The 132761-nt window shown below is 60.7% G+C and overlaps 10 protein-coding genes and 1 long non-coding RNA gene across 24 annotated transcripts in view; 6 read left to right on the forward strand and 5 right to left on the reverse strand.

The window, feature by feature from the left end:
- Nucleotides 1–7588: 7588 nt before the first annotated feature.
- RASSF7 (Ras association domain family member 7) lies at nt 7589–10310 on the reverse strand. 2 transcript variants are annotated; one of them, XM_081152931.1, is made up of 6 exons: nt 10203–10310; nt 9476–9608; nt 8583–9295; nt 8371–8466; nt 8208–8289; nt 7589–8125 (listed from the first exon to the last, which is right to left on the reverse strand). In XM_081152931.1, exons 2-6 carry the CDS (start codon nt 9597–9599, stop codon nt 8097–8099), a joined length of 1044 nt encoding a protein of 347 aa, XP_081009057.1. In that variant the 5' UTR covers nt 9600–9608; nt 10203–10310; the 3' UTR covers nt 7589–8096. The 2 variants fall into 2 exon arrangements, with proteins under 2 accessions (XP_081009057.1, XP_081009056.1); XM_081152930.1 differs by lacking the exon at nt 10203–10310 and adding an exon at nt 9727–9836.
- Nucleotides 10311–11447: 1137 nt separating this feature from the next.
- Nucleotides 11448–16695, forward strand: LMNTD2 (lamin tail domain containing 2; the record flags this gene model as incomplete). Its single annotated transcript, XM_081154925.1, has 14 exons — nt 11448–12453; nt 12545–12711; nt 12849–12853; nt 12908–13183; nt 13274–13429; nt 13738–13809; nt 13904–13992; nt 14159–14696; nt 14888–14942; nt 15003–15111; nt 15222–15408; nt 15608–16283; nt 16378–16451; nt 16564–16695. The coding sequence occupies exons 1-14, from the start codon at nt 12269–12271 to the stop codon at nt 16693–16695; spliced, it is 2721 nt and encodes a 906-aa protein (XP_081011051.1). The 5' UTR covers nt 11448–12268.
- A 328-nt stretch (nt 16696–17023) lies between these two features.
- On the reverse strand, nt 17024–27781 carry LRRC56 (leucine rich repeat containing 56). Its single transcript, XM_081155448.1, is given in 15 exon segments — nt 17024–17313; nt 17315–17589; nt 18790–18923; nt 19143–19285; nt 19562–19626; nt 19706–19882; nt 20189–20420; nt 21029–21223; nt 21296–21392; nt 22534–22594; nt 23501–23588; nt 24792–24979; nt 25351–25424; nt 26680–26818; nt 27202–27781. Coding segments are annotated over 12 exon segments (1665 nt in total). The 5' UTR covers nt 24969–24979; nt 25351–25424; nt 26680–26818; nt 27202–27781; the 3' UTR covers nt 17024–17292.
- Nucleotides 27782–27871: 90 nt separating this feature from the next.
- On the forward strand, nt 27872–34543 carry HRAS (HRas proto-oncogene, GTPase). Of its 3 annotated transcripts, XM_081155451.1 has the most exons (6): nt 28656–28777; nt 29943–30104; nt 30284–30462; nt 30567–30726; nt 30814–30895; nt 31368–34543. In XM_081155451.1, the coding sequence occupies exons 2-5, from the start codon at nt 29994–29996 to the stop codon at nt 30865–30867; spliced, it is 504 nt and encodes a 167-aa protein (XP_081011577.1). In that variant the 5' UTR covers nt 28656–28777; nt 29943–29993; the 3' UTR covers nt 30868–30895; nt 31368–34543. The 3 variants fall into 3 exon arrangements, with proteins under 3 accessions (XP_081011576.1, XP_081011575.1, XP_081011577.1); XM_081155450.1 differs by lacking the exons at nt 28656–28777; nt 30814–30895 and adding an exon at nt 27872–28115; XM_081155449.1 differs by lacking the exon at nt 30814–30895 and having other exon boundaries at nt 28643–28777; nt 31368–34542.
- Nucleotides 34544–37530: 2987 nt separating this feature from the next.
- On the forward strand, nt 37531–48875 carry RNH1 (ribonuclease/angiogenin inhibitor 1). 4 transcript variants are annotated; one of them, XM_081155454.1, is made up of 10 exons: nt 37531–37641; nt 43638–43742; nt 45093–45260; nt 45515–45685; nt 46177–46347; nt 46423–46593; nt 46793–46963; nt 47264–47434; nt 48327–48497; nt 48615–48875. In XM_081155454.1, exons 2-10 carry the CDS (start codon nt 43657–43659, stop codon nt 48700–48702), a joined length of 1368 nt encoding a protein of 455 aa, XP_081011580.1. In that variant the 5' UTR covers nt 37531–37641; nt 43638–43656; the 3' UTR covers nt 48703–48875. The 4 variants fall into 4 exon arrangements, with proteins under 4 accessions (XP_081011580.1, XP_081011581.1, XP_081011578.1 ...); XM_081155455.1 differs by lacking the exon at nt 37531–37641 and adding an exon at nt 37903–37999; XM_081155452.1 differs by lacking the exon at nt 37531–37641 and adding an exon at nt 38255–38488.
- A 1412-nt stretch (nt 48876–50287) lies between these two features.
- Nucleotides 50288–78866, reverse strand: PTDSS2 (phosphatidylserine synthase 2). Its single transcript, XM_081155456.1, has 12 exons — nt 78621–78866; nt 71489–71590; nt 61841–61923; nt 58241–58308; nt 53398–53532; nt 52996–53046; nt 52538–52651; nt 52251–52369; nt 51705–51819; nt 51480–51625; nt 51217–51402; nt 50288–51112 (listed from the first exon to the last, which is right to left on the reverse strand). The coding sequence occupies exons 1-12, from the start codon at nt 78776–78778 to the stop codon at nt 50953–50955; spliced, it is 1437 nt and encodes a 478-aa protein (XP_081011582.1). The 5' UTR covers nt 78779–78866; the 3' UTR covers nt 50288–50952.
- Nucleotides 78867–81025: 2159 nt separating this feature from the next.
- Nucleotides 81026–84137, forward strand: LOC308565391. The gene is made up of 3 exons (XR_014000037.1): nt 81026–81441; nt 81864–81998; nt 83612–84137. It is a non-coding gene; the product is annotated as an uncharacterized lncRNA (long non-coding RNA).
- Nucleotides 84138–86493: 2356 nt separating this feature from the next.
- Nucleotides 86494–97901, forward strand: ANO9 (anoctamin 9; the record flags this gene model as incomplete). The annotated part of the gene is given in 25 exon segments (XM_081154926.1): nt 86494–86560; nt 87626–87687; nt 87689–87784; nt 89757–89831; nt 89907–90032; nt 90198–90343; nt 91457–91503; nt 91637–91695; nt 91782–91855; nt 92155–92289; nt 92514–92610; nt 92763–92823; nt 92944–93026; nt 93227–93331; nt 93411–93575; nt 93657–93693; nt 93930–94041; nt 95130–95187; nt 95270–95367; nt 95483–95613; nt 95716–95868; nt 96636–96783; nt 97337–97438; nt 97515–97608; nt 97689–97901. Coding segments are annotated over 25 exon segments (2544 nt in total).
- Nucleotides 97902–98840: 939 nt separating this feature from the next.
- On the forward strand, nt 98841–106258 carry SIGIRR (single Ig and TIR domain containing). 7 transcript variants are annotated; one of them, XM_081155757.1, is made up of 10 exons: nt 98841–99182; nt 102200–102361; nt 102969–103164; nt 103611–103741; nt 103864–104004; nt 104431–104574; nt 104952–105054; nt 105122–105272; nt 105466–105655; nt 105942–106258. In XM_081155757.1, exons 2-10 carry the CDS (start codon nt 102355–102357, stop codon nt 106103–106105), a joined length of 1227 nt encoding a protein of 408 aa, XP_081011883.1. In that variant the 5' UTR covers nt 98841–99182; nt 102200–102354; the 3' UTR covers nt 106106–106258. The 7 variants fall into 7 exon arrangements, with proteins under 7 accessions (XP_081011883.1, XP_081011880.1, XP_081011882.1 ...); XM_081155754.1 differs by having other exon boundaries at nt 98969–99182; nt 102203–102361; XM_081155756.1 differs by lacking the exon at nt 98841–99182 and adding an exon at nt 101185–101426 and having other exon boundaries at nt 102203–102361.
- Nucleotides 106259–107437: 1179 nt separating this feature from the next.
- PKP3 (plakophilin 3) lies at nt 107438–120029 on the reverse strand. The gene is made up of 15 exons (XM_081153857.1): nt 119943–120029; nt 116562–116678; nt 114855–115080; nt 112582–112661; nt 111816–112447; nt 111602–111725; nt 110743–110947; nt 110214–110388; nt 109704–109821; nt 109448–109618; nt 109186–109371; nt 108543–108696; nt 108176–108368; nt 108005–108092; nt 107438–107838 (listed from the first exon to the last, which is right to left on the reverse strand). The coding sequence occupies exons 2-15, from the start codon at nt 116640–116642 to the stop codon at nt 107803–107805; spliced, it is 2469 nt and encodes an 822-aa protein (XP_081009983.1). The 5' UTR covers nt 116643–116678; nt 119943–120029; the 3' UTR covers nt 107438–107802.
- A 3034-nt stretch (nt 120030–123063) lies between these two features.
- The window catches only part of B4GALNT4 (beta-1,4-N-acetyl-galactosaminyltransferase 4), an 11444-nt gene continuing 1746 nt past the window's right edge, over nt 123064–132761 (reverse strand). The window contains exons 2-20 of one of the 2 annotated variants that reach the window (XM_081155033.1): nt 131555–131658; nt 131183–131278; nt 131013–131108; nt 130827–130917; nt 130636–130736; nt 130389–130456; nt 130113–130191; nt 128991–129057; nt 128737–128871; nt 128549–128658; nt 128347–128447; nt 128174–128265; nt 127028–127943; nt 125163–125452; nt 124856–125009; nt 124678–124750; nt 124443–124596; nt 124010–124136; nt 123064–123456 (exon numbers count right to left, since the gene is read on the reverse strand). In XM_081155033.1, the coding sequence (XP_081011159.1) occupies nt 123336–123456; nt 124010–124136; nt 124443–124596; nt 124678–124750; nt 124856–125009; nt 125163–125452; nt 127028–127943; nt 128174–128265; nt 128347–128447; nt 128549–128658; nt 128737–128871; nt 128991–129057; nt 130113–130191; nt 130389–130456; nt 130636–130736; nt 130827–130917; nt 131013–131108; nt 131183–131278; nt 131555–131658 (2975 nt within the window). In that variant the 3' untranslated portion in view covers nt 123064–123335. Of the gene's footprint in view, nt 123457–124009; nt 124137–124442; nt 124597–124677; nt 124751–124855; nt 125010–125162; nt 125453–127027; nt 127944–128173; nt 128266–128346; nt 128448–128548; nt 128659–128736; nt 128872–128990; nt 129058–130112; nt 130192–130388; nt 130457–130635; nt 130737–130826; nt 130918–131012; nt 131109–131182; nt 131279–131554; nt 131659–132761 lie in introns of those variants that run through there. The other variant, XR_014000059.1, reaches the window with a different exon arrangement.

A 132761-nucleotide genomic window follows, 5' to 3' on the forward strand; every position in this document is an offset into this window, starting at 1 on the left:
TTCAACTCGGTCGGGGCGCAGGCCTGCGCTTGGGCTCGGCCCCCAGCAGGGGGCCTGCAGGCGGCAGCCCATCCATGACTCTCATCGTGGATGTTTCTCTCTCTCTCTCCCTTCCTCTCTCCGAAATCGATAAAACCATATTTTTTAAAAATATGTGGGAATCGTGTTGGGGAGGCAGGCAGGCCTCCAAAGCTGAGAGGTCCCGAGTCTCCAAAGGACACCAAGAGGAGCACCAAGGGTTGGGGCTTCTGGAAACCAGCCAAAGCAGCATATCCAGGAGGGGGCCTGGGTGGAGCCAGGTGGCAGCCACTGGTGACCCTCAGGGCAGCAGTACTGGGGGGTGGGGCTGGAGAGGGTGGCTGGCACAGCACAGTGCCTCTTGGGTGTCACCCAGGCCTGGTACCTGAACCCAGGTACTTGGGCTCAAGCGTATCAATTGTGACCTCAGGAGAGCCTCTCAGCCTCTCTGACTCAGTGTCCTTGGCCATAAAATAGGGATGTCGAGGGCTGGGTGCCTAAGGACACAAACAGCACTTCGGGTGGGGTCCAGTGTGGTAAATGCCCTGCACCAGCACCTCCCCCCTCAGCTTGGAGCCTGGCGTGTGCTGGCCCCCCTGCACACACACCTGCCGGAGACCATGAGGTGTAAGGACAATGCCCAGGAGAACGTTCCAAATGGGGGGCTGGGGCATCCTACTGGAGCTGCTGGGAAGAAATTGGACAAGCAGCTTATGGTCAACTTGGAGTCTCCTGGGAGGGGGGCCAGCCCCTCCCACTTCATCTGCAGCTGCTCCCGGGGGGCTGCTGGGGAATCGTCATAATAAATACACACACCCGCGATGTGATACAAAGAACACTGCCTTAGCAGGCATCCGGGAGCAGTGCACAACCTACCCAGCCAGGCCAACCTGTGCTCTGGGGTGAGACGTGTTCCCAGGAAACGGCCCCAGAGCCACTGGTTTGGGCCCAAAGTGAGCACAGGTGGTATCCCTTGAGAACATAGGTATATATCTGTACCTCCCACCTACTGATGCTCCCCCACATACTGGGGGGGAAAAACCCTTACCCCCACACACATTTGGACACCTTCCATTTAAAACCCCATAACTGTCACCTCTGGTGCACCCTGACCAGCCACCTCTCACGTGCTAGTGCCAAGCAAGGACATTCACGTGCACCCTGCCCACTTGCCCCTCACAGACCTGCTCCCTGAAGTCCTTGCTGTGTCCCCAGTGCGTGCTGGCACCCCCTGCTCCTGCTCCTCACAGGCACAGGCAGGCACAGGCATCTTGTGTACAGGAGGGTAGAGCTGGGCTGGGAGCGCCCCCGTCCTCTCCAGCCCAGACCGGCCCTTTCCCGTGGTCAGGCCCGCACACACCCACAGGGCCAGAGCCGGAGGAGGGCACAGGCAGGACTGTTCCCTGGCTCAGGAAGGCCGTGTATTAATGTATTGGGGCCGCCGTACCGATGACCACAGACTGAGTGGCTTAAAAGAAATTTATTCTCTTACAGCCAAAAGTCCAAAATCAAGGTTGGCAGGGCCACACTCCCTCTAAAATCTGTAAGGAGAATCTTGTTTTGTCTTTTCTGGGTTTTGGTGCCACAGGCTTCCTTGGTTTGTGGCAGAATCACCCCAATCTCTGCCTCTGTCTTCACACGGCCCTCTCCCTGTGTATGTGTATCTCTCATCTGTCTCTTTAAAAAATAAAATAAAATAAATGGCCTGGCCAGGTGTGGCTCAGCAGTTGAGCATCAACCTATGATCCAAGAGACTGTGGTCAGATTTGCAGGCTTGGTCCCCAGTGGGGGCATGCAGGATGCAGCCAATCAATTACTCTCTCATCATTGATGTTTCTCTCTCTCCCTGCCTCTCTCTGAAATCAATAAAGGTAAATTTAAAAAAATAAAAAGTTTTATTGATTTCAGAGAGAGGACAGGAGAGGGAGAGAGACAGAAACATCAATGATGAGAGAGAGTCATCAATCGGCCGCCTCCTGCACGCCTCCACTGGGGATCAAGCCCGCAACCCGGGCATGTGCCCTGACTGGGGAATCAAACCACAATCTCCTGGATCCTAGGTTGATGCTCAAACCACTGAGCAGCACGGGCTAGGCTCTCATCTGTCTCTTATAAGTACATTGGATTTAGGGCCTACCTAGGTAATCCAGGATTATCTCATCTCAAGACCCTTAACTTAATTACATCTGCAAAGACCCTTTTTCCAAGTTAGGTCACATTCACAGTGTGTGGGCATTAGGATACAAACATATCTTTTTAAAAATATATATATCTTTATTGATTTCAGGGAGAGGGAGAGAGAGAGAAAAACATCAGTAATGAGAGAGTCATTGATCGGCTGCCCCCTGCACACCCCTTACTGGGGATCGAGCCCACAACCCAGGCATGTGCCCTGACCCGGAATCGAACTACAATCTCCTGAATCCTACGTTGCTGGTCAACCGCTCAGCCATGTCCGGCTGGGCCAAACATATCTTTTTGAGGGGCCACCATTGAGTCTACTAGAGGGTAGTAAGGGGTGCATTTGGAACTGCCAGAACTGGGGGCACAGTTGAGGGTTATACCAACAGGGCAAGACAGAAACTGGGAGCCACTTTGACTTCTGGCCTCTCCGTGTCCCCGAGTCCCTCCAAACCTCTGCCCTGCCTGCCACCTCAACCATGGCCAGTGGTGAAGGTGTGGGTCTCCTCAGGGACCCACATGCTCCAGGCCTTGATGACCCCTCAACTTCTGACCCCTTAGAGCTGAGCCACCCATTGCTCCTGCTCCTTCCCCATCCACAGGTGGCCACACCCCACAACTGCCTGCACCAGGCTTCACACTCCTGAGGTCCCAGGAAGGGGCAGACGCCTCCCTGGAGCCCCAGCACTGAGCCACCCAGGCAAAAGTCTTGAAGGAAGAAATGAAGTGACTGGAGCCTGGCCGGTGTGGCTCAGCAGCGGAGCATCGACCTGGGATCCAGGGGATTGCTGCTGGATTCCCAGTCAGGGCACTGGCCTGGGTTGTGGGCTCGATCCCCAGTCGGGGGCGTGCAGGAGGCAGCCCATCAATGACTCTCATCATGGATGTTTCTCTCTCCCTCTCCCTTCCTCTCTCTGAAATCAATAAAGATATCTTTTTTAAAAAATGAAATGAAGCGGCCGTGGTAGTGGGAAGAGGGCAGGAGTGGCCCATGCTAGGTTTTCGGGGGCCAGCGGGCTGAGCCAGGCGTATGCGGGATGCAGGTAAGTCACTGGGGGCAGGAGGACCAGTAGTGGGGTGGTGAGTTGGAGGGCAGGAGAGCTGGAGGAGGGGAGCTGGGGGCCAGGGTGGCTGGGGCTCTCACCTAGGCCAAAGACCATGGTGCCAGTGGGGAGCCCAGGAGCCTTTTGGAGCTTCCCAGAGGCAGGAGAGTGGGGTCTCCAGGAGGTCCGGGCTCTGAGGCAAGTAGGTGCCAGAGAGTGGTTGATTTGAGGGAGGTGGGGGGAAAGGGGGAGCCCTTGCTGACCTTGGAGGGGGCACAAAAGGCGTATAAGGACCCCTGTGCCAGGAACAAAAGGGGAGCAGGCACCTCTCTGCCCAATTAGGGGTCTGGGTGACTCGATTCTGGGCCACGGAGGCGGGAAGGGAGTGTGAAGAGAAGGGGCCGGGGCCAGATGTCCCTTGGCTGCCGCTTTGGGGGCTCCGCCCAGGAGTCAGTGACTCCGGGTCTGAAACAGTCGCTCCCTTGATTTACGCGCTTCGATGCCCAGGCAGGGCTGCGGCGCGGGAGGCGAGTCGCCCGGGGCCCTGCGCCCCGCGCCCTGGCCTCGGCCTCGGCCTCGGACCCGGACCCTTCCATGTGACAGATCCCACGGAAGGGATCCAGGGCGCCCGGGGCGGCCCCCGGGGGCTGCGGGGCACACGGGCGGAGCTGTAGCCCACGTCCGCTCAGCTCCGCCAGCCGGACCGCCCCGGGGTGGGCGCGGGCCGTGCGCGCCCCGCAGCCGAGGCCCCTCCGAGGCCCCGGCCCCGGCTACGTGCGCGGTGTCCCGCGGGTTCCCTGGGAGGCGCCGGCCCCGCGCGGCGGGCGGGGGACAGCGCCTCGGGCCGTACCAACCGGCCGGGCCGCGGGGGAGCCGCCGCGAGGCGCCCCAGGCCCCGCCCGGCAGGTGCGGCCCCGCCCCGAGGCCGACGTGCGGAGAGGAACGCGCCGGCCGCGCCCGCGAGGGGCCGCGCGGCGGTGGGCGTGGCGCCCGCACCCCCCGCGCTCCCACTGGCTGCGGCGCTGCAGGGCGGGCCCGGCCCGCCTGGCGATTGGCTGCGAGGCCCCTACATTTGCATACGGGCCGGGCGAGGGGCGAGGGCGCGGGGCCGTGGGGGCGCCAGGGGCCGCGGCCGCTGCAGAAGTTGGGCGGAGAGCAGGCGACGGCCCCGCACCCGGGTCGCAGGTGACGCGCCGGGGGCCGCAGGCTGGCGGGCGGGGGCGCCCCCCACAGGCCGCCCGCCCTCGCGGGCTGCAGGGCTCGGACGCCCAGGTTGGGGGGAAGGAGGGTCGGGGTGCGGGACGACCCCTCCGCCTGCCCGGCGTCCCTCCAGGCGCAGGGCAGCCACTGCCCACCGCACACTGCGCTGCTCCGGACCCACTGTGCGTGTGACAGCGGCTGATCTGTTCCTGGGCAGCGCGACCGCCCCGGCCCCTCTGTGACCCTGTTCTGTCGGGCAGGGGGAGGCCACACCGGGCAGGGAGAGGCCACACCCGGTCAGAGGGCGCGTGCAAGGCGGGCGGGCAGGGCACCCCCGTGGAAGGGTCTGCCTGTGTGCACCCAGCAGACACCCCGGGGGTGGGAGAGAAAGAAGGGACATTGAGAGGCGTCGCTGCCCTCCTCATGAGAGGGCTCAGGCTGGGCCAGATGCCCTCTTGGAGGAAACTCCCTTTTCCTTGTGTGTCAGGTTGCCAGGTTGTGCAGCGTTCCTGGGACTGCCTTCTGGATGCCACCAGGCTGAGGGCAGCCCTGGGCAGGCGCGGACTGAAGCCTCCAGACCAACCTCCTGAGGGCCACCTCTGGGAACTTGCATAAGGAAGACTGACAGACTTGGCTGTCCCGTGCATTCCTGCCACTTGGGCAAGGGCGCTAAGGGAGTGAGGGCGGCAAGGCCCCCTTTGCAGCGCCCGGCAACACGCCCCTTCAAGAGGTGGGGGCACCTGGCACAGTCCCTGGCCTGACCGCTGGGCTTGCCTTCTCTGCGGGGTGCTTTCAAGTCCACTGAGAAAACCTGCTGAGCGTGGAGTGTGCCCAGAGCAGCCTCCAGGTCTGCAGGTGCCAGGATACCTGCAGCAGGCCCTGTCCCCTCTGGCAGTGGGGGTTGATGGCTGGAGCTGGGCCTGCTGTTGTAGGAGAGGCCTGAGGGACTTGCGTGGACTTAGACTTCCTTTTGGAAGGTCCCTGTCCTGACGGTCACTGTGGTGTCACACCCAGCAGGCTTGGTAGGGTCAGATTCTGCAGGTGACAGGGAGGCTGTGGTGGCCTTGGGGTTGAGAACCAGTGGAGCTGATTTACAGCCACTGGGCAGTGACTTACTCTGGGTGACCCTCAATGAACCCAGGTATCTTAGCCAGCCCTGGAGGGCACTTCTGTGCTGGGGGTGAAAAGGAACTCTGAGGTTCGTAGAAGTTCCAGTGCTGTCCCCCAACACAGCCTGACCTTGGAGGGCAGCAGTGACCAATGGTGATGGCCGCCCCATCCTCACACCAGGCAGAGTCCTGCCCTGAACTGGGTGTTTGGAGGAGAGCTGGGCTCTTCCTCACCTCAGCACAGCTCACATCATTGTCTTCAATGTACAATTTAAAACTCAAAAGTAAACTTTCCAACCACTGAGGTTTGCGTAGTGATCTGAAGCACTTCTGGTAACTTTTTGGTGGGTGGGATTTTGTGCATCTGGAACAGCCCCACCCCAGCCCTCTTCTCCACCTTGGCCACTGGAGGAGAGGAACCCCTCTGAAGTGGGCTCCTTAGCTTGCCCAGAGCCAGTAGCAGACCAGGGACAAGCCCCTCGCGGTGGCCTCAGGAGCAGGTGTCCCTTGGAAACAGGCGCAGGAGAACAGGCGGCCGGGTGTGTGTGAGCTCAGCCAGCTCTGCGCCTGCTTCCCTTTGGGGCTGGGAAACTTGGTGAGGAACTCATGACACTGGGGAGGGCGTGGGCTAGTTCTGCTGGCCGTGTGTGCATGTGTAGCATGGTCCCTTAATGGCACCTGGCTTTGCCCTGCTGGCCTGTGCACTCACTCAGCTTGGGAGATGGTCCCATGCAGCGGGTCAGGGCTGGTGCCCAGATACACCCAACCTTCCTGAGTGTGGGTGGGGACTGCGGGTGAAGGGAGCAGGTCCCTCAAATCTGATGGTGAGTGCCCTGCCCAGAGCACACAGTGCTTCCACCCAGGACATGGCCTGTCAGCCTTTCCAGTCCAGGCTACACCCCAGGTGACTGTGCTTGGACCTGATTGGGGCCACAGGTCAGGCCAGCCCAGGCCCCAGGAACAGGCTGTGCGGAGTTGGGCAGCAGGCTCACGCGGCAGAATAGACAGGAGTGTGGTCAGGCTGGCAGTTTTGCAGAGAGGAAGCCGGGGCTGAGCCCCTCTGACATCACGGTCAGAATCATCCTGCCCCTTGGCCTGTCCAGCCACTCCTCATCTGTGCTGTCTCAGCAGGAAGTCCCCAGTCCTGGCTACTCCCAAGCTGGGCTCTTGGCTTCCTTGCTCCTGACGCTTAGGACTTCACAGCCCCTATGGTCTGCTCTGAAGGAGGTGGGGAGCACCAGCCTGACTTGGGGCCACCCTCTCCTCCAGGAGAAGGCTGACTCCATCCCAAAGTTGCCCATCCCAAAACTCAACACAAAGACCCCCATAATCTAGGGTGTTCCTATCCTGTTCTCCAGTACCACCCACGGCTGCACCCAAGGCTTACAGCCCCCGAAGTTTTGAACATCACAAAGGTCTCCAATCTTCACCACAGCCCTCGGAACTGGGAGCCTGTGGCCCAGCCCAGGAGAGGGCTGTGTGTTGGATACCTGCCCTGACTTCAAGGCTACAGGCACATAGCAGAGGCTTCACGCCCACCTGGGGAGCCAAGGGGGGTGTTGGAAGGCAGACAGTCACACCCTCACAGGCCCTAAACAGTCCCTTTGGGCAAAGCTCCCTGGGCCTGGCCAACCCAGGAGTCCTGGGACCCACCCCAACAAGCTCTCAGACTCAGTCAACCTGACAGGCAGGTCTGACATGTCCTCGAGTCCTCATATCCAGGAGCCACCCCAGAGTGGGCGGCAGTTCCTGCTGTTGGTAGGAGGAGAGGCCGGAGGAGAGAAGCCAGGTAGGAGAGGGTCAGATAATACCTGTGGCAGGGCTCTAGACCGTCCAACTCCCCAACACCAGGCTCAGGCTGCAGAGGGTCCCTTAGGGTGGGTAGGCACGGCAGCGTGGAAGCCCCAGCCTTGGACCCAAGTGTGCACTGACCTTGGGGGACCCCCTTCTCAGGAGCCCTGGCTGCGGACAGCCCCCAGCAGCTCGGGATACTCCCCAGTGACCCTGGGTGGAGTCTCAAGTGTTAGAACCCATACACCCTGTCTAGTGCCGCCTCAGGACACACGCAAGCCACTGCAGGCAGTTTACTGAGGTTTTAGTGTCGAGGTAAGGGGGCAGCACTCACACACACACTCACACACAAATATAAAGGTACTGAAGGATTCCTCCCACACACAAGCACACACCCACAGACTGAAAACAGCACCCACTCATCTCCTGTCACCAACAAAGAGCTGTGGGCTTTGGGGCCAGCAAGTTCTGAGCTGGCCATAACCCAAGCTTCTCCAGGGGCTTGGCAGACATGGCAAGCACCAGGGTGAGAGTCCTCAGCTTCCCCCTGCCTCCGCAGCAGAGACCCCAGAGTTCCGAGGTGTTGTGTCCTGGGCACAGGGCCTGAGGGCTTCCAATGGCATGGGGGCATGATTCCTCTATGACCGCCGATTCTTCCTCTGTCACCCAGGATGGGCTGACCCTGGCTGCCCTCGCTGTGTTGTCAGAGCCCGGACTGGGCTGGCAGTGGACATTCATTCCAAGGCAGGTGCTGCTACCTCCAGTTCTGCCTCATGGGGCCAACTACGGAGAGGACACAGGCTGAGGGGGGCTGAGGGGCCACAGGAGGACCTCATCCCACCCAGAGTGGGGGAGACAGACATACCCTCTGGGCTCAGACTGGACACTAGGGCAGGACTCCGGGGGGCTCCTGGGAGGGGCTTTCCTCTGGCTGGAGACATGAGATCCTGTGGGGAAAGCAGGTCAGCTTGGGACTGGGCTTGGGTCCCTCACCGACCCAGCCTCTCCCTGGAACCATTCTGGCTGACCTGTGTGCCGGGGGCGGCCCCCGTCTGCTGGATGAACTGCTGCAGGTTACACTGACGCAGCTCCCGGTTCAGTTCCTCAAGCTCCTGGGCCTGGGCCTGGGGCACACAGGACCCTCAGTGGGCACAGCCTAGACCTGGTGCTCTCCCTAGTCTAACCCCCAGACCAACCCCCAAATCCAGCCATGTCAGGGGTGCCAGTCCCGGGAGCTCACCTGCAGGGCGTGCTCTGCAGCCTCTAGAGCCCTGCTCACCAGGGCCAAGCTGCCTTGCACCTCTGCACTGTACCGCTCCTGGGCGGCCAGGTCCTGGCGCAGGCGTTCTGTGGCAGACGCTGTAGGTGAAGGGGGCCCAGGGGCCTCTGCGGCCAGATGTAGCTTGTCCTCCAGGGCACGAGCCTGGGCATCCAGGGCCTGCAGGCGGGCAGCATGCTCAGCGGTGGCAGCGCTCAGTGCCTGCAGCCGGGCCTGCGCCTCACGCTCCCGTGCCTGCTCCCGCCGCAGCTCCTGCTCCCAGAAGGCCTCCTGGCCCAGCTCTGCTGCGTTCCTCTGCACCCTCCACTCCAGGTCCTGCAGGTCTTCGCAGCAGCCTGGCATTGGTGCTACAGAGGCCACAGGCTCAGGCAGCACTGGGCTGGAGACCAGCCTGGGGCTCCCCAGGTTGAAGGTCAGTGCTTTGTGGGGATCACGGCCCAGTGCTGGTCTCGGCTTTGGGGGAAGGCTAGCACGGATTGGGCAGCGCTCAGGGGGTGGGCAGCTGTCAGAGGAAGGCCTCCCAGTGAGGCTGGGCCCTGTCCGCCGCAGGACAAACTGGACATCACTGGCAAACTGTCCACAGGTAGCCTGGGCACCCACTGGACACTCCTGGGGCAGCAGCTGCCGTTCCTTCTCCCTGAGACGCTGCACGAGCACAAAACGGCCCGTCTGGCCTGGGGTGGGGGAGAGGGGTCAGCCTATGTCCCCCCACCCCTTGTCCTCTAGATTGAGAAGCTAGGGGATGGAAAGGGGGATCAGCAACCAGCCCACCCTCCTTGGGGGAAGATGGGGCCAGAGGGCCAGGCCCCACCCCAGGTCCGCCCGTGGGGCCTGTTGTGCCGGAGGGGACTCACCTATAGCTTGGGCTAGTGCCACGACCACTTCCTGACAGGTGGTCTGCTCCGAGACCCCACAGACCACTCGCTGGATGCCATCCACCCACACCTTCAGCTCCATGGCCACAGGCCCAGAGAACATGTCCCTGTCCTGCGGGTGAAGGCCAGTGTCAAGCCCAGCCCGGCCCTCCTTTCTCGCTCCTCCCGCCTGCCCCTCACCCCAGAACTGGTTCAGGGCAGCCGCCTCGCTCTCCTGTGCCCAGCCCTACCCGCGGGCCACACATTCCTGGGGTGGGGGGAGTCAAGACCAGCCCCCCAAACGGGGAACCAGTCTGCCCTCCCGGAGAGCTGGAGGTTTCCCCACTTCCCAGCCTCCCCTCGCCCCGCCCCGCTCCCGGAACAAGGAGAATCATTAACCAGACGCGGGACTTCCTGCCCCCCCAGTCACCTGGCGCCCAGGGCACTGCCCCCCCGCGGGGCGCCGTCCCCGGTCACCCAAGGGCGTCCGCACGCCGGCTCGGCGCCCGCTGCCACGGGAACGCACCCTTTCCCGCGACTCGGACGCCCGCCCCCGGCGCGGCGCGGGCAGCCCCCTCCCACTGCCGCCGAGCCCGGCGCTCGCCCCGCAGGCCGCCGCCCCGCCGCGGGAGGGCGCAGGTGTGGCCCCCGCGCGCCGCCCGGCCCCTGCGCCTCCCTCGGAGCCGCCGCCCGCACTCCGGGCGCTCCCGGGCTCCGCGCTGCTCACCTGGGCGCCCGCCGGCCTCCGAGCCTCCGACCGACTCCTTTCCGCGCCCGGCGCCGCGGCAACCTGCAGCCTCCAGCGCCGCGGGAGCGTCCCGTCCGCCCCCCATTGGCCCGCAGCCCGAGCGCCAACCCCGCCCCGCGCGCTCCGATTGGCTGTCCGGCGCGCCCGCCCACCTAGTGCACACGCCCATTGGCCGCCTTCTCTGCGCTCCGCCTCTCCCCATTGGCTCCCCGCCCGCCCCGCCCCCGGCGGCGCCCAGGTGTGGGCGGGGCTTGGCGGCTCGGAGGGGCGGGTGGAGCCCGGGGCCACTCACGCCCGAAGCCCGCGAACTACGCGGAAAGGCGTCCGAGCCCGCGGCCCCCGGCGGCGCGGACAGGTGTCTGGTCCCATTCCCGGGCCCACGTCCGCAGGAGCCGCCCGGTCGGACGCCTCCCCCGTCTAGGGAGGGGGACCGGACTGGGACCCCGCAACCCGCCAGCGCCCAGAGGAACCCCGCCCTGTTCGCCCTCGGGGCCCACTCGACGGTCGTCGGGACACACGGGGCCGGGGTAGCTGGGGGGCCGCCGCCCTCCGCCCCTGCGGCCTGACCCGGCCAACAGCCCTGGGGGACCGGGGCCCACCCCGAGTTGCTGGGACAAAGGCCCTGGCCCTTTGCCTGCGGCGCATTCGGCCCCCCCCTCCCCTTCCGCAGGGGGCCAGTGTCCTTCACAGCTGCGGACCCGTCCTCGGCGCGGCCAGTCTTGCTGTCCCGCCGTCGAACCCAAGCCGGCCCCAGCCACGGCCCCTGGGCCTCGGGGCCCCTGCCCGGGGCGTTCAGAGCCGCCCTGCCCCAGTCGGACTGGGCCCTGGGCTGAGCCCCCCCCCCCTCCCCCCCGCCCGAGGGCCCAGGCGGAGGGCACTTGCCTGTGGGTCAGGCCTGGGCCTCGCTGTGTCCAGGGCAGAGGGGACAGTTGTCCTGGGTATCATGGTTACGGGGATGTCCCCAGGGGCCCCTGCAGTGGCCCGGGGTGGAGATGGGCAGGGAAAAGGGAGGTTTCTGGCTCGGGGGTTAGGCGGGTGGGCACTGGACACTGAGGGCAGGGACTGTGGAGGGCACTCAGGCGGGGTGGAGCTCAGCCAGCCCGCCCCGCCCAGGGCTGCCCACCCTTCCTCTCCCCCTCCTGTCAGTTCTGCCCAGTGAGGTCCGAATTCTCAAGAATGTGGACCCGCCGGCTTGTGGACACTCACAGGACAGCAGTCCAACACCCACCCATCAGTCTCCACGTGCAGGCTGAGGAGGGACTGTGGAGCCTCCCCCGGGGGTGGCCAGGGCTGTTGTGCTGAGCAATGACCATGGTAGGCTCTGCTGGTCACTCTGTGGCACCCTGAGCCTTCAGAGGTTAGTTGGACAGCAGCTCAGCCTCTCACAGCTGCTCCTTCAGGCTGGACCAACCCTGGGGGGAGGGGGGAGAGGGGGGCCTGGGGCTCACTCAGGGCCATGGTCTGGGGTCTCCCTGGAGGCTCCTGGTAACAAACAGCCCCTCCCTTTCTGGGTGCTGGTATCTATGGCAATGCTATAGGGCCTTTCTCTCCCCAGGCCTGCTTGGATTTCAGGCCTCAGGTGAGTGTTGGAGGTAGGGCCCTGGGTCTGGGAGGACATGGGTATTGTGGGTAAAGGACCAGCACCTCTGGGGACCCTTGCTGTAGGCTGGGGGTGGGTACCTCAGATCCTGGAGGGCAAGGGTGATAGTGAGGAGACCACAGAGAATGTCTGGAAACCCAGGTGACATGTTGTCTAGAGGTGTGACCTGCTGCTCTTCTCTACTCAGAAACACACAGGTGTGGACACCCACATGACCCACAGTCTGGTGTCCTGTGGAGTAGAGACAGCTAGACAGACAGACAGACAGACAGACACACACACACACTGGCCTCCTTGGAGAGCTGCCCCACTGGTGCTGTCTGGGGCTGTCAAACATACACACATGTACACGGGCATGTAAGGAGAGCCCCGCAGGAGTGCCCACACATGGGATACAGGGCAGACAGCCCCACCACCCTTCTCAGCTCCTCCAAGAACATCGAAAATGGCACCCAAGTCTTGCCATGAGGCTGGAAAAGCTAAGGAAGAGGCTCTCCCATCTCTGGTGGACAGAGAGGCGGTCAGTGGCCCCCCGAGGCCCCCAGAGGGCACACGTGCAGACCTGGTGGCTCCCACATGCCCAAAGGACACCAAGCCCAGCTCCACGCAAGTGGCCTCTGTCACCCTGCAGTAAGGAGGGGAGGGAGAGGTGGTCAGTCACTCAAGCCAGGCCAGCCAGAGGGCAGGGCCTGATCAAACAGCTGGGGTGCTGGCTTTGCAGACTGGCCCCCGAGTCCCTGGATCCCCACACATTGCGGCTGCTGTGGAGGCAGCAGGAACTGGAGATCCAGGCTCTGCGGTATGCCATCCAGAAGCACCAGAATGCCCGGCACTGCCACGTCCTGCAGGAGGTGGCTGGGCTTCCATTCGAGAGGTCAGCAGCAAAAAGCTAGTCACTCAGCCCACCCTAGCCCTGGCCTGGCTCTAATTGCTGGTTTCTGTCTGACCCCAACCCCAACCACTGAGCCTGACCAAGAATCCAACCTGATCCCAGCCCTGACCCTTACCCTGACCTTTGCCTCTAGCCCTAGTCCTTACCTGACCCTAATTCCCCACCCTAAGCCTGAGAGTTGATATACTGTAGACCTGCCTAGACCCTAAGCTTGAACATGTCCGTGGGTGCCAAACTCAACCAGGACCCCAGCCCAGACCCAGGCCTCTCAGACTTGACTGTCCTGGCCCAGCAGCACTCTGTACCCTTGGACCCCTCCTGCTCCCCTCCTTGGCTACTGACCCAGAAGTGGGGGCCACTGAGATCACCCCTTCTCCCAGGAGCTCTCGCAATCAGGGAAAGCTCCTGCAGATCCAGGTCCAGAAGCTAACTCAGGAGTTGAAACAGCAAAAGGAACAGGCCCACCAGGTGAGAGGACCTGGGAGTTGGGCAGAGGTTGGTTTGGGGGGGGCAAGGTCAGAGAAGGCCCCACCCCACCTGCGGGCTCTCCTGGAGCAGGAGAAGGTGCACCTGGAGGAGCAGCTGGTGGAGACCACAACCTTGCTGAAGAAGGTAGAGGCCCAGCTAGAGGCCTTCCAAAGGTCCTGCCTCCTGCAGTTGGCCAGCTCCTCCTGGTTGGGCCGCACGCTGAAGTCATCCACTGGCAGTGTGGAGGTAAGCCTGTGCCCCTGGGCCACCCTCCTGCCTCTCATCCCCTCCCCAGCACCCCTTGGACTTCCCCGACAGCCAGCATGCCCAATCCAGATTTGTGCTTCTGCTGGGGGGCTCTGGCCTGCTTGGGAAGCCTGTCCAGCTCAGGCTGTCTTCTGACATTGGCCTGAAATAGGGAGAAACCACAAGCCTTGGGGTCTGGCCCATCTGACACTCAGTAAGTGTATGCCCCAGGTGCTGGTGAGGTCGAAGGGGAGAGACGTCTTGGGGGGACAAGTGCCCTGCCTGCTGGCCTCCTGTCCCTCTTGCAGGTGGTGACTGCAGAGAGCCTGATGGATCCCAGCGACCCCTCTGAGAATGATGAGCCCCCCCCTGCTCAGGAGGTGAGCAAGGCCCCCCTCCTCTGCTCAGGAGGTGAGCCGTGCACTCATGGCTCTGTGGGAGGGGAGGGCCACATGCCTGTTGCTTCCTGGGCAGGGTTTCCGGCTGGAGGATGTGGACTGGAACACCGTCGCCCATCGGTACCCCAACCTCTTCACCAACATCAAGCCGAAGTCGGGGTACAGGTGACTTCTCTGGGAAGGGAGGGACTCCCCCAGGGGCCTTTGCTGGGAGGGCTTGCCTTGGCAGATGAGGACCTGAGTCCAAGTTCCACCCTTACTGTCCCTGGACAAGTCACTCAAACCTTGCAAAAGTCAGTTACCTGATCTCTAGAACAGGGTAGGGGCACAGGGAAGGGTTCCTGGGCCATCTCTGTCCTGCCATGGGCCCTTTTCCCAGGCTGGGTCCTAGGGACCTGGGCCACAACTTGGGGTGCCACGCCCCCCTTGGGGAGGCTAGCTGGGAGCAGGGCTGGGTCCAGAAACAGGGTAGCCAAGCAGCCAGTGAGCAGACTGTGGCCTGCAGGCACTCCTGGCCCCGGCATCCCCCACCATCCCCACTGGTCTCATCACCTGACAAATGTGTCTCAGACCCGAGCAGTCGGCAGGTGAAACATCACTTCAAGAGTGTGGAGTGGACAACCCTGCCCATCGTGGGCACCAGCAGCTCCGGGGGCGTTGATTCTGACTCCAGCTGGCCAGATGAGCGGTTTGGCCTGCGGAAGGTGACAGGGCACCCACCCCAGGCGCCCAGCCACATTTCCTTCCGGCAGATGGAGTTGGGCGCCAGGAGCTTCAGCAGGGACTCGAAGGCAGAGCCTGAAGGTGGAATGGGGCGGGTCTCCCTGGCTCCTTCTGCCCTGCAGGGCTGTGATCTCTGCCCAATGCCCTAAAGGCGGTCCCCCAACTGCCTGGCCTTCACTGTAGCCCTGAGGGAGGCTCCTGGGACTTCTCTGGCCTCATCTGTGGGCATTGGGGTGGTCTTGGAGGCCTCTGTACTCTGGCTCAACCCCTCCAAGTACTACAAGCTACCCCTCTGCTCCACTCGGCCCCCAGGGTCCAGCCACCCCTCCTGCCCTAGATCTGGTCCCTGGCACTGTTCGTCTTCCATGTGGACACCCAGGGGCTGCAGGCCAGTTGGCCTCGCAGGAGATGTCCCTAGAGGATGCTCCATACGGGGTCCCCCTCCCGAACAGGACTCTCTCCGGATCTCCGGGAAACCCACTCAGACCAGCCGGGCAAGTCCCTCCTGGTGCACGAGTCCAGTACAGATTCGGACCGCGGGCAGCCGGCGCGCCCTTGGAGGTGCGGGAGTGACGCAGCTCAGCCGAGTGCTGCTCAGAGGAGGGGGTGCGGGGGGGGCAGGCGCGGGTCTCCTGGCGGGCGGGGCCCCACCAGCCGCTCCGCCCCAGCAGGACGGGCTCCTGCCTGAAGATCGTGGCCGTGGGCCTTCGCGAGAGGTTCGTGCGCCTCCTCAACCAGTCCGTGGAGGAGACGGCCGACCTGGGCGGCTTCACGCTGCAGCAGCTCGACGGAGGCTTCCCGGTGTGCGTGTACCGCTTCCCGCCGCACACGCTGCTGGCGCCGCGGCACCACATCACCGTAGGCCCCGCGCCCCGCGCCCCTCGCGTCCCGCCCCCCTCGCGTCCCGCCCCCCGCGCGCCCCGCCCCGCGCCCCTCGCCCACCCCGCGCGCCCCGCCCCGCCCCGCGCCCCTCACCCCCCCGCGCGCCCTGCCCCGCGCGCCCCGCCCCGCGCCCCTCACCCGCCCCGCGCCCCTCACTCGCCCCCGCCCTCCCCAGGTGTGGGGCAAAGGGCCCGGCGGCGGCGGGAAGCGGCAGCCCTCGTCCTCGGGCCTGAGCTTCGTGACCCTGCTCCTGAGCCCCAAGGGCGAGGTCAGTGCGGTCCCGACGGGAGGCTGGGGAGGCCCCGCGGGGAGGGGTGACCGCGCGCCCCTCGCCCCGCAGGTGTTCAGCAAGCACCAGGCCCCGCGCGGCGTGACCACCGTTTCGAGGCTCTTCGACGACAACACCAACCTGTCCATCGACCGCTTCCCGCTGTCCGAGGCCCAGCCTGGGGCCAACGCTCGCGAGCAGCGCAGCCCGCGCCGAGCCCCGCGCCACGGTCGGGTGCGGGAGGCCCGGGCCCGGAGCCGGAGGCCGGGGTGGGGACCGCGGGTCCCTCGTTCTCTGCCTCCTCCCCAGATCCCGCTCCCCCAAAGCGCCCCCCAGCCCCCCGACAGGACCGTCCCCCACTTCCCGGCCGGACCCCGGGTTACGCAGGACGCCCCTCAGAGCTCCTCTTGCCCCGGCTCGTCCCCGCCGGGACCACCCCTTCCTCGCGGGCGGGCTCGGGCCCTCACGACCCCCTCGCCCCACCAGGACGCGGGCCCTGTTGCCGCGCCTGACCACGCGCCCGCTCGAGGCGCCAGAGCCGCCCGAGCGCGTGGAGACCGATCCCCGGGAGCTGCTGCCCGCCGTCCCGCGTGAGCGTGCGTGGGGGCGCGGAGGGCGGGCTGGGCCGGCAGGGGGGCGAGGCCGGCCCGACGCGCCCCCCTAATTGCCCCATGCAGAGGACCGGCTGGGCCTCGCGGACTGCGGGGCCAGGAAGGACGACTGCGGGGCCAGGAAGGAGGCTCGGGTCCGGGTGAGCGCGCGCGTGCGGGGTGCGGGGGGTGGCGCGCTCCCGCCCGTCCCGCCCCCGCCCCGCCCCGCCCGCCCGCCCGCTCCGAGCGCCGCTCAGGCCCCGGGTCCCGCAGGTGTGCCGCAAGAGCGTGGACCGGGGCTGCCCGATGGTGGCGCTGTCGGTGCAGAGCATGGCCCGGAGAAGACGCAGTTTCCACCTGCTCGGCCTCCCGCCCGTCACCGCGGCCCCGTGCCGGCGGGTGTAGGGCCCGGTTAGGGCGGCGTCGCCGCCGCCGCGGTGGCAGCGCGGGTGCGGGGAGAGGGTCAGGGGAGGCAGGCAGTGCCAGCTGCATAATTTATTGAACCAACGTCACCTACGAAGTAAACTGCATTTCTGTACACCTGGGAGTCGAAAATGATTCTCCTGGTTTCCCGGTCCCCGCCCCAAGAGGAGGGAACTGGCCCCCAAGCCCTACAGACCCGCCGGGGTTGGGAGGCCCGGCCGCTGGAGCGAACGCCTCGCCCGCCCCCGCATTGCTCCAGAGGCGGCCCGGGGCTGCCAGGAGGTGGGCAGGGCCGGCTCGCCCACCCCGACTGTCCCAGGCCTGCCCCTCTGTCCACTCCTGGGAAGGCTAGGCCCCATGGAAGAAGTGGGGAGCGGGGCAGGCCTGGGCCCTATTTCTCTCCAGCAAGAAGGGCCTCTCCTGTGCCAGGCCCACCTCCTACCGCCAACCACTCCCCCCAGATGCTCTGGGTTCCACGAGGCTCCACAACCAAGCTGGGGCCCCTCGGCCTTAGTCCCAGCCAGTTGGCAGTGGGTTGGGGTTTACACTAGGGGTGGGATTGGGCTGGGGTGATAGGGTTCAGGTGTGGCAGGCACCACAGGGCTGGTGGGCTGGCTGCTGGGTCTGGTGCTGGCTTTGGGCCTGGACATCCTTGGGCTCGAGGGCTCGGGCCTGAGGCCACCTCCAGGGCTGATCTCAGAGCAGCCACTGCAGCCAGCCCCTGACCCAAGCCAGGCCCCGGGTGGCCCAGGGCTCTGAGCTGACGCCCCCGGAACTGCAGGTCTTTGGACCTCCAGGAGCTGCTGCTGGAATCAGGTGGCATGGGGACCTTGGGGGGAGAGGGGAGCAGGTTATAGCCAAAGGTCCTGGAAGGCCCTGGAAAACAAGGAAAGAACATATCAGACAAGGGCCCCCAAGGAATCATTTGGTGTGGGGTCACCACAGGCAGAGCTGCAGTGTCTACTGTGGCTCCTCCCTTAGCCCTTCACTCCTTCAGGGCAGTACTTCCCAGGGAGGCTGTGGCCCCTCGTCATCATCACCTCTGACCTTTGCTTGAGCTGGACCCACCTCCAGGGAGGCAGAGGCCACAAGGCCTGGGCTCTGGCTTTGGGTGAGATCACTGGGTCGTGTCCCCAAGGGCCTGCTTACAGGCTGGTGGCCCTGGACCAGATCCTAAACCTCCACTATAGAGCAGTGCCCGGACCCACCTCAGGACAGACTGGGCAGGTGTGGCCAGGGTCACCTAGTGCCCATCTGGACCTAGCCTGGAATGGGGGGTCCTGGTACCCCTTTTTCCCTGAGTCTCCACTGTTTGTCACCACTCCAGACACTCCTTCTGCCCCCCCTGCCTTCTGCTCTCTCCCTCCCCCCCCCTCCACTAGGTGGCTGGCCTTTGACCCTTCTTGACTAGCTGATCTCAGGATCCACCCTCTCTGGCCCCTCCCCACAGGAAAAGCAGAGGCTTGGCCCTGTACCCTAGATGGGGAGTCATTCAGCCAAGCTTGGGCCTGCTTACCACACTCCCTCCCCAGGGTTGCTACCCAGCTTTTCCACCAGCCAGTTTAGACCTTCCCTGCAGGAAGCCTCCCTGGGCAGTGCTAGGGGAGGTGGCTCTGCTTCCCAGCCCCTGGGTTTGCTCCACTCAGCCACTGTCACTCTAAAGCCAGTGTCTCTTCGGCAGGACCTCACCTGGCCTGATGCTGTGGCGTGAGCCCAGTGCAGGCCTTGTCCACAGGATGAATGCTCCTCCCTGCCTCAGTCTCCAGCCCACCAGGTGGGCTCTGTCCCTCTGCCAGCAGCTTGCCCTGCTCCTTGAGAACTGCCCCTGGGCCGGTCCTGGTCATTGATCATGGCCCCTCACTGCTCCCACCTCTGGCCCTTTGCTGGGGTGCCTTTTGTCTCTCGTCCAGCCCCGGTGGCCTCATGGTCCCAAGGGCTGAGGAAGGCCACTTGGGATTTTCCCCTCAGTTGTGCACTCCCCACCACCAGGAGAGGTCCTCTGGGTCACAGTCCTGCTCAGAGCCCGGTGAGGCGAGAGCCCTACCCTAACAGGGTGTGTGGGGTCTGTCACAGTACCTGGGGTCGGGCTTGGGGAGCTGGGCAAGGCCATGGGCCCAGCCTTGTCCTCTTGCTCTTCAGGGCCCCTCTGTGGACCCCAGGATGTCTCTGCCCCTTTCTGCCTGGAATCCAGGTGCCTATGGGGGAGGGGGCTGGGGGGGAAGGAGGAGAGGCTACAGCTCTGTCCCCCCCCCCATGGAGCCAATCTCAAGTGAGTGTGACTCTGGGATGGTGCCCTGGCCTCAGGCCCCCGTGACCAGCTCCTCCGGCCATCCTGGGCACCAGTGACTGCTCAGCCAGGGCAGCCCCAGCCAGGACCCCCCACCGGGCAGGATGCACAGGGCAGGGCTCAGTGCAGGACAAGCACCCACCGCAGATGCAGCTCCCTCCATGCCCCAAATCCGGCTAACGCCAAGAGGTCACGGCTGTCTGCAGGGTCAGGCCCTGGGGTGGAGGCCCTGGTGGCCAGGTCTTCAGGCCTGTGTGGGGGCAGCTGCTCTGGGGGCACCCAGGCCTGAGGAGGGAAAGGGCTGGTTTGGGGGCATGGACTTGGAGGGGACTGGGTGGACAGCAGGCTTGGGAGGGTTTATTCAGCTGTGGAGGGCGTGGGAGAGCGGGGGGCCCTGGCCCCGCAGTGGCTACGGCACAGGGCAAGGTCAGGCCAGAATGCTATCTACTCTGGAGGAGAGCCCAGGACACTGGTCCATGTTGGGACTGAAGCCTGGGATCCTGGTGCACTGTGTGAGCACTGGGGTCCCACCTTCACCCCCTGGAGGGGCCGGGGGCGTACCTGGCACCTGTGCTGCCGCTCCCGGAGGCCTTTGGTGGGGTTTCCGCAGAGGACTTGGCCAGAGCCTGAAGAAGAAAGTGTGGCTGGGCCTGGATTGGGTCGAGGGGCTCCAGGGTCAGCTCCCTGCCAAGGTGGGCCAGTTACCGTGGGTGAGGTTGCTGGCATCGTCCTCTGGCGCTGGGTCCTTGGGAAGCAGACCTTCCAGCAGCGGTCCCCTGGGAACCAGCAGGGAGAGGGGCCAAGGCCTGGGGGCCGGTGACTGGGGCTCAGGCAGGGGCAGCTCAGGGCTGATTCTTCTAATGGAATCCCAGTGGGGATGACCTGTCGAAGGTCAAAATCAGTCACCAAGGAGCCTCCCCAAGACTGTCCACAAGTCAGGGACTCCCGCCACTCAACATCTGTGTCTGAGCCCAGGCTTTGGACCTTCTTTTCCTCTTTGGATGGGGGGGCCCACCAGGTGCTGCTCACAGGGAGGTGTCCTGGCCTGGGGGCAGGTGTGTGGTGCTGTGGCGATGAGTGGTTGAGGCTGAGGAGGGATATTAGAGGAGGCTGCCCATCTCTGAGAGGCCGGGGGGGGGGGGCGGCGGTAGAGAGCTTTTGTCTTGGGGTGGGGCACGGGGTGAGCACCTCTCCTGGGGCAGCCTTTGCCAGAGGCCAGGTGAGCAGCTGGTGTGCCCAGCTTGGGGAACAGGCCATCCAGGATGCTGCCCTCCTTGATGGCCTCCTTCACCATGAGCCAGTCCTGGTCCAGCTTCCAGGAGGCTGGCAGGCCTGTCTGCGTGGCTGGCATCTCGTCCAGTACCTGTAGCTGGGGGATGAGCTTTCTCACCTCAGCCCTGTAGTTGTAGCCCTGGGGCACCTGCAGGGCAGAGAGGGGTGGCAAGCCTGGGGCTGTGGGTCCTTCAGGCCAGCTGTGTCCTGGGGCGACTTACCCCAGACCCACTGTGGGGTGGGGCAGGGGAGCTGGGGTTGGTGAGGCTGCCCCACCTGCTAGGCTGCCTGGATCACTCTTGGGCACCAGGGACTTCGGGGACCCTGGGCTCTCACCCATGTGATCTTACTGTCCAGGTTCACAGTCAGGGTCCACTGGTGCCCTCTGGCCTGTGGAGCTGCCCTGAGCTCAGAGCTCTGGCCCAGTTGGCCAGAGGAGCAGACGGCAGGGCAGGTGGTGTGAGCTGCAGTGTGCACAGGCCTGCGGGTTCTGGACAGGGACTGCGTGTGTGTGTGTACAGGATTCTATGTGGAAATTGTACAGAGCACGCGTGGTTCCACATGGCCTGTACACGTGGCCCTGTGGGGTTTGGTCCTGGCCAGGAGGATGCACTGGCAGCTGCCAGGCCTCCAGTTCACAGTGAACAAGCTACAGGGTGCACATGGCCCCCAGGACATGGGAGGGCCAAGAGGCCGAAGCCACAGAGCGCCTCCCCATCCCTTGCACACAGCTGGCTGGGCGCCCACCACACGCACCTCGTCGGAGGGGCTTGGCCGTAGGCACACCAGGTTGCCCTCCAGGGTGAGCATGGCCAGCCTTGGGCACAGCTGCAGGTAGCGCACCTGCCCCAGGTCCTCTAAGTTGTTGCCCTCCAGGTCTAGCACCTCCAGCTGCTCAAGCAGGCAGAGCGGGCTGAGGTCCGAGATGTTGTTGTAGGAGACGTACAGCTCCTGGGGCAGTACAGGAACCTCAGCCAGGGCCTGGTGTGGTGCCTTCCCCAGCCCAGGGCACCGCAGACCCACCTTCAGGGCCAGGAAGGAGCCGATGCCATCCAGGTCAGTCAGGCCACAGCGAGCCAGCCACAGTACCTGCAAGTGTCCCAGAGAGGTGCCCAGGTCTCTGCAGAGGGCAGGGTTGGGTGGTCAGTGCTGTTCTGGGGCGGAGGGCATGTCTGTGGCCATGAAGGCCCTGTGCCATGAGTCATGCCCAGCCACCACCCACATCTGGCTGTCTCCAGGTGCATGGCAGGTGTGAGTGTGGCTCGTGGTATCCTCCAGGCTGAAGAAGGGGCTCCCTGCCTTCCCTCCATGCTGCAGCCCCTGGTCCGGGGCAGGTACCTTCTCCAACCCCTGGAGGGCCTAGGCCTGGCCGCGGGGGACCCCCTTGTGCTGGACAGCTCAGCCCAGCCTAACCCGCTGCTGCTGCTGACGCTGCTAGTGCAGTGGGGGTGTGTGAGTAGGCCCACCCCAGGGTGCTCTCCCTCCCTTTCTGTCTCCTGGCCTCTCTTTTGGATGGTTTCCCCAAATTACGACCCTGCCTCCAGCCCAGCTGTGCTTTCAAGATCTGCCCCACCTCCTGGAGCCATCCTTGCTACCCTCCCTCTGCTAGCTGCTGCCCTGCATATGGGCAGGCTGGCTTTTCTGTCTCCTGACCTCTCTGGGCCCCCCCTCTGCCTGGGGCACAGAACCAGCAGAGCTCTCAAACACCAAAAACGAGGTCTGATATTCCCTTAACTTTGTTCTCTGCAGCCCCCTGAGATAAACAGAAACCATTCGCCTGTCCTGAGAGGTTGTACCATCTGCTCAGCTTGTGGCACACTGATGGTCACCAGCACGACCTCCAGCTCCAGCCCCCCGGTGCAGGTACACCCCAAACCCTGAGGTCTTGCTTGGTGTTGGAGCATCTGCCAGAGATCCCCCACGGGTTGGCGACCCTTTGTCAAAGGTCAGTGGGTCCTTGGAGACCTCGTTAGCCACACAACCTGGTGTGACTGGCCTGACCCTGAACACAGGCCCTAGTGTCACCCTCAGTAGGTGCCTCTGACCAGTCAGCGGTGGGTGATGGGTGACATGAGTCAGGCAGGAAAGGTGCAGCAGGGCTGGCAGACGGACAGCAGGACAGAGAGGAGCCTCTCCACAGGCAGCCACCCAGGACAGACTTCACCCTGACTGAGCTCTCCCTTCAACCCCTTTAGGGCCCTTCCCCCAGGTGTGGCTGGACACCCTGTCCCACCCCTATGGTCTGCAGGAGGCGTACTCACCTCACGGAGCCCAGGCGGCTGTCATTCAGCTTCAATTGGCTGAGGTTGGGCAGGTGCACCCCTGTGGGGCCACAGGGAGGAGGTCAGAGGCCGACCTACCCACTCACTCACCTTCTCGCCTCTCTGTGCCCTTGCAGCCCCTTCTGGTCCTGCTGCCTCATGGCTTCTCTGAGGCCCAGCACAATGTTTCCTTTTGGGGCCAGGCTCAAATGAAGCATGCAGGGCAGGGCAGGGCGCACCTGACCAACAGGGCCACACTGGAAGCCCCAGGCCACTGGTCTCCAGGAGCTAGCCTGGAGGAGGGGAGCCAGCTGGCACGGGTGGGGCTGCCAAAGCTTGGGTCCGGCCCCCAGCCACCTCCCAAGGCCTGCCCATAGGCACCCCAAGTACCCCCAGACCATAACCTCCATCAGTTCATAGCACTAGGTACCAGAGCACAGGACCCCCAGCCAGTATCCCTGAACTTCCCAAAGCCCCCAGGAAAAGGTTCTGAGCTACTGACTCGGACAAACGACAGGGCACTGGCCCGGTGAGACAGACCCCAATGCCTGGAAAGAGGAATGCAAGACAGGCTTGTGGGGTGCGGGATGAGCCTGTAGGGTGTGGGGTGAGCCTGTGAGTGCAGGGTGAGCCTGTGCATATGAGGCAGGCCTTTGGGGTACAGGGTGAGTCTGTGGGGTACAAGGTGAGCCTGTGAGGTACAGGGCAGGCCTGTGGGATGCAGAGTGGGCAAGTGGGGTAGAGGGCAGGCCAGTGGGGTATAAGATGGACCTGAGGGGTACAGGGCAGGCCTGTGGGGTACAGGATGGGCTTGTTGGGTACAGAGTGAGCCTGTGGGGTGCAGGGTAGGCCCATGGGGTGCAGTGATCCAAAGAGCAGAGCCTGGCAGGCAGGGCCTGAGTGAGCAGACCCTTAAAGAGCGGTCTGGCCTTGACAGTGGTGGGTGTGGACAGTGAGGGGCTCTTACCAAAGTTCCCCAGGCTATGTTCACGGGTATCAACGCACATCTCCAGCATGCTCACCAGCCGGAGGTCATCCACCTGGGCCAGGGCCTGCTGCAGAAACCAACTGAGCTTCAGCCCTGGGACTGGACAGTGGTCACTCCTTCCCAGTGACTCACCTTGGTCTGTCCCAGCCTGGCCTGGTGTGAGAGGTTCCTGGTGTGTGGTGCTGGGCAGGTGACAAGGCCAGGTGTACCTCCAGGCCCAGCCAAGGTGCCATGGGGGTCACTGCCCTGCCAGACCCTGCTCCTGGTGCTCCCTGGGTGTAGCCAGGCTGGACCCCAGTCCCACCCTTTCCTGCTGTCCGGAGGGGGGGGGTTGAGAAGGACAGGAGCTGTTGGGTGGGCCCATTCTGATGTGACAGCTCACGATGACAGCTGAATGCTGGACAGGGGCACTGGGAAGGTGTGGGCACTGCAGGCATGGCTGGAGGGCCACATAAGTGTCACTGAAGAACCAGCGGGAGGCATGGGGAAGGGGCCTGGTGAAAATGTCCTGTCTACCTGCAGTATTGGTCAGGAAGGTAGGCAGGGACCTCAGGCAGCCAGGCTGTGTGTTGGTGGGTGCATCACCCAAGTGTCTCCAATGAACCTCTTCCCTCCCAGGGTAAGCATGGGTGGGGTGATGGAGGGCCTGGCAGTGGCAGTGTCTGCCCCTCACCAAGGCCAATGGCGGACAAGAAGCATGGCCAGGAAGGGAGGTGGGGGATGCTGGGAGGTGCAGGGCTCCCTAGAGGGGGTCACCCAATGGGGACCTGCAGTCAGAGGCTATATAGAACCTGCTGGCCTAAGGGTGGGGTCAGGGAAAACAGCAAACTCGCCCCCCCCCCGGATTTGGGACAAAGCCTTCATCAGCTGCTCCAGAGATGACCAGTGGGACCCTAGCAACTCATAGTTTCATTTATTCCCCATACTGTGCACCTTGTCTGCTGTGCACCTGGAGGGTTTGCCGCCCTGTCTCCCACCAGAAAATCTGCTGCTTGACAAAAGGCCTCCTCTTGTGCTCACAGAGGGGTCCTGAGAGCCCAGAGCACAGTGGGTGCTCAGCAAATACTTATGGAATTCCTACCTAGCTCAGCCCCTCCCATGGTCTGAATGCCTGGGGGACACCTATGTCACCAAGCACACATCCATCAAGCAGGAAGGGTCAGCAGGGCCAGGACAGAGGGCAGGCTGGACACTAGCCCCAAACATCACTGCTGCAGGCTCCTGCAGCCTGAGCCCCCAGTGCCGCTCCCCCCCCCCCCACTGCACTTACCAGCCGGGCAGGAGACAGGTACTCCTCTACCAGCCGCTTGCCATGGCTCTCCCCATGGCTGCCAGGGTCCTTGCTCTGCGGGCAGGGGTTATGCAGGCCCTGCCAACTCAGCTCCCGCACTTGGACACTGGCCACGCTTGGTGGACGCCCAGGGGCCCTGTCCCAGGTCTGGTCCATTCACATCCAACCTGCCAGGACAGGCAGAGGGCTCATCCACACAGCCCTCGACAGGGTCCTACACAGCCCTGGGCCCAGAGAAGGCTCAGGGGTGTCCTCACTGGCTCAGCCTGCCTGGGGGCCTTGCTGTCTCCACCCGCAGCCTTGGCTCACACTCCCTGCCTGGGCAGGTCACCCTCCCTGTGTTCCTTCAGGGTCCACGTGAGGGGAGCTGGCTCCAGGTCATGTTTGCTGAACTGCCCTCTGTGACCAGCAGCAAGCTGCCGCCTCAGGCCCTGTGCTACACTTTCCCCACCTGATGGTCTCTGAGCCTGGGGAGCCCAGGACCAGGGTCTCAGGCATATCCCCCACCCCCCACCCCTGTGCCACTGAGCCCCCTCACCTGGAGGCAGAGGCCTTTTCCCACTGTGGGTCAAACATCCGGGCAAGGGGGTGGCATGTGGCCCCAGGCGGCACCTGCAAGAGAGAGTAGGGCTGGCCAGCTCCCTGAGTTGAGCGAGGACCTTGCCCCAAGACAGGTGGGCTCTGCATGGGCAGAACTCTTGCCTGTCAGCCCAGAGTGGGCACAGAGGGGCTCTCAGGTACTGGCCCTAGGAACTCATGAGACCACCATGCACGCTAACCAGCCCCTTGTGCACATTCAAGATTCATCCTCCTCATCACGTCCACAGACCCCCACCTCTGCCTGGGAGTGGCCCGCTGGGTTTTGACAGACGGTGGGAGTGCTGGGCCCTGGGACAAGCTGCACAGGCCCCCTGTGCCTCAGGGACCTAACCTGGAAAGCTAGCGGCTCGGGGAGGACCCATGGAGGTTGAGGCCATGCAGGTGAGCCCCACACAAAGTCTCATGGAGTTTCTGGCCGGGACTTCTTTCCAAAAGTTCCCTGGGCTTTCTGCCTTTCTCCAGCTGGTGAAGGGCCCTAAGCCTGGTAGGAGGACCCTACCACCCTGCCCCCTGGGAAGACGCTGCCCACCCCTGCGAGCCTCAGGCTATGGGGAGGCGATGGGCCAGCCAGGCTCTGTTCCTGGGGTGCCTGCAGACAGCACTAAGGGATGAGCCCAGCACCCTCTCCCCTCTGTGCCTGAGAGCATCTGGCTGCAGGCCCTGCCCTGAGCTAGGCCCAGAGGATCTGTCCAGTCGGGCCCAAAGATCTTGGGGTCCAAGGAGCAAGGCCTGGGTTGGAGACTGGCTCCCGTGTAGACACTGCCCGCTCACATTCGTGCACTGGCCCGAACCTGTCCGCACAGCCCCTGGCCCTGTTCCCACCCTGCCCTGCCACTCCCTGAGCCCCCAAGCTGGAAACCTGGGGCCTCCACAGCCCAGGCGAGTGCCAGCCCGGGCCTGGCTTAGGGGCTCTCTGGGTTCCCCCAGCGCCATCCTTCACTGTCGGGGAGAGGCTCTGAAGCCAGGGTCTGCTCCTGGCTGAGTCCCCTCCACCGAGACCCCCGCAGAGCCTGCTCCCTGCCTCCGTCTCCCCCAGCGCCAGGGCTCGGGGCCCCTCCTATCTCAGGGACCCAGAACCTCTCAAAGCACAGTCAGGGGTTGCAGGCAGGGTCCCCAGGGGACCAGACGTGACAACTGGGGCATCACTGAGTCCCCCACTGGCTTTGCTGCTTAATCCTCCGGCCCCTCCTCGGCCTCAGCTTCCCCTCTGGCACCAGGGAGATAGGGAAGCCTGAGGCCGGGACCCAAAGGCGCGCTCGGCTCTCACCTGAGGGCTCCCCCCAGTGCCCCGGCCCTGCGGGCTCGGCCCTGGGCACCCTCCGCCGCCTGGCGCTCTCTCCGATTCCGGGTCGTTCTTCCGGCCGCGGGGTTGCGGGATCTGGGCGCCATGGCAACAGGGGCAGAACCTCATTTGAATAATCAAATATTCATGAGTTGCGGAACCACCCAGGCTCTGCGGGGGGCTAGCCACACCCCTTAGCAACGGTTGCTATGGAAGACTGGCTCGGAGGGGGGAAGGGGCAGGGGCGGGGTGCAGCTCGGCACCCGCGTGGGTGCCCTTCGGGCCGAGCGAAGGCGAGACGCCGTCGGGCCCGGGGGTGGGGCGCAGACGCGCCGGGTGTCTGTCCCCTGCACAGGTGATCTGTGCTGGAGACTCGAGCCCACCTTTCCAAGGTGTGGGGCGCCCGAGAGAGTCGTCCCCAGGGCGGGATTTCCCTCCGCCTGCAAGTGTGGCGGGTGCGTGGTGGGGAAGGACCCCCGAGAACAAGGGAAGCGAAGGCCTGGATACCTGGAGGGGCGCCGCCCCCGCTTTCCTTTATCCGCCTTTACTTCGCGCCTCTGCGCGTCGGGCGCAGGGTGGCCAACCCCACTCCGCCACAGCTCGGGGTTGGCGCAGCCGTGGGGGCGGGGCGGCCCCCCGGGGCCCGCCGAGGTCAAGGCCTGCAGCGGGGTGAGCTCCGGGGACCAGCACTGGACCTTCACGGGAGGGGGCCGGGTGGGGCGGGAGAGGGGTGGGGGTGCTGGTTGGGCCCTAAAGTATTCTGCACCGTTCTTTCTTGTGAACAGAGGGTGTTTGTGCGTTACCTTGAAAACATTTAAAAAATGTTAAAAAACACGTCTTCTTGAGAGTCCTGAAAGGAGCCAGTTTGTACACGGTTGTGCTTTGGGTGGGGGGGGACTTCAGTTCACACCCCTATGGCAACTTCTGGTTGGAGTGTGGGGCACCGTTTGTTTGTTAGCTGGGCCACACGGCGAGCGGCAGTCTGCAGGGCCTGCCCAAGTTGGGGGACGTAGGCGGTGAGGGGGTGCGGGGCTGTGCGCTACGGGAGCACGATCCCGGTGCACCCGGGGCAGGATTGAGCCGGACCCTCCTCCGCGGGCGCAGAGGCCTCGCCCCGCCGTCCCCGCCCCGCCTGCCCCTGGGTGCTCGGCCGCGCCCCGCCCAAGGTCCCCGCCGCGGCTGCCAGGCCTGGGAGGGGGGAAGCCGCCGTCCCAGGGCCACCTGCGGGGAAGCGGGTGCAGGACACCTGGGCCCCGCCACCGAGGACTTCAGGCTCCTGGCGCGTCCAGGGCCTGCTCCGGCCCCGACCCTCGCTCCGGCGGCCCCTCCGCCTCCTCCAGCCAGAGTCCCGAGGGGCGCCCACGGCGCTGACCCCGCGGGCTCCGCCGGCCCTGAGGTCTGCTGCCCGCTCCGGGCCCTCGGTAGGCTGCGCGGCAGGGAAGACCTCCGAGGGCGTGGACGCGGCTGTGCGCGCCGCCGCGGTGCCGAGGAGCCCGGCGCGGGGCTCCCGGGGCAGCTCGGGGGCCTCGAGCGGGACTCGGGCGACCGCGCCCAGACCACACCCGGCCGCCGGCTCGCTTCCCAGCACGGTCCCTATCGCCCCGGGAGCCCGCCCAGTTTCCGGGAGAGTCTGCCCTCCCGGAGAGGCAGTGGCCCCCGACCCTCGCGCCCGGCCTGGACGTCCTCCTCCCGCGCCGGCGGCGACAGCCCCCCAGGCCGCGGCCCACGAGGGCCAACCAACTCGGCGCCGCCCTCCGCGCCTTCCGCTACCGGAAGCCCCGCCTGCCGCTGTCTTTGACAGGCGGGCCGCTAGGCCAACCGGAGCGGGGCTGGGCGGTGCTAGGGGCGGGGCCCCGGGCACACGGCCAATGGTAGGCCGCGCCGGGCTGATGGACGGGCGCAGGGCGGTGCGTGCGCGGGCCCGGGCGAGTGTCCGCCTCCCGCGCTCGCGTCCGCCGTCCGCAGCCGGAGCCGCACCCGCCGCGGACAGAGCCCATGCTCCGCGGGAGCCGCGCGCCCCGGCCCCCGCCCCCGCCCCCGCCCCCGGCCGCTCCGGCCCCGGGGGCAGACGCGCCAGTGAGCGGTGAGTGCGGCGGGGGGCAGCCGCGGCGGGCGGGGGGCGTTGGAGTCGGGGCGGCGGGGCCGAGCGGCCCGGGGCGGGGAGCCGCCGTCCTCGCCGGGCGCGCGGGCGCGCGGGGGCGCAGGTGAGCGGCGGGCGGGGCGCTGCGGCTGGGGGCCGGGGCCGCGGGAGGCGGGGGCGCTGGCTGGGCCCCGCTCTGGCCTGCGGCGCGGCCCCGCGCCCCTGCCCTGTCCTCCTCGGCGCCCCGAGTGCGCTCGGGTAGTGTGCGGTGCGCCTCGGCGCCGATCCCGCCCGTGACCGCGCTCAAGGCGGGGTCTCCCACCCTCCGAAGAGCTCGGGCACAGCGGGCGGGCCTGAGGGGTAGGAAGTCCGCTGTCCTCCCCAGGGCACCCCCCGTTAAAATCGGAAATTGGAGACACCCTAGCTGGGGCCTGGGCCTCGGGCCCTTTCTCATTCCCACCTGTCTCTTGCTCCCACACCTCCTTTGGGTCTTTTCCTGTTGACTGACCTGTGTGTCTCCGGAACCCTTGCCCTACCTGGCCGCCTCACCTGCCTTGTTTTCTCCAAAGTTCCCAGGGCAGGAGGACACCGCGGGCTTCCCCTTATTCTAACTGTGCGGGTCTCCTCCGAGCCGAGCCCAGCCCACCAGGGCAGGGGGTTGGGTTCTTTCTCTGCCTGTGGCCCTGTGCCTGGAACAGCTCCTGGCGCGTAGTAGGCACTCAGTAGTACTTGTCGAATGCACCCACATTCTCGGTGGGGCCGGGAACCGGTTGCGGGTTGGCACTGGCCTGCCTGGGCACGTTGCTGTGCGCTCCACCATGGCAGGACCTGTTCTTGTAGGGAGGGGGCACTGTAACCTCAGCCCTGGGCACCTCCAGTTCAGGCTTTCTGCCTACCCAGCAACTTCTAATTTGGGTGCCTGGTAGGGAGATACTCTCATCTGTCAGGGTGCCTTTGGGGGGCCAGCTTCCTGCCTCTCTCAGACAGTCACTAAGTGCAGCAGGAGGCGGGACCCCTCTCCCACCCCTGAGCTGGAGGTGCCACAGGTGGGCGGTGGGCCGTGGGCCATCATTCTGGCTGCCACCCCTCTTACTTGGATGTTGGGGCCCAGAGCTCAACAGGTCTTCCCTGTGGGGCCTGGGCGTGGCTGACGGGGCTTCCTCGGCAGGTGGGACAGGAGACCACCACAGTGCGTCCTGCTGCAGTCCCTTGAGGAGCAATGACGGAATATAAGCTTGTGGTGGTGGGTGCTGGAGGTGTGGGGAAGAGTGCCCTGACCATCCAGCTCATCCAGAACCACTTCGTGGACGAGTATGACCCCACCATCGAGGTGAGCGGGCCAGCTCCTCATCCCAGCCCTGCATCCTCTAGTGGGCTTGTTCTCTGCCTGCCCTACAGGAGGGTCCCCTTGGTGTAGGACCTGGGGTCACAAGAGGTGCAGGGAGGGGCTGGTGGTGCCCACGCCCCATCCCCAGAGGGCGGGTGTCCCTGAGCAGTGTCCTCCCACAGGACTCTTACCGGAAACAAGTGGTCATTGACGGGGAGACATGTCTGCTGGACATTCTGGACACGGCGGGCCAGGAGGAATACAGCGCCATGAGGGACCAGTACATGCGCACCGGGGAGGGCTTTCTCTGCGTGTTCGCCATCAACAACACCAAGTCATTTGAGGACATTCACCAGTACCGGTGAGCTGCCTGCCACCCTTGGAAGCCTCCCTGTCCTTGCTCTGTGTGCCTGGATGCAGCCATGCCTGCAGCCTGCCAGCTAGCTCACACCCTCCTCCTTGTAGGGAACAGATCAAGCGGGTGAAGGACTCGGATGATGTGCCCATGGTGCTGGTGGGAAACAAATGTGACCTGGCTGCGCGCACTGTGGAGTCTCGGCAGGCTCAGGACCTCGCCCGCAGCTACGGCATCCCTTACATTGAGACGTCGGCCAAGACGCGCCAGGTGAGCAGGGTCCCACACCATAGCTAGCCAGGGCCCCACCCCGCCCCGCCAGGGAGCCTCACTCATTGCCCCTCTCCCTTGACACAGGGCAGCCGCTCTGGCTCTGGCTCCAGCTCCGGGACCCTCTGGGACCCTCCGTGACCCCCGTGACCCAGCGGTCCCTCGCGCTGTAAGTCTCTGGGGACGGCAGGGCAGCGAGGGGGGCCAGGGCCGGGGACGGGGCTGAAACAGCTCTAGGGGAAGGTGGAGGTGGAGGTCCCTGGAGAGAGCTGTCTTGAGCCAGGCCGGAGCGGTGACCCTGGGGCCCCAGCCCCTCTGCCCCCAGCATGCCCCGATCCCTTAGCGGGCTGTTGAGGACGAGGGTAGTAGCGACGGGCAGTAGTGCAGAGCTGGGCACGGGGTGGTCAAGCTTGGAGCCAGACCTGGGGCCTCCCTGCCCTATGGGGGGCTACTAAGGAGCAAGTGTCTGATGGGGGGCCCTGGGGCAGTGAGACGAGCAGGGCACAGCTCGTTTGTGGTTGCAGGTGGGGAAGGGGCTGAGATTCTGCTGGAGTTTGAGGCAGGGGTCCCTAGGTCTCTAGGTCTCCTCCCCTGCTGGGCCCTCAGGCCGAGTCCCCCTCTGAGCCGCCCCTTCTCCCCAGGGCGTGGAGGACGCATTCTACACTCTGGTGCGCGAGATCCGGCAGCACAAGGTGCGCAAGCTGAGCCCGCCGGATGAAGGTGGCCCTGGCTGCATGAGCTGCAAGTGCCTGCTCTCCTGACATCCCTGCAGGTCCTGTGTGCCCGCCCAGCACAGGCGCAGGCCCTGGAGGTGCCGGATGCTGGGAGGAGGGGAAGGAAGGAAGGAAGTGCCGCCAGAGCCCAGCCAGCCCAGGGTTGGTGGACAGAGTGACCATGGACCTCCCAGGACGCTTTGCACAGACTGTCTTGAACTGAGGCCACTGGCACCCCAGCCATGCCTCTATTTGCAGCCCCGTCCCGGCCCGCTGGGCGCAGGTTCAATTGCAGTAAATTATTTGATGGTCTTGACCCTGGCGTCTGGCTGAGGCTGGGCAGCTGTGGGGTGTGTGGCCTCTCATGAGGCTCTGTGGGACCTCAGCTTCCTCCAGCCGGCGGTTGCTTTGCCGCTCAGGGTATAGGGTGCTGCAAGCTCAGGTTGGTCGTGTAGGTTAACGTTTTAACAAAAAATGCTTAACTGACCTTTAACTAGCAAGGGGGGGACTCAGAGCAGGGCATGTCCTGTGCCCGTTAGGGGGATGCTGAAACCAGAGCAGGGAGGCTGGTGTCTGGCACCTCGGAGCTTCCCGACTGCAGGTGGGGCCGAAGTTCCTGAGCTTTAGGACCCAGAAAGGTGGCGGTTGTCCTGCCCTGTCCATGCCAGGTGGCCACTCAGGGCCCAAGTGTAGTCAACCTGGCTGCCCTCTCTGTGTGAGTGTGTCTGGCCTGCCTGTCCCGGTGCCATGCCCCCCTCCACACACACACTGGGGTGGCTTGTTACTCCCAGAGCTGCCTCAGGTCACCAACCCACATGGCTTTGTGGGGCATGCTCAGGCTGCAGGTGGCTGCATACTACTCTGAGAGGGCCCATCTTGCCCTGCGCCAGAATCCAGGGCTGTCCAGGACGATGGGCTCATTCTCATTCAGGCAGGGGTCAGGTTCAGGGTGCCCTGCCCTCCAAGGGCCCATGTTCAGGCCAGGCCAGTGTTGAAGAGGCAGGGTGTGCTGCTGGCTGGCCAGGGTCTTGGGGCTACCAGGCTTTCTATCACCTTCCCCCAAGTGTCCAGCTTCCCTGTAGCAGGGACATTTGGGGCCTTGGGCAGGAGGGGTATCTTGGGCCCCAGGGCTTGGTCTTTGTTGGGCTGAGTGGGACTTGTCACTGGGGCCCAGGGGGTGGCCCAGGCAGTGTTGAAGGGACCCAGTGTTGTGGCTTCTCGAGGGCTACCTACCCACAGTCTCAGTGTTCACCAGGAGGGAATGTGGTCACTGTGGGCACAGCCACTCCCCAGAGCTTTCCTGCGTTGGGGCAGGCAGGCCAGACACAGCCTCCAGGGCCCCTGGCGGAGGCCATCTCATGCTGCCACTTCTCAGCATTGGGGACACCCTGGCCAGGCAAGGGGTCAGGCTGGGTGGGTGGGTCAGCCATGCTCTTTGGGGAGCATCTCAGTGCTGGCAGAGGTGAGAGGCCTGGAGCCACTCACTCCAGTCCCAGGGGCATCATGGGGGACTCTTCAGGTCCTGCCTGAAATAAGCAGACTGGGTGAGCTTCTCCCCCCAGCTGTGTGACCTGCCCTGGGTGTGCCCCGTGGTGTCCTTGTGGTTCTCTGCGTGGCTGCCCTGGCCTGACAGTGAATTACCCTCCAGGCTGCTGACCCCTGGGGTCTGCAGCGTCCACTCTGATGCACAGCCCCAGCCTGGTTTGCAAATCTTAGAGCAGGAGAGGAGGCACATGGGGACCTGGCAGCTCTCCCTACTACTTATTGCCCTGAGAAGGTGAATCAGGAGGAGACCCTATGCTTGAGCCCACGTGGGGGAGGGAAGGTCACACTCCAGTCTTCTGAGCTCGGCTATCAAGGCCTGATAGTATCTGAGCACAGCGTTGTCCTCCAGGGTGTGGGGCTGGGACGGTGTATCCTGCAGGACCACAGGCCTTAAAGGAGCAGCTCAGGAAGCATTCTAGGTGTTCAGGCTGGGAGGGGCCCCACTGGGAAGACCCAGGCTCCCACCTGTCCCCAAGCCACCTCGAGGGGGCAGCTGCTGTGTTCTGATGTGCACCACACCTGGGGGGGTCTACCTGTGCCCTGGAGTGCCATGAGTGGTGCGACAGCAGGGGGAGACTGACCAGTGAAGGGCCCACCCCATTTCTTCAGCCTCAATGGAGGGTGCCCTGCCCAGCTCAGGCCTGCAGCCTCTCTGTGGCCTGGGCGCTCAGCCCTGCACACACGGTCACTTCTGTGCACCTCGAGGGTGGTGTATGCCATGGCCGTGAGCACATGGTGTCCTCTAGGATGTAGATGTCCCAGAGCTTCAGGGTGAGTGATGAGTGGATTTGGGGACAGCAGGTGCCAGAGCAGAGCCCCTCTGCCTCTGGTCCAGGTAGTCCCCCCAGAGAGACTATGAACTCTCTTCCTCTGGTAGACCATGTGGGTGGGGTCGTGGCTCTTGGACAAAGGTGCTCCCCCAAGGCCACTTGGCTCCAAGGCCGGTTCAGCCTGACTGATAACCTGGGGGGCAACAGAGCCTGCCCATGCTTGGTGGGAATGCACCCCGAGAGGAGCTGACATTGGCTGGAAAGTGAGCCAAGGGCTTGTCCACCCCTGGCTGACTTGCCCTCTCTCTGGAAGCTGAGAGGAAAGAAAACATCTCCAGGGGCTCCAGGGGCCTCTTTCTCCTCAGGGAGGGAGGGCTCTGGGTTCTCCAGGATGGGTCCTGGCCCCAACCTCAGCCTCAAATACTGTAGGGCAGGGCCTGGCTGTGTGAGATTGGTGTGGGGTGGGGCTAGACTGAGCTGGGCCCCAGGGATAGGGAGTGTCCAGAGGAGGGGTCCCCCTGGGCAGCCCTGCCCGTCACTGAGGCTCTGGAGGAACCATGTGGTGGTGTAAGGGCCAATGAAAAACTCCTCCCAGTCCTAGCAGAGCAGGGGGTGCTCCAGGCCTGCCTCGCCTGTGACATCCTTCCAGTGTGAGCCCTGTGCTCAACCCCAGATGCTCCCCGGGACAGTGCCTGGGGTGGGATGGCGGGCGCTGTGCTTGCCAAGTGCTTCTGCACTTTTGGGAGAGCTTTCCTTACAATGAGGTCATGATGGGAATGGAACCCTGGAACGGAGAAGCCTGGGAAGCCCCCAGCGCCCCCCCCCCCCGCCCCAAATCAGCCTGCTCCAAGTGAGAGGAGGCTCAGGCACTGGGAGGTGCCTCCAAGGAACCCAAAGCCTCTCCCACACTGTGGCCCCACCATGTTCTCACGACCCCAAGGCCTGGTGACATGGTCTTCCCAGAGAAGACTGGGGGCAGGGATAGAGGGCCCCTCATGGAGGCCCAGTGTGGGGGAACCCTGTGCCGAGGGTCAGGCAGCCGTCCCTGGCTCTGGCAATCCCCTTTCCTCACAGTGGCCACAGTGAGGGTATGGAGGGGTCCCAGCTCGGAGGGACAAAGAGTACAGGAATCCCCTGGGCTCAGGAGTCAGGCTGGGGCACACAGGCTGCCACCTGGGTCTTGTCCAGCCATGGGCCCAAAGACAAGAGGATGCCCACACTTGGCTCAGCCTGGCAGTAGCCCACCTGTAAGGCAGACACTGAGCAAGAATGCCCCTTCCTTAACCCCATGGCTCAGCTTTCCGTGAGCTTGTGGACAGACTCCTGGTTGGCCTGCGCTCCCTGGGCCCAGGAGTTATGGAGGGGAGCAGGGCCTGCAGAGCCTATGTGGCAGCTCAGCCTGGTACCACTGCTGCCCTTTGCTCTGCAGGTGCCCTCCTGGGGGCTGTGCTGCAGGGGTAGGCAACTGGGAGGTCTAGAGACCTCACCCTGAGTGCCCCAGGACAGCTGAGTGTCTCAGCTGCTGTTCCTTAAGGGAGTGTTCTGGGAAGAGCACTATGGGAGGAGCTGCCTCTGAGCACTGCTGGCCTGTGTACCACACTTGGGATTCAGGTGGATGGGGACCTTCATCCCTGCCATGTTCCTGACGAGCTGTGGGGTCTGTTCTCTGACAGCAGCCATGCTTCTGCTGAGGGAGGTTGGCCCCTGGGCGAGGAATGGAGTCGAGAGCAGGCAGGGGCGGTTACACACAGTGTTGTGGATGGAACAGGGCAATGGCACGTGGAACAGGGCTTGCTGCCTGGAGAGGGGACAATGGGTATGGTGTCATTTGTATGACACACTCTGACAACCAGACAGGACAAGTGTGGCTCAAGGACTTCTAGTTCCCATGCATCCTTAATCTGGAGCAAGAGAGGGAGAGGACTAGCTGCCCTGCAGCCCTGGGCTATTCCTGAGAGTCCGTGGGAGCCTGGGAGCCTGCAGCACAGCCTGACTTTGGCTTCTGCCTTTCCCATATTTACCCTCAGCCCCCCACATGTGCACCTCTTCACTCACATGGCAAGTGGAACTTTTTGTCTTTCTCAGAAGAGAAAGCAGGACACTAAACCACCAGCACCCAATCACTGCAGTCTATGCAGAGTCAGTATGTTTTCAGAAAAGGTTACTCGTTTCTGAACTATAAAGTTTATCTCAGGTGTGCAGTTTGATGAGTTTTTATTTATTTTTTGAATCCTCACCCCAAAGAGTGAGGATATTTTTCCCATTGATTTTTGGAGAGTGGAAAGGAGGGGAGAGGGGGAGAGAGAAACATTGGTGAGACACATGGATTGGTTGCCTCCTATACCTGCCCTGATGGGGAGGGAGGGGTCAGACCAGCAATCCAGGTAGGTGCCTTGACTGGGAGTTGAAACCTCTGCCTGAGCCACGCCCCTGGGGTCACAGATCGAAGCAATGTGACCTATTTCTTAGCATACCTATTGCCCAGCTTCTGAAGGGCTTGGCATGCAAACCCAAGCACAGGTTGCATTTCACAGTCTTGAAAGTGTGGTCCCATTTCCTGAGAACTAAAGGGCTGGGCACAATAGTAAGACAAAAACCCACACACCTATTAGACTGCTGCCAAGACAGTGAGGAATGTGGATGCTAAGAACCAGAAGACGGCTCAGTGAGGTGACTCACCTGAAGTACCTGCTGAAAGAAGATAGCAGCTGTGGGGCTGAGAAACTGATCAGAACTCTCCACAGAGTCCCAGGGCTGCATGGAAAGAGTGCATTTCAGGGCCTGTGTGAGGAGGAGGGGACCCCTAAATTCTCCAGGGCTGGATCCTGGAAGAGCTACACCCAGAGCAAGAGAGAGGAGGAAAGAGACCAACCAGCCCAGCAGGAAATGAAGCTGGACCTCTGATCCCAGTCACTTGTCAGGATTAAGACGACCTGGTGGTCGGCTGTGGGAGAAGATACCACCACCCAGTGCACCGTCCAATCACCCAACTCCCCATGACGTCTCAAACATAAACGTACAAAAGGCAAGCAAAAGCAACCAGGCATGCCAGGAAACACAACGTGACGAAGAGCACCCCAAAGAGACGCAGATAATGGAGTTTTCCCACAAGGTCTTTCTACTTAATGTACTCAAGGAGCCAAAAGACAAGGTTAACAAATCTGGGCAGGGGGAGACCTGGGAACAACAAATAAATGAAAACCCCAAATAAATGAAAATTCTAAAAGACAAAAATAGAATTAGTAAGCTTAAGGACTCAGTGGATGGGCCTGACAGTAGATGACAGAGACGCGGAGGAGTCAGTGAGCCAGACAGCAGGTTGAAGACATTATCTAGAGGGAAACGGAACCAGAGCATGAGAGACGCGAGGTGCACTGAAAAGGTGGACCATATATATAAAAATATACTTTCAGTCCTCACCCAGGATATTTTCCACCGATTTCTAGAAAGAGAGGGAGGGAGGAGAGGGGGAGAAAGAGAGAAACCTCTGCGTGAGAGTCATCCGCTGGTTGCCTTCAGCACGCGCCCCGACCTGGGACGGGAACCTGCAACTGAGGCACGTGCCCTTGACCTGGAACTGACCCCGTGACCCTCGGTCCTTGGGCTGACACTCTAACCACTGCGCACACCGGCCAGGGCTGGAACGCATTTTTGTTGGGGCTCTGGAGGAGGAGCAGAACGAGAGCGCGTCCAACGCAGCTCAGGAAAGAGCGGGCGGGCCCAAGGGAGGGCCCGCCCACCCGCATGGCCCCGCCCACCCCACCTCCCCCTTGGCCACGCCCCTCTGGCGCACTCGAGGCCCCCCCCAGGGCCCCCCGCCCCGCCCTGTCGGAAGTGTGCCGTCTCCTTCCCGGTTACGGGCCGTGACAGTGCGCCGCCGTCTCGGGGTCAGTCACTCCCGCAACCCGACAGCCCGCGGGCCAGTAAGACGGCCGGCCCGGGGTCGGCCCTTACCCGCTCCGGCCTCGGTGGGGCGGCCTGTGGACGCGGTCACGCTGCTCCAGCGACGCGCAGCCCGCGAGGCGGGGCGGGAGGCGCAGGGAGGCGCGGGGCGGGGCCGGCGGGGTGGACGTCGGCGCGCATTGAAGACGTCAGAGCGCCCGACGCGTCTCTGCGCACCGGCTCTCTCCCAGGGGACGCTGGGCGTCCGGGCGCGGCTCTGCGCCTGCGCGGCCTGTGCTGCGAGGCCGGGGCCCTCGGTGCCGGGTCCGCGCGGTGTCGCGGAGGCTGCCGCTCTGCGCCCCGGTGCGTTGGCTCCCAGCCGGCCCGACAGGCTGCGCTGGTTTAGCCAGACTGTCTCCCCACGTAGAGTAACCGTCGACTTTTCCCAAAGGAGCCGACCCCCGGGACCACCCGGCAGGGGCCTGGCCCGCGGGCACCCCGGGGGCGCTGGGCCTTGGGCGCGGCCATGTGCCTGCGGGGCACCTCTGCCCTGTTAGGTCACCTGAGAATCTGGGGGGCGCTGGGTGGGCCACTCGGGTGGGGGGCAGGCGTGACCGGGACAGCACCTCGGGGGGCCGCGGGCCAGGGGTTTCTCCAGGGTTGGAGAAATGTAAAAACGGGGCCCGCGCTTCGCGTTATTGGGCGGGCACCAGCCAGAGTGCCCACGCAGGTGTGGAGTCACGCGGGTGCGGGGAAAGCTGGTGGACTTGTGCAGCTTTTCAGGACGGCAGGCCAGCGGTGTCTTGGAAGGACCTTAGAACCAGGCAGGCCCCCCTCTAGGATGGTGTCGAGGTAAGAAATGTCCAGGCCTCTAGATAGCTTTTAGACCTTTATTAGAGCCAAACTGATGACAGTTGTTGGGAAGTAAAACCTCAGTGGATTAAGAAAATGCTTCGGCCCTGGCCGGTTTTGCTCAGTGGTTAGAGCGTTGGCCCGAGGACTGAAGGCTCCAGAGTTGGATTCTGGCCATGGGCACCTACCTTGGTTGTGGGCTTGAGCGCAGCCCCAGGCTGGGCACGTGGGGGAGGCAACCAATGGATGTGTCTCTCTCGCTCTCCCCCTCCCTTCCACGCTCTCTAAAAAATCAATGGAAAAAGTGGAAAGGTTAAGGTGGGTGGTGTGAGGGCAGCTAAATAGCCTCTCAGACAGTGAATAAAGAAAAATTGAATTTATTTAAGGAAACGGGGCTGGGGCTATCCAAAGGGAAGGGCTACACAGCACAGTCAATGGTATTGGGTCCATGATGGCAGCCAAATGTACTTGGGACAGTGACACAGGAAGAGCATAGAAGAGGCAGCAGGAGAGCCCAGGCTGGGCTGCTCTGGCTCATTGAGAGGTCTGAGGGGGGTCCTTGGAGCCCTTTAGAGGGAGAGGTGCCACTGCCTATTGCTCCCCTGGTGGGAGTGCACCCTGAGTCCTTTGTCCTCAGCATATTTATCTCTTTCTTGGTGGTGGAAATCTTAGAGGTCTCAGGGGAGGGTCTCAATAGAATATTCATCAGCTTTCCAGGTGTGCCTTTTCAGGGTCATGGTCTCCACTGATCGGTCAGTGCCAGGGCAGGGGGTCGTTAGTCAGTGTATGTGAGGCAGCCACAGGCGCCACTTGTCTGGTTTTGGTTATGCTGCTTATCTGGGCCTGGAGCTGAAATAAAACTGAGGCCTAGATGTTATCTTTGGGGAGGAATGCTCAGGGGTCTAAACTGCAGGACCAGTGATAGGCTGGGGGAGGATAGGCTCTCCTGGGGACAAGGTTCTTGTTTTCTGGGTTTTCCCCTTGCTAGGCACCCGGGGCTTTATACCCTGGTGGGTCTCCGTACCCTGGTTTCTGTTCCTGGCTTTCTGTACCTGGCCCATCTGACACTCATAAGGACTACATTGGGCCCATCCAGGTAATCCAGGACAGTCTCCCTACCTGGAGAGCCCTAATTTAGCCACAGAGACCCCTTTGCCATGTAAGGTAACTCCTGACAGGTTTGGGGATTAGGAATGGACACCTTTGGGGGCCTGTGCTCTGCCTACCATTCCTAACGTCTGGATTTTATTGTACAGTGTGTATTGTGTGTTAGAAGCCCATACACAGATGACAGAAGAGGGGCACCCCAGGCTTTTCATCTTTTTACCTCTGTCCAGTTTTCTACAAGAGCTCATACTGCTCGTGGCACAAAAGTCATGTTGGTTCGAGTGACTGCCAGTGCCCCTAGGAGTCCCCCTCCATCCCTCACCCACCCTTGGGATGCAGCGCCTCTGCCTGAAACCCAGCACCACCCTCGTTTTCCTCATCCAGGTGGAAGAAGGCTGCTCCCTGTCCTCACGTGACAGGTGTCAAGTTGGCAAATTGCAGCTGCTCTAGGGCAGCTTATTGGGGTGGGGGGTCTGTGCCTTGGCGGTCTGCCCCTCATAGCCCTGGGCTCTCCAGGACCCTTGGCCCCACACTGGTGGTCCAGACCCCCTTGCTACACAAGCAAGGACTGGCCCAGCCAAATACTCTCCCAAATTGAGTAACACTTCACTTTGTCCCCCCAAAGAACAGACAGCCAGTCCTTCTTAATCCCCCCTTAGTACTGTGCCGCACCCTGGCAGCCACAAACATTAGGCCAGGTCAGCAATGAGCATCCTCCCAAGTTTGTGAACGGGTTTTCCAGTCACTGACCGGGTCTGCTGTCGCCTGGGGGACCTGCCTGACCCCACCCTGCGCTCCATCACTTTGCGACCCTTGCTTCTTAACTATAAGAGAATGTTTATTTAGAAAGTTAGAGGCCCCGGCCTGGTGGCTCAGTTGGCTAGAGCATCGTCCCATACAGCGAGGCTGCGAGTTCAATCCCGGGTCAGGGCACACTCAGGAACCAACCCAGGAGAGCGCAAGTGGAGAGGCACCTAGACGGGCCCCTAGGCCCGCGCCTGAATTCTCTTGGCGGATAGAAGTGCGCGCGGCCCTCCTTGAGCCGAGTGGCGCCCCGAAGGGCTGACAGCCTCGCCCGCTGCCTCACGTCCGCGGCACATGATCGCCGGTCCCTTCCTCTTCCCAGGCTGGTGGCGGAGAAGAGTCCCCTTGTTTTCTTTCTCCAGGGAGACGGCGCTGCCCCGGGGCTGGGAGAGGGCGGGAGGGGCAGAGGGCGGCGGTCTGAGCGGGTCCGCCCGCCGCGCACTCGCCTCCGGCTGCGCCCCCGCCCCGAGCCGGCGGTCCCCTGACCCCTCTTCCGGCCCCCGGAGCTCAGAGGCCAGCGGGGACCGCAAAGTGGGCGCGGGAGGGGCAGGCGCGCCCCCCCCCCCCCCCCCCGCGCTCAGGCCCCGCCCCGGCCCCGCCCCCGGGCCAGCCTGGGTCGCGGCCCGCGCCGCGGAAGCAGCTGGCAGAGTCCCGCGCGGCGGCGCCAGGTGAGGTCTGCGGGTGCGGGTCGGGGCCGGAGCGGGCCGGCCGGGCTGGGGGTACATCCCGCGGCTCCCCGGCGGAGCGAGAGAACTCGGGGATCCCCGCGGGCGTCTCCTGCGGCCCGAGGAGGGCGCGGCCGGGCCGGGCCCCGTGTGCGCGGCGCAGGCCGGCCGAGGCCTGTCCTCCCGGGGGCCGCGCAAAGCCCCGCGCAGGCTGCGGGAGCTCGGGCCCGCCGCGCCCCCGGCGTTGGCAGGCCCTGGGCGCCCCCCGGCGTTGGCAGGCCCTGGGCACCGCCCCGCGCAGGTCCTGCGGGCGGCCCGCCTGCTGTCGCGCTGGAGGCCGCTGATGGGACCCCGCGCTGGGACCCTGGGGAGCGGCCCAGCGGGGGGCCGGAAGTGAGCTTGTACCGGTCTGGGTCGGGGACCTTAACAGGGGGCATCTTTTGGGGGATGTCATACGTTTTTATGAGGTTCTCAAAGGGTCCAAAGGCCCAACGAAGGGGATGCCCCAATGTCTGGTAAGCCCTTGGGGGGGGCAGCTCTGCCAGTGCGCGTCTTTCTTCTCTGGGGTTAACCTCAGACTGAAACCAGACAAGAATGGGTCCGGGCTGCCTGTCACTACCTGGACCCATTAAGCAGAGACGGCTGACTCGTAGAGGAGCGTTTATTCCAATATTGCTGGCAGTATGGAGAGCAGGGGTCACCCACGGAAATCTGCTCTGTGCCTCCCTGTAGGCCAGCTGCTTATATTGGGCTGGACAGAGGTGACATGGGGAAGCTGGACGTGGAATCTCAGGCCTGGGGAAGTAGACATAATGGTCAGGTTACAGGCAATGCAGGCCGGTGGGGTCCAGAAGGGCAGGTGCCTCAGGGACGCCATTGTCTTGGCAACAAGGTTGTTAACCTTTCCTTGATGAAGGGGGATTCCAAGGGCAAGGGAAATGTCCCCTGGTACAACCCTCAGGTTAGAACTGCTTTCTCTGTTTAGAACAATCATGGTTAACAGCAGGGTTAATATTTCTGCCCCAACAAGACCAGGTGAGTGGAGCCCTGATGTCAGACTGGCTTCCTGGAGAGGGTCTGGCCTGGGAGAGCAGTGAGGAGGCTCAGGTGGTCCCTCCATGCAGGGGGGTCAGAATGGGCAGCTCTGGCCTCTCCCTCTCCGGTGTGGGCGTGAGGGAGGATTCTGAGTCAGGATTTGGGTGACCACACCCTGGGCTCCCAGGGTGGGTGGGTTCCGTCTTGCTCACGTGCTCTGGGCAGTGGGCTGGCAGACTCTTGGCTCCTCTGTGTGACAGTTGGGTGACACGGCCAGTTAGCCGCCCTCGACCCAGTTTCACCAGGCCTGTGTTTGTGGACCTGCAAACAGGACTTGCCTGCTGGCTGTCACTGGGCTGGAGTGGGACTGGAGCCTTTGCCGGCCCTGCCTCCCTGCCTGGGCTCCCATCCTGCCTGGGATGGGAGGGGCAGCCCTGCTTCTCTAACGCCAGGCAGTGCCAGGCTTGGATGCAAACACCAGTGGGGGCAGACTTCTCGGCAATTCTGGGGTTTTGAGAAGGAACCTGTTCTCAGGAAGCCTGGGTTTCAGAACCAGGACCTCACATGGGGCTGAGTCATCCTGTTTGGCAGGATCATTCTAAAGGGCAGCTCAAATCGCATCATTTCCAGGGCTTTCCGTTGCTCTTGAATGAACCCAGATCCCTGCCCCACCCCCAGGCACTGCCCCCTGCCCATCTCAACAGCGAGGCTGGCCCCACCTTCAGGGCCTCCGGTTTCCTGATTCAGGCTGCGGCTGGACCCTGGTGAGGTTTGAGGGCCTGTGGTCTGCTCCCATCCCAGACCTGCTGCCAGAGGCCTCGCTTTCTCCCTACCTGCCAGATGTGATGACCCGGCTTTATGGTCTGACCCAGGGTGGGCCAGAGGATGTGCCCTGGCCTGTCCAGAGTCCCCAGCCCCCAGAAAGGGATCACAGAAGCTGGGCTTGGGGTCCACACTCCACCTGCTATGTCCTTCCCTGGGCACCCATTGCTGATGTCCCTTGGGAACTGCTACCTGACTGCAGGCACCTGTTCCTCCCACTCAGCTGCTTCAGGGCCATGAGGCATCTTGGGGAGGGGGTGTCTGGCTTTGTGGATGTTCTCGGAGGAGCGAGGCAGGCAGGCAGACAGGGTTTTCAGAGCCCCACGGCTAGGGTCTCCATGCTGTGTCCAGGCCCACAGGCTACCCCTTCCCAACCCACCCTTGCCCAGGCAAATGAGAGACCAGGGCTTCAGGTGGCAAGCAAAGGTCCCCACCCTCTCCAAGGCAGGAGGTGCCCACAAAGGCAGGTACAGGAGCTGGGAGGTGAGTGCAGCCTCTGTGGGCTGAGGGGGCCTTTGCCAGGTGAGCCAGTGGGTGCAGCCTCCGTCTGCCCTCCCCCATTTTTACTCCTGGAGGCTGAGGTGGGTACAGGTGCTGAAGAAAGGAAATAGTACTGGCCAAGGGAGAGGCCGTGGTGTCTCCTGCTGGCTCTCTGGCCTCTGAAACAATGAGGGAATTTGGCTAAAATATGCTCCCTCTCCCTGTCTTCCGCCTAGAAAACACTCGCCTCTCACCATGAGTCTAGACCTCCACTACGAGCAGCTGAGCGACACCCGGTGGGCAGAACTCCTGCCTCAGATGCAGCAGTACCAGGTGGTCAGGTACTTGCCAGGGTCCCCGCGCGGGGTGGGTGGGGGGTGGGGGGTGGTGGCTGGCTGGGCCCTGAGTGGTATGGTGTGCCCCGAAGGCACCCTCCTTACAGACACACAACGTAAACTGATTTTCATACTAGGTGAAATGTCCTTGTATTTCCCCCCAAACGTTTGAAAATGTAAATCCACTCCTGGCTCAAGCCGGTGGGCGGGACTTGGTGTGGAGGCCCTGAAGGCAGGTGGGCAGAGCCGGGCCAGGGTCTCTGCCTCGGCTCCTTCCTCTGGGCAGTCGCCCAGTGGGCTTCGTGTCCCTGTCCCTGCCTGTTGTCGAGGTTCTCAAACCCAGCAGCTCCTCAGGCTCCACATGACATGAGTTGCCTGCTTCTTGTCTTTTTAACAGGCTCAAAATAGATTTAGGTTCACAGAAGGGTTGTGAAGATGGTTTGGGGATGCCCACTGCCCATTGCCCCACCTCCCCTGAAGTCAGCGCCCATCGCCTGGGGCACTGGTTACAATGAGGAGCCCACCACAGCCCCCTCGACTCCAACGTCACCAGTTTCCCCACTGGGTCCTTTCCTGTCCCGGTCAGTGCAGGATCCCAAGTGGCATTTGGCCAACCCCCCCTTGTCCTTGGCCACCTGCCTGTTGGGTCAGCTCAGGTCTGGAGAAGGTCCCTGGGATGTCTTCTCATGGCCGAGGTCCACATTTTTGGCAAGAACACAGAAGTGATGTGTCCTGCCTGGCATGTCGTACTGTGGGGAGTGTGGTGGCGATGGCACCACACGGTCATCCTGTCACCCTGGCTGCCTCTTCAGGTGGTGCCTGCAGTTTTCCACCGTGGTCACGGTTTTGCTCTGGTGATTGGTGAACACCTTGGTGACATGCCCGGCACTGCTCAAGTCCTGTCAGTGCAGAGTTTTGCCTTCTGACGTTGGCCCCTCAGTGGCCACGACTGGGCCTTTCCCACTGAGGGTTTCACTCCTTCACTCCTTGTACGTTTCTGTCAGTTGTCACCCCCACCCCCGGTGCTTACTCGATGCCCCACGAAGGCAGGCAGCCTTGGCCCTGCTTATGGTCTGGTTTCACGGTTGTCTTGTTGCTCCTGTCGATCCCTGGCTGTGCCCTTCAAGGGGCCTGCTTTCTAGGAGGTGACAGGAGCTTGTCACGCTGACCATGCCCCTTGAGCACGTGGCACCCTGACTCACCTGCGTACGTGCCAGTATCTTCAATCCAGGTGTCCCAAGTGGATCCGCTCACTTTTTCTGTTTCATTTAAAATGTGGTTGTCACTGCCTTGTTCTTGGCCCACTAACGGGTCTGACCTGCTGCGTGGCATGACCACTGCGTGTCCCATCCCCAGGCTGGTGGACTGTGGCATCACAGAGGGGCGCTGCAAGGACATGAGCTCCGCGCTCAGGGACAACCCCACCCTGACTGAGCTCAGCCTCTCTTCCAACGAGCTGGGCGATGCTGGCACACACCTGGTGCTCCAGGGCCTGCAGCCCACCTGCAAGATCCAGAAGCTCAGGTGAGCCTGTGTGGGCGACACAGCAAACCCACTGGGGCCTGGGGCTCCCCTGCTCCCGAGGGTGGCTCACAGTGACCCACTTTCCCTGCCCCGAGGGAGGCTCAGTGATCCAGCTTCCCCTGCTCCCAGAGGTACCTCTCAGGCCTCTCTGTCCCCCCAGCGCACCCCCTCCTGCCCTCAGCCTAGGAACCCCAGGGCCCCGCATGGCCGGGCTGCATGGCCTCCCTGTGACGGTGGGCATGCGGCTCTGACAGCCTCCAGAACTGTTGTCTGACCGAGACCGGCTGTGGGACCCTGTCCAGCGTGCTGCGCTCCCTGCCCTCCCTGTGTGAGCTGGACCTCAGTTACAACCAGCTGGGGGATGCGGGCCTGCGGCTTCTCTGCGAGGGGCTCCTGGACCCCCAGTGTCACATCGAGAGGCTGCAGTGAGTGTTCCCTGCCGGGGTCCCCGAGGTGCCTGCCGTCCTGCTTAGGCCCACCCCTAGCCCTGTACCCTCCTGCCACTTGGGTTTTGCCTGCACTGGGCGAGCCCCTCCCCCATGTTGGCTGCGGGGAGGTTTGAGGAGGGCCTTTCGGGGACAGATGTTCCTTCCCAGTGACTCTGGGGTTGTGACCCTCTCAAAGGAACTGGCAGCTGGCTGGTGACTCTGCACTTGTGTGGAGGGCCGCCTGGCACTGAGTGTGCCCTCTGTCAGCAGCAGAGGGAGGGGGTTGGGCATCTTGCTCCTGGCCCAGGGAATCCCGAGTTCGGCTGGCTGTGGTCGGCGGGTGGTCTCCAGGAGGGTCACTTTTGCTCCAAAGAGAGAGCCCTTGGCCACTGTTGTGCCTTCACCGCCCAGCTGCTCTCCTGCCTACGGCCTCAACCCAGGCAGGAGATGTGTTCCTGGGTGAGGGCTGACCTCCCACCTGTCCCCAGGCTGGAGTATAGCAACCTGACAGCTGCCAGCTGCGAGCCCCTGGCCTCAGTGCTCAGGGCCAAGCGGGAGCTGAAGGAGCTCGGGGTGAACAACAATGACATTGGCGAGGCCGGCGGCCAGGCCCTGTGCCGGGGCCTGGCTGAATCCACCTGCCCGCTGGAGTCACTCAAGTAAGCACTGGGCTGGGTGGTGAGATTGTGGGGGGGGTGGGCTCTCCCGGCTTCCATAACACCTCCTGTACCCAGGCTGGAGGGCTGTGGCCTCACCTCGGCCAACTGTCAGGACCTGTGTGGCATCGTGGCTGCCAAGGCCTCGCTGCGCACCCTGGAGCTGGGCAACAACAAACTGGGCGATGCGGGCATCACAGAGCTGTGCCCTGGGCTGCTGAGCCCCAGCTCCCGGCTCAAGACCCTGTGGTGAGTCGGACTCTGGATAGGTGACCACAGGGCTCCAGGGTACCTCTGCAGATGTGTGTCCCTGGACCACCCTCCCCACCCCTCCCAGGCCCTGGTCATGGCCATGGCCGTGCGGGGTGGGGAATATCCACGAATGTTGCACTCTTTGGGCCAGTGTCGCCCCGGTGGCCCTACAGTGACGTGTCCCCTGCCCCTGCAGGCTCTGGGAGTGTGACATCACGGTCAGTGGCTGCAGGGACCTCTGCCGAGTCCTCAGAGCCAAGGAGAGCCTGAAGGAGCTCAGCCTGGCTGGCAACGCGGTGGGGAACGAAGGCATCCAGCTGCTGTGTGAGAGCCTGGTGCAGCCCAGCTGCCAACTGGAGTCCCTGTGGTGAGTGCAGCCCGGGCAGCGGTGGGGACAGGGGGCCTGTGCAGGTGAAGATGCCCGAGGGGCCCCGTGCACGGAGGGAATGGAGGCCAGGATGAGCGCCCTCAGGCCAGGTGGCCCGGGAGGAGGATGGCTGGTGGGGACAGTGCTGGGGGCCGGGGACCAGGACCCACTGCTGCCCAAGAGTGAGAGGCAGGCCTGTCATGCCACAGAGGTGGGAAGGCACTTTCTCTGGTGGGCGGGGATGTGGGGCATGCCTGGGGTGCCCGAGGCTGGGCTGCAGTCATCCTCCGTGTCTCCCAGGGTGAAGTCCTGCAGCCTCACGGCCGCCTGCTGCCCACGTGTCGGTGCGATGCTGGCCCAGAACAGGAGCCTCCAGGAGCTGCAGATGAGCAGCAACAATCTGGGGGATGTCGGCGTGGAGGAGCTGTGCCAGGGCCTGCGCCAGCCTGGCACGACCCTGCGGGCGCTCTGGTGAGCAAGCGTGGGTGGGGGCTCCGCACCCAGTTCAGGGCCCGTCGTCACTGTCCTGGTCCTTCCTCACAGGAGCCCTGGCCCCACACGTCCCTCCAGGTCCTCTGAACTGTTAACTCCTGAGGGGCAAGTCCAGGCTGCTTCTGCCTCCAGGGAGGATGGGCCCCCCCGGTCCTGAGTCTGCACCCCTACTTTCTCTGGGCTGATTTGTCTGTTCTGGGGTTGTGTTCTTTTCGTGGGTCCTGGTCGTTCTCTGTGCTGGACTCGGTTATGCTCAGTGTCAGGCCTTTGGTTTATTTCTGACTGGAGGGCCCAAGAATCCAGTCTGGGCTCAGACCAGCCTCTGGTCCTCTGCCCTTCCCAAGGTTTGTCATTGTCCTCTGTCCTGGCTGTGCCCCCAGGTGGCTCTCCTGGGACCTGGTCCCCCAGGTGGAGTGCAGGACAAGGCTTGGGTAGGGGCACCCTGGCCTTTGTCTGGAGCCTGCAGGCCTTTGATCTCACCCTCGGTTCCTCTCGCTGCTGCCTGTGGTCATGCTCTGGCTGGTGAGGAAGCGGGAGGGTGTGTGTGGGGAGTGTGCAGCCCTCCTGTTACCCAACACTGGCTTCCAGAAGGCCGAGTGCCCACCCTCTCCCACAGGTCAGGGCCGAGTCCAGGTGTCCCTGCAGCCCAGGTGCATCTCAGTTGGCTGTGCGCCTCCACCTGCACGGTCCATTCAGGGCCGTGGGGACTGTGGTCTAGGGACAGCTCAGGCTGGGGGTCTCCAGTGTGTTAAGACGTGACATGTCAGGGCTCAGGGGCAGGGCAGTGTGGACCCCATGCCATCCCATGTTCTGAGGTGGCACAGCTTGGAAGGTGTGCCCTCATCCTGACCTCTGCCCTGCTGTCGCCCAGGCTGGGGGACTGTGAAGTGACCGACCAGGGCTGCCACAGCCTGGCCGCACTGCTGCTGGCCAACCACAGCCTGCGTGAGCTGGACCTCAGCAACAACTGCATGAGTGAGGTGGGCGTCCTGAGGCTGGCGGAGAGCGCCCAGCAGCCCAGCTGCACCCTGGAGAAGCTGATGTAAGTGGTGCAGCGGGCGGAGTGGCCAGGGCCATGCCTGGCTTGGCCAGATGGGAAGACACAGGTGGGGTGGCCCCTGGCTGTGCCACGCCCACACTCTCCCTTTTCCCTGCACAGCCTGTTCGACACCTACTGGTCAGAGGAGACCGAAGACCGCCTGCAGGCCGTGGTGGAGGAGAAGCCGAGCCTGAAGATCATCTCCTGAGCCCGCTGCCCTCCCCCCCAGCTCCTGAAACCGCTGGGCCACCTGCAGGGGGCTGGCCAGCTCGCTGGGGCGCTCTCCTGGTGCCTTAGCTTTAACTGAAGAGAAATACTCAAATCAACTTCTGTAAGAACATTCTGTACACTTTATAATTATTAAAACTTTTTGGGTAGAAGGGTTCTTGTCTTTCCTTGTGGGGTCCCCGCGAGGTTCCGTGACAGGTGTGATGCTTTTATGAGCTATCTTGCTGCCAAGAGACCACCATAGATTTGGCAGCTTAAAGTGGTCTCCGTGTAGCTCCACTGGGAGCCGACCCTGGGCCTGGCTCACCTGCAGCCTCAGGCCTCCAAACTGCTGGACTCAGAACATTCTCCTGACAGAGCCCTCAGCCTTCTGGATGGGAGGGCAGGGTCCACCCCCTAGTCTAGTCTAGCTGGCCTCATCTTGCCAGCACACACAGGGTGACTTCCCTTGACTGGCACAATCAGGAGGGATCCACGGGAGGCAGCAGCTCCAAGCTGGCACCTGGGCAGCAGCATCCAGCTTGTTGCTATGAAGCCCTTCTAAGTGCCCAAGACCTTGGCTTCTATGACCCTCTCCCTCCCCCTCCCAACTGCAAGGGAGCAGGACTCTTTGCAGGAACAGTGACCCCAGTCTAGGCAGTTTGCACAAGGGGAGCCAGGCCACCACCCAGCAGGAGAGAGGCTGGGACCCAAAGGAGCGACCATGAATGAGGCTCCATCACCACCTGCCCACGATGCAGTTCACCCTCAGGGACGCACAGTGAGGGTAGAGTTGGGGGCACAGGACACCAGAGTCCCTGCGGTGCTGACAAGTAAAGCTAGCTCAGGACAAGAGCAGAGTAAGCCTGGGGGCAGGGGATGCAGAGGCCCAGTCACTCCACCAGCAGAACCAGCCAATCCTGGACACCCCCAAGGTGAGGGCAGCCGAGGCCATGCGGTGCTCCACCAGCCGAGGCAGGACGGGGCAGCTCCATGTGACAAGGCCGGGCAGGGGGACAGGTGAGGCTCCACTGCCCATTCTCACCACCTCTCTAGGTTTGAAATTCTTCCCAAAAGTAGTTAACAAAACTGGCGTGGCTCAGCGGTTGAGCATCAACCTATGACCCAGAAGATCGGGGTTCAATTCCTGGTCAGGACACAGGCCCGGGTTGTGGACTCGATCCCCAGTCGGGGGCGTGCAGGAGGCAGCCCATCAGTGGCTCTCATCATTGGTTTCTCCCCCCCACCCTTCCTTTCTCTGAAATCAATAAAAATATTTTAAAAACTCCACAACTAAGGAAACAAAAGCCCTTGGAGGTCAGGTTCTCACAGCCAGGGAGGGCACCTTTCTCGTTTGAATTTCCAGGGTGGCCACACATACCTCCCACAGCCAGGGTCCACCACCACCCATTCCAACCAGAACCAGCACTCGGGCTGCTCTCCCACGCAGGCCCCGCCAGGTGCACAAACGCAGCAGACCAGGCGGCCCCTGTGCCACGGCCAAGCAGCCCTGCCCACTGGACTCCTACCCCTCTGGGCGCCATCCTCCAGGGAGGTAGGTGTGGGGTCGGTGAGGACACAAACTTCAGACCATCGCCGATTTATTTGTTCTGTTTGCTCACGGAGATGACCATCAACTTGGGGCCAGAGACCCCAGGACCCCTCCTTCCAACCATGGGCACAGGGCCTTGGAGTGTCTCACCCAATGCCTCCCTGAAGACCTGCCCGCGCCCCCCTCATGCCCTCTGGGTTAGCTGGGTTGGAGGAAGGTTCCCGAGGAAACGGCTCAGGGCTGCAATTCGGATACACCCGTCTTGGCCATCTCGGGAGTTGGTGGACCCTTGTCAGTAACATGTTGGGCCAGGGGTGGACTGGGGGCCAGAGGGGATAAGGGCCAGGCCGTCTGGGCACTAGGGCTCCGTGTGGCCTAGAGGCCTGTGGACTGACCAACAGAACGGGGACCACTGCCCCAGGGTGACCCCCAGCCACATCTGCCAGCCTGAGAACCCTCCAGAGCCAGGAACACAGAGCACAGAAGTGTACACGCACACATGCCACACACACGACACACACACGCCACATGCACCCCCCCCCCCACGCACACACACAGCCCTGCTGGAGGGCGCCTCCTCCACGCCCCCTCTAGAGCGTCGCTGAGTGTTGGAGGAAAGAGAGGCCTGTCAGAGGCTCCTGGCAGGAATCAGAGGAGGAAGGGACGAGGCCTGTGTCCTGGGCAGTCGTGAGGGACAGGTCAGTTCAGAGCCGGTGCCCTCTCCCTCTCGGCCTCCACAGGCCCCAAGGGGGTGTCCGGCCCAGGTGGGTGCCTGTCCACATTGTCGGCAGTATCTCCCTGGTCACTGTTGCTCTGCTGCTTCTGCCGCCGGGTCTCCTTGTACCGCAGGGTGATGTCCCTGGGGACAGAAGGGGCTGGGTCACCAGCCTGCAGAGTCCGAGCAGGAAGACAGAAGCACATAGGACCCAGACACGTTACCCCCACCCCAGAGATGGGCCTCACCGCAGGAAGAAACGCCAGACAGTCCAGGTGAGCACAAGCACGGAGCCGAGCGTCCAGCACTGGGCGATGTAGAAGGGCAGGGATAGCGTGAGCGTGTGCGGGTCGTACTTGACCACGATGAGCAACTCCGTGGCAGTGATAGCGGCCACCAGCCAGGCCTGCTGGCCCAGCTTCTTGTGAGGCTTCCTGTGGGGGGAGGCATCAGTTGAGGGCACCCTACCGCCTGCGCTGGGCACAGGCTCTGTCCCGGCCCCGCGGCTCACGGGTCGTCCATGAAGTCGTAGATCTCACGCATGGCCACACCGCCCACGTTCACAAAGAACACCAGCCGCAGCAGGACCAGGTAGTGCTCCGGGGGCAGCCACAGCACGAACTTCAGGTAGAATGTGTTCAGTTCTGCCAACAAAAACTGGGAGACAGAAGAGGGTGGGTGGTGAGCCACGTGCTAGCAGGTGGGCCGCGCAAGTGCAGGAGGTAGCCAGCCTTACCACCAGGATAATGCCGCACACGGCCAGCCAGCGGCGCAGGCTGGAGGCGGGCTTCCACTCGAAGCGGACCCAGCTGTAGGGCGTGAACTGGAAGGCGATCCGCTTCATCTTGCCCCTGGAGCCGGGTGGGGGGTTGGGGGGCATCAGGTTCCTGCTCTCATGCTCCCCACCCCCAGGCACCCATGATGGATGGGTGAGGAGACCCTACTCCCCAGCCCTGCCCCCCCAGGTCTTTTCCTGGACTGTTTCTTTTAAATTAAAAATAAAAATGACAGCACCTGCAACCACTTCAGGAGGGCGGCCTTCCGAGAAGGGCTGTCAGGGATGAGGCTGCTGTCAGACAAGGGCGGGCTGACGTCCCGGCCACTGTGAGGGCCTTTGAGGGCAGCCCAGGGTCAAATCCCAGGTGATTATAGGAGGCAAAACCCTCATCCATCACCCCTCCCAAAAGACACGTCAGATGGAGCTGGGCCTAGACCCCAGGGGCCACCTCAAGGCCCCACACTGATGCCCAGGCTCCTGCAGGAGGACACTCAGGAGACATACTTGTAGGTTGGAATGTTCCAGAGGCCCTGCCACTTATACGTCTTCAGAGACAGCCACTCAAGGGTCTTCATGCCGCAGTAGATGCCCAGCCCGTTGCAGACCAGCACGTCCATGATCCACTGGGGGTGGGAGGCAGGCGCATGGACCCTGCAGCTCGTCCTGCTTCGTCTGAGGGGACCTTATGCCCACGTCCCTCCCCCAGAGGCAGAGTGGGCAGGCCTGGGTTCCAGGACACTGTGCCTCAGGGCAGAAGCCGCCCCCACCCCTACCCCCACCCCGGCACCTACGTGGTCCCACCAGCACTCGCTGAAGTTGGGCAGCTGGTGCTCCAGACTGTACTCCAGGAACTCGAACATCACGCTCACGATCGTGCACGTCCACCAGTCTCGGATCATCAGGGTCTGCAGGCCAAGGACAACAGGCACACCTACTGCCTCCATGTGTCCAGAGCCTGGGGGTGGGCCAGGTCAGGGCCACACGCTCACACAGGAGCAGGGCAGGTAGGTCGGAGCGCCTTTCTCCACTGTTCTCACTGGCCATATGCCAAGGACAAGCTCACGTGGGCGTCACACCCAGAGCTTACAGGTGGTTTTACAAACCCTCCCTACAGCTGGCTCACCCTCCCCACAGCTTGCTGGTCCTGTGCTGTGGCCCCCAGGCTGTTGCTCATCACTCTGAACGTCAGCCCGTGGCCCACAGGGCGGGTGGTGTTCAGGACATCCAGCCAATAATGAGCTCGCCTTACCTTCAGGTACCAGCCAATAAAGTGCGCAGGCACGAAGCCATCAAGCTTGTCCTGTGGGTGATGGGACACAGGCCTCATACACGCCCTACCCTGAGCAGCCCCACAGCCCTCCCTCCCCAGCAGCCCCTCACTCCCCTGTGCACATGACTGGGGTCGCCTCCCACCCACCCCCAAGGCCCCTCTGAACAGCACCTGCCAGACCCCAGAGACAGTCGGGGTCTCACGCACATGTGTTGCGGTGTGTGGACGACACACCCTAATGTCGAGGACAACAGGGTAACCCGCCAATGGAGTCTGTGCCACCATTCGGTGACGTGGGTTCTGGAAATACCCAGCACAGGGCAGCCTGAGGAGTCCCCCACACTTCATCCTGGCGCCCCCAAGTCCTGGGCCGGCCCTCACCCAGACGTTGTGGAAGGGGTCCGTCTCGTTGTCTGGGTCATAGATGAGGCAGTTCCCCCCGTAGTCCCTCTCTGGCAGCGGGACCCCCAGCCTGGGGTCAACATACTTCAGAAACTGGCGGCCATCCTGGACAGTCTGCAAGGTCAGCATCATCGTTAGTGGGGCCAGACACATGCCCACCCATCACTGACCTCCAGCCGTACACGTAGATGGGCCTGTGGCGTGCAGATGATGGTGTGGCCAACACACCGTCCCCCCTTGCAGGGCTGAGCAGGCTGGGGAAGCCCAAGTCCCAGGTGATGCTCTGCACCCCCACAGGACCATGTTGAGAGGGGTCACAGGTGCACCTCCCATGGGAGGGACAGGGTGGCCCGGCACTGGGGGTCTCAGATCACTGGTCTCGCTGGCCCCTCCCATGTCACACGGTGTCAGGGCAGTTCCTCCCAGACACGCAGCAAGCACCCTGGGACTGCGGAGGAGGAGACGTCCCCGCAAGCTCATCATCAGGACCCCATCCCCACACCCCTGCCCTGAATAGCAGCCCAGGGACAAAGGAAGAGGCGGCTCCAGGCTGTATGGGCAGGTGACACTCAGCTGCGTCAGTCACATGACTGAGGCCCTGTCCTTGGCTTGGTCTTTGGGAACCTCCTTCAGGCAGTGACTGATAGACAGCTGAAGTCACCCACGTGCTCTGGTAGCCACAGGGTCTGAAGGTTAGAAGGGCCGTGCCCTGAGCCTGCGACCAGTCAGCAGGGCGGCAGATAATTGGATACTCAGCCCTCAAATGTGAAAAACTGGATGAATGTAAGAAGTCTGTCTGGACCTCTGAGGACTGATGCCACCAGAGGAAGACAGACCGTGACACTCTGCAAAGGCCAGTGGGTGTCCTGGCCCTCAGCCTCCCCTGCTGACACACTCCTATGGACGGGACGCAGCCTGGGGAGGGGGCCAGAGGCAGGCGCAGGGGAGGAGGGCATAAAGTGACCATGGTATGTATTTACAGACACGTATAGATACCGCTCAGTGCACAGACACGGTCATGCCGTCCACTGAGGGGGCCTCGCAGCTCCAACACCCCAGGGCAAGGAGCCCACCAGTGCCCAGGGCTTGGTCCCCGAGACCTTCCTCCAGTAAAGGACCTGGGCTCCTGGGGGAAATGGCTGGTTCCCACTGGGCAGGAAATGCTCAGGATGGGCCTGGAATGTCTTCTGGCACCAGAAAAAAAAGAAGTGGTAAAAAAATACAAGACAAAACAGTAAAATACCAAGAACCCACAAGATGGGGGGATGTGAGGTGTGCAGGAGCCAAATGAGCGAGTTCCCAATGGCCAAAGCAATTAGAGCAACAAGATCAATAAAGTGCTGGATTATAACCCAAAGTACAAATGCGCAGGGACAGGAACCAAGGATGAGCAACAGTAACTGCGGCACAGAGGCAGGCCTCCTGTGTAGAGGAGCACTCTGGTCCAGGGGCACTATGCGGATGGCCACCCCCCCAGTGCGCCCAGGGAGGGAACCTGACATCGGGCAGGGGCAGGGTGGAGGTGGCGTGGACAGTGACAAGTCATGCTGGCCGTACACACCTTTACCCGTCAAATCATGAGAAAAACACCGGACAAATCCCAGGTAACCCTGACACCAAACCAGAAACATCCAGCACAGGAACCCTGAAGACAACACTCTGACACGGAGGCAGGAGCCCTCAGCCCAACCCTGGGAAACTACCCACAGCACGTAAGGGCTGTTCATGGGCAGGGGGATTCTCCCAGCAATGCTGAGTTGACTCAAAACGAGACAGTGAATGTAATACATCCACTGACAAAGGGGAAACCCACATGCTCCCCTCACTTGACAAAATCCAACACCCTTTCGTGACAAAAACACTCAACAAGCTAGGAACAGAAGGGGTTTCCTCCATCTGATGAGGGCACCTATGAAAACCCCACAGCTGGCAACATACTACGGTGCCGGACAGGAGGCTCTTTCCCTAATGCAGGGCTGTGCGGGCTGTCCACCCTTCTAGCTCTGGCTGACTTCACCGGGAGGTTCTGGCGGGGGCAACGTGGCAGGAGATAGGCGCCAGGTTGGCAAGGAAGATACAGAACCCTCTCTGAGCAGGTGACACAACCCAGTCTCCAGAGGCCGCTCAGAAACCCACCCAAACAGCAACAGCAGAACCGCCAGAACAAACAAGGTCTGCAGGTCGCAAGACAGAAGCCCACACAGAAAACAAGCTGTTTCCACAGAACCGTGATGAGCAAACCGAGAACAAAATTGAGAAGACGGTTCCACCTGTGGGAAGACCAGGACGTGTGGCTACTCAGAGGTGCACACACACCCTGGGAACTTCAAATGCTGCTGAGGCGATGAAGGGTGCGAACAAAGGGAAGACGATCCTGCCAGGTGTGCACCCCAGGGACCCACAGCACCCCGCCTGCCGCTGCAGGACTGGGAAAGGTGGCCCTCAGACCTCGTGGTTGGTCAGAGTCATCCTGAAAAACAGGAGCAATCACCTCCCACATCCCACTGGAAGGACATCTGACTCAAACCTGGCCAGTGCTCCTGAAAACTGTCCAGGTGACCAAACAGGGGACGTCTGGTAACTGTCACAGCCCAGAGGGGCACTAGGAGACGTAACCACGAAGTCTTCTGTGGGATCCTGGGACAGAAAGGGACACCAGGGGTGTAAACCCTGAGAAAAAAAGAGACCTAGTAAGAAGGGCTCCTGGTTGCTAATGAGGCTAAAATTAAAGGAAAGCAAAGCAGAGCCCAGCAGCCATTTCTGCACAAGCTCCTCTCCGCAATTGGCATTCAGGGAGGGGCCTGCCCTGGGCGGCCTCCTGCGCTGTCTGTGTCCAAGCCGGCCTGGGAAGGACGTCCTGCTCAGCACCAAGAACGAGCTATAGGTGTGGAGAAAGTATTCACAAACCACACATCCAACAAAGGACCTTGGGCCAGAACTATACAAAAAAAAATTTAAACCCAATTTTTAAAAAAGGCAAAAAACATGAACACTTCACCCAGGGGGTGTCTGCACGGCTAATGAATGAACGTGAAGTTGGGGGCCCGGCCAGCCATTCAAGAAACACAGATCAGGACGTGGACAAGGCCCTGTGGCTCCTGTCCAAGCAGGCGGAGGCTTTGTCTGCCGTCAGAGAGCTGGCTGACAGAATGAGACCCCAGGAGCTGACATGCCGCTGCTGGCAGACAAACTGGGAGCCCCCGGCACACAGCGGGCACCGCCCTGATGTCAGGTATGCCCAGCGGGACAATGTGACGCAGCCCAGCGCACCTCGGGGCCAGGCTGGGGTGTTCAAAGCAGCTCTGTTCTCACAGCCCCAAAACAGACACCACTCAAATGTCTCAGCATCTCAAGGGACAGACTGTGGTGCATCCGCGTCAGGGAGAAAGGATGGGGTGCCGATGGCACAGTCGGATGCATTTCACAGGCCCCGAGGCCACACACTGTACAGTCCTGCTCAAGGGAGATTCTCAAACACAAAGTGTGGCAATGGAGGGAGAGCTGTCCTGATCGCCAGGGCTGAGGGCTGGGGCCGTAGATGGCCACCTCCCCTAGAAAGTAAAAATTATCTGGTGACCGTAGGTCCCCGGCCACACTGACAGAGCTCTGAGACTGAACAGGAAGGACCCTGAAATGAGGGATCTCCATCAACACGTATTCATTAAGTTAACCAGAGTGAGGGATATAAACAACCAACACTGGTGGCAACAGATCCTGACCCAACACCCACAGCCTTCCCTGACCGGCCCACAGAACAGGAGCCAGGAGGGAGAAAAGCACAGGGAGCCAAGGCTAGCCAACCACCACAATGGAACCCCAGTGAGGGCTGGCCCTGGATCCTCCGGGAACTCTCGGCGACCAGTCCTGGGGTCTGGCCTGCTTCTCTCCCTAACTCTGGAGCTCCTGCCACTCAAAGCAAAGGCGGCCACCAGGTGCTGCATGGGAACCGGTCCATACACTTGGCCCTGACCCCAGTCCGGCACGGCAGGGCCCACGCAGCACAACCTGCACCCAGAGGTCCAGGGCCACTGAGCTCCACAGATTCTGCTGAAAGGCCGCTCTGGCTTCCCCACAAACATCCTTCTGGAGGTTCCCTCGCAACCTCCACGAGAGGGACTCCCTGCGCTTAACCAGGCAGAATTCAGGCCAGAATCTAGCAGCCGTAAGGAGGCCTCCCCGCAGGCCGCACTTCAGGGAGAAGCCTTGGGCTGAGCCTCAGACTCCGGTCTGGCTGCCCCATGGGGGCAGACCCTTATGGAGGAGACCCTGGTACGTGCTCCCACCCACAGGCTGAGACCAGCCTCGGGCCTGGGTGCCCCCTGGGGGGCAGACCCTTAGGGAGGGGCCCCTGGTACAGTCTCCCACCCACAGGCTGAGACCAGCCCAGCCACCAAGCTGCACAGCGATGCCTCACATGCATTATGCTAACCAATCAGGGCAGATGCGGAACCATCAATCCAAACACGTGAGGTGGCCCATCAGGAGGTGCTCTTTGAATCAATCGGACTGCAGACCCGGACTCCCCATTTGAAGAAACGGAGGAGCAGGGAGCCAGTGCAGGACTGGCCCTCGAGGGTGTCCCGTCCAAGAGGCACTCTGGATTCCCGCAGAGGTTCACTGGGGCAGTTTCTCACCTCGAGGGCGTCCCGTCCAGGAGGCACTCCCAGTTCCCGCAGAGGCTCACTGGGGCAGTTTCTCCGCTTTCCACACCTCGGCTTGGGCTCTAGCTGACAGGTCTGGAAGGGCTCATGGCCCCTCGCTTACCTGCGCCCACATCCTCCGTCGCCTACATTCCCAGTTGACCCAACCAAGAGCGACTCACCTGGAAGAGTATGAAGATGAGGAACAGCTCGTAGACCACGCTGACGCACAGCCAAAACCTCCAGTAGGCTAGGAGAGAGCACAGCGTCAGGGCCGGCCCGCAGTCCAGGACACACGGTCTGCTCGGCCCCTCGGGCTGGTGGACTCCCACAGCAAGGCCTGACTCAGAAGTGAGCACACGTGTCTCCAAAGGGTTTTCCTTCCTTTCTTTCCATGCCAGTCCTCAAGTCTTTCTTTTTGTCTCACTGCAGTGCAGAGGGACAGAAGCAGAGACAGGAACACGGTCCTGTGCTCACCAGCAGTGCTTCTAACCCAACACCTCCGGGTCGGCAGGTCCCGGTGGGTACCTTCTGTCACGTCAAGAAAACCTTTCAATTCCAGCATGCTCAGTTTTTATCACAAATGAGCACGTGGCTTTATTTTCTGCACGTAAGCTTTTCTCTGCAGTGCTAAGTGATGAGAACCATCAATGCCTGTCTCATGCTGAACCAGCCCTGAGCTCCTGGGATGAACCCAATCTGGTCACTGTGACACCTGTTTTAGGGAACTGTCTTCCGTTTTGATCAGTGCACTTAGAAACTTGTCCCTGTGGTGACTATGTCATGCTTGCAAGTTGCTAAGGGAGCAGATCTTGCATGTTCTCATGTAACATTTCAGTGTGTGTGTCGAGTCTGCATGTGGTGCACCCTGAACCACCTGCCTTTCACACTCTCCAATGGGAAGCTCAGCTTTTCACAAACAATAACTTTTACCTTCCAAGAGTCTTGATGACCCTGTTTAATAAAAGGCCCAGATTCTACCTTCCCTGTCATGACAGTAAAAAACCACCAGCCTACTTTTAAGAGCAATTCACCTGGAGTAAAAAAGGTGGTGCTGACAAACTTTTAAGAGGCTCTGGACCAGGGGAGCCACAGCTGGGCCCAGGTTGTTCTGGGGCAGTCTCCCACTCACGGGCCATTGTACAGTGCACCCCCAGCTGGAATGGGGGATGCAGGCGTGGGCAGACCGATGGGTGAATGCTGGGGGGGTCGGGGGCAGGGCCTGACGTGCCAGACGGGGAGTGTGAGTTCTGCAGCACCAGGCGTGGCGACCCCACAAGTCTGCAGGGCCAACCGAGCCCCTCGGGGCCTGCGCTGTGTCTGCCTGAGAACAGCCACGGACGTGCAGCGTGGGCAACAGGAGGGTACAGCTGTGAGTGCGTGAACCCAGTTACTCCTGAATCACTACTTATTAGTCACTGTGTCACTTATTTGTACTACAACTGTAAACCTGCTTTTGCCCACCCCATATGGAAAACCAGCCGGGTGCAGGCAGGAAATACAAAGTGGGGAGCTCTCGGAAAGTCTGCTGAGGTAGTCCTGGGACATTGGGGATAAGCGGCCGAGGTGATAGATATACTCTCCACGCACTCATGGGTGGCAAAAGCTCGGAACACTCTCCCAGGTCCAATGGCTGCGATGGCAGCTACAGGGGCTTATGGTGAAGACACGGGGCCGCTCTCACCCCAGGAGCTGCTCGTCAGGTGACATGTCCCTTGGAAATGGGGCTTCTCTGCCCACAGGAACTCCCCACGGGTCGCAGACAAGTCTGAACGTGCATCTTCCCCTCTACTGCTGTACACCTCCAATAGGGCAGGCCCTGCACCCGCCGGAGCAGAGGGTGGGCCATCTCAGAGCCTCTGTCACTGTCACCCTGTGGCACCCACCCATCCCCTGAACATTCAGCAGGCCCTCCCCCCCACTTCCACCACCAGGAGGTTGGTCTCCTGGCTCCCGGATTCAGTACCTACCTCCACACTCCTACTTACTTCCTAAACATCAAATCTGGCTGTCTCGACAGCCCTGGTAATACCCTGACTGGCTCTAGCTTTTGGAGGGAGCCAATGAAAAGATACATTGAAAGGATGCCTTTCTCACGGGCAATGCAAGTTTCCAAATAAGCGAAACCCCCCCAGAGCCTCCTCTCAGTGATGCCTGGGGAGAAGGAGGGAGAGACACCCCACAGCACCCCCTTTATGGAGCCTCCTGCTGGTCCCTCTTGGCCTGCTGTGCAGGGCTGGTCAGATTCACCTGCCAACCACTAGGTCAATATGACCTTCAGAAGCAGGTGCTCCCAGACAGGTTCCCATGTTAACCACCACAGATCACAAGGACACATGGAGTCTGCACGGAGCCACTCGACTGAAAGGAGGGCTGACCAGGGCCACCGGCTACCCTCTGAAGGGAGCTGGCTTCAGGCTCTCATGGCTCAAAGAAACCACAGGGGCAGGTTTCAGACAAAGATAACCAGCCTCCTGTCAGGTGCATCTCCTGGAGCCCAGGGGCCAAATGCTGGAACAATCAGCTGCCCGCTGGCCAGTCTGAACACCACAGGCTATCTGTGTATTACCCTGCCTTCCAAATCGATCTGACAGACTAACTGCACCTGGTTTTCACTGTGATTTTGGTTTTCACACCATTATCTCACTTTTCTACTCTGGTGAGGAGTCCACACTATTCAGTAGGATGGGAGGTGCAGACCCTGAGCAGGGGGAGAGGCCCCGCATTTCCAAGTGGGCCCCCTCACCCCCGCAGCCCTCCCAGTCCTCCGCGTGGCTGTGCCCTGCCACATGGGTTGCTTAGAGACCGGGACCTCACTGACAAGCATGGTGCCCAATGGGCCGCAGACACAACCCTTCTGAGGGCCACTGGTAGTAACCACGGCTCCCCCCGCAGGACTCATCAGATGGATAACCGAGACATGCACATAGGCACGTGTGAAAGTTCACTGCAGCTGAAACTGGAAATCCCTAACACAACCGAACGGGCTGGTTAACTGGAGGACATCAGATGACGCTAAATAAGCAGCCATTAAACTCCAGTTGTCAACCAAACGAACAAGGACCCGCCTGTGTGGGCCTGCAGTGGAAAATGCAAGAAGTGAGGCACTCACCAATTCCACATGTACAGGATGTGTAGACCTGTGTAAACATATCGAAGTCTAACAGTGGTCATTCTGTGTGAGTGGTGCTTATCTTTACTTAAAAATATTTTTCTACTTTCCAAATTTTCTACAATAAGTACACACCCCTCCTGAGACAGAAAAGAAACGTGTTACTAAGTTGTGACCCTCAGGAAAACCAAGCATGTCCTGCCCCTGGGAGCTGGAGCCCTAACACACTGGGCCAGGGCAGGCCAGGGTCCTGAGGTTGTCAGGACCCCCCATAACTTCGGGGGGTGGGGGACAGAGAAAGTGACTCAATGGCAGAGCAGACGCCTCGCACCTAAGGCACAGCCACCCGCTGAAGCCCACCCCACCCCCACTGGACAGTCCTGGGGGAATCTCATCTGCTGGAAGAAGCCCCTGAGGAAGACGGCAGAGACAGGAGGGCGAGGGCAGCTGCGGGCAGGATGAGGAGCGGAGCCTGAGAGGGTCTGAAGGGGCTCCAGGGGCTGAAGGAGCAGGAACACACCCCTCGTCCTCAGACGATAGCAGCCTGGGTGGCTGGCCAGACAGGGTCCAGAAGGGGAGGGCAGGACACTCACACCCAGGAGCACAACAGAGCAACCGCTCAGAACAGAACCAGCACGTGGGACACACACAACACGAAATGGCAAGTTACCTGGATGAGGTCTGGAAAATGGCCCGTCTTTAGCTTGTGTGACTCCAAAACATAAGAAAACCAAAATACTGGCCACAATACCTCTGCAAATAAAGAACAAACAGCCCCTCAGTGTGCGCCAGCGCAGGTCCACGCCGGCTTCTCCCAGGTGGGAGGCGGGAGGGGCCCCCAGGATGCCCACCCAGTGACAGCCCCCGACCCTGGTGGGGCAGGGTGGCTGGAAGCTGGGACTTGGGGGCAGAGCTACGTGACTTGCAGCAGGAAGGGCTGGCTGCCGGGCAGCAAAGCCCGCAGGAGGAGGCCCTGCACGGGGTCTGTGTACTGTGCCTGAGTCGCTACCCTGACACCCTGCTTCCCTCCCATTTCAGGACACCTAGTGGGCCTCACACTCTGATGGAATCTGTGTATATCTGTCATGAATGTGTTGTTTTCTCCTGCTAATCTGTCTCAGGTTAACTTGATTAGTCCAGCCAAAACTCAGGTGGGAGGAAAATCATCTTTCCCGTCCCTGTTTAGCGAGCCAGCCAGGAGCACCCTTAGCAGGCGCGCTGCTACAGCTGAGGTTGGCGCCGTGTGACGGAAGCAGGCAGGAGGTGAGAGTCTCCAGCGTCCCTTGTCTCCTCAGGTGCAGTAGAAGTTAAAGGCTGGCAGGAAAAATACTTGTGAATCTGGCTCCTTGGGCTTGGTGACTCATGGTTTTCTTTTCTTTCTTTTTTTAAAATATTTTTTATTGATTTCAGAGAGAGGAAGGCAGAGGGAGAGAGAGATAGAAACATCAATGATGAGAGTCATTGAACGGCTGCCTCCTGCATGCCCCCCACTGGGGATCAAGCCCACAACCTGGGCATGTGCCCTGATCGGGAATCGAACCCTGACCTCCTGGTTCATAGGTCAATGCTCAACCACTGAGCCACACCGGATGGTTCATGGGTTTTCTTCATTGACTCCTCCTGGAAACGGTCATTTTTTGTCTCTTGCTTCGTTTGTCACAAGAAGGAAATATGGCAGGGACAGACTCCCGATGAGCCTGGAGCTGGAGCTGGCCTCACAGCTAGGAGTCCAGCAGTTCTCTCAGGACGGCTCTGCTGAGACCAATGCTGCTGTGGGTCTCTCACTAAAAACTGGACAAGGTTTTCCTTCCGTCTCGTTCTATGACCCAGGAGCTTGGCTTCGTCTCTGGTCTCTACTCTCTTGGAGGTACACTTAATGGGTGCACCTGGCAGCCAGGTGAACCGACTGGGCTTCCGAGTGTCTTTTTTTGGCCATGCCTGCTCTCAGGGGAGTGTGTCATGAGAAACCCCAGCCGGTGAGGGGCCTCTGCCGTCTCCACCTTCATTATTGTTGGTGCTGGAACAATCCCATTCCAGTAGTGCCTGCTGGGGCCATGGATTAGCCAGTTTGTGGAGGGAGGCGTCTCATATTCTGTGGGAGACCAGAGACGCCACGTGCACACCACCATCCTGACTGCCTGTGTGATGAGGGCTGTGCCATCTCTACTTTGGGGTGTGAATTTGGGTCATGGGGCTGCACTGTCTGTACCACGGTGAAGGTTTATTCTGGGCCTGGGAAGCTACCACCAGGTATTCCCAATAAAAGGCTTCATTGGTTGGAACTGCTACTGAAATGAATGGATCCTACTGTCATTGGCCAGAGAAACACAGATCCTTTGAACTGGAAAAACTTCTAAATTGGAAAATGTTTAGAGAGCTCTCACCTTAACAGCAGTTTTACTGGTGCCTCTAAAAGACCAAATTATTTTTTAAATGAGTACAAAGAAATATAACGACAAGCCTTCCAGATAGAAACTAGCCTGGGAGCCTTACTGAGCTCGCTGCCTCCACTTCCCCTCAGGAGTCCTGCACACGCTAATCAAACATTAGGTCAATTAACAGTGTTCTCTCCTCATCCTTAAATAAACTTCCTCCACTACGCTATAAAAAGAAAAACAAAAAACAAAAACAACAGCAGGAAGCGAAAGGCCCAAGGGAGAGTCCAAAGGGTGAGAAACTTAAAGGTTATTAAGAAATAAGGTGAACAAAGCAAATACTGACAGGAGCAAAGGAAGGGGCAGAAAGGAAAGTCCCTGCAGGCGCCCGAGGATGGAAATCCTGAGGTGGTTATTAAGAAACGCGATTAACAAAACAGACGCCGAGGGGTGAAAAGAAACGTTTCCGTACCTCACTACCAAAGGCTGGGACAGCGGGACCCCTGTGAGGCTCCCGTCTCAAAGGGCCCTAACAAGTCTGTTCTATCCACCCTGTGCAGGGAAATTTAAAAGCCGGACACAGAGGTGACACCGAGAAACCTTGGGGCAGCAGTCAGGTTAATAAGAGGTTGACGCAAGGATCAGGGTCCTTGGCTGACCTTCGCTGGGACCCAAAGCCTTTGAAGAGGGGGAAATCATCAGGAGAGAAGAGAGAACTTCCAGGACCCGGGATGCAGAATTCGTGGACTGTGGTTCCCAGACCAGGTGACGCCCTGACCCAGGCGGCAGTTGGGGCAGTTGGATGAAAAGCGCAGGGACTGATAAGATCGTGAAGACCGGGAAGTTAAACGGGCTTTAGGGAAAGAAGTTACATCAGCTCCACCTGAATGTTTATGGGAACAGACTCTGGCTGGGAGCAATGTTCCGACCCAGAACTGTAAAACCAAAACCTGTGGACAAAGTCCTATGGAGGCCACAGTTAGGAATTCGAGAGTTGAAAAAAAAAAAGTTAAGTAGCTTCGCTGAAAGATTTGTTGCAAAAGAGGAATGAAAAGTTAAAGAGACAAAAGGCATGTACCTAAAACAAAGGGCCACGTGACTGCTGCCAGCGGGCAGGCCGTCTCCTTGCTCCAGTCTGAGGCCACCCAAGGCCACGAGAGAACTCTGGATACCCAGGTGGATCCTCAGTGATTGTGAATGGGTGTGTCCAGAGATCAGGACAGGTGATCACTCCACCAGGGGAGCACACCAGTGCCATCTTCATCCCTCCGAGGGGACCCCAGGGGAGCAATGGGCAGTGGCAGCTCGTCCCGGGCTGGACCCCCTGAACCTGTCCCCAAGGCCCCCTTCTCTCTGACTTCTCAGTGAGCCAGAGCAGCCCAGCCTGGGCTCTCCTGTTGCCTCTGCTATGCTCCTCCTTGTCTCACTGTCCAATTATATTTTTGCTTCCATTATGGACCCAGTACCCTTAGGCTCAGTGCTGGGTATCCCTTCCCTTTGGAGATCCTATCCCCCTTTTATTTTTATTTATTTTTTAAAAATATATCTTTATTGATTTCAGAGAGAGGGCAGGAGAGGGAAAGAGAGAGAGAAACATCAGTGATGAGAGTCATTGATCAGCTGCCTCCTGCAGACCCGACTGGGGATCGAGTCTGCAACCTGGTCATGTGCCCTGCTGGCCATTTCCTGGGTCCTAGGTCAGTGCTCAACTGCTGAGCTACATGGGCTGGGCCCCATTCCCTTTTAATAAATTTAATCCTCACCCAAGGATATTTTTTCCACTGCTTTTCAGAGAGAGTGGAAGTGGGAGAGAGAAAGAAACATCGATGTGAGAGAGACACTGATTGGTTGCCTCCTGTGTAAGCCCTGACTGGGGCCAGGGATCGAGCCTGCACCCGAGGTAGGTGCCCTTGGGTGGAATCGAACCTGGGACCCTTCATTTCAAGGGCTGATGCTCTAACCACTAAGAAAACCAGCCAGGGCTATTTTTCTTCATTCGCCCCCCTAATATGGCTATTTAGCCTGCCTGAGCATCACTGACCGTTAACCTTTCAGGGACAGAGATGATCAGGGACGACTAGCTGGACTGAAAGGCCAGCCTATGTTGTCACCTAAGTTTCACCCCAATTCCTTGGGAATTTAGAGCAAACTTTGTGAAGCCGGTGAGGCAGCTACAGGAGCGGCTCAGGCCACCTGCCTTCTCCAGACTGAGGGGAGAGGGGACGTGGGTGTTCTGAAGCTACAACCTGCTTCTCTGGCTCCCAGATTCCTCTGCAGGGACACAGGCAACTTGAAGTCCTCCCACAGATGCTACTTAGAAAGAGTCTCCACCGCCTGAGTAGGTAACGCACCCCCCACCCCAGGCTGAGGTCCCCGTGGGCACCTGTGTGAGCTCACCTGTGTTGTCGGCAGTTTCTACCTCTGCTGATCCTACTCATTTGTATAACTCTAATTTTTTATTTTTTCAAATCCTCACTCTAGGATTTTTTTTGCATTGATTTTTTTTTAGAGAGCGTGTAGGGGAGGGGGGAGGGAGGGAGGGAGAAATACTGTTGTGTGAGAGACACGTCAATTAGTTGCCTCCGCACATGCCCCAACCGGGGCCAGGGATCAAGCCTGCAACCGAGGTGCGTGCCCTTGACTAGAAGTGAATCTGAGACCCTTTGGTCTGCAGGCCGACGCTCTAACCACTGCGCAAACCAGCCCGGGCTCTATTTTTTTAATCCTCACCTGAGGATATACTTTTTTAAAAACTGATTTTAGAGAGACGGAAGGAGAGAGGGAGAGAAACACTGATGTGAGAGAGAAACACTGATCGGTTACCTCCATATGCACCCCGAACTGGGATTGAACCCGCAACCTGGGTATGTGCCCTGACCAGGAATTGAACCCGCGACTTTTGGTGCACAGGATGGCACTCCAACCAGAACAAAGGCCTCTAATTAAATGGCTTAAACAAACAAGTGCCTATGTAAAATTTTCAAAACTATAATAGAAAGGAACCCGAATGCTTTTCAGGGTCCCGTGATCTAGGACATGCTTGAGGCCGGCGCTGGTTAGACAGGCATGTGCAGGCACTGGCACCAGCATTTGGTAGAGTACATTTATTCTACCTAGTTTATTAGTCAAGCCTGTGTTATCTGTGTTGCAAAATCTGCCATTGAGAAAGATAATCTGGTATGAGAATTTTCATAAGTAATATAAACATAATCATTAAGGGCAAGTACATAATGTAAGTAGGATACAGAGTTTTTTGGGGAAAACTCTTCAGCTGTAACTATATTTGATGTGTACTTAAAAATGTTTTCCTGCCCTGGCTGGTTTGGCTCAGTGGTTAGAGTGTTGGCCTGTGGACTGAGGGTCCCAGGTTCGATTCCTGGCCAAGGGCACGTACCTCATTGCAGGCTTGATCCCTGGCCCTGGTCGGCGCAAGTGTGGGAGGCAGCCCATCAACACGTCTCTCACATCGATGTTCCTCTCTCTCCCCCCTTCCACTCTCTCTGAAAAGCAATGGAAAAATATCCTTGGGTGAGAGTTAAAAAAAGTTATTAAAAATGGTTTCCTAAATCTCTGTGAAATTTCAAAGTTTTGCTAACTAGATTAAATGACGGAAATTCACTGACTATCCAGACTTATCCAAATAAGATAAAATAATGAACCACTGGTTACTGAACACAGATTCATCCCCTCTGGCATCTTACCACAGAGGAACCAGGACGCCCAGGTCTCTCCGTAAACGTCTGTGCCTCACTGAAGAGCATATGATGAAAGAGCCAATCTTCCTGGAGATTGTGGAGTGTATATATAAATGTGTTACTCTAGATACTGGTGCGACAGACAGCTCACAACTGCTTACTTCTTAGTTTCCACCAGAAACGGAAGTTTCTAAAGGTTAAGAATCCTCGTGTATGTAATTAAAGCTACAAATAACAATAACTGGGGACACAACTGTATGTACCAGAAAAACAGGGTATGTTTTGGCTTAAAAACAGGTGTGAGACACGGATACGTATTTTCGTTACTCGACACAACAGATTTTGTCCTGGTGATTTCTGAGTGGGTCAGAGAAGGAGACAAGCTAAAAGGGACAGAGAATGCTGTGGGAAGTTCACGAGAAAGGATTCTTGAGGAAGTTTTACGTGCGATCAGCTGGGTAAGAGAGTTGGGGGGGTCGCTCTCCTACCAACAGTGCACTGACTCTCAGACTCCGTCATCTGTGAAGGACGGAGATTTTCTACCCGTCTGCTCCGAGACGATTCTGGAAGCAAGGTTCTGTGTTTTACGGAGAGAACCTGCTGTGTTCTGTGTTGTGCTGGGTCTCTGATGCTGTGAGAACACTGGCTCTTCTGCGAGAGCCCGAAGCTGTGTCTGAAATGTCCTGCTGACGTTCACGCAAAGGTTCAGACACAAAATTCAAGATTGGGGCCCAATCCGCTTCAGCAAGGAAGTCCCTTCCTCCTCCCACAGTACCGGCCCCTTCATCCTGACCCCTTTGTCTCATGGCCACAGTCTGCTCCTGAGTCAGGGAAAGAGAAGTGGGGACAAAGGCTGTGAATTAAACAGCAGTCGGCTATGGAGCCCCAGACAGCCCCACCTTCTGGCTTTTTACCCTTTGTCTATGCAGCACACATAAGCTGGACTTCACACTGCTGAAGCTCAGGACGGGCTGTCAGGATGCTGCTGTGTGAATCACTTCTGGGTGGGCTGAGGCCCCCCTGCCACAGGCTGATGCCCTTGCAGGGATGGGCTGGTAGAGAACGTGTTTCCATGTGGGGCGAACCTTCACAGCTTCTGGTCACCCGGACAGCACTGCCCTGAGCACATCCTCTGAGCTTGACAGAAAGTCCTGCAAACTTCCTGGAATCACCCTCGACCAACAGGCCAGGCCACAGAATTACAGAAAAACTGGATCCCAGCGAGCAAATCTCAATGCAGACTGAATGAGTGGACGAGGGCGACTTTTTATGACTTTGTTTGAAACACTGCTGCTTCTTAAACTTTTTTTGTTCTCCAGATACAAGGAAATTTTCTCTTAAGTGAGCTACGACTTAAGAGCAATTTGGTAAATGACACTGTGTAAGCAGAACTGAACATTTATTTCCTGGCAGATGCAGGAAACTCTAGATACCTTGGGGACCTCGAGAAGACAGGCACTCGCCCAGCCCTACAGGTACTGCACATGAAGTCTGACAGGAAGTCCGTGCCTAGGCTGTTCTGGCCCCGAGAGGTCAAGTTCAATCTGGAGAGTCCTTATGAAAAACTCTAGCAAAGCAGACTTAAAGAGCCTAAAGGATTAATTACTGTTCTTGCTGTTCCCGTGCAAATACAGGCCAGGTTTACTGAAACTGGGTGATTTTGCTAATAACTAGTCTTCATGTATCTGTCGTTGGTGAAAGTGGGGGTGACTTTAGAGTCTCAGCAACACTCCTCTGTGGACACAGCCTAGTGCTGGTTGTTTTCCTGAGCTTTTGTTCCCTCCTGCAAATGGGACAGGTGCTGAATTCTTCCAGTTTCTTCTAGCTATGACTCCAAACCAATGTTTCCAGCTGTTCTCCACCTTCTGACATGGAATCACAGAAGTAAAGCTGCCCTTCCCCCAAGGCCAGGCGAGCCACTGCGGGACAACTTTGTAGACTCAGACGTGGGGTTCCCCTGTGGACAACCTTGGTGCCTGCTGCAGATGGTCACACAGCAAACAGGAGACTGTCAGACTCCCACTCCTGGCTCTACTCCCCCTGAAGATGCTGCCGGACAGACACCAGGGACTCTTCTCGGCTGCCTGCCTTCAGAGCCTGGACACCAGGATGACCATCTGCTCCAACCATTAATCATTGTTTCTCTTTTGTTTTCATAGAGATGCCGCTTATTAAAGACCTGATTCCTTGCATCCCAGGCCTAACTTTGGGAGCCCACCGGCATCAGCACCTCATGAAATGAGTCAAAACTGTTTAACTGAACTGTTCTCAAGACCGAGACCAGTCCAATGAGACACAGAACAATCAATTGACCCAACTTTTGGCATGTGAGAGTTCTCAGGAGTCTCAAAGGCAGGACCGCAGGAGCCAGAACAGGCTCCCCAAGACACACCACGTGGGCATGTAGGCTGTTCTGAGCCAAAGGCAGTTGAGACCCTGTGGGCTTAAAAAGCTCTTACCTCTCCCTTGAAAAATTTAACTTAGTGGCCTTGCCCATAATAAGAGCTATTACCAGAAATAACCCGTTGTGGCCTGTCCACAGGGCAGGGCAGGCATCTTGTTACGGGACACCTGCTCTCCTCATCCTGCAGCCCCGGCACCTGACTGCCTCCTTCACTTAGACCACACATGTCCAAGAACCTCTTACACACGTGGGGCGCTCACGCGTAGGCAGGTAGTTAAGTCTAGTTATTTTCCTTGCTAATCTACCCGCCTCGCACAGATTTAGGTTAGGCCAGCTGAAGGAACCTGGGAGGGAGAAAAGTTTCTTCCTCCCAAAGAACGTCCCGCAGTCGGCTGATCCATCACCTGCTGAAGGACGTCCTGGTTGCCTCCAGTTTGGGGCAATTATGAGAAAAGCTGCTGTAAAGATTGAGTGCAGGTTTCGGTGGACAGGAGTTCTCGATCCATCCGGACGAATGGCTAGGAGCATAACTGCTGGACTGTGCGGTGAGTGTGGTTCCATGAGACCCTGAGGCTGCCCCCACCCTGTGGCTCCGCCTGCTTCCCACCTGCTTCCCGCCAGTGGTGACATCCCTTGCTCTTCGTGTCCTCGCCAGTCCTGGTATCATGTGTCTTTCACTATCTAACAAGTGTGTAGAGGGGGTCGCAATTTTAATTTGCGTTTCCCTGATGACAGATGTGCTTATCTGCCACCTGCCCATCTTCTCTGGTGAAGTGTCTGCTTAGACCTCTTGCCCATTTTTAACTGTGCTGCTTGTTTCCTGTTGTGGAGTTTTGAGAGTTCTTTGCATATTTTGGAAACAAGTCCCCTATCCGGTATGTTCTGCAAACATTTCCTAGCAGTCTGTGGCTGGTCTTTCCTGGTCTTAATGGGATCACTTATACACTTATACATGTGCATTTATACAAATACATAAATATCCCACCGTCACCAACAGATGAATGGACCACTGGAGTGTGTGGTGCCTCCTCACGGGGGAGCACTCCCAGCTGGGAACCAAACCACTGAGAGCCACCCGCAGGTGTCAAACCACCATGCCGAGTGGAAGCAGCTACACACAGGCGCTCGCTGGATGACGCCACCTCAGGGAGAAATTAAAACTACTCGCCCAAAGTGATGGAGCTTGTTAGATCCCAAAAGAACAGTGATAGAAGCCAAAGGGAGCTTAAGGAAAGCCATTTGCTAAGCTTTTAACAATGTATTAGTTTTAGAAAATAAACATGACCTACCCTTGAAACCTTCCTGAGGGCATCAAAAGCTCTGACATTATCAGAAGTCAGCCCCTGCAGGGAGCTGCCACCTGGATGAGAGCCAATCCCCTGCCCTGGGGAGGCGCTCCCAGTACACCCCATATGGGCCCACTCCAGCCGGGGTCACCTTTTGTGACAATACCTGCCTGATGACATTGGAACTGCTCATCTCTGCCTTGATTTCACAGCTGTATGGGAACAGCTCTCTCTCTTTTTTTAATATATTCTTCCTGCACCTCCGGCCCCACTGGGGATTGAGCCGGCAACCCAGGTATGTGCCCTGGGTTGCCCGGGAATCGAACCACGATCTCCTGGATCCTAGGTCGATGCTCAACCTCTGAGCCATCTCGGCCGGGCGGGAAAGCTCTTCAGTGTGACCAAGTCCTGCCTGGGGCCCCCCTGCCCGCTGCTCCTGAACAAACCCTCTACATGAAAACGACGAAAGGAAACCTTGCTTGTGCGGAGTCTCGCCCGAAGGGGCGCCCTCACACAGCACCACCAGGCGGCTGCATGGCTGAGTCCGGGCCTGGTTACCTCTTGGTGTTGTAGGCCGTGTCCTGAGGGGTCTCTTCCAGCAGAGTCACGTAGCCAAGCACGCAGGTCAGGATGAAGAGCACGGTCAGGGTGTGCGCCCGCCTGAAACCCAAACACACAGACCACGTCAGAGCACCAGGGCAAGGGGACACACAACCTCCACCCAGAGTACAGGACTGAGTATCCCTAGTTGGGGGAGACCCCGCACGGGGGGAGGGGGCATGCAGCACACTGGAGCGCTCACGGCTGCGCTCAGAGCACCGGCGTCCAGAGCAGCGTGTGCTGCTGAGAGTGACAGGGCAGCTGGGGAACACACCACCTGTCATTGAGCAGGTCACACTGAGATGACCAGCCTCGTGTGTCATGCAATGACCACATCTGAGATGCACAAGATGACAGACCAATAAACAAGACAGGGAGGACAGTGAGAGACACCAGGACCCACAGCAGGAAGGGTGCACCCTCACTCAGGAAGCCTTCATTCAGGAGAGCTGGCAGACGCTGAGGGAAGCATGGGCTCTGGTCCCTGCCATTTCCCTGGGGCATGACCCTCAGAGCCTGGTGTGGGAGGAGAGCGGCAGGCTCACCTGGAACAGACCACAGGCAGTCAGGCCCAGGACTGCAGGCACACAGAGCCGCCTGGGACTAGCCTGAAGTGGCCCGTGACAGACACTGGCCTGGGACTTCTGCAAAGGGCGCCACAGGCCCAGTTCCCAGGTCCCAACAGGCAGTGTGAGTTCTGCAGAGATGAGGAACTCCCTGGAGCTTCAGTGTGACCATCTCCAGGAGATGCTTCCAACGTTGAGGGATTCCCTATCCAGCAAGAACATCCTCCAGAACTAAAGGTTCTGGGAGGGAGGGACGATGACAGGACGCGGGCCCAGCACACCTGCTCTAAAGGGACTGCTAGGAAGGTCTCGAGCAGCAGGGATACGACACCAGGGGCAACCAGGCCACCAGGAATGAGGACAGGGCACCCAAATGCACATGAAGCTGACTCTTCTTCACACATTTTTCTTTCTTTTTTTCATTCTTAATCTTTATTACAACTTGGAAAGGAGAGTGTCAGAGCATTACTGTTTCCATTTTACAGGTGAGGAAACTGGGATGGTAAACAACGGCCGAGTTCAGTGCTGTCTCTGAAGCACGCGCTGTCCTAGCAACACCACCACTGGCACCAGCACCACCTCCATTCTCTCCACAAGCACAAGAGTAAGCGCCAAACACTACAAACAGCACATAAAGAAAGTAGGGCGGAGGTTTAGTCTTTCTGGGTTTAGAGAAGCTTTTTAATAGAAAGGATGGGATTCAAGCAGGGCCCTGAAGAAAACAGACCACTGGCTGAGCAGCTCATCAGCAGGACTTAGACTGTTCCTTGGCTGGACCTGAACTACTGATTCAGATGCCTCAGGACCAGGGAGAGCGGCAGCGTGAACACAGTCCGCCAGCCCTGAGACCTGCCAGCCCTGAGACCTGACGTGGCCGAGCAGGAGGGGAGGGCTTAGGGACGCTCACTGTAGCCCAGAGCAACACTCCAAACACCAGACAGAAAACAAGACCAGGCGCTGAGGTAGAACACACACAAACGAAGGCAGGACAGGAAGGGGACAGGAAGGGGACCTAGAGGGCGGGCTACCAGAATGCAAGCATGACAAAGTCACACGGAGCGACCCAAACACCAACTCGGCAGGAGCGATGGTGCATCAGCTGCCATGCACTGGATCTCGGGCCTCCAAGGAGGGGAGCGAGGCCCCTGCACATGGGGGAGGGAGCGGCTTGCTCCACTGGTGAGGTGGTTACAGGAGCCACAACTGCAAAAGCTGGCAGAACTGCACGCCCTGGGGAGTCAGAGTGAGACTCCAGAAGTCATAAAGACACCACTGTGGGTGCAAGGTCGGAGTCCAGGACAGCGTGGAGGCAGGGCTCAGGGCCCAAGCAAACAGTCCCGCAGGCCTCGAGAAGACCATCCTCAGAACAGGACAAGGAAGGAGCAGGGAGCAGGTCCCCTAGGGCCCAATGCACACCCAACCCCCAGCAGGTGGACCAACAGTGTGCTGGGCACACCAGGGAAACAGGCAGGACTGTCCCAGGGACCCAGCCATGGACTGACAGCCACCCCACCAGGAGGGTTCTCATGCTGGGCAAGTGTCTCTGACAAAACAGACATGGCCCAGGTGTCCTGGGGAAGAGAGGGGGACAGCTGGGCCCGGAACTGGTCAGTGCCGCTCAGGGACACTAGCACTCCAACCAGCCCCTCCTCGGTGGGCACAGGGCTGTCCCTGCAGGATCTAAGAGGTGCCCATGTCCCCTGCGGGTGTCCCACAAGACAGCAGCTCTGCAGCCCACAAGCCAAAGTAGAGCGTGAAATTTTGTCTTGTGTCTTAACCGACTTCAATCCCCTGGTGTCCTTAATATTACTTTCCACAAACACAGTGGTTTTCCTGTAGTTTCTTTAGGGGCCCAGCCAAGGAGCAAGGGAAGCTCTGGTCATGCATCTTTCCATTCACCTAAAAACACAATGATTACCTGAAAAATGAAGACAACTCTCTGCCCCAAGATAAATGTTCACACTGCCACTCGGGCAGCCACCGACTGGGCCTGGGAAAGCAGAGTAAAGAACAGGGAGGACCCAGTCTATCCTGCTGAGGCAGGAAAGGGACAGAGGGTCGAGGACCCGGAGGAAGGGCAGCAGGACAGACTTCAGAACAGCCAGAATCAAGTGGCACTGGAGAGTCAGACCTCAACCATTAGATTATGATGAAGTCATCCTTAAAAAGGCTTCCTCCTCTCCACAGCAGAGGAAACCCTTTGGGAGGTACTATTTGCAAATCATATTATCTGATAAGTGGTTAATACCCAAAATATATAAAGAACTCATACAACTCAATAGCAAAAATATTTTAAAATGGGCAAGCCCGGCATGCATGGCTCAGCAGTGGAGCGTCGACCTAGGATCTAGGAGATTGAGGTTCGATTCCTGGTCAGGGCACAGGCCTGAGTTGTGGGCTCCATCACCAGTCGGGGGCGTGCAGGAGGCAGCCGATCAATGACTCATCATTGATGTTTCTCTCTCCCTCTCCCTTTCTCTCTTTGAAATCAATTAAAAATATATTTAAAAAATAATAAAAATAAAAATGGGGCAAGATCTGAACAGTTTTCCAAAGAAGACATAGAGACAGCCAACACACACCTGAAAAGATGCTCGAGATCAGTAATCATCGGAGAGATACAAATTAAAACCACAAGAAGGTATCACTTCACACCTGTCAGAATGGCTCCATCAACAAACCAACAAATGACAGGTGCTGGCGAGGGTGTGGAGAAAGGGGAACCCTGGCACACTGCTGGTGGGAATGCAGACTGGGGCAACCACTGTGGAAAACAGTGTGGAGTTTTCTAAAAAATATTAAAAATGGAGCTGCCTTTTGACCCAGTGATCCCACTTCTGGGTACTTATCTGAAGAAAACAAAAACGTTAACCCTAAAGTACACATGCACCCGCACGTTCACCACAGCGTTATTTACGACACCCAGTATGGGAGCAGCCCAAGTGCTGGTCAACACAGGCGGCTGGATATACCCAGCCACCTGTTACTCGCCATAAGAAAGAATGAAACATCACCGCTTCATGGATGGACCTTGAGGGCATGATGCTAAGTGAGAGAAAAACAAACAGCAGCTAATCTGCCTTACCTGTGGAATCTAAAACCAACAGACTCAAATACAGAGAGCAAACTGGCGGCTGCCAGAGGTGGGGTGGGGGGTGGGCAGAAGAAATGGGTGAAGGGGGTCAAAAAGTAAACAAATAAGCCGCTTTCCCGATTAAAAAACATTTACAAAATCACTTTACAGATTCTGTGTGCTGACAGCAGTGATGTTTAAAAGGCACCTCATTCGTAGTTCTGAGCACCTTCCAATGTATTAGTTATGACAGCACTTTGGGGAAGAAACAACCAGATCAGCCGTTTCCCTCGGACAGAAGTGTGGGTGCAGACATAGCCGCTGTACAGTGAGGCTCAAGCCCCCACACAGCACCTTAACATGCAGCTGTGATGACACAGAAAGGCCCAGGGAGGCTTTGGCCCCTCACCCCGGGCCACTGCTCAGGCTCTGGCCCGTGCTCTCCCTCGCGTCTCCTGTGAAGTTTAAGTTTCTGCTTTGATACTCTTCCTCAGAGAGGAGATGAAGCACAGCAGGGAAAATATGAATTTCAGTATCAGCTTTGCCACTCACTAAATTTCTGACCTTAAGCAACTTGATTCATCTCTCAGACTGTTTCCCCATCTTTAAAAGAGCACAGAAGTAGTAACTTGCGAGTCTGGTTAAACAGAAATGCTCCCTTGCCTTCACATGGCCCACTTCCACCCGTGTGGAAGTAACGGGGCACCGAGGAGACTCTGCAGGCAGAACTGCTCCCTGCTCCACCCCCAGGGCCAGAAGGACAAGCCACCCTCTGGTGTGATGGCTAAGGCATAACTCTGGGGAAGGTCTGCGTCCTGTGATCTGGGCACAGGACATAGCGGCTGTAAATCCTGTGACTTCAGTAGCTCGGCAAGGGTGAGGGCGTGAGGACAGCTGGCTCCCTGCCCCAAGAGTAGAAAATACCCCGTTGTCAGTCACCCACTCATTGTGCCGAGTGGGCAGGAAGGCAGGCCTGCCAACCCTGTTAGAGAAAACACGAGGTGTGGCCAGGACACAGTGCACAACGTTCCGTCAGGAGAGGCCAGACCAGAGGCATGGCCCAGGCATGCAAGGGGTGTTGGGGCCGTGACACCGACCACACGACCAAAAGGCAACAGCTGGGGAGTCATGCTTCCCAGACGTGAGTGAAGCCGGCAAACCTCTCACCCACAGTGACTGAGAAAGGTGTACTCGGGAACCCGGGCACCTAAAGCACCCCCACTCCCTGCCGTCTCCTGTGAGGTGCACTGCAGGTGGGCGGCCATTGAGTCCTGAGGGTGCTCACTGCAGGGCAGCGTGGGAGACCAAGCACATGGCAGGTACTCCCAACACATCACAGCCAGCCATCCACCCCCGACTCAGGAGGGCTCAGGAAGCATGGTAACCCAGCGGCCCTGCAACCTACAGGTGGTGTGTCACCAGCACCTCTCCAGGGCGTCCACCAAACAATTTTTAGACATGAGCAGACACTTCTTCACGCAGTTCCTCTGTGTCTGTGGATGTGGGATGCTCCCACTCAAGACCACCACAATTAGCAGAAGAAGCAGGGTCCTTGCCACCTTGGACACCTGCGGTCCTCACACCCCATCCCTTGGGCCTAGTTTGGGGGAGCCCACACCCTGTGGCTGACAAGTGGTAACAGAGAAACCCCAAATCCTCGTGCATGGCCTCCACACCACCATCAGGGGCCCCAAAGAAGCCCAACCTTCTTTGAAAAGGAAAACCTTAAACACAAGGTTTTGAACCACACACAAGTTTCTGAGTGATTATGGAACATAAAGTCATTTCCACAAATACATATTTTCAGTCATTAGTTTTTTGTAACACTCATTACTAAGACTCTCTAATAAACAAAGTAAGAGCCTTTAAAATCCTAGCACAGCAAGTCGGTAAGGGAAAACTCAGAAGAAGGTTAAATGGCTAAGCTCTGCAGGTAAAAGGAAGTAATTCTCGCCAGGGAGGTATCTGGTAACCTGCACAGGTGAGGGAGAGAGGCCTGAGATGCAGCAAGAAGCTGCACACACCACGGACCTGGTCGCCAGCCCGCCCCAGGGCACAGGGCACCTCACACCTGTGGGGGGTCAGGCCCACCCACCTGTAAGGCAGGTCCCTGAAACCAGCTGGCCCTGCGGCAACCCCCTCTAGCGAGCCTTCCTGGCCCACCCCAGTCGCCCTCTTCACAGGCAGGCTCAGCTTCAGTCTGGGGGCCCCACTTCCGAACGACCAAGAGCCCTGAGGACCGTCGTTCTCAGCCCGGGTGGGGCGTGCTCCCTGGCGCCTGCTGGTGCTGGGACACCCCCATCCCTTCATAGGCTCTGTGCCTCGTGAGTCCCAAGCTTGTGCCAGAGGCTTCCTGTCAGCTCCAGAGGCGCTGGCACCCAGTAGAGGCCCAGCCACGGCGCCCCAGAACCTCAGCGTCTCGGGGGTCACCAGCTGGTCTGCGAGAGGGCGGTGCCCTCCCTCCTGCAGTCTGAGCAGGACAGCTGGACAGGCCTGATGCACACGCAGCGTGTCCAGCTCGGGGCCGCCCCTGTGGAGAAGGTGCCCACCCCTCTCCCTCCCACGGGCTCCTCACGCCCCCGCGCGTGGTCCCCCCAGCAGGGCTGGGCGGCCATCCCCGTCGCAGCTGCTGGCACCCGCAGAAGCGATGCCCCAACAGCAGCCTTCCTGCATCTCTCCTGAGTCCGACACACACCAGGACCCCAGCGTCCCGGACGCGCCCCTCCTGCGGGCCCGCGGGGGGGGGGGCCGCACCTCCCGGGCAGCCTCGCGCGCCGCCTAGTCCCGCCCTCGGCCCCCTCAGGAGCAGCTTCCCGGGCGCCGTCCCGCTCAGACGGCCCGTCTCTCCCGCGCGCTTCCCAGGGGCAGGGGCACGTCTACTTCAGCCCCCCCCCCCCAGGGCTCACCGCAGGGCTCAAGGGCCGGACAGTCGGTCTTCCAGCTGGACTGCCCGGGCACCGAGCGGAGCGGAGCGGAGCAGCGAGTGGGGCGGGCGCGGGCCCTCGCGGGGGGCCAGGGGAGCCGAGACGGGGAAGGGCCGCACCGAGGCCGCGCGCCGGCGGCAGCGCGCCCGGGACCTGCCGGCCCAGCGCCGCTCCCCGAGCCCCCGAGCGCCAAAGCCCGGGGGCAGGCGCGTGACCCCTCCCAGCGGGGGCGCGACCCCCGGCCCCGCGGAGGCAGCGCGGAGCCCGACCCGAGGCTGGGCTGGGACGCGGGCGCCCGGAGGGAAGGAGGCGCGGGGCTGAGGTGGACTCTGCGCAGGCAGGTCAGGGAAAGCCGCCTCAGGTGAGGTCCGAGCCGCGTCCCCGGGGCCCGGGGGAGGGGGCCGCAGGGGCCGGGACCCCAGGGAGGCCGGGCGGCGCCGGCCCCGGAGCCCCCGGGCCCCCCGCGCCCCAACGGCGTGGCCTCGCCCCCGCGACCCCGGCCGGACCCCGGCCGCCGCGCCACTCACCAGAAGAAGGTGTTGGTGCCGTCGTCGTAGACCTCGGACTCGGTGCTGCGGCGGCCCCCGGGCGCGCCGTCCGGCGGCTCCTCCAGCGCGGCCTTGCCGGCGGGCACCGGGGACCCCGGCCGCGGCCCCCCGGCGCCCCTGCGCTCGCCCCTCCGCATGGCGCCGCCGCCCCGAGCCGCTCCGCCCGCGCCCTGACCTCACGCTCAGCGGGTCACCGCGAGCGCGCCGCGCACGGCGCACGGGGCGCAGGGAAAGGGCCGCGCCGCTCGCCGGCGGGGTCTCGGGAGAGCCGGGGCTGGGGGCGGCGAGGAAAGGGTAGGCGGTGCATTGTGGGACGTGTAGTCCGCGCTTCTGGGCCGCGGGGCATGCTGGGCCTCGTAGTCTCCGACCTCACGCGTCAGAAGCGGTGCTTGCTGGGAAGGATGCCTCCCGGTTGCTAGGTAACCGGAGCGGGCTGGCCCGGGGGAGTGTGGTCCCCCCCGGAGCCGGGTGACACAGGGGCTGCCCCAGCAGACCCCCCTCGCCGGGCGGCCTGGCCCGAGCCGGGCCCCCAGCCCCAGCCCCCAGCCCCCAGGCCCGCCCGCGCTCTCCTGGGCGCCTTCCCCGTGGACCCTCTGCCCCAGCTCTGGACTCCAGCCTGCAGCTAGTTCTTTCACGGGATCTCGTGACATTGGCCTGTTAGAACAGCGGGGACCTGCTGCTTTGGGGCGACTCAGTTTGTTAATATAGACCGGGCCCGCAAAAACACGTAGGCCTGAGCCACTCTGAGAGACAGACTGACAGCTCAGTTAAACACAGTTACCATGTCACCAGCAACTCCCCTCCTACGTATATACCCGAAGAAACGAAAACGTGCTCTCACAGCGTGTACCTAGACCTTCACAGCAGCGTTGACCTTAAAAATAAAACAGCCAATTAGTTACCAGCAAAGTGGGCTTATTCAGGAACAGCAGAGAACTGGAATTCGGAACAAACATGCTACAGCAGAAACGAGAGGCAAGTCCGGCAGACAAAAGAAGGAACGTTACTTCATAGCGATAAAGGAAGCTGCGAATGAAAGTCCACTGGAGGAAAGCGGGAGTTCAGGGTGGTGGTGGCTGCCCCTTGGCCAAGTTGCCATGGTTCCCATTGGCTGGGCTTGTTGAGCCAAGGGGAGAGCCTTCCTTCCTCCGGCTGGGGTAGTAGAGGCACACCTTGCTGGGAATGCAGGGTGTCTTTTCCTGTTGGGTCTGTAGCTGAGATTCTTCCTCGGGGTGTCTGACCTGGAATTGTGTGTGAGGGCTCCCCCTTCAGGCCTCCCGACTCCATTTAAATGAGGGTTCTTTTATTCATAATAAAAGCAGCATTATTCCTTATGGCCAAAAATGGGATGCAGGTAATCAGCTGACGAATGGATACACAAAATGTGTCTATCCACACAATGGAAAATTACTTGGCCTTTAAAAAGGAATGCAGTTGCGACACATGCTGCAACATGGGCTAACCTGGGAAACATTATGCTAAGTGGAAGAAGCCAGTCACAAGAGACTACGTAGTATATGACCTACTTATATGAAATGTCCCCAATAGGCAAACCCGTGGAGACAGACTGTAGATTAGTGGTCACCAGGGGCTGGGGAAGGGAAGTGGGGAGTGACTGCTAAAGGGCACTGAGTTCCTTTTCAGGGCCATGAGAATGTTCTACAGTGGACTGATGGTGGCACATATCTGTGACGATACTAAAGACGAATGAACTGGCCCTGACCGGTGTTGCTCAGCTGGTCGAGCATCATTCTGTGCACCAAAAGGTGGCCGGTTTGATTCCCAATCAGGGCACATGCCCAGGTTCCGGGCTCAATCCCCTGTAAGGGGCGTTCAGGAGGCAGCTGATCGATCTCACATAGATGTTTCTCTCCCTCTCCCTTCCTCTTTCTCTAAAAATCAATAAAAATATTTTTAAAGCCACAAACTAGTGAACTGTACACTCTAAATGGGTGGATTGTATGGTATGTGAGTTAGATATCAATAAAGCTGTTAAAATATACACGTAACAGAATGTTTGAAGGGGCTCCCCCTGCACTCAGCACGCAGCCAGACCTGCCAGGTATGGAGTCCGGTTGTGATGGGACCGTGAGTCTCAGGCCCTGACCACTATGTGGAGCCTCCCGATAGGGTGGGGACCAACAGGCTGCCAGGAAACACTGGTTCAAGGAGGTGTGCCCTGGGCCTTCACGGCCGGCTGCTCCCCTCTGCCTTGCCCTTGGGCGCATTCCCTGCCTCAGGCTTCTGCGTTATCCAGCTAGGGTTGCCAGGGTGGCCAGCATGGCCTGGCATCCAGCTCCTCTGTGGCCAATCTCGAGAGCACGTGCGTATGAGTGAGGGGGGGCTGGAGAGGACAGACAGGGCTGGACTTTGGTCTCCATCCCGAAGGCCACAGGGAGTCATGAGGAAGGTGGCTGCCTGGTTGGGGAACCAGGATATGCAGTCCCTATGGCACCGGCCTTGAACAAACGGACGCGTTGGGGCCCACTCTGCCCGGAGACGTGACAGGGGACCACGAGCAGGAGGCGCCCAGAGCAAGCCAGCTCCCGCGCGCCCGGCCTTTCCAGCAAGCACCCCTGAAGCCGTCCTCAGGACCCCTCTTCCCGCACGCCAGCTGGTGGCGCTGTCGGGACCCCTTCCTGGGTCTGTTCTTTTTGCCAAACTGCATCCAGAACCCCCCTCCCCCCGCGGCAGAGCGGGTCCCCGAGGCCTCTCCAGGGCGCAGAGGCCGGGCGGGGCGACGCACCGGCCCCCTTGGGGCGTCTGGCGCGCCCGAGTCCTCCCGGCTCCGGACGGACCGGTAAGGGCGGGGCGGGGCGGGGCGGGGCGGGGCCGGGGCGGGGCCGGGCCGGGCGCAGCGGCCACCCGGGGCTGCGCGGGGCGCCCTCTGCCCGCGCGCGGGCCACCTGTTGTCAGTCGCCTTTGAGCTCTGGCCTTGTGCCCACGAGCTCCCAGGCGTTACCAACGCCAACTCTGGTGATCTGTACACACCCCTGCGTTCTGCTTTCGTCTCTGGTTTAGAGCCCGAGAAACTGAAGCGCAGGGAGGTTGGTGCCCCCGCGCCCAGCCCCTTCGCCCCTGCCCCCTGCGCCCCCGGCCTCTGCTGACTCCCCCGCACCCCACAGGGAGCCCTCCGCCTGCAGCTTTGCACCCGGGTCCTGGTAGATGGGTCCCACCTCCGCCCGTCCCTGTCCTGACCTCTGCCCTTCGCCCTGGCTGCAGCCCTGCTCACCCCGCCCCTTCGGACACGCGTGGCCGGCAGGGTCCGCTGCAGGATTTGGAGACCGGCGGCCGGGGAGCGGCGAGGGCGGCTAGGAGGCCGGCGGTTTATGGCTCAGGTGGCCGGCCAGGTGGCAGGTGAGAGGAGTTGGCAGCGTGCTTTGAGGACGTGGTCATCGTGGGGCTGTCCACACAGTGGGAGTCAGGAGTGTCCCGCCTGGGGAAGGGCGCAGCGGGGATGACTGCTGGAGGGGGGGGGCTGGGACCACCTCAGAAAGGACTCAGGAAGCCCCAAATCCAGCTGATGCCCTGTGCTGCCTCTGAAAAGCGTCCTCCGTGAGGCATCAGAGTGTCTTTGGGCCACATGCAGGCCACTGGGGTCTGGAGGACAGGGGGTGCTTGCTCCTGCCTGTGGCATTTCACCTGGGGCCCTTCCTAGAGGCTTTGTCATCCTGTGGGGTGGCCACTACCCCCAGTGAAAGGGGTCTGAGGTGCCTGGAGAAGTGGGGATGGGGCCTGCTCCCTGCTGCCCTCAGGTCCTCAGAGGGAAGGGCACAGGGGGGCAAGGCTCCCCAGAGTCAGGGGAGGAAGGGAAGGGGAGAGGGTACAGGGCCCACCAGGAAGAGCAGGAGGCCACGTGGGCCTCCACCGAAGTTCTCTGCCCAAGACAGCAGGGTGAGGTTTGCCAACGCCGGGGTGGAGGGGCCACACTGCCTTGGAGGGGCTGGCCCACTGCACTGTGGCTTCTCCATAAGACACACTCGAGACCAAGGCACAGGGTAAGGCTGACTCCAGGAAATAAAGTTCATAATAGACTTTAGTATGATAATACAGTAAATTTAATAATAAAGTTCATAAAAGTGATGTATTTGCTGCACAAAATTTGAAAAAATAAAAGCAAACTAAAGAAAGAAAAGCGTAATTCCATCATCCGCAGTTCACGTCATTAAGCAAATAGAAATATCCAGTGTTACCTCTACTCTTCCAGTAGGTTAATGACTTTTAACTTAATTGAGATTAAAATGTCTGCATGCTTGCCCTGGCCGGTGTGGCTCAGTCGTTAAAGCATCAGCCTGGGTATGGAAGGGCCAAGGTTCGATTCCCGGTCAGGGGCATGTACCTGGGTTGCAGGTTTGATCCCCAGCCCTGGTCTGGGTGCGCGCGGGAGGCAAGCGACCCATGTTCTTCTTCCCCTCTGTCCCTCCTTCCCCTCCCTCCCTCTCTTCCACTCTCTCTAAAAAGCAATGGAAAAAAATATCCTCGCGTGAGGATTAATAACAACAAATGTATACATTCGCAATCTGTGTTTTTTCACTTAGTATAAAATGAGCACTGCCGATGGTCTCACACACCCTGTGAAAGCATCAGCCTGGGTATTAATCAGCACGAACAGGCCATGTTCGCAAGTCATTTGCCTAGTGTTGGCCGTCTAGATTCCAGGTGGTTCACAGTCTTTGTCTCGGAGGACATATTTGTACATACTTTCATTATTTTGGATTTTTTCGTTAGGGCAGTTTTAAAAAAAAGTTGTTCATGAGCCAAAGTTTAAGCAATTTTGAGACTTTTGATTCTTACAGCTGAGTTGCCTTCCCAAAGGCCTGGTCTCGTTTTCTCTCCAGATGGGCCAGGCTTGTGCCCTCCCCCCACCCATCCAGGCTGGAGAAGCTGCCTTTGCCCCAAGGGGCCACAGGTGCCCACTCTGGAGAAGAAAGGATCTGGATGTAATTTAGGTTCCCTCCCTCCCTCGGCAGGTGGGAATGAGAAGGAGCAGTGTTTGCGCAGCAGTGAAATTGGGAATGCTGCCCCGGCCAGTGTGGTTCAGTGCTCAAAGTGTTGGCCTGCGCACTGAAGGATCGCAGGTTTGATTCCTGGTCAAGGGCACACACCTGGTTGCAGGTTCGATCCCCAGCCCCGGTCAGGGCACGTGCAGGAGGCAACCAGTTGATGTGTGTGTGTGTCTCTCTCCTCTCTCTCTCTCTCTCCCACACCCCACCCCTTCCACTCTTTAAAAAAAAAACACAAAAAAATCAATGGAAAACATATCCTCCAGTGAGGATTTTAAAAATAATAATAATAATAATGATTCCTGGCCCGGCCAGTGTGGCTCAGTGGGTTGGTGTCATCCTGTGCACCAGGAGGTCACTGGTTCAATTCTGGGTCAGGGCACATGCCCGGGTTGCGGTCTCAATCCCCCGTGGGGTGCATGCGGGAGGCAACAGATCGATGTTTCTCTCTCATCAATGTTTCTCTCTCTCCCCCCTCTCTTCCTCTCTCTCTAAAATCAATAAAAACATATATAAAATATATATATATGTTATTTTTATTGGTCTGGCCACCTGCAGACACTTCTCTCCGACACTACGTGGAGTTTCCATGGCATGAATCACAGTGCATGGTGGGTGTGCTGTCAGGGTGGCACAGCTCTCTGCTGCCCCAGCCCCCCTTGTCTTTGCCACCTCACATAGTTCAGCCCTGGCCCCAGCTGCTGTTGCAGCCTGACATGGGTCTCCCAAGCAGAAATGTGGGTGGGGCTGTGTCATCCCTGGGGCAACCCAGAGCAAACATGTCAACCCTGGGTCTGAACCACAGGGGTGCAGAGGCTGCTCGAGGCTGTATCCCAACACCACAGGTGCTCCCTGCCCCCACGACATCATGGGTGCCCCTGTGACACTTTGGGTGCTCCCTGCTCCCTCCAGCTGCCCCCATGTGGTTCAGGGTCTCCAGGTGTCTTGCTCTGCTGAGCTCCTGCTCTGTGTCCTCAGCTTTGGAGCAGCTTTCAGAGCCTGGGTACCCCACCTTCTTGTTGGGGGCAGCGCTCTGGGGTGGTCCAGAGCTTTCCCCAGTTGCTGCCTAGGGCCCACAAGACTTGGTGGGGCCGTCCCCTCAGAGGTCCATGCAGCCTGGGGGCCAGCCACACATCCTCAGGACGCCAAGGGCTCCTCCTGCCCCAGCTGGCGTCCGCAAGGCAGGGGATCAGGGTAGAAGAGACAGTTTCTTTTGGGGATCTGCCTCTTCCTCCATCTTCATGCCCCAGCTTCTCTTCTAAGGGAATCAGCCCTGGACTTGGGAGATCAAGGGTTGGATGCTGGAGAGGCCCTGGGAAAGGTGAGTCTTGGGGTCAGGAAGAGTGAAGGGGAGAGGGAAGCTAGGGCATTGGGGAGCGCTCATGTGCCCCCTTGCTTCCCAGAAGAGAGGGTGTCAATGTAACCCCGACTTATAAGGGAAAGCCTCCCCTGCAGGTGAGGGTGAAGGGACTTCGGTAGGGGTGTGCCCTCGCAGCCTGGCTCCCGGGCTCCTCCCCACGCCGGCTGGCAGGAGGGCGGGGAGGGAGGAGGAAGGTGAGTCCCACGCGGAAGTCAGGTATGACTCGCCTGGCCACACTGCTGCTACTGCGGTGCTGAGCCGCCTCCCTCGGCTGGATCTGGGACAGCGAGGGGCTGCCAACATGCAGGTGAGTCGGTGCTGCACGGGGTCCACACCTGTGGCCCCTCCAGCCAGCTCGCCAGCCTCCCCTGGAGAGTGCCCATGGGGTTCCTGAAGCCTGGGCTGAGGTGCCAGTGGCAGAGCAGACAGAGCCCTGAGCAGGGGCTTCGCTTTCCATCCTTAGGGTGGGGCCGAGGAGGAGACCATTTCTCCTTGGAAGGGAGCAGCCAGGGATCTTGGTGACCCCAAGGTGGGGGTCTTAGTTAGTGAGTGGGGCCTAGATGGGCAGGGCATGCCCACCGCCAGTCCCTGAGTCAGGGTGAGGACCCCAAGACTGAGCAGCTTTGCCCTGTAGCTGGCACTGGAGGGGAGGGCGCTGTGGCCTCCAGGATGGGCTGACCTTGGGCTGGAGAGGCCCAGGGTAGCCAGCTGGGCCCTCTCTCCCTGGAGTCCTGCCCTAGGCAGAGGTGGGGTGGCTGAGGGTTACTGGTTTCTGATTCAGGGGAGCAGAGCAGGAGGCTGTGAGGGGCCAGGGAAGGTGGGCAGGAGACCATCTGAGAAGACATCCTTTCTCCCCTCTGCCCAGGAAGAGTTTGCAGGGCAGGGCCAGCACCTGGGTGGCAGGAAGAGATCCATGCAAGGTGGAGAGTGAAACCAGCCTCCCACGGGGCCACCCAGGGCCCTCCCAGGTGTGAGCCAAGGGGTGACCTCCAACTCCACCTCTGCCTGAGGGCCTCCTCGGCCCTTCCTTAGCCAGCTCTGGTGTCCTGAGATTCCTCAGCCCAACACCCAGGCTTCCCTGCTGGCCCCTTCCTCTCAGGTCAGTCAGGCCCATGCTGGGGTAGAGGAGAGGCTTGGGGCTGGCTCAGGGTGGGTGAGGAGGCAGCACCTGGCTTGGCTGAGGTGAGAGAATTAACCCTTTGAAGGATAGGTGCAGATGCAGTCAGCTGGACTCAGTGGCCCATGCTCTTCCTCTGCTCAGATCCCTCCCAGGGCTCCCTGTTGCCCCAGCTGAAGTCCAAGCTCCCCAGACATCTGAGCAGTCCTTGTGGTGTGGCTTCTGCCAGCTCCCCAGCCTCACCTCCAAGCAGTTCCCTTCTTGCTCTTTATGCTTCTGCAAAGCTGAGATGCTGAAGTTGGTGTCCCTGGGAAGAGTGACTACGAAGTCCCATAGGTGCCAAGTGCCAGGGCACTAAGAGTAGTAACTTCCATGTCCTTGGAGGTGCTGAGTGCTGAGTCCCTGGGAGTACTGAGTACCAAGTCCTTGGAGGTGCTAGGTACTGTGTCTCTGGACACCAATTGCATGCTGCTCCTCAGGGCTTGTTTTCCTCTCCCGGGAGCTGCTCTCGCTTTTTCGCCTCCTGCAAACCATTTTTTTAAAAAATTTTTTAAAAGGAATTTTTTTTTAATTGATTTCAGAGAGAGGAAGGGAGAGGGAGAGAGAGATAAAAACATCAGAGAGAGTCATTGGTTGGCTGCCCCCTGCATGCCTCCCATTGGGGATTGAGCCTGAAACCCGGGCATGTGCCCTGACCGGTAATCAAACCATAATCTTCTGGATCATACATTGATGCTCAACCAGCGAGCCATGCCGGCCCAGCTCCTGCCAACCTCTTGCCCCACAAGGCCAAGCTCCACACTACCCACCCTGCCCAGTAGGTGCCTGCCCCTCCAGACCCCTGTGTCCACTTACACCACACTTACACCACACACTGCCCATGGGGGCTGCACACAGGGCACACCATTTCATCAGTGAGTACCTGGGGATGGATGATGGACAGCACACAAAAGAATGAATTGACAGATGACATACAGATGGATAGCTGGAGGGATGGTGGGAGGGAGGGGCAGGCAGAGCCAGGTGGGGTGCTTGGTCAGGGAGGGTGGTCTGGGGCACCTGGCTGGGCCAGCCAGGGGGGTGTCCACTTTGGTGGGGACAGGAATGTTCCCTTGCTGGACGATAACTGCACCGTGCTTTTGGGGCTGAGTCAGGAGGGCCTGGAGGGGGGACGTGACCCTCAGGAATAGTGACAGAGGCCCATATGTATCCATGTGCAGCTGAAGTGGTATCACATGTGTGTGTTCCATGTAGCCCGCCCAGACAGGCTGGGTGGTGGTCACTTCTGCACCCCTGAAGGGATGGACAGAGGGGCCTTCCGCAGCTCTGACTCTTGGTGTCCCTGGCTGTGAGTAGGGAGTATTCCCCAGGGCTGCCTTTTTATTTTATGTTTTTAGTATAAGTATATCCCATGATCACAATAATTGGGACATACTTATACCAAAAGGGATCTTGTTTATGTGAAACTCAAATGCAATTGGGTGGCCTGTACTTTACCTGGCAGTCCTGGAGGGCAGACTGGCTGGAGCAGTCCAGGCAGGCTTTCTGGAAGAGGCGTGCTTGAGCTTGGCAGGAATGTGGTTGGAGAAGGGAAAGGCTAGCAGGTGGAGCACCAGCAGGACCAAAGTCTTGGCTGTGGGTGACTGGAGCAGGGTTGAGGGCTGTGAGCTGGGGGCTCCTGGGGCAGGAAGCCCTGGCAGAAGTCCAGGGCCAGTGGGGGCTGTGGTGGGGTAGGGAGTGCCCAGATTTGCCAGCAGTTCACGTGAGGCCGGTTTTCTGATGGACACAACCCCTAGATTGCCCCAGAACCTTTATGTCTGGGATGCAGCAGGTCCCTGTCCCTCTGGGGTCCTTTGCCTCCCTGGGGAGCTGCCAACAGGGACTGGGGCTGGGGTCCTTGCCAGCCATGCAAACACAGCGTGCTCAGTGCCACGTTGGGGTGACAGGATGCTTGGTGTGTGGCCTAAAGCCCCGTAGGGCTGACACTGTCATGGCCAAGGTTGGAGGAGGTGGGTGATCTTGCCTGAGAGAGTGTGGTGTTGGTGTCCCCTGGGCTCTTGGCTCCAAAGCCAGGGTCTTCTCCTTGCACCTCTGCCCCTGGCTCCCCCCCCCCAGTGACCCTCCCTGACTGTGTGCCTTGTCCCCCACCCCTCAGCCGCCAGGTTCCCCCAGTGGAGGGGCCCTGGGTCACTCTGCCTCAGTCCTCAGCCTCCTCACTGAGCCTAATGAGGGCCCTGGGTCCCCCACCCTAACTCTCGTTCCTCCAGCTCAGGTAGGTTTAGTACATTGTCAATGTTATAAAGAGTTATAAATACAGAGGAGGTGCCCATGCCCTTTGCTCCGCCTCCCCTGAAGTCAGCGCCCATCGCTTGGGGTACTGGTCGAAATGAGGAGCCCACCACAGCTTCCTCGACTCCAACATTACCTGCTTTCCCACTGGGTCCTTTCCTGTCCTGGTCAGTGCAGGATCCCTGGTGGCAATCGGGCCCCTCCCGTCTGGGACGATCCCTCTGTCCCTCCTTGTCCTTGGGCATCTGCCTGTTCGGTCAGCCCAGGTCTGGTGAATGTCCCTGTGATGTTCTTGTGATGAGTCAGGACTGTAGATTCTAGGGAGGGGACCACACACCATCACATCACCTCCTCTCAGGGTCCCTGACATCTAAGTGATGTCACATGACCTCGACCCCCACTGTCTGGGGTGGGTGTCTGCTGGGCTCTCCTCTGGGAGGTGACTGTTTTCCTCCCACACCTTCCTCCTTGGTCATGAAGTGCAGCCCACACACAGCAGGGGAGGGCTAAGCTGCACCTCCCGGTCCTGCTGCCACAGTGACTAAGGACAACTTGGGGAGGGTCGCGAGGCTGAGCACATGTCCACTTCTGTGAGGTTCCGCCCACTGATGCAGCGTCTGTGTGTCTGTCCTGGAAGTAGTTTTGCTGAACTTGGTACCACGTCACGTTTGCTCCCGATGCCCCGTGGGAGGCGGCGGCCCATTTGTGCTCCGGCTGCATCACCTGCAGCCATGTGGGGACTGCGCGGTGTCTTCATCCATCCATGCAGTGGGGATGTGTGTTATTCCCACCGTTTCGATGTGACATTTGCTATTGTGAGCACCTTGTCCATCTGTCTGTGTCTCCAGGTGTGGCCGGGCCGGACTGTGGATGTTCACTTTTGTTTTCCAAATTCACGTACCAGTGCGTGCAACAGAGCAACCCCGGGGTTCTGCCAACTTTGGCACTTAAAATGTCCATGACCGAAGGGTAGAAGGTGGTGCCTCCCTGTCACGTGACCAGCGTTTCCTGGTCTCCCAGAGTTCCTGCATCTTCCCCTGTGCCTGCTGCTTGTCCGCGAAATCCTTTTGCATCTTGGCCTGTTTTAGATTGGGCTGTCTGTCTTCTCTTAGGGTTTCAGGAGCTCTTTGCCTATATTTCCAAACACACCTCTGCTGGTTGGTTCCTTGCCCTGCAGCCCCTGTGCCTGGCCCTTCCCTGACACTTACACCCCCCAGGACCTACTTGTATACATGTTTTCCTCACCTCCCCCCACCCCCAGCTTTGTGTTTTAAGCCCCTTGGTGCCCAGGAGACACTCTACTATGGGAATAATCTCAATCCTTCTGTCCCCACCCCCTGCCCCAGGGCGAAGAGAGACTCCAGATCCTGGTGGGGATGGAAGGTGACAGCTTCCCGCTGATGGAGATGGGTGCTTCTGAGGTGAGTCTCTGCTCAGACCCTCTGGGCTTGGCCCCTCCCACTCTCCCATGCCCAGCCCGTGTCTCCCTCCTACAGCCTGATCCTCCTGACCAGTGGGACTACGTCCTTGTGGCCGATCATCGCACCCAGACAAACCCCAGGCAGGTCTACCAGCAGCAGCAATTCCTGAAGGACCTCAAAGGAAAGGGCTTCCAATACAAGGTGGGCTGGCACTGAGGGGCAGGGGTCATGGGTGCCGGAGGGGTCTGGGGAGGGGTCTGGAGAGGTGGCCCGTGGTCTTGTGCTTGAGGTGAAGGGGCTGAACAGTGGCCATGGACGGAGCGGGGAGGGTTCCAAGGTAGAAGAGAGTCACTCCCCCACCCCCAGGTGAGGAAGGACCAGGAGAAGGTGTTCTTTGGAATCAGAGCCGACAATAGGATCTTCAGCCTGTACCAGATGCTCCTCATGGAGCCCAAGGGTCCAGCCCCCAGAGTGGAGACAACCAGGTCGACCCCCATCCCAGACACCACCAGGTGAGAGGCTGGCCTGGAGTCTGACCAGGAGGACCCCTACCTACCATGCACATGCCAGGTCCAGGGAGAGCCCCAGGTGTGTCCTCAGGGCTCTGTGCCAGCTTCCACATCTGTGAAAAGGGATTATGACAGTTCTCACCTCTTGGAGTGTTTTCTGAAAGCTACATGGGACTTAATGGGTGGGCAGATTCAGAGAGGCTGAGAGGACCCTCCCAGCCATCCCTCCTGGCTCTGAACCCAGATGCAGACCCAAGGCCCTTTCCCAGCCATCTATCCCCTGCCTCTTGGGAACCCAACACCTCCTCTCTCTCTCTGAGCACCTGCTCCTCCCTGCTGACCCTCCAGCTCTAAAAGCTGATCCACCTGCCCTCCCCATATCCCTCCTCCATCACCTGCCTGTCTCATCCCAAGTCCCTCCGAGCTCAGCTGGGGCCATGTCAGTGGAGACTGGCAAAGGACACTCCCAGCATGTGGATACAAGGCAACGGAGGGGGCTCCTGGGGATAGGACAACTGGGGGGCCCCCGGGAGGAGGAAGGGGGGGAAGATGAGTTGAGGCACCTTGATGGGGTATTGGAGAGCCGGGCAGGGTGAGTGCCCTGGGGCGTCCAGGGGACCATGTCACATCGGAGGGTGCTCAGGAGTGTGGCTCTTCAGTCAGATGCCACTTCCTGGCTGTGTGGCCTTGGCCAAGTTACTCAACCTCTCTAAGCCTCAGGCTCCACATAGGCAAAACTGCTCCCAGGGATGTAAAGAGGATTCACATACATAAGGCCAAAGGGTGTGCTCTGGCTGTGTGGGGGCTCCAGGGAGGAAGTGTGATTGGAGGTAGGGGGTCAGGCCAAGTTTCTGGGGTTCCGGGAGGAGAAGGACCATTCCTGAGAGAGCCCCGTCCTAGAGCCACGGGTGGGGGGGGGTGTAGCTGCATCCTGGGAGGATTTAAGGAGACCAAGGGTGGGCTCCTAGATGAGTCCTGGGTCTGGGCTCTGGTCAGGAGGTGAGGCAGGTAGGCTGGGGGCTCCACCAGGATGGTATGGGGCTTGGGACCCGGCCAGACAGGGGTCGGTCTGCTGAGGTTACATGGTGCCACTCTGAACCAGCTCTTGTGTTCCAGAATCCGAATCGTCGACTTCATCCTGAACAGCAAGACGAAAGCCGGTGGTGAGGATGGGCTGGGCAGATGGCCGGTGCAGTGGCCCACCAGGAGGGCACTGAGGTGGGGGGATGTGGCAGGGCCCTCCCTCCCCTCCCTCCCCTCCCTCCTCTCTGACTGGAGACTCCCCGTCACCCTTAGACACATTCCAGGACTTGGTGAAGGATGGGGTCTTTGAGACCAGGTTTCCCCTGCACAAGGTGAGGGGTAGGCTGGCTGGGAGAGGGCCTGACCTGAGGGTGGGGCCGGAGGCAGAAAGCTCTCACTGTCGGTCACCTGTGCCCAGGGGGAGGAAAACCTGAAGAAGAAATGGGCCCGGTGGAGAAACATGGTCCATGAGCAGCCCATTGATGATATCAGGTAATACTGCCCCAAGCAAGCCACCTGTGTCCCCTTCACAGACATACCTGTGCGCCGCAGAGACCCACCTGTGCTATCCACAGATGCATCTGTGCCCCCGCAGACACACCTGCACCCCTCACAGACGCACCTGTGCCCCCGCAGACACACCTGCACCCCTCACAGGCGCACCTGTGCCCCCGCAGACACACCTGCACCTCTAGCAAACACGTCTGTGCGTCCCATGCCCCCTGCCCCGCCCAGCACGGGCCTGGGACGTCGCCCTGGCGGTGGCTCTGACCGCGCCGCTGTGCCCGCAGGAACTACTTCGGCGAGAAGGTGGCCCTGTACTTCGCCTGGCTCGGCTGGTACACCTACATGCTGGTCCCCGCCGCGGTGGTGGGCCTCACGGTCTTCCTGAGCGGCCTCTCGCTGTTCAACGCCAGCCAGATCAGGTGGGGGCGTGTCACGGGGCGTGGTCAGGGCGGGCGGGGCGGGGCCACGACGGGAGGGCGGGGCCACGACGGGAGGGCGGGGCCGGGCGGGGCGGGGCCACGACGGGAGGGCGGGGCCGGGCGGGGCGGGGCCACAATCGGGGCGGGGCCACAATCGGGGGCGGGGCCAGGCCGGGAGGGGCGGGGCGTCGGGAGAGCCTACCCCTGGGCTCCTGCACCTGCAGCAAGGAGATCTGTGAGGCCCACGACGTCTTCATGTGCCCACGCGGCGACCATGGCCGCAGGTACCAGCGCCTCTCGGACACCTGCACCTTTGCCAAGGTTTGTCACCTTGGGGTGCACTCCAGGCCTAGGTCGCCCTGCAGAGGGCCCGCCCTGGCTTCCCCCCCTCCCCACAGAGCTGGGTGTCCTTCCCCCGGGGGTGACAGGGTGGCGGGGATGGCCAGCCGCAGCCCGCGTGTCCCTCTCCCCAGCTCACCCACCTCTTTGACAACGAGGGCACTGTGATATTTGCCATCTTCATGGCTCTGTGGGGTGAGTCGCTGCAGGCACCTGGGCGGGGGGCCAGCCTGGGCTCCAGGACCCCTCCTGCCCCCATCGCCTTGGGCCACCTCCCCAGGGACACCTGCGACACCCTCCTTGCTCCCGCTGCAGCCACGGTGTTCCTGGAGTTCTGGAAGAGGCAGCGAGCCCGCGTGGTGCTGCACTGGGACCTGTACGGGTGGGATGAAGACCAGGTGAGCCGGGCCAGGTGGCCCAGGCCGGCCGTCTCCTCCCAGCGCCCTGTGGCCCACCCGGTTCTGTGCTGCTGAGGCGCGCGTCCTCGTGTGGGAATCGTGCCTCCCGGGTCTGCGGCGTGGGTCCCCGTGTCTGACAAGTGCGTCCCATGTCTGATATGTGTGTCCTGTGTCTGAGGCGTGTCCGGTACCCTCCCCAGGAGGAAGTGGCGCTTGAGCTCATTAACTGCCCCGACTACAAGCTCCAGCAGCACCAGCACTCCTACATGAGAAGCACCATCATCCTCGCCCTGTCCCTGTTCATGGTACTCCGGGGAGCCCGTGGTGGGCTGGCACCCTGGCTGAGGACTGCCTCTGAGCCCACCCTCCTGGCCACCCCTGCAGATCTGCCTCATGATCGGCATGGCCCACGTCCTGGTGGTCTACCGTGTCCTGGCTGCCGCTCTCTTCAGCAACTCGGCCTTGCCCTTCCTGGAGGAGCAGGTGACCACGGCCGTGGTGGTGACCGGGGCCCTGGTGCACTATGTGACCATCCTCATCATGACTAAGGTGGGTGGTCAGGGCAGGGGGAGGGCGGGGAGGGGTTCTCCACTGAGGCCCAAAGTGAGTCCTCCGGTCTCCCCTCCGCAGATCAACAAGTGTGTGGCCCTGAAACTTTGTGACTTTGGTGAGAGCGGGGGCCCCCAGCCCCTCCCTAGCTTCTGGCAAGACATGGGAAGTGGACATGGGTTGGGGCGGGATGTCCTGTGGTTTCCATTGCCTCTCCCACCAAAGGGCGGGAGTTTGAACCTAGGAGACAGGTGTGGGTTGCAGGTGTCCCTGAGTGTCAGAACAGCAACAGGCTGGGCACTGGACTGCTGTGGGGCGAGGGACAGGTGAGGGACAGCCCGTGTGTTTTCCCAGAGAAGTCCCGGACCTTCTCAGAGCGAGAGAGCAAGTTCACCGTCAAGTTCTTCACTCTGCAGTTCTTTGCACACTTCTCCTCACTCGTCTACATCGCCTTCATCCTGGGCAGGTGAGGGCTCCCTCTGCCTTGCCTATTTATTTATTATTTATAAAAATGTTTTGATTTCAGAGAGAGGAAGGGAGAGGGAAAGAGTTATAGAAACATCAATGATGAGAGTCATGGATCGGTTGCCTCCTGCACACCCCCTACTGGGGATTGAGCCCCAAACCCGGGCATGTACCCTGACTGCAAATCAAACTGGTGACCTCTTGCTTGGTTCATGGTTGACGCTCAACCACTGAGCACACTGGCCGGGCTGCTGGGTCATTTTCACTCAACATGCCTCAGTAATCCATCTCTCCTCCGCCTCGCCGGCTTTTCTCTCTCTACTGACGATCTCCACTGTTTCACTCAAAGAATCCTCTCCCCTTTACGTCCAGTTTCTGGTCCTCCCTGTCCTGCTGCTCCCTCCTCAGCACTGGTTGCTTCCCTCCTGGCTGCTGGCTTTTCCTTCTCCTGAAGTATAAATATCACCAGCCAGAGTGAGTGTCCGTTCTAATGCCTCGGGCACATCTCCTGCTGTGTCTCCGCCTGGCTTCGTGGCATCCAGGAAAGGGGGTTAGCTTGGCATCAACTTTGTTCCCTTTTAGCACCTGTCAGTTGAAGTATCTAGTCTTTCAGTTAGTTTATTTTGATTTTCCAGGTACATAATTGCATTTCATATAATTTTTTTATTTGTAAATTTATACTATTCCAGAACTGTGTTAAATAATAGTTGTCGTAAACTGTAGTGGGGAGCTTCTCCAGGGTCTCTCCACGAAGCATGAACTGACTTTGGGCATAATTCCCTTTATACGTTTTATCACGTTATGGAAAGTAGGAGATTTAAACATAAAGTAACCCTATGTGCACGGTTTCCGGCAGGGGGGAACTGAGGCCCCTCTTAGCAGGCTTGTCTAGAACCCGTGTCTGCATGACCGGCGGAGCTTTCTCCTGTGCACGTGGGTATCGTGTCTGGGTGTAAGCTCTGCTCACCTGCAGGGCGGGCTCCTTCCTCTCTACTGTCTCCTGTGTGTTCCGTATCCCCTCTGTCCTCTCACCCCACCCCCACCCGATTAGGGGCAGGGCGCTGCCCTCAGCCTGGCTGTCCCTCCTAGGATCAACGGTCACCCTGGGAAGTCCGTGCGCCTGGCGGGCCTGTGGAAGCTGGAGGAGGTCAGTCTGTCTCGGGTGCCCTGCTGCCCTGTCCGTGAACTGCCCTTCTCCTGGGCCTGACCTCTCATCCCCCCGTCCCCAGTGCCACCTCAGCGGATGCATGATGGACCTATTTGTGCAGATGGCCATCATCATGGGCCTGAAACAGACGCTCAGCAACTGCGTGGAGTACCTGGGCCCGTGAGGACCCTCTTCCCCACCAGGCCCTCCTCCCCATCTCCCACAGCCAACCGCTCCCAGGGGCCCCTCAGCCCCGCTCTGCTCCCTACCCCTATCCGGTTCTTGTCACCCCCAGGTGGCTGGCCCACAAGTATCGCTCAATGCGGGGCAGCGAGTCCCAGGACCCCGAGCTGAGGAACTGGCAGCGCAACTACCGCCTGAACCCAGTCAACACCTTCAGCCTGTTTGACGAGTTCATGGAAATGAGTGTGTGGGAGGGATCTGGGGCTCCGGGTGGGCCAGGGTGCTGGGGCGCTGGGGCGGGAGGAAGCTGGGGGTCCCGAGGCTCAAGGTGACCGCCCCTCTCAGTGATCCAGTACGGCTTCACCACCATCTTTGTGGCCGCCTTCCCGCTGGCTCCGCTGCTCGCACTCTTCAGTAACCTCGTGGAGATCCGCCTGGACGCCATCAAGATGGTTAGGCTGAGGCGACGCCTGGTGCCACGCAAGGCCAAGGACATCGGTCAGGGGCCCAACGGGGTGGCTGTGCAGGGCGGGGTGCTCAACTTGGGCGCAGAGGTCGCAAGGGGCACCGGGACCACGCTATTTCCCCTCCCCACCCCACACAGTCCTCCAGGTCTTCCTGGGTTGTCAGCCAAGATGGGGGTCAGGCCTGGGGGGGCTCAGGCCCCAGGAAAAGGCAGGGCTGGCATGTACTTCACAAGCCCTTCCCTCTTGCCCTGGGACCTGGCTGGAGGGCCTGCAGCCTCCTTGGGGGGCCCAGACAGAGAAGCTGGACTCTGAGAACAGGGAGCTGACGGAGGGAGGGGCCCAGCATCTCACTGAGATGGATGGGCAAGTGTCAGGGATGAACAGAGAGCTGGGTTCACAAAGTGGGCAGGAGGAGGAACATGTGTGAGAGAGGCCCCAGTCTTGGGCCCAGGTTAAAGGGTTCTACCCTCGGGTGGGGAACCCAGAAGGTGGAGCAGGCTTGGGGCATCTGAGGGATTCAGAGAGACAAGGGAGGCAGGGAGACCTGAACCCCTTCCCATCTATGTCAAGGACATGGATATTGGGAGAGTGAAGGCTGGGCTCTGTTGGCCTTGGCGCAGGTCTCCTCATCAGTGGTCTGGCCCTATGGCTGCGATGGGGTGCCATTCACAGAGATGTGACAAGGCCCTCGGACCATCCAGGCTCTTGGCTTTGAAGGATGGATGGGTGGAGGTGGGGTGGGCTGTAGTGGTTACGGCTTGAGGAACCAGACAGCCTCACCCCGCTGCTGTGGCCCAGGGACCTGGCTGCAGGTGCTGGAGACCATTGGCGTGCTGGCGGTCATTGCCAACGGGATGGTCATCGCCTTCACATCTGAGTTCATCCCCAGAGTGGTATACAAGTACCGCTATGGCCCATGCCGAGGGGGGGCCCACTCTTCTGTCGAGTAAGGAGTGCTGCCACACAGGCCCTGGGGGGGCCTCAAACTGTCCAGAGATCCCTGGGAAAACGCCCAACCACAGCCCAGCATGGGGAGCCCAGGGGAAGGACTGGGTGCTGCCAATATTGCCTCTGCACTGACCTGCAGACCCTGGGCTGGAGCTGGGAGTGCTGACTGAGACCCCAGTGCGGCATTAGGTCCCAGAACCAGCTGTTTTCTGAGCAGGCACAGAACACCTCCCCTCCCAAAGTCAGACCCTTTGTGGCCTGCTCCTGCACGGGAGGGCAAAGCAGTGTCCTCACTCAGCCCCTCTAGCTTTCCAGGGGGTCCCACCTAAGGTTCCCCTCAGCCCTTGGCAAGGGAGGCAGATGGTGGCATCCCTGAGCCCCTTCAGCTTCCCCCCATGGCCCCTCTCCCACATAGAGGAATGGAGGGAGTCTGCACTGTGCCCCACCCTGGTGACCCCGCCAGACAGGAATTAGCTCCAGGGAAGCACCCCAGAGGCCTGGAGGGGCCACAACCTGCGCTCCAACCTCCATCTCCTCTCCCTGCCCCCCAGCTGCCTCACTGGCTACATCAACCACAGTCTGTCCGTGTTTCACACCAAGGACTTCCAGGACCCTGTCAAGATAGAGGGCTCAGAGAACGTCACTGAATGCAGGTTTGGACCCCACCCCCGCCCCCACGAGTGCCCTCTGTCCTCCTGACCCCTGACCTTAGGTCCTCCCCCACCCCAGGTACCGGGACTACCGCAACGCTCAGGACTACAACTTCTCGGAACAGTTCTGGGTCCTCCTGGCCATCCGCCTGGCCTTTCTCATCCTCTTTGAGGTGGGCCAAAACTGGGGGGCCCTCCTCCCCGCCCCCCAGCCTGCTTGACCTCCCCACTCAGCCCCCGTTCCCTCCCCCAGCACGTGGCCTTGTGCATCAAGCTCGTGGCCGCCTGGTTCGTGCCTGACGTCCCGCAGTCGGTGAAGAACAGGGTTCTGGAGGATAAGTACCAGATGCTGCGGGACAGGATGTGCTACGGGGGGTCCAGGCTGCAGTGTGAGCCCGGCTTAGGCCCTGGGGCCACCAATGCCACTCCTACCTCCAGCTCCAGCCTCAAGAGCACAGATGTGTAAGGGACCCAGAGCTGTTGCTGGCACCAGGAACAGAGACTCAGCCACCGCCACCAGCTCACACCCCTGCCCGTGGCTGTGGGGGGAGGATTGTAGGAAGGCTCACGTGTATGCGGGTGTAGATGAGGGGTCCCAGGGGGCCCATATATATGAAGGGCACTGGGGGGCCCATGTATATGAGGGGGTTCCAGGAGGCCTGTGTATATGAGGGGGTTCCGGGAGGCCCGTGTATATGAGGGGGGTCCCGGGAGGCCTGTGTATATGAGGGGGGTCCCGGGAGGCCCGTGTATATGAGGGGGGTCCCGGGAGGCCTGTGTATATGAGGGGGGTCCCGGCAGGCCCGTGTATATGAGGGGGGTCCCGGGAGGCCCGTGTATATGAGGGGGGTCCCGGGAGGCCCGTGTATATGAGGGGGCTCCCGGGAGGCCTGTGTCTGTGAGGGGTCCTGGGAGGCCTATACATATATGGGGGCATCAGCGAGCAGCACACTTATCTGTCCCATCTGTTAGGGCTCAGGCTTGGCACAACCTTGACTTCAGTTCTGGGTGCACATTGCCACCCATACAACTCGGGGGGGGGGGGGGCTTCTTATGCAGTCACAACACGGGAAAATCAGCCCTTGCAAGGTGTCCCTCTGACTTCTGGGCCCCATGCTGCCCCACCCCCGTCCTGGCTGGCCAGGGGGCCCCGACCCACCTCTCTGACTCCCCTTAGCCAGCATAACCTTTTATAATAAAATAAAACCTCTTTGTGTCAACTTTTGGGCCCCTGGTGGACGGTGCCTGCCCTCAGGGCTAGATGGGAAACTGAGCCGAGACGGGGAGAGGTCCGGCTGGGGTAGCCTCCTCTGCGCTCCCACGAGCTTCCACGTGAGCAGTGCCGTCCCCCCTGCCCCTGGGATTTAGGGGCTGGGGTCAAGGCGGGCTTCCTGGAGGAAGAGGAGGAGCTGGGGAGGAGGCGCAGAATCCCGAAAGACGACCCGGGGGATGGCGGGATCTCCGAGGAGTCCCTCGGGGCTCCGGCTCTCCGGGCTGGTTGGGCGGGTCTGACCTCTGCCCCCGGGCCCGGCCGCAGAGCGCCAGACGGTCCCGAGTGCCAGCCTGGGGCGCACAGCGGGACGCTCGGGCCCGCCCTCCTCCCTGGGTGCGGGGCGGGGCTGCACCTGCCGCCGCCGGGGCCGCCGCCGCTGCGCACCTGGCTCAGGTGAACCGCCCCGCCCCGCGGTCGCGCGCCTCCCAGGTCTTGGCAACAGATGAGTGGCAGTCCCGGCTCAGACCCACAGGGGTGAGTGGAGGTCACCGACTCCCAGAAGTCGGACCCAGGCCTGGTGCCTGGGGAGCCAGGGGCACCTTGCCCGGAGGAGCCTCTGGGTGGGCGCGGTCCCGCAGGAAGCGGCCCGGAGCCGGGCTGTCTGCCCGAGTCGCCCGGAAGCCCAAGCCCGTCCGCGTACCGGCCTCTCGGGCCTTCCCCTCCGTCCGCCGCGAGCAGCGGCTTCCTTGTAACCTTTGCGCAGGAGAAGGGGGGGCGTGGGGGCGCAGGGGGACCCCACCATGCCCCAAGCCCGGATCCTAGGCCAGAGCCCTCCCGGGGCGCGGGGCGGACCAGCGAGACGTGCTGCGTGCGGGGCGCCGGGCGCCGGGCGGAGCTACGGCCACCTGCGCGCCCCCGTCCTCCGCGCGCCCCGGCCGCGCGCCGCCGCACCTGGAGGGGGGCACCGAGTCCGCCCACCCGGGGAAGGCGGAGCGCGGGACGCGGGGTGTGCGGCGGGGGAGCCCGACCGGGCCCCTCGCCCTGCGTGACCGCAGCCGCCTGGGCACGTTCTTTCCTTCCGGAGAGACGTCGGGGCGCAGCACGCGTGAGGCGCAGAGGGGCCGCGCGCCCCGGATAGGGGGAGTCGCTCGGAGGCTATGGGGTGCTGAGCCCCGGAGCCTGCGGCGGGGCGGGGCGGGGCGGGGGCCAGGCCGTCGCGGAGGCTGGGCCAGTAGCCCAACCGCGAGGGCCGGAGGGTCGAGGAGCCCGGGCTTTCAAGGAACCGCGGGTGTGGGGCCCGAGGAGCTAGGCGCTGCTTGGGGGTGGTGCAGGGGCGGGCTTGGATTCGGAGGGGCTGAACCTGAGCGTGCCTGAGGCCATGTGGGTTTTTCTGCTCCCCTTGGAGGGTGGGCCTGGGAGGCGAGGGAGGGTGAGGGGGGACGTTAGCAGAGGGAGGGGTCGTCCAGGCGAGGCTGGGAGCTAGTGGCACAGACGGACATACAGATCAGTGGACGGTCTGGCTGAAGCTTTCAGAGGCAGTGAGGCTGGTGGGGGCGCAACTCTGCTTCCTGCCTGTGCTCCTGGGAAGGTCGCTGACTAGGGCTGTAACTGCTCGGGGGCGTCGCTGTCTACTCAGCCTCCAGGGCACTGGGCACCTCGAGGAGAGGCTATTACCAGCTAGTACCTCCAGCAGGCCGATGCTCAGTTCTGTGGGACCCTCACCCAAGGTTCCTGAGGACCACAGGGGGTCTCGGGGTTTGGCAGGGTTGGGACAGGGTCAGGTTTAGCCTGTCGGAAAGCTGATGCTGCATTGAAGATGCTCCACTGGTGGCCCTGTGTGGTTGAGGCCCATTTCTATGGGCATCAGTACCAGCCACCTGCTGCTAGGCCCTGAGTCCCAGGTCAGTCTGGGGATGGAGCTGGTGGAGACTACTAGAACTGCTGACTGCCCCCAACCTGGGCTCAGAGCTGGGAGCCTCTGTCAAGACCCCCTGTTTATTTCCTTACTTGGAAAAAGGGCACTGTCCTCCCATCCCAGCCTGAAACCAAGGTCCACATGATACCACAGCCCACTTGTAACTGCTCACTTTTTGGGAGCTACACCGGGAGGTGGACAGGAGGGGACAGAGACCCCTGCTCAAGGCCCCATTATTGGCAGGAGTTTCCATAGGATACCCCCTGCCCCCCCAGCAGGTCAGAGGTTAGAGACATTTGCTGCTCACTTGGGGGAAGGAGAGAGGACATGGAGACTCCCCCCCTTCCCTGGTGTGGTCTCCAGGGAGCAGGCTGCACTGCCCAGCTGGCCCTCCTTGTGTGTACGCAGGACAGCCCTGACTGGGGATCTCCTTGCCAGGACCCCCTCACATTGCCCTGGACTCCAGCCTCTCTGCAGCCTCCCCCTACACCTCAGGCCTGGCCTCAGGAAGTGCGTTGCTTGGTGGGCTGGGGCAGGCTCAGAGGAAGGAGCCCTTGACTCACAGTTACAGGAAGAGCAGGCGGGCGGGGCTAACCAACTGCCCGCCTGCCTGGAGGGGGTGGGTGCCTGGGTGGGGTTTAGGTTTAGGAGAGGATGTGACTGCAAGGCCAGGAAGCTACAGAAAAGTCCTGATTAAAATACACAAACAAAAGCCAGGTCCTCACCCCGCTTGGTGATGGGTCCAGAGCAGCCGTGGTGTTTCGGACTGGGCCAGGGGCCCAGCTGAGCAGAGTTTGCTCTCAAGCACAGGTCAATGACCTCTATGACCAACGTCCCCTGCAGGAGGACAGAGCCGGAACCAGGTGACTTCGTGCCCTCCCACTGCAGCCTGCAGCTCTGCGTGAGCCTGAACCCTCACCCTCTGATGTCTTCCTGTCCTGAGGCCTGGCCTCAGAGTCAGGCCTGGCTGAGGGGAGGCCTGCAGCATGTGGGGCATGAGTGGCTGTGAGAGAGTGAGGAGGCTGCGTGTGTGCCAAGGGTGGGTGTGTTGTTTGTTGTGTGTGGTGGGGGTGTGCAGGTGCTTTTGGCTGTGCCCCCTGCAGGAGCTGTTCTGAGTTTGTGCCATGTGTGCCCACTGTGTGGGCCACAGAGTGTTGGAGGGGTGGGGAGTGTGCATGTGTGCACACCGGCCAAGGTGGGAGCTCAGTGCAGGTGTGTGGGGAGTGGGGTGTGTGCAGGGGGTGGGTGTGCAACACAGAGACCACGAAGGAGGGGCCTGAAGGGTAGGGTGTGCGGGAGAGCCCTGTGCAGGAGACATGTGTTGAGGAGAGGGCTGTGAAAGGGTGTGTGTGCAGTAAAGGTGTGTGCAGGAGGAGGCTGTGCAGGAAAGGCAACCTCTTGGCCTCATGAAGGTACGAAAGGGTGTGGGCCCACTGACCCACCCTAGGCCATCATGGTGGCCCTGGTGCAGGTGAAGGTCAGTCAAGGGCCCTGTGTAAGGTGCTCAGAGAGACTGATCTGGTGTCCAGGTGCTCCGCTGGCATCCGAGAGGCAGCGGGTGCACAGTGCTGTTTGTAGCCAAAGTTACATGTTAACTCACTCTGTTCTTGTTTAACTTGCTCTCTGGGGATGGCAGCAGCCTCTGACCCATCCTGGCACCCTGACTGACCCACTACAAAGACAGAGAGCTAGTCCTGCCCAGCCCTTGGGGTCCAGTCTTCTTGGCTGAGGAGCTCGTGGAGCCAGAGGTGGCACCGTGCCCAGCTTGCCTGAGGAGGCCCTGGTCAGACCATGGCAGGTAGATGGGTCAGAGAGGGACGGATAGGGGCCCCACTCTCACCTTTAGCACCTCACTGGCTGCCATTTAGCCCAGGCTCTGTTCACCCCCCTCCAGGCTTGTGGGGGTGGGCACTACTGAGGGCCATGAGGGCGGGGTGGGGATATGTGGGCTGCTGGGGGCCATCAAGATGATGGGTGTCTTCTCTGACTCCTGCTAGTGCTCATCAGCCCAATTTTAAGATGAGAAAGCTCGGGTCTCAGGGAGGTGGGAAGGCTTGCCTGTGGTCAGCAGAAGGTCCTAGAACCCTGGCTCCCATCCTAGGTGGAAGGTGCTGGCACAACCAGCACCCCAGTCTCCCAAACCACCAGTGCTCACACTCACTGCAGCCATCACAGTGGGGTGAGGCTGCACTGCCTGGCCCTTCACCTGGGACTCATGTCCTGGGTGGATGAGCAGCCACATACTGGGCCCTGTCCTCCATGGGACTCATGGACAGACATGGTGTGGCCACCAAACAACACGTGCCACTGGCTGTCCTTTTTTATTCCTGACCCACAGACCGTCTGTGGACAGTGGGAACCTGGTATCCTGAGCTCGGCTAATCTACCGGGTCCTCTTTCTCTAGGTGTCTGCAACAGGCCCCCCGAATTCCTCTCCCCTTCTGGAAACCAGGTTCTGGGGCCTACCTTGGGCAGTGTGGTCACTCTGAACTGCACGGCCTTGGTGGCCTCTGCACCCTACTGTCCCCTGCCCTCCGTCCAGTGGCTAAAAGATGGGCTGCCGCTGGGCAATGGGAGCCATTATGATCTTCATGAGGACTGGTAAGAGACCACCCTGGATATACCTATGGATATACTTCTGACCTACATCCTGGTCTGTAACCACCTGGACATGGGCTGGGGAGTGACCTCCCAGACATGACATGAGCACAGTGCCCCTATGGACACAGACTGAGGGCCCCTGTAGACACTCTGTATACCACCCAGGGCCATGGGTGCCAGCAGAGTCCTAAGGCTTGAACAAGGCACTGGCCATTGGGCCACGCCTGGAAGCAGAGGACCCCAGGACCCAGACCCAGAATTAGGGTGGCTGCCCCTAAATAGATCCACACTCCCTCCAGGTTCTGCCGCTTCTCTTAGCTTATGGCCCAATGGCTGCCCAGGAAGCCCAAATCTGCAGCCTCTCAGAATCCCAGACAGGTGGGGCTCTGGGGTGTCCATGGATGCTCTTGGGCCCCAGGTGAGAGGTTGGGGCCTGGTCTTCCCAGGGTCAAAGCCAACTTGTCAGAGGTGCTTGTATCCAGTGTCCTGGGGATCAACCTGACCAGTGCTGAGGACTACGGGGCATTCACCTGCTCTATACGGAATGTCAGCTCCTCCTTCACTCTCTGGAGAGCTGGTGAGGGGGATACTCAGGGGTACAGGGTAGGAGGAGGCCTGGGGGGTGGGGTCTGAGGAGCCTAGAGGCTGGAGGGTGCTGGGTGAGGGGTGCAGTGACTCAGGATGCAGCTCTGTCCCCAGGCCCAGCAGGCCATTTGGTGGCGGTGCTGGCCTCGCTGCTGGTCCTGCTGGTCCTGCTTCTGGCGGCCCTGCTCTATGTGAAGTGCCGACTCAACGTGCAGCTCTGGTACCAAGACGCGTACGGGGAGGTGGAGATGAATGGTGCGTGGGCCATGGTGCGTGGGCGGACAGCCGGGACGGGGTCAGCCGCAGGGCCTCCCTAGGCTCAGCTCTGGGCAGGGGGTCCCCTCTGGAAAGTGGGGGCAGCTCTGGAGGCGGGGGATGCGGACTCATTAGCTCTGGAGAGCTCCAGTGAGCACATGCTCCAGGAAAGAGGGACTCGGTGCAGCCCAGGGGGGCACAGGGCCTGGGTCTGCAGAAGCGGGGCGGGCGCCCTGTGCCCTGGTGCGAGGGCGCCCCTCTGAATCTTGTATTGAGGAGGGGTCGTGGGCGGGGCCTACGTCTGGGGGACGGGCCTAGGCCCTGTGCGCCTGCGCGTGAGAGGGTGAGGGGGACCCGAGGGCATGGCACCGAGAGGTGGCAGCCTGGGCCCGGAAACTGGTGGAACTGACCCGCCGCTGCCCGCAGACGGGAAGCTCTACGACGCCTACATCTCCTACAGCGACAGCCCCGAAGATCGGAAGTTCGTGAACTTCATCCTGAAGCCGCAGCTGGAGCGCTGTCGGGGCTACAAGCTCTTCCTGGACGACCGCGACCTCCTGCCGCGGGCAGGTGCGCCGGGCCCCGCTCGGCTTCCGCCCCACCTCCGGCCCCGCCCCAGGCCCCGGCCCCGGCCCCGCCCCTCTCCAGGCCCCGCCCCTTCTCGCCTCTGACCCCGCCCCTCGTCGGGCCCCCGCCCCTTCTAGCCTCTGACCCCCCTGCCCGCCCCGCCCCTTCTCTCCTCTGGCCCCGCCCTCATCGGGCTCCGCCCCTTCTCTCCTCTGGCCCCGCCCTCGATGGCTCCGCCCCTTCTCGCCTCGGGCCCCGCCCTCGCCGGGCCCCGCCCCTTCTCGCCTCTGGCCCCGCCCCACCGACTCCGCCCCTTCTCGCCTCTGGCCCCGCCCCTTCCCCTCTGACCCCGCCCCGTGCCTCCCTCTCGGGTCCCCCAGAGCCCTCCGCCGACCTCCTGGTGAACCTGAGCCGCTGCCGCCGCCTCATCGTGGTGCTGTCAGACGCCTTCCTGGGGCGGCCCTGGTGCAGCCACAGCTTCCGGTGGGTCCCGGGCTGGGCTGGGGCGTGGGGTGGCCAAGGGCGACCTGCTGACGGTCCCGCCCCGCAGGGAGGGCCTGTGCCGGCTGCTGGAGCTCACGCGCAGACCCATCTTCATCACCTTCGAGGGCCAGCGGCGCGACCCGGCGCACCCTGCGCTGCACCTGCTGCGCCAGCACCGCCACCTGGTGACCCTGCTGCGCTGGAGGCCTGGCTCCGTGGTGCGGAGGGTGGCGCGGGCTCTGGGGTGGGTGGGGGTTCCGTGGCCCGCTGCCCAGAGGAGCCTCCTCTTGAGGTTCCAGGAGCCGGTGGATGAGCTGCTGCGTGTATTGTTTGGGGCCAGGTGGCTGGAGCTTTCAGGGTTTGCATCCCCTGTGCGTTCACCTGAGCTGAGTGCCCCACCTTGGCCCCCAGACGCCTTCCTCCGATTTTTGGAAAGAGCTACAGTTGGCGCTGCCACGGAAGGTGCAGTACAGAGCGATGGAGGGAGACCCCCAGACCCGGCTGCAGGATGACAAGGACCCCATGTTGATTGTGCGAGGCCAAGTCCCGGAGGGTCGGACCCTGGACCCGGAGCTGGACCCGGACCCCGAGGGGGACCTGGGTATGTGCACTGAACCCTACCCCTAACCCTGGGAAACTGCCTGGGATGGAGGGGGGCTGCACAGGGCGGAGGAGCCCAGAAAGGGGCCCAGGTGGTGGGAACTCCTCCCTGCTGTCTGTAGATGGACTTGGACCCCCCAGGACCCCCTCACCTCAGGGCTCCTTCCCAGAGGCGCTTGGGCCTGAGACCTGCCCAGAGCCTCCAGGACCTCAACTGTCACTACTTAGGAGGGTGAGCAGGGAGTGAGCCCAGCTTCAGGCCTGGTGGTGCCCCCTCACCCCACTAGGTGTCCGAGGGCCTGTCTTTGGGGAGCCATCGGCTACACCGCATGCAACTGGGGTCTCACTGGGAGAGGGCCATGGCAGCGAGCTGGACGTCTCCGACCTTGGCTCCCGTAACTACAGCGCCCGCACAGACTTCTACTGCCTGGTGTCCGAGGATGACATGTAGCCAGCCCCTTGCCTCCGGTGGAGCCACAGGATGCCAGGGACATCTGGGAGTGGGACCTCCAGCCCTGCCTGCCTGTGACCCTGGGACCCCTGCAGGAGGGTGTGGCCCCAGTGCCCCTCCTTGTGCCAGAAAATAAAGTCTTTTTGGACCCTACCTTGGCCTCATCCTGTCCTCTCTTGGGCAGGAAGGGGGTGCATACTGTCCTGGGCCGGGCACCCCTCACTTCCATCTCAGGCTCTTCAGGGCCCTCCATCCCTCTCTATTTTCATTCCCATGGCACCTCGAGTCACCAGATCTGGCTCTCCAACCCTCCCTCTCCCCATCCTCCATCCTGACCCAGCTCTGGCTCGTCTCTCGTAGCCTCCTTGGTCCCCCTGCTAGGGGGCAGTGTGGCTGTCCCCAGCCCCTCTGATCCAGACAGATCCTGAGGAGTCCAGGCCCCTTACAGTCTTCGGGTTCTGAGCTTTGCAGAAGAAGCCCTTTGTTATAAAAATGTCATAGTGGGAGCACCCTAGCTGATTTGGCTCAGTGGTTAGAGCGTTGGCTGGAGGATTGAAGGGTCCTGGGTTCAATTCTGACCAAAGCCATGCACCTCGGTTGCACGCTCAATCCCCAGCCTTGGTTGGGGCTCGTGTGGGAGGCAATCCATTGATGTGTCTCTCTCACATCCATGTTTCTCTCCCCTCCCTCTGAAAAGCAATGGAAAAAATACCCTTAGGTGAGGATTAAAATATCTATCTATATCTATCTATATCTGTCTGTCATCTATCTGTCTATCTATCTATCTATCTATCTATCTATCTATCTATCTATATCTATCATCTATCTATATCTATATCTATCTATCTATCTATCTATCTATCTATCTATCTATCTATCTATCTATCTATCATCTATCTATCTATCTATCTATCATCTATCTATCTATCTATCTATCTATCTATCTATCTATCTATCATCATCTATCTATCTCATTGGGAGCTTCATAACTGAGTGGCCTGGCTCAATGAGATGGGCGAAGGGTCCCAGAGCATACTGGATCCCAAGCCTCGGACAGCTTGACAGTTCCTGGTCAGGACACCCCCAGGCCCAGGAGGGCAGGACAAAGAGAGGTGTTGGGTGCCTTTGCCACATGAGTACCCCTAGCTCTGCTGAATCTACACCTTGGGTGGCACTGAGGCCTCTTCCCTCTACCCCTCTCCTCCACTCTGTCAGCTTTCTGTGCTGGACACTCCATCTTCCCTGACCTGGAGAGACCTGTGCGCAAACCCAGGAGCAGGCAGGGCTGTACTTGGGGACACTGAGGAATATCCAGTGGTCAGACCAGCCAAAGACGCTTGCAGGACTGTGGCCACTGTCTTCACGACCACTTTTATTTTCAGCACTGGCTGTCCTGAGGCACCGCAGGGCCATGGCCAGCCCCACCTCTGCCAGTGTGACCTGGTCACCACCCCACGCGCCACAGCAGCCTCAAGCCCTGCCCCACTCCCTGCCCGCAGAAGCCAAGTCCCCAGCTGCAAGCCCCCATCCCCCATCCTCTCCCTGGTGGCCCAGGCCTTTCCAAGTTGCACATGGGGCTCCTGCAAGCGGCCCCTGGGCCATCAGCCTTCTCCTCCAGGCCGCCATCAAGCAGCACGGAGCTGAGCCCGTCCCCCGGAGGCTGGACCGAGTTGCGTTCTCTTCTGGGAAGGCCTCGCCTAGGGGCCCAGGAAGTCGTCCTTTCGATAACCCTTCTGCATTTGGGGGGAGAGATATGAATTAGAGGGTGCAGGCCGCCCTGCATCCCACCCCACCCTCCCTGGCTGGGGTGCTGGTGTGGACCCTGCTCCCTTGGCCTGCTTAGCCCTGGTTTCCAAGCCCCTCCCCATGTCCTGCCTGCCCGGGATTGCCGGAACATACCGCTCGGAAGTCTCGGTGAAGCTTATTGTACTGCCACAGATTGGCCAAGAGGCTGGAGGCTGCCCGGGAGGACTTCTCACTGTCAGGGCTGGAGGACGAGGGCAGGGGTCAGCAGGGCACAGACACAGCCAGCAGGCGAGGGGGGCGGTAGGTGGGGGGGAGGGCCCTCACCTGTCACGCTTCTTCTTGATGAAGACCAGCTTGCGGAGCCCATCAAAGTACAGCAGGTCTCGGGCGGCAATGGGACTGGCCACCACCAGGTTGTTGAGCACCGCGATGATGTTCACCAGCACCTCAGCCGGGGGAGATTTCTCGCCCACGCTGCCTGGCAGCTTCTCGATCAGGTGACTCACCACCTTGGTGGCTGCGGGAGGCCAGGAGGTTGGTGTCAGCCCCGCTCCAGGCCCTCAGGGAGCTGGCGTGCCTATCTGTCCACCTTTGCTAGAAGCCCTCCCGGCTGGGAGGCACTAAAGACCAGATCCCGGGGAGAGCCCACTGGGCGGGTGAGGGCAGAGCCCAGTGTGGGACGCTGACTCACACATCTCGTCCTTGTTCCTGGCATTCCGAGACAGGTTTCGGATGAGGCCAGTCAGTGAGCGCAGCTGGTGGTGGTCGGCTGTGCGGACGCGGTCCAGCAGCGGGTTCAGGATGCGCTCCTGCTCCAGAGCCAGGCGGCTGAGCACGCCCGCCCACTGCAGGTGGAAGAGGGGCTGGTGAGTGCAGGTGAAGGTGCCTTTTGCATTCTCACAGCCCACCTGTGGGGAAACTGAGGCAGGACTGGCTTCTCTGTCTCTGCCCCTCAGCCAGGACCAAGCGTGACTCTGATCAGGCTCCCCTCAGCCTAGACCTACTGGGCACCTCCCCTCAGACCCGGTGCAGGACCTGAAGTCTCACGGTCCTGAGGCCTGTCCTGGGATGCCGACCTCACTCTCCTGCTGCCCCGCAGATGTCCCCTCTTTCTTGTCTCTCCTGCCCAGCTCAGAGGCTGTCACTCTCGGGTCATGTCCTGCCTGGTTTCCTCTCTCCTCTGCTGTTCTGGCCCACCCATGAGTTTGCGTTCATCCCACTATCCCTCTCCCAACAGACTGTCAACTCTTGGAGAACAGGCTCCCATCCTCCATGCACCCCACATGTCCCCTGCACATGACCAGCTCAGGGCACTTGCTCTGTGGTCCCCTCACCCTGCGGTCGCCGGCTGTGATGTTCTGCAGGGCCCCGGCGGCCGCCTCCGTCGTGTGCCGGTTGAGCTCACAGCGCTGCAGGAGGCGGTTGTACAGGCCCACAATCTGGGGGCTCCACAGCCACTCGAGGCCCTTGGGGTCCTTAGACACCTCAGCGAAGGTGAGTGCATCAGCGGTGATGGGCAGCTGGGCGGGAGGGTGCAGACTGTCAGGCAGGGTCAAGCTGGGCCCCCTGCTCCCACCAGCCCAGGCCCATGCTCACCTCTCGAAGCCGGCGGCTCTGCGGTGTGAAGCAGCCCACCACCTCACCAGGCGGTGCCCCAGCCATGTCCCTGCGGCCCCGGCCCTCGAGGCGCTGCAGGGCGGACGGTGGCATCTCGTCATACAGGCGGTAGGACAGGTTCCTCAGCACACACACGGCATTCTCCACGCTCTGTGGGGAGCAGACCGCGGTCCGAACAGGCCAGGCCCCCCAGCCCCTCCGCACCGGCTGCCCCTCACCACTGGCCGCCCCTTACCTTGTCCTCACACTTGCCTACGTCCAGCGCATGGTTGATATAGGTGACCAGGGCGTCCACCAGCCCATGGCACTCACGCATCTTCTGGCGAGTGGCCTGGGAGGCTGAGCTGAGATTCCTGTAGATGGAGGAAGATCAGAGACCCCCGCAGGGACCCGAACTCAAGGGTGGAAATCCTTAGTGCCCATCTCCCCCTCCCCCTTGAGCTGGGCCCCTCGGCACCTCCTGCTCCTGGTCCCTTCGGGACACTGCTGGCCCTGGTCCCACTGCATGACCACCCCATTCTCTCCTTGAAGCATCCAGAGGAGATTATGGATGTTGAGTCAAGTCCCTGATTTAATGAAACTGAGCCTGCAGCCCCCAGAGTCTATTGACATCACACCTGGTGGCCACACCCGGCAGCCTATTCCACTCCTGTGTCAGCCTTGTCGTTCAGACCTCCCAGGCACCCACTCTTTCCCTGTGGCCTTCGTCTTGGCCTCTCCGGGCACCCGCCCCAGCCTGGTGCACCTGAGGAAGCCTGTGGCATTGTAGAAGATCTCAGCCTCGGAGGCATTCTGCTGGATGAGGGGTGGCCCTCCGGCCCCCGAGAGGGGGCTCAGCACCAGGTCTGTGAGTTGTTCCAGTGTGTCTCGGGCCAAGCGGTCCTTCAGGTGGTCACTGGAGGACAGGTTCCACAGGATCCCTGGGGTAGGTGGATCCGAGGCCTTGGTCAGGGACAGCCCAGCAATCCCTCTGGCTCTTCTGGGGATGGTGGGAGGAAGCCTCTAACCTCTCCCAGGGCTCCACCTGGCATTGTGAACCTCACCCAAAAGCTCTGCTGGGGACAGCTGAAGTGTGGCCTGCAGGGTGAAGGGGCTGCGGTGGACCCTGGGGACACGGCCCCGGCCACTGGAGACCTACCACAAGGGTAGTCACGGGGACCAAAGAAAGAGGTGGCACAGGGAGGGCAAGCACGAAGACAGAGAACAGAAAAAGGGGCCACAAGGCAGAGCCAGGTGGTGGCAGTGCTGGCAGGGGCCCCGGGGGGGACCGCTACCTGTGACGTTCTTGCGTAGTTCATCGTCCTGCTCACGCAGTGTCCGCAGCAGCTCGAAGATGCCATTCTCCTCCACCAGGGCCAGCTTGTTGTCTGCATTGTCGTAGATGAGGTTGCGCATGGCACCCGTAGCGTGGCGCTGCACCTCCTGGTTGGCATGGTTGAAGAGCTTCACCAGCCGAGGCACAGCCTGAAGACTGCGGGCCTGCAGGCACAGGCACGGGGTGTCAGCACGTGTGTGCATATGGTACGGGTGTGCGCAGGCGTGCGCAGGCGTGTGCAGGTGTATAGAGTGCAGATACAGGCAGGCGTGTGCAGGTGTGTGCAGGCGTGTGCAGGTGTATAGAGTGCAGATACAGGCAGGCGTGTGCAGGTGTGTGCAGGCGTGTGCAGGTGTACAGAGTGCAGATACAGGCAGGCGTGTGCAGGTGTATAGAGTGCAGATGCAGGCAGGCGTGTGCAGGTGTATAGAGTGCAGATGCAGGCAGGCGTGTGCAGGTGTGTGCAGGCGTGTGCAGGTGTATAGAGTGCAGATACAGGCAGGCGTGTGCAGGTGTGTGCAGGCGTGTGCAGGTGTATAGAGTGCAGATACAGGCAGGCGTGTGCAGGTGTGTGCAGGCGTGTGCAGGTGTATAGAGTGCAGATGCAGGCAGGCGTGTGCAGGTGTATAGAGTGCAGATACAGGCAGGCGTGTGCAGGTGTGTGCAGGCATGTGCGGATCACTCCCTCCTGTTCCTCTGCTGAGGAGACTCTAGCAAAATGAAGCCTGCCCAGTCAGCTGGGGGATCGGGGAGAGGTGGTCAGGGACCAGAGGTCAGTGAGAGGTGGGGGTCCACAGGGGTGTTCACAGGGTGGTCACCTGCTTCTTGGCCACTGCATCACTGTAGCATTTGTGCTGGATGTAGGCTGCTCCCAGCACCTGCAGGTTAGGGTCTGAGGCCATGAGGTACTTAACTGCTGATGGCAAGTCAATGTCATCAAAGCTGCAGAGACAGGGGTCAGGGGTCAGGCTGACCCTCGGGACAGGTTGGGGCCATGGCAGCAGCCCCCTCCCCATACCAGGCCAAGCTCACCCGCTGCTGAGTCTCTGCAGAGTGCGTTGACCGCTGTAGCTGTCCAGCCCACGCACATCTGGCAGGTGGCCAGCATCACCTAGGCTGAGGCTGAGGCTACGCACGGAGGGCGCTCGGGCCACGGGCTCTAGGATACCCCCTGGCATGGCCCCAGCCCCCATGCGGCTGCGGTGGCTGCTCTGGAATCGCTGCAGGGTCCGCATGGCGGGGGCACGGATAGTCCGGCTGGGTGGCCCCTCAACAGCCTCGGGCCAGTCCAGGCCCCCGGCCCGGCTGGAACTGGAGCTGGCCTGGCGCTCGTAGGCAAAGGCCCTATAGGCAGAGGCGGCTGCGGGCTCCAGCTGCTCTGACACCACACTGCAGTGGTCGTCCAGGCCCCCCGGCCCCAGCCTCAGCGAGCGTAAGGACAAGGTGTCATAGTCCACCCGGTTACCCCCACCACCACGCTCGTGGTAGGACACGGGCCGGATAGGCATGGGTGGGGTGGGCTGGGGTCCTCCGTACCCCACAGCCCCAAAGGCGCTGCCCCCGTTGTGGGCAGAGCTCAGCCTCCGACTACAGCTCAGATCCACGGCAGAGCGGGAGGACCAGGCGGCCGGGCTATAGGTGGGCTTGGCGATGGGCCGGAAGGTCTGTGGGCAGGATGGGAAGGGCAGTGAGTGGGGGCCAGGGCTCTCCCTGACCCTGGAGACCACAGCCTTCCCCAGAGCTTCCCCCATGTGACCACAGAGCCCAGACTCTCCAGGCTGGATTGGGTGTCACTCACCGAGGTGCTGTCCCCACTCAGGCCTTGAGAACGGGAGCTGAAGCCTCCCTGCAGGGTGTGGTACTGGCCCCGGGATGTGCCTGTGGAGAAGGACAGTGGCAGCTTGGCCAGGCTTGATGGCAAAGCACTGGCCTCCTGCCTCCTCTCCTGGACCCTGGGATCCAATGGGGGGCAGTGTTGGGGAGTGGGTGCCTTGGCCCTGGTCCCTGCCATTGTCTCCTCTGACATCAGCCCTGGTGGTCCCTCTCCCACAGCCCCCCTCTCCTCCAGCTGTGATGGAGGACAGACATGCTCACCCCGATGGCCTCCTAGACCTTGGGGAGTGAGCCAGAGACTCCTGCATCAGCTCTCCAATCTGCCAGGGCACAGTGCCTGGCCCCCTCCTCCAGGAAGTCACACTGACCACCCATGAGCCTGTCCTGTGCTGCGGTCACACAAGAGTGAGGCTTTGCTCTCTGCCAGTCTCCTTGGGCCAGTCTGTCCTCAGGGGCAGTCCCCCGTCCCACCTAGCAGAGCCACACCCGCCCCATCCAGCCACACACAAACTGAGGGCACTGGCGCCAGCCCGACTCTGTGGTGAGTGGACAGACTGGTGGGTGGGTGGAGTACAGAAAGTGGAGAGATGGGAGACAGATGGATGTGAGGTGAGGATGGGTGGCTGGATGGACAGACAGACCGGAGGGTGATGGGATAGCTAAGCTGGGAAGATAGAGAGCTGGAAGGATGGTGGTAGATGCAGGGTGGACAGACAGGAGGGTGGAGTGTGACTGGTCAGATGGGTGAATGGGCAGATGATGGGAACATAAGAGGCTGGAAAACACCCAGGTCAAACCAAAGCAGAGCAGTGGGACAGACTGGGGTGGGGTGGGTGCCTGGGTGATGCTAGGGGGTCTTTGGATAGGGAGGGGATGCCTGGGGGGGTCGGCCTCTGCCAGGGTCCCTGCTAGGGCCACCCCCGTGGGGGAGAAGAGTCTCATCTCCGCAGAGGACTCAGGGTGGGGTGAGAGGAAGGGGCCTTGTTCCCTCTCGACTCTGTCTCAGACGCGCCCTGGTTAATGAGGCTTCTAGGCAGGGGCTATTAACCCTTTGACGCTAATGAGGCTCAGCCTGGGGGGCACACCCCCAGCCTGGGGACCTTACCCCCACCCCAAATTATAATCTTCCCGCCCCTAATTGCCAGGGGAGCCAGGGTGGTAATTAACCCCTCCTTGCTCCATCTTCCACCCTATGACCCCTGGGCGCCATCTAGGCCACCAGTGAGGATGAGGCTGGGAGAAGAGGGGGGGAGGACCCAGATCCATGCTGCCCTGGTGGCCCCTGTGCTGGCTGACCTTCCTGTGAACCACTGTGCACCGGGGTCCCTGCCCCTGACATCCTGGGAGGTTCATCCTACTGTCTAACCTTGGCCCCAGTTGCTGTGGTATGGTAAGGGAGGAAATGGTATTAACATTCATGCACGCACACACTCACATTCACACGGGATACACACACGTGTACACACATTCACACAGGATGCACATGTGTGTGTACACACACTCACATGGGATGTACACACATGTGCACACACTCACATTTGTATGGTATGTACACACACGTGGGTGCACACATTCACATAGGGTGCACACACACGTGTACACACACATGCACACACTGGTGGAGCCAAGATTCCTGCACCCCCACCCTCTGTTCTCACGGAGAGTATCTGGGTCACTCCAGTGGGGCCTCCCTTGCAATTCCGCAGGGGACCCTGGTCAGACTAGCAGGCAGGTGGCTCTCATCCAGGATTTCCAGACCCGCCCTCACGTTTCTGTCTGCTCGTTCCCATGGGGCATGGGGGTGGAGAGGGGCGCTGGAGACTGTGTCTCCCTGGGACTGCCGTGTGCCTGTGTGTCTCTGGGACCGTGTGTGAGCCTGTCATGTGGACAGGACGTGTGCACGTCCCAGGTTTGCCCCCAGAGATGGGCCTGGCTGTCCTGCCATGTGCTGATCTTCCTGTGGTCCCCAACAGGGGGCTCAGGGCTGAGGGGGCAGGCTCCACCAGGCTCCACCAGGAGGACCCAGGGGTCCCTGTGGGGTGGTGGGAGGCCCCACCCATGGCTTCTCCCACGCCCGCTGGGGTGGGGCAGGTGACTCAGTGCAGGCCTCAGTGAGTCAGGGAGCTGAACCCTGGAGCCAGCCTCATTGAGGCCTCTGGCCCTGGCACCACCACACCCGCCAAGGCCACCTCGGTGCCATCCCCACTGCCAGAGCCCACCCTGCTGGCATCTGCCTACCTCGGGCTGCCCTGGTGACGCCGTCGGGCTCAGCTGTCCCGTTGTGCCTCGGCTGCTGGCCCAGCTGCTGGAGGCGGGCGCGGACCTGCTCCTGAACCCGGGCAGCTCGCAGGCGCTCGGCCTCCGGCCCCTCTGTGCCCCGGCGGTCCAGCTGCAGGTCTGAGGGCAGCGCCAGGGAGCACACGCCGGCCTCGGGCTGCAGGGCGGACAGCAGGAAGTTACTGTCCTGCATGGCGGCAGGCACGCGAGGCTGGGTCTGCCGGGCCTGGGCCGCTGCGGCCTCCTCCGGCCTGAACTGTCTTTCCGTCTCGTCCTGAACCGCCCGGTCCCTGAAGTCCCCTCCCCGCTGGCCTCACCCAGAGCCGCCTGGAGACAGACGCCTACCCAGCCCAGAGTTCGGCTGGGGGCGGGGACACCTGGGCCAGGTGGGAGGGAGGGGCCGCTGCCTGCTTAAGGTGGCATTTGGGCGGAAGAACAGGCCCTGCATGGCTCAGTTCCTGGCCTGGCCTCCCCCCTCCTTCAGCACATCCCAGGACGGGACTGCATGGGTCTGGGCCCACGTTTCTTCCCTCTGTAAAGGCCTCACCAGGCCCTCCGGGGTGGAGGTGGGCTAACCAGGCCCTATTGTCCAGTGGTTAGACACTTCCAGGAGTCTACAGGGGAAGGGTTCTCCCTCTCTGAGGGGGGGAAGGCTCTAGGCAGCTCCAGGGGCCCAACCTGGGGGCCGAGGTGGGCCTAGGCAGGGGTTGGCGTTAAGAGTCGCTCTTAGGTGTCAAGGGTCAGTGCTAAGGGACAGGGCTGAGGAGAAAGGGCTTAAGGTGGAGCTTTAGGGCAGAAGGGGACCTATGGAGCCCTTGTAGCCCTTGGTCCTGCAAGACTGCAGAAGCTCACTCCCCGGGGATGACCCTCCAGACCTCGGTCCCTAGATGCTGGAAGTCACTTCCAGCCCCCCCCCCACACACACATAGAGACCTCGAGGGCTGGCTGGGCCCTCTCTGGCACCCTCCCAGGCTCCTGCCCCCCAGGCCTTGGGGGTGGGAAGCCATTTCCAACTCATGAGTCAGGGCTCTGCAGGGCAGTGATGGGATGGGGCAGGCGGGGCTGCCCCAGGGGGTTGACTCAGAGGGGCCCTCCTCCCAGCTGGTGGGCAGGAACTGGGTGTGCAGAATCTAGGAGTCCCACAGGGCCGGGACTCAGAGGTGTTGGAGTTGGGGGGGCGCAGGCCCAGCAGGTCTTCCTAAGCCCCTCACCCGACTGGACCAGCATGTCCAAGGCCTTCCGCGTAGGCCTGGCTTGGATTCAGGAGAGGCCCGTGGTACATACATTGAGTGGGGATAGGGGCGGGGGCCTCACGTACCTCCTGGGTTCTCCTGGCAAAGTCCCAGTGGACCCCTCTAACAGCCTCTCTCCCTAGAGCCTGCCTCCGACCCTAGGCCTCTCTCCAATGGTTAAACCCCCACCCCCATTCCCACCCCCAAGACATTTGCCTTAATCGGCAATCATTCCTGGCAGGGACTCGGAGTCCCAGATGGGAATGGTGGTGGGGCAGTGGCCTGGGGGGGAGAGGAGGGAGGTCAGTGTGGGAGGAGGAGGGGGGGTTTATCAGAGGGCAGTGTGGGGGAGTTTAGATGGTCCCTGGAAAGGCCAAGGTGAAGGCTGGGGTGGGGCCTCTGGGCTGTTAGAGGTGATGCATGATGGGAGACCTACCCTGTTGGTGGTCCGGGCGACCCCAGACCCGTGGCTCATCCAAGAGGTTGCTGCTGCTGGCTGAGGGGTCCTGGGCTCCATCCCAGGCCCAGTGAGTTCGTCCAGGGAGGCCTCTCACTGCAACAGAAGTGTGGGGGCACCAGAGGGCGGGGTGGGAACGCCCGCGCAACCAGCTCATCAGACCGGTTGCTTTCCTGGGAGACGTGTTTTGTGTGGAAAAATCCTGGGAGACAAGTTTGTGCGGCGCTGAGTGCACCTGGAGGCACAGGCCTGGACAGGGCCAGGCCCGCCCTCCACTGGGGGTCCACTGGGGTCTACCTGGGCCCTTGTAGGCCAGGCCCGGCACATGGCTGGGGCAGGCTACAGGCGGGGATTTGAGAGGCTTGTGGGGAGGCCCTGGTTGGAGGGGGCTTTGGTGGGGCCACAGCCATGGAGGGAGAGGGGGCATCGGATGGGGGTGGCCGTTTTCAACAGCCTGCAGGGTCCCCAGGGCCAGTTCTGTGGAGTTTCCCCTCTCCTCTTGGCAGGGTGCCCAGAGGGCTTCGGGTGCCCAGAGCTGTAATGAACATCCCTGAGGACCTGTGGACCCCGCCCCACAGTGGACCTCCTGCCTCTGTGACTCAGTGTCTCTGGAAAGCCTGGGGTCCCTGGCTCCCCTGGGACCTTCTCTAATTGCTGCTGGGCCAGTGGGATTGGCCGTGGCCTGGACCGGTCCCCACTGCTCTCAACCCCAGGCTATAGCCCATCCGACCCCTGGGCCAGCTCTGTTTGGTTTTCTTCCCCCTAGGTCCAGTGTGTGGGGAATGGGCACATGGGAGGATTCACGGTGGGCTTCCTGGAGGAGGTGAGTCTGTAGCAAAGAAGGAGGATTCACCCTCCAGGTGCCTTTGGGCGAGAACCTGGACCCTGAGGGCCTCAAGGGTGAGTGAGCGGCTCACTGGGGAGGCTGGGGGCTGGGGTGGGAGAGTCTGAACTCTGCCCAGGGGAGGCCTGAGGGGGGCAGGATAGCATTTACACCCCTTCATCTGACAGAGCAGAATGGGTGGGCTGGGGTGTCTATTGGAGGAGGGGAGCCTCGGCAGCTGTCACAAATGTCTCTGAAAGAGGAGTTGGGGGGAAGAACAGGGGGTTGGGGGTGAGAGGCCTCAGGGTCTAGAGCCAGAATAGGTGGTGGTGGAAGGAGGACCCCTCTGGAACGGGCTTTGGTGACTTGAAGCTGGGGGAGGGACACAGAGGGCAACTCCTCCCCCTCCCTGCAATGGGGAGCCTGGAGGGGGTTATTAGGAGCCGAAGATGGGGAGAAAAACTCGAAGATATTAACAGCAAAATAACATTCAAAACAAAATTTTGGAGTGCGCAGGCGCAGAGAAGTAGAGCCTGGCTGGGGGTGGGCACACAGCCTGCAGGAGTGGGGCTGGGTCAGCCTAGCCCCTGCTCGAGTTGCTAGGACCAGGTGTGGGGCGCAGCTCCCCTGAAAGGCCCCCAGAGGCTCAGTACTTGCTGCCTCTGGGCTCCAGCTCCAGCCCAGATGCTTTGTGCCGTGCCCACGCTCACAAATCTTCCAACGTCCCGCAGTCTGGGCTCCCTCCAAGGCCAGCCCAGATCCCTCCTCCTCCAGGAGAACTACCTGGATTTTCTCCCTGGGCCCCTCCCCTAATCCTCGGTGACCCTGGGTGAAACACAAGGGACCTGGCGTCCTCTGTGCCCCCACCTCCTGCCTTGTGCCTTTAGTGTGGAAGGTACCTGAGGGATACCGGTCCCTGTTGGACCAGAGATTGGGGTGGCACCTTTCATCACACTCCCACCCCTCACCCATCCACGTGTCCCTGGTTCTGAGCTCCTCCCACGCACCCAGCACTTCTCAGGAAAGGTATATGGGCCCAGACAGACGCGGCTTCTCACAGGAGCCCTCCTGCTGGGGTCTGTTGGGGTCAGGTGGGGCACAGACAAAAACCAAACACAGTGGCCCACAAGCAATGGTGCCTGAGACCCTTTAACTGCTTTCTAGGCAGAGGGAGGAGCCTTGCAAGGGCTCCAAAAAGGAACCAGGTTTGCACTTGGAGGACCCAAAATGGAATAGGGTGGCTGGAGCCAAGGCCAGACAGACGGTAGGAGGAGCAATGGGAATCCTTCGGTGCTTTTCAGCAGGGGAGTGGCTATCAGATTTGTTTCAAAAGAGCATCTTTCTCTGTAGGGAGAGTGAATTAAAGGAAGCAGAGAGACCGGTGGGGAGGTGGTGGCTGGACCCAGTGGGGGCAGTGAGCTTGGAGACAAACAGCTGCCTCCCCTTCTCCGGAGTGAGTTCCCCATCCCTGGAGGAGTGAAAGATGAGGCCACCTCGGTCAGAGTTCAGGATTCACAGGCACTGTTTATCAGGGGTTGCCCATGTACCAGGCAGGGTGCTAAAAAATTTCTCACATCTGTCCTTAATCCTTATAGGCACCCCAGGAGGGCGAAGTGTGATCCCTCCTTTTCACAGATGGAGAAGCCGAGGCTCCTTGAGGCTAAATAAGTTCCTAGAAGTTATAATACAAGCCGGGGGGTGTAGAGAAATTTCTTACCCTGAGCAACAGCAGGACAGGAGTGGTCTTGGGGGCCAGCGCTGGCTGGTGGGATGGGGGCCTTGGCAGAGTCCCTGGGGTCCCCCAGCTAGGTCGGGGCCACCTCCTCCATGGGGGCTGATGGATTTGCTCACCATCTCCTGGTGGTTTAACTTTAGTCTCATTTTAAACCGGCTCCTGCTCCCGTGGACCCTTTCCCAGCACCCTGGCTCATCGGAGCCCCTTGCTTGTGGGCATAGTGGTCAGCTCCTGGGCGCCAGGGCTTGGAGACTCTCAGTTGCCTTTGGCTTGAAGGACATCAGGGTATAACTTTGGGCTGGTACTTTCTCTCCCTCAGGACTTGGCAGATGTTTTGCTGACTCCTTACGGTGGGGGATTAGAGCCGGCCTGACCCAGGTGGGGGTGGCCTACATAATCCACACTGCCCGCCACCCACAGGGTTATCTCTGGAGCCCAGTGACTTCATGTGCACGTGTTTGGGGCAACTTTTTGGCATCAGTGTTTCAAACTGTACATTCTGGCCTGTATTTATTTTGGAAAAGTTTTCTTCTGCTGTATCACTAACCTATGTTTTTCTCTCATTCTTTCTCTCATCTTCTAGCTTCTCCGAGCTCCATCGCCTACTGTCTTCTAGCTTCTCTGGGCTCCGTCGCCTACTGTCTTCTCAAGGTTCACTTTTAGCACTTCTCTTCCATTTAGTTTTGTGTGCTCGTCTCAGACCTGTCTTTTGTTCCCAACTGGGTTTTCAACTATGGTAGCTCTATTTTTAATTTTTTGAGGACCCTCCATACTGTTTTCCACAGGGGCTGCATCAGCTTACCTTCCCACCAGCAGTGCACATTCCCCACATCCTTGCCAGCACTGGCTGTTTCTTGTCTTTCTGATGATACCCATTCCGACAGGTGTGAGGTAATATCTCATTGTGTGTTTGTTTTTAATTCTCACCTGAGAACATATTTTTATTGATTTTAGAGACAGAGGAAGGGAGAGAGAGAAACATTGATCAGTTGCTTCCAGTACTTGCCCCAACTGGGAATCTAACCCAAAACCCAGGCATGTGCCCTGACTGGGATTCGAACCTGCAACCTTTTGGCTCCAACCAACTGGGCCACCTGGCCACGGCCTCTCATTGTGGTTTTATTTATTTATTTATTTATTTATTTATTTATTTATTTATTTATTTATTTATATCTTTATTGATTTCAGAGAGCGGGAGAGAGAGAGATTGAAACGTCAATGATGAGAGAGTCATTGATTAGCTGCCTCCTGCACGCCCCCAACTGGGGATCAAGCCCGCAACCGGGGCATGTGCCCTGACTGGGAATTGAACCCGGATCGCCTGGATCCTAGGTCGACGCTCAGCTGCTGAGCCATGCCTGGCTGGGCTCTCATTGTGGTTTTAATGTGCATTTCCTTGATGTTTAGTGACATTGAGCATCTTTTCACTGAGACTTTTCTTGGGAGAAATGTGTATTCAGGGCCTCCACGCATTTTTACATCAGATTTTTTTTGTGTGTGTTAGGTTGTAGGAGTTTCTTATAAATTTTGGACATTAACTCTTTACAGGGTGTATCATTGGCAAATGTCTTCTCCCATTCAGTAGATTGTCATTCTGTTTTGTTGATGGTTTCCTTTGCTGTGCAAAGTTTTTTAGTTTGATGTAGTCCCGTTTATTTAGTTTGTTTCCCTTGCCCCAGGAGACATATCCAAAAAAGAAATTTTGCTAAGACTGACGTTGAAGCATTTACTGCCTATGTTTTATTCTAGGAATTTTATGGTCTCAGGTCTTACCTATAAGTCTTTAATCCATTTTCAGGTTACTCTTGGACAAGGTGTAAGAAAGTGACTGTTTCCTCTTTTTCCCTTCTTAACCCTCACCCAAGGATATGTTCTTGTTGATTTCAGAGAGAGAGGAAGGGAGAGGGAGAGAGAGAAACATCGATGTGAGAGAGAAAAGGACCGTAGGAGCCCCGAACCCGCAACCTGGGCCTGTGCCCTGACGAGGCATTGAACCAGCCACCTTTTGGTGCACAGGGTGATGTTCCAACGAATGGAGCCACGTTGGCCTGGGCTAGTTTCCTTGTGTTTTTTTGCATGTTTCTGTCCCGTTTCCCCAACACCGTTTATTGAATTTGCTCCCCCCCCCCCCACTCTTGTAGTGTGTACTCTGGAGTCCAGAGCTAGTTCTTCTCTTGTTATGCAACATCTGTAAGTGGGGACGATTCTGTCCGAATTAGGCACTTAGGGAGGAGTGAGCAGTACCCGCTGGGGCATCTGGTGTCCTCTGAATAGGTAGGTGGCAGGTTAGCTGTGTGCTCCTCCCTGTGGGCACTTGTCCACTGTGAGCCAGCAGGACTTGTGGTGAAGCCCACACCTCGCAGGTGACTTAGTGTCTATGAATGTCTGGCTGCTCTAGTCGGCAGCCCCAGCACGGATGCCTCTTTCCCATTCTGCCCAGGAGGCCATTTCTAGAATCTTCTCGGGGCCAGACTGGAGTGTCCATCTAGTTTCTTTTATCAAAACCCTTCCTGCTTCTCTGAGTCTGTGGGCTGTGAACCTGAGTGAGGTATGACCTAAGGCTATAATTTGGGTAAATCTCAAGAGGATTGCTTGGGCTGCTGGGCAGACGTGCTGTCTTCCCACTGAACATGGATGAGCAGGTGCACAGAGCAACAGCTTCAACGAAGTCCTGGCACCGGGGACTCACCTCACCTGGCAAGAGGGACTTTGCAGATGTAAGTAGGGGATGTTGGTTGAGATGGGGAGATCGTCCTGAGTTATCTGAGGGACCCAACGTGATCACAGGGGTCCTTATATGAGGGAGGCAAGAGGGAGAGAGTCAGAGATGTGAGAATGGAAGCAGACGTGAGAGAGAGGCAGGGACAAGGGATATGAAAAGTGGTGAGACGCTGGCTTTGAAAACACAGGAAGAGCCCATGAGCTGAGAAATCCAGGTGGGCTCTAGAAAGGAAGTAGATTCCACCCTAAAGGCTCCAGGAGTGTAGCCCAGTAGGAACAGCAATTTTAGGACTTCTGACCTTCAGAACTGTAAGATCACAAATTCCAGCACGGCCCTGGCTCAGTGGCCACAGACTGAAGGGTCCCGGGGTTCAATTCCGGCCCAGGGCATGTACCTTGGTTCAGGCTCCGCCCCTTTCCCAGGTCGGGGCACATGCAAGAGGCAACCAGTTAATGTGTCTCTCTCACATTCACATCTCTCTCTCTTTCGCTTCTACTCTCTCTGAAAAGCAATGGAAAAAATGTCCTCAGGTGAGGCTTAAATTTAAAAAAATTTTATTCTAGCATGTTTGTGGAACTTTGTTACTGCAGCTACAAATACCTCATACAGGCAGGCACTCAGCACCAGGTGGAGCACCAGCCTTCCTCCCGTGACCGGAATCCGGCCTGAAACTGGAGTTGGCTCCCCAGGAAGAGCTGGTCCTCAACAGCATCGCCCAGCCTCTGGTCAATACTCTCTGGTGCCCTCCTGACCTTGAATTTCCAGCTACATGAGCAAAAGTCAAACCTGATACCAGCCCCCAAAACTTGGTCATAGTCCCTGCCCAGGGTGCCCTTTCACCTCCGAGGAGAATGGGGTAGGATTGATACCCAAGTTATTTTCACATGAAGGGGACTTGAATGTGTGGCTGAATGCTTTGCTCTCAGGTGGGAACGTCACATGACCACAGGCACAGAGTGTTGAGGATGTACAAGGCCCCTTCTCCCCAGGGCCCAACAGAGAAACACAAAGGGAAAGGATGGGAAGCAGACAGTGGTCTTGGGGGTAGAAGGTGGGGTCAGCATGGCCGCCACAGCTTCAAGTCAGGAAGGTCATCAGGAGCAGGGACAGTGCCCAGAGCGACCCAAGGGTGCAGGACATTCCGGCCATTGCCAAGGCCCATCTCTGTCCTCCCAAGAGAGCCAGGCAGAGGACCAGTCAGAACTAAAAAAAATATTTCATTTCATTCTGAATAAAAAACGGAACAGACAGAACTCTTGGAAATCCTGAAAACAATGTCATCGCTACAGCAAAATTTCACAGAAATCATTGCACAGAGTGTGGGGACGAGCCGGGCCTGACCCGAGCTGGGCGGCCTCTGGAGGGAGGGTGGGGGCCAGAGTGGGCAGGCACTGGTTGGGGCTGTGCCCTGTGGTGAGCCCCTGGGTCTCCAGGAACCAGGCTCAGGACTGCAGCAGGGGCTGTCTCCGGGCATCAGGGGCCCTCCCCCTTCCGGCCTCGGCTATGTGCGGCCCACATGCCCCGCCTGGAGTGGTAGTGGTGGTAGAAGTGCCTCAGCCGGAGCCGCTCCACCTCCAGCCCCGCCTGCAGGACCCTGGGTGGAGACGGGTGTCAGGGCTGGGGGGCTGGGGGTGGTAAGGGCTTTCCTGAGCCTGCAGGACCCTGGACGTGGGTGGGATGGAAGTGGGCAGGTTCCTCAGTCCAGGAGCTAGGGCTGTCAGGGCTCCAACTCCTGCAGGGCCCCAGTGGAGGACAGGGACTCAGGGCCATCACAGAGCCTATAGAATCTGGGGGCAGAGCTGACTCAAGGGCTGTCCCTGGCCTGCAGGACCCTGGGGTGGGTGGGGAGTGGTTTCAGGGAATGGGGTGGGCCCAAGGGTCTCTCTAGGCCAGGGATGGGGAACATCTGGCCCACAGCCATATATGGCCCTTGAAATCATTTGGTCTGGCCCTGCCAAGGCAACCATAGGTGGGAACTCGAAATTCAATAAATCTAGGAACTTTTTTCATAGCTAATTTTTAAATTGATAATTTTGTATGGCCCTTGGCAGGAAAAAGGTTCCTGACCCTGCTCTAGGCCCACAGGTCCCAGGTGATGGAGGAGCAAGGTACAAAAGTCTGTCTCCATGATGGGGGGGAGGCATCACCTGTCCAGGAGCTCCCAGTCCTCGCCACCCCACTGGTCCCGGAACTCCTCAGTGTTCATGCCTCCGATGCGGTCGAAGTCCGACTTGTAGATCCCAAAGAGGCCAAAGCCGTTCACCTCCCAGTACCCTGGGTGGAAGGGTGTCCAGGTGCTGAGAAGCTTCCCCTGGACCTCAGGAGGGATCCTGGGGTGGGCCCCATCATCAGGGGGCTCCCAGGGTCACCCTTCCGAGTTGGTCATAACCTAGGCACCCTGCACCTGACTGGAGTGCTGCACCTAGGGCTGTGCATGACCCTGGGGGTACTGGGGGGGCATCCTAGACACTACAGGGCATTATAGGGGCATTGAGGGGGCCCCAGGCCAGCCTTGGGGGTTGGGAGAGGCACCCAGGGTGCCTCGCTTTTACCCGGCATTGATGGGACTCTGGGCATTACCATGTGGGTCCCCCGGCGAGCTGCCGCAGCCCAGGCGCATGACCACAGGCGCAAAGGCCAGCTTGCCTTCCACGCAGTGCTTGCGGATGCCGTCCAGGATGTTCGGGGGGAAGTGGATGTGCAGGTCGCAGAGGAAGACGATGCTGCTGGCGTCCTGCAGGTCGCAGGGAGGTCGGCGAGCTGCCCTCCCCTCGGAAAGGCCGGCTCTTGCCTTACCACCCACCCGCCCACGCACCTCCACCGCGTCCACTCCCGCTTGCAACCCTGCGGAGCGCTCGAAGTTTCCGGTTCGCCTCAGGTACTGGTACCTGGGTGGGGGTGGGGGAACAGGTAACGATTCCTGGGGGCAGGAAAATCTACCTCCAGGCGAAGGAAGCTACGCGGTCCGGCGAGGGGCGGCGGGGCGCCGTTACCGCGGCAGCTGCGCGGCGCGCAGAGCCCGCTCCACGTCCATGTCCTCGCTCTCGAAGTCCACCAGGACGACGCTGAAGTGCGAGTCCCCGGTGCGCGCGCGCAGCGCGGCCATGTCCGCCAGGAACTGGGCCACCCAGCGGGCCTGGTTCTTCACTGGGGGAAGATGGGGCCTCTGCGCCCGGCTGGACCGCACCGCGCAGGGCGCGCCGTCGGACCAGGGGCGCTGCGTGCCCTTCCCGCGGGGCACCGAGAGCTTCCCCTCCCGAGCCAGGCGCCACCCCGAAGCGCCCCCGCGCCGGCACGCACCTGGCACGATGAAATGAACCATCACGTCCTGGCGCCAGGCCAGGCGCAGCGGCCGGCAGAGCTCGGGGCGGCCGTCGGGGCGCGCGGAGGCGGCGGAGGCGGCGGGCGCGGGCTCCGGGCTCTCGGCCGCGTCCTCGGCGCGGGCTCCGGGCAGCCGCAGGAAGACGTACTCGGACAGGCGCAGGCGGCCGCCCCCGCGCTCCTGCAGCTCCAGCTCCAGCAGGAAGCGGCTCCCGCGGGCCGAGTCCCGGCGCTTCTCCACGTTCACGATCCGCAGGAGCGCGTAGCGCCTGGGAGGCGAGGCCGGGTCAGCGCCCCAGGGCTCCTCCCTGCGCCGGGAAGCCCTGCCTGTCGCCCCATCGCACCTCGCGCCCCGGGGGAGTTCCCAGAAGGGAGACCGGCACTTTGCCCCCCTCCCAGGGCGCACACGGGGAGGCGGCCCCCCAGCCAGGCGGGCCGCTCTTCCTCTCGGGTCTTTTCCCACAGCCGTCTTTCTGACACGCTCAGAGCCCTCAGCGGCACCCACTACCACAGGACGAGATTCCAGGGTCTTAGGGAGGCATTCTAGGACCCCAAGCAGTCTCCTGCGCAAGGCCTTCAGTATCACTAGGCCAGCAGACTTTCTCTTCCCACGGGGTCTTGGTCCTGGGGTGTCCCTCTGGCGAGCTTGCCCCCACCCTCCCCAGCTCCTTCTAGGCCCCGGTAGCTCCTCTGAGAAGCCTCTTTTCCCTGCCCTGGCACCAGCCCAGGGGGCTGTCCTGCTCCCTGAGGGAAAAAGCCCCTGGGCCTGCCCCAAGCGGCCCTCTGGCCCCTTCCCCTCACTCCTCCTTGCTGAGCACCTTACTTTCCCTCCACTCTGCCCTCAAGCAGAGGCTTCTCCTGTCCTGGGAAAACGGGTCCTTAACCTTGACTACCCGTCTTCTTTCCACCAAGGTTCTGCCCTTTGCAGGCAGTGACCCCACACTGGGAGCTTGTGTGACTTCCCGGGGTCCAGGCTCCCCCTTCAACCCCTGCCATCCCCACCACTTTCTCTGCAAAAGCCAGGGACTTTCTGCCCCAAATACTTTGGGTTTTGGGGCCACAGCCATGACCACTCTACCAAGCAGACCCCTGCGTGCTCATGGGACAGGCTGGTCCTCAGGCACCTAGAATCAAACCTCTCTCACTTCCAGAGTCCAGGCCATCCCGTCACTGCCATGGTCATGTCATGGTCACATCAAGCCCGCCAGTCCTAGTCCTTCCCCATGGCCTCCCCTCTCGTCCACTCCCCTCCAAGGCAGCAACATGCCCGTCTTCAGCCCACACAGGTGAAACCCCTGCCCTGCTCAAAACCTTGTATCACAGGCAAGAAAAACAAGTCCTGAGTGTGGCTTTCAGGGCCCAAGACCAGGTTCTGCCCTCTTTCAATGCTAACTCCCCAGTGCCTCCACTGAGGCCAAACTGGAGCCCCTGGGGCCTGGGTGAGACCAGGGGGCGAAGAGGCAGGAGCCCCTCGCCCTTCCCTGGAGTCGGGTGGAGGCCCTTCTTGGAAGGCCCAGCAGACCTGTGCCAGGAGAGGGCTCTAGGGGCTCTTAGCTCGACCTTCAAATGTGTCTATCTGGAGGAGGGGCCTGGGTGGCTCAGAGGCAGCTTTGGATCCACATCCAAGGTGGCAGGTTTGGAGGTACAGGACAGGGGTGCCAGCTGGGCAGGGGGTGGGGAGTGGGGGGTGAGGCTCCTAACGTTGGGCAGGGGCCCTGGGCAATCAGGGGGCCCAGAAAGGAGAGAAGACCCTTTCCTAGGGGGTGTGTATGCCACCTGCGGAGAAGGTCTGAGTGTCCTGAGGACGCAGGGTCTGCACCTCTGCGCCCCACCCCACCCCATACCCGCTGTGGTGCACGTTGAGCCGCTCCATGTACTGAGCCACCACGTCCACGGCCTCGGCCTCAGGCAGCTGCAGGTTCCCGGACACATTGCAGCGCAGGTCGTTCCAGTCGGAGCGCAGCAGCTCGAAGTCCACGGCGCCCACGCTGAAGGTGCGCTGCCAGTTGATGGCCTCCTCGCGCCAGCGGCCGGGCGCGGGGCCCGCGGCCTCCTCGCTGTCTTCTGACGCAGCCTCGTCGTCGGGGGCCCCCTCCTCCTCTTCCTCCCCCTCCTCCCCCTCCCCGGGCAGCTGCGGCCTGGACACCTGGGACCAGCTCAGGAAGGAGGTCGCCGGTCGCGTTTCGGAGGACGCGTTCAAGTTCTCCGTGGGCGCTGCGAGTCCCAGCGGCCGTGCCTGGCCCTCCCGGCTCCCCGGGGCGGCCTGTGCCCGGGCGGGGGGCCTCAGCTCCGCAGCCTGGGAGCCCCTGGTCCTGGGGCCTCGAGACCGCGGCGGGCGCGGGGGCGCCCGCAGCTGCACCCTGGGCAGGGGTCTGGGGCGCAGGAAGACTCCGGGGAAAGGCGGCCAGGGTGGGCCGCCCGCGCTGAGCGGCGCCAGGGCCCGAGGGGGCGTCCGCAGACCCGGCCGCACCCGAGTCACGTAGACCTTCGGGGGCGGCCGCTGAGCTGCGCGCGGGGGCGGGGCGCGGCCCAAGAGCAGGGGCAGGGGGCGCGCGGCGCGGGCGGCCCAGCTCAGGGCGCGGGAGCGCCTAGGGGTCTGCTCCTGCTCGGGGCTGGGCGGCGGGGGCCGGGCGGGGCTGGCTCGGGCCTCCGTGGGGGCCGCTGGGGTGGTGGCGGGTCGGTGGCTGCTCTGCCCCGGGGCCACCTCGGTGGGCTCCAGGCTGTCCAGCAGCTCCCCGTCGTCCCCATTCTCCAGGAAGTCTGCGGACAGCGCGGAGCGCCGCTGAACCGGACACGCCCGGGGGCGCGGGGCGCTCACTGGGGCTCACCCGGGGCGCGGGCTGGGGCTGGGGCGCTCATGGGGGCTCCCCGGGGGCGCGGGCTGGGGCTCGGGGCGCTCACCGGGGCCTCAGGGGGGGGGAGCTGAGGCTGGGGCGCGGGGCGCTCCCCGGGGGCACGGGGCGCTCCCCGGGGCTCCCCAGGGCACTCACCGTCCGGACTGAGGAAGAGAAAGGCTCGGCGCTGCGCCGGCTCGTCTCTCCCCTCCTCCTGGTCCAGCTTCATGTACTTATAGAACCCAAACCTGAGGGGGCGGGGCGTCGGGGGCGGGGCGTCAGAGCCCGTCGCAGAGGCCCCGCCCCCGTCCCGGGCGCCCCTCCCTCACCTTTCCAGGTACAGCGGTGACTCGCGGTAGAAGCACTTGTTGTCCGTCTCCATGTGAGTGAGGCGCGTGTGGTCATTGGGATAAACGAAGGACAGGTACACCTGGGGCGGCGCAGAGGGCTCAGGGCAGGGCTGGAGGGGCTCAGGGCACCCTGGCCGGGAGGGCCCCAGCCTCAGGGGCTGCCTTGGCGAGTGGCACTTACAAACTGTAGTCCCTGGTATCTCGCGATAGGAAAGTCCTTGACCACATAGGTGGGGGCGTAGGCGCAGGGCTCCAGCACATTCTCCAGGCTCGCAGGCTCCACGCGAGGAGCTGTGGGAGGGTTGGTCACAGCGCGCCAGCCCAGAGCCCCCCACCCTAGGCTTTCCCCTGCCCCACGGCCCCTCTCACTCAGGAAGAAGGTGTCCCGGGGGTCCGGCCTCAGCATGTCGGCTCTGGGCTCCTCCTGTGGCAGGTGCCCCCCCACGTGGCTGGCTGGGGACTGTGGGACATGGGCCACATGGTCCATCTTCAGGGCTGATTCATCTGGGGGCAGAAGGATGTGTGGGGTTCCCAGGACCCCCCCCCCCCCAGTGTAGAGGCCATCCCAAAGAAACCAGCCGTCAAGAGCCCGCCCCACTCCCCAGAGAGGCACAACTCCGCACCTGTGTACAGGGAGAGGTGAGCAGAGCCTATGACCTCAAACTTCAGGCCAGGCAGGAAGGCTCGCCACTGGGGGGTGGAAAGGGCAGTCAGGGCCAAAGGGTGGGGTGGGGGCATAGCAGGGCCTTTCCTGACAGGACAGCGGGGAACTAGCAGGGCCACCCCTTCAAGGATGTAGGAAGCTCTGAGGGTGGATGGGAGAGGAGTCCTGGGAAAGGGCAGCAGGGAAACTGGGGGTGGCCCAGACGGCTGGGGCCCTGGTGGCAGGTAAGGGCACCCAAGCCTCATTTAGACCCTTCCTGACATCTGAGTGCTCCCTTACCTGCTGGTTATAGTTTCCAACACCCCCCCCCCCCCGTGTGCAGTCACTGCTCTTGTAGAGGTCATGCTGGCCTTCCAAGGGCCAAAGCTAGCACCCACCTCCCACTCCCCTCACTCCTGTAGCTGCTCCTCAGTCTCCTTTGCAGTCCCTCCCCCACCCCTCTTAAGTTGGGGTTCCTGGGGGCTGTACCAGGCCCTCTTCCCTTCATAGCTCATCCTGGGCCCTGTCAACTAACCCCCCAGCTTCTGCAAGGTCACCCCAAACTTGCATGTCAGCCTGGACCCTCTGCCAAGCTGAGCTTGGGTGACACCCACCACACCCACCAGACACCTGAGACATACCGGAGGTGTGGATGAGGGCCCCCTAGTCCACCGAGGTCACCAGCCCACACTCAGCCAGGCTCAAGCCCTCTGTCCTGACACTCTTCCATTCCCACCTCCCCGACCAGGGAACAATGCCCCATACAAGTCCCCCCAGGTTCTCTCCGCACAGTGGCCTGAAGGGTAAATCCTATCACCTCATTCTCAGGACAAGCCTGAACTGTCTAGGTCTGGATGGCTCTGGGCGGCTCCTGGTGCACCCCCACCCCAGATCTTCTCCCCACTGGATCTCCTTGTGAGTCTCATCTCTCAAGACTCTACTCAAGAGCCACTTCCTCCAGGAAGCCTCCCAGCAGTTCTGACTGCCTCATGTCAACTAGATAGAAAGCTCCTGGGGGCAGGGTCCACAGTCATCTTTCCTTTTTGGGGGAGTGGGGGTTGGAGGGGGGAGGCAGGGCAGGGGAGGTTGGGGGCACACTCACACCCACTTCCACGTGGTCTGAGCCTCGGTCGTCCTGCTTGTGCAGCAGCTCAAAGTAGTACCTCCGGGAGGCCATGAGCCTGGGGACATGAGGAATCAGGGGGATGTGGCCTGCTCTGCCCCAAGAACCTCAGACGGAAAGCCCAGAGTAGATGGGGGCTCGGGCCCATTCCTTGGGGATGGCGGTGTGGCAGGGCAGCCCAGATGCAGCGTGGTGTCACCCAGGCCCTCACGCACATGTGTACACATGTGTGCACACACACTCCCAGTCACTCACCGTTTGGGCTTGGACACCTGTGAGCTGAACTTGGTGAACTCTCCAGGGGCCGTCCACTCCAAGCCAGTCTGGGGGGTGACATGGGGAGTGGAGGGGGGCTCACCCTCTCCTTGGGAGCACCAGCCCCATCCCACCCCGTTCCTAAACTGGAGGAGACAGGGGACCGAGGCCACAGGAAGCCCAGTGAAGAGATAGGTGGGTGTGGATGGAGGGCAGAGCTGGGGTCAGGGCTGCGGAGTGGGGGTACCTTGCCCACAAAGGCCACCAGCTGGGCACCTGCCGGGCTCTCATTTGGGCTCAGCCAGAACTCAGAGTTGTCATCTGAAGCCACAGAGAACTGGACGTCTCCTAGGCCACAGGACAGGGGCTCAGGAGGCTGTGGGCCCTTCAGGACACCCCTCCCCCCTTGTCCCCTCCCCCACCCCCTTCCCCCCTCACCATCTCTTGCCGGGTGGATGAAGCCAAAGATCCGGAGTCCGTAATTCTTCCACTTGGGGGATACAGCCAACTTCTTCACGGTGGTGCGAGTCTGGGGGCAGTGACCTCCAATGTCAATGTCCACTCAACCTACCCCTGCCAACCCTGGAAGGCCAGCTGCCCCCTGTGCCCCCCCCCCGCACTCACATGAGGGAACAGTGGGAAGTGCAGGTTCTTCCTCAGGTGGCCCACGGCGCCCCCACACCAGTCCTCGAACACGTGCAAGTTCACCTGCCCCTTATACTGTGGGGGAGGGGTCTTACTTTCCACGTGGGACCCCCCAACCCTCCCCCCAAGCCTCAGGCTGCAGAACTCACCTCCTCCCGCCACGAGGGTGCCTGATGGGTGAGGTTCAGGGGGGGCAGCCTTCCAGCCCCCCCAGAAAACAGCATGTTCGGGTCCCGACCATTGGGCTACAGGAGAGAAAGGGCCTGGAGTCAAAGCTGAGAAATGTGAGGGCAGGGAGGGGGTCTCACAACCACAGGCATCCCACTCCACACAGTCCAGGACACAGCCCCACAGACACAGCACCCATGCGACAGGCCCCTCAGGCCCCCATGTGCCTGTGTCTGGGCCGTGCTCGGTGCTGGAGCTCGCCCCAGCTGCACCTGGTCCTCCATGCACGTGGCCCACACGAGTGGCCCCAGGGTCCCCCGAGTGCAGAACACAGGTGCTCTCTCCCCTCTCACCGCCTGCTCCTCCTCACGGCTCTCGCTGGAGTCCTCTGCCCTCTGCGTGGACAGTGCAGCCCGGACGCCCCGGCCGTCTGTCACACTGGTCAGCTTCTCACCATCTGTGAGTGACACATGGGGTGTGACCGGGGCCCAGGCTTTCTCCAAGGCCAGAGCCCCTGCTGCTGGGGTCAAGCACCTCCATCCCACACGGCTGCCCCAGGGCAGGAAGGCCAGTGTCTCCTGCCTTATGCTCCCTTGTGCTACCAGCAGCCTGCCCACCCTCATCAGGGACCAGGGCTTGTTCTTTCTCCCATATCTGGCTGCGGGGGGCGGGGGGGGGGGCACCGGAGCCTTCTACCTGGCTTTTCCCAGGCCCCTGGCTGGTGTGAGGGAGCAGAGTTATATGTGCGTGCACACACACCCATCTGGCCATCCTCATCAGTGGCTTTGCCTCCGGGAAGACCCCCAGGACTGCTCTGTGCTCTCAGCACCTTTCCCATGTGCTGGAATGTTTTGTGTCTGCCTCTCTTTCCAGACTGGAGAGCTAAGGGTTGGTTAGTGCCAGAGCTTCTTGACTTGAGGCTAAGCTGCCCCAGCTGTGACAGTGGCACCTGCTGCCCTTGAGGCCAGGGTCTGGGACGAAAGGAGCCCTGGCACCAGCCTGGGCAGAGGAGGGCTGGCATGCTGGTCTGGCTGCTGGAGGATCTGAGGCCAAGGTGGCCCTGGAGGGAGACTGTCCCTGGGAACCCTTCCCAGGTCTGTCTGTGGACAACTCCAGAGCTTGGTGACCCCAAACCCCCTAGCCTGGGGCAGACTACCTCTGCACCCCAACTCCTTCAGCTCCCCACACTTCCTTCCTGAACATTCTCCACCCCATCCCCTTGGGGTCCAAACCCAGGATCTGAGCCTCCGAGGGGAGATTTCACTATACCCCACCTCTGCCCCTCCAAGAGGCAGCTGACCCAGGAGCCCCCCTCTGCTCCAGGGCCAAGCCTGGGCTTTGACATCCATGCCCATCCCTCAATCCAGACCCCAGGAGCTGGATTCCAGTGTGGACACAATTGTCCCGGGCCCCTTCTCTGGGGGAAGATGGCAGCCCATGGTCTCCTGCCGATGAGAACCCTGTGGTACCTGCCCACCCGCTCTCCATTTGGGTTCTCACCCCAGTCTGTCTCTGTTCAGCTGGGAGGTGAGCCCCAAAGGCCTCCCAGCCAAATCCCCA

The sequence above is a fragment of the Miniopterus schreibersii genome (assembly GCF_964146895.1).
Source record: "Miniopterus schreibersii genome assembly, chromosome: 12".
NCBI classification, from domain to species: Eukaryota; Metazoa; Chordata; class Mammalia; order Chiroptera; family Miniopteridae; genus Miniopterus; species Miniopterus schreibersii.

Bases quoted from the DNA above. Each gene is read 5' to 3' on its own strand.
- RASSF7 (XM_081152930.1), bottom strand. The intron at 9,296-9,475 runs GTGAGTCCCCTC...CCCCCACCCCAG, and splicing joins GGCACTAGCCCAAGCTATAG to GCCAGACGGGCCGTTTTGTG. The intron at 8,467-8,582 runs GTGAGCTCCCGG...TGTGTGCCCCAG, and splicing joins CTGCAGAGCACGCCCTGCAG to GCCCAGGCCCAGGAGCTTGA.
- RNH1 (XM_081155452.1), top strand. The intron at 46,348-46,422 runs GTAAGCACTGGG...TCCTGTACCCAG, and splicing joins TGCCCGCTGGAGTCACTCAA to GCTGGAGGGCTGTGGCCTCA. The intron at 46,594-46,792 runs GTGAGTCGGACT...CTGCCCCTGCAG, and splicing joins TCCCGGCTCAAGACCCTGTG to GCTCTGGGAGTGTGACATCA.
- PKP3 (XM_081153857.1), bottom strand. From the start codon at position 116,642: ATGGAGCCCAGGACCCCTCAGCCAGCAGCAGCAACCTCTTGGATGAGC. The intron at 111,726-111,815 runs GTGAGCTTGGCC...CTGTCTCTGCAG, and splicing joins CTGCAGAGACTCAGCAGCGG to CTTTGATGACATTGACTTGC. The intron at 109,372-109,447 runs GTGAGCATGGGC...CCTCCCGCCCAG, and splicing joins AGAGCCGCCGGCTTCGAGAG to CTGCCCATCACCGCTGATGC.
- HRAS (XM_081155450.1), top strand. From the start codon at position 29,994: ATGACGGAATATAAGCTTGTGGTGGTGGGTGCTGGAGGTGTGGGGAAG. The intron at 30,105-30,283 runs GTGAGCGGGCCA...GTCCTCCCACAG, and splicing joins AGTATGACCCCACCATCGAG to GACTCTTACCGGAAACAAGT. The intron at 30,727-31,367 runs GTGAGCAGGGTC...CCTTCTCCCCAG, and splicing joins CGTCGGCCAAGACGCGCCAG to GGCGTGGAGGACGCATTCTA.
- SIGIRR (XM_081155752.1), top strand. From the start codon at position 101,378: ATGACCTCTATGACCAACGTCCCCTGCAGGAGGACAGAGCCGGAACCA. The intron at 103,165-103,610 runs GTAAGAGACCAC...TGGTCTTCCCAG, and splicing joins TATGATCTTCATGAGGACTG to GGTCAAAGCCAACTTGTCAG. The intron at 105,656-105,941 runs GTATGTGCACTG...TCACCCCACTAG, and splicing joins GGACCCCGAGGGGGACCTGG to GTGTCCGAGGGCCTGTCTTT.
- PTDSS2 (XM_081155456.1), bottom strand. From the start codon at position 78,778: ATGCGGAGGGGCGAGCGCAGGGGCGCCGGGGGGCCGCGGCCGGGGTCC. The intron at 71,591-78,620 runs GTGAGTGGCGCG...TTTGGGTTTCAG, and splicing joins GGCACCAACACCTTCTTCTG to GCGGGCGCACACCCTGACCG. The intron at 61,924-71,488 runs GTAACCAGGCCC...CTTTATTTGCAG, and splicing joins ACGGCCTACAACACCAAGAG to AGGTATTGTGGCCAGTATTT.